At 42.9% G+C, this 144179-nt stretch overlaps 4 protein-coding genes across 11 annotated transcripts in view; all 4 read right to left on the bottom strand.

Moving 5' to 3' along the window:
• SIRPD (signal regulatory protein delta) overlaps positions 1-17093 on the bottom strand; it is a 28494-nt gene extending 11401 nt beyond the window's left edge. For 2 of the 4 annotated variants that reach the window (XM_054541705.1, XM_009233444.3), the window contains exons 1-2: positions 15380-15645; positions 9471-9818 (exon numbers count right to left, since the gene is read on the bottom strand). In XM_054541705.1, the coding sequence (XP_054397680.1) occupies positions 9471-9818; positions 15380-15452 (421 nt within the window). In that variant the 5' untranslated portion in view covers positions 15453-15645. Of the gene's footprint in view, positions 1-9470; positions 9830-11726; positions 12075-15379 lie in introns of those variants that run through there. The other 2 variants (XM_054541704.1, XM_054541706.1) reach the window with 2 other exon arrangements.
• Positions 17094-19183: 2090 nt separating this feature from the next.
• Positions 19184-46551, bottom strand: SIRPB1 (signal regulatory protein beta 1). Of its 2 annotated transcripts, none has more exons than XM_054541708.2 (4): positions 46361-46551; positions 36147-36506; positions 24000-24114; positions 19184-23371 (listed from the first exon to the last, which is right to left on the bottom strand). In XM_054541708.2, the coding sequence occupies exons 1-3, from the start codon at positions 46431-46433 to the stop codon at positions 24002-24004; spliced, it is 546 nt and encodes a 181-aa protein (XP_054397683.1). In that variant the 5' UTR covers positions 46434-46551; the 3' UTR covers positions 19184-23371; positions 24000-24001. The 2 variants fall into 2 exon arrangements, with proteins under 2 accessions (XP_054397683.1, XP_054397682.2); XM_054541707.2 differs by having other exon boundaries at positions 19184-23344; positions 46361-46548.
• Positions 46552-55686: 9135 nt separating this feature from the next.
• Positions 55687-74649, bottom strand: LOC100458151 (signal-regulatory protein beta-1). Of its 3 annotated transcripts, none has more exons than XM_054541701.1 (6): positions 74434-74649; positions 66134-66487; positions 63067-63384; positions 62135-62467; positions 57168-57282; positions 55687-56531 (listed from the first exon to the last, which is right to left on the bottom strand). In XM_054541701.1, exons 1-5 carry the CDS (start codon positions 74507-74509, stop codon positions 57170-57172), a joined length of 1194 nt encoding a protein of 397 aa, XP_054397676.1. In that variant the 5' UTR covers positions 74510-74649; the 3' UTR covers positions 55687-56531; positions 57168-57169. The 3 variants fall into 3 exon arrangements, with proteins under 3 accessions (XP_054397676.1, XP_054397675.1, XP_054397677.1); XM_054541700.2 differs by having other exon boundaries at positions 55687-56630; positions 74434-74648; XM_054541702.2 differs by lacking the exon at positions 74434-74649 and adding an exon at positions 73706-74433 and having other exon boundaries at positions 55687-56630.
• Positions 74650-78492: 3843 nt separating this feature from the next.
• On the bottom strand, positions 78493-138875 carry LOC100458517 (signal-regulatory protein gamma). Of its 2 annotated transcripts, XM_024238995.3 has the most exons (6): positions 138738-138875; positions 130162-130518; positions 117330-117647; positions 116409-116741; positions 111303-111387; positions 110230-110714 (listed from the first exon to the last, which is right to left on the bottom strand). In XM_024238995.3, the coding sequence occupies exons 1-5, from the start codon at positions 138808-138810 to the stop codon at positions 111305-111307; spliced, it is 1164 nt and encodes a 387-aa protein (XP_024094763.2). In that variant the 5' UTR covers positions 138811-138875; the 3' UTR covers positions 110230-110714; positions 111303-111304. The 2 variants fall into 2 exon arrangements, with proteins under 2 accessions (XP_054397678.1, XP_024094763.2); XM_054541703.2 differs by lacking the exons at positions 110230-110714; positions 111303-111387; positions 116409-116741; ... (1 more) ...; positions 130162-130518; positions 138738-138875 and adding exons at positions 78493-79970; positions 80605-80719; positions 88472-88828; positions 96976-97177.
• Positions 138876-144179: the final 5304 nt, after the last annotated feature.

Raw genomic sequence — 144179 nt, 5'->3', positions numbered from 1 at the left:
GTATGCCTAGGCATATATGAAGATAAAAATATTTGAATTATTCCCAATTGATAAGGAGTCAGTGTAATCACAATTAAAATCCCATAAATTATGTGTGTGTGTATATGTGAGTGTGTGCTGAACTTGACAAAGATATTCTAAACTTTTCATGGAAATGAAAATGGCCAAGCATAACCAAAAAGAATAAGGTGGGATGACTTGTTCTACCAAGTACAAAAACTTATTACAGTGCTGTAGTTATCAAGATAGTGGTGTTTGAAAGAACGAACAAAGAAAATACAGAAAAAATTAGAGAGCCCCAATTCAGATCCATCATATGGATGCTTAATTTTTGACAAGTTTGCACTGCAGAGCAGTGAAGAAAAGGGAAATTTTTTGAATAAATGAAGTTGGAACAATTAGATATTCATATAGGGAAAAATAAAATCTCATATCACAAATATGGGGATTCAGACTAAATGTGAAAGGCAAAACTATAAAGCTTAACTATAGGAAGTTATGTAAGAGTATATCTTCAGGATTTAAAGGGTTAAGGAAAGATTTCTTATTTATTTGTTTATTTATTTATTATTATTATACTTTAGGTTTTAGGGTACATGTGTGCAATGTGCAGGTTAATTACACATGTATACATGTGCAATGCTGGTGCGCTGCACCCACTAACTCGTCATCTAGCATTAGGTATATCTCCCAGTGCTATCCCTCCCCCCCTCCCCCCACCCCACAACAGTCCCCAGAGTGTGATGTTCCCCTTCCTGTGTCCATGTGTTCTCATTGTTCAATTCCCACCTATGAGTGAGAATATGCGGTGTTTGGTTTTTCATTCTTGCGATAGTTTATTGAGAATGATGATTTCCAATTTCATCCATGTCCCTACAAAGGACATGAACTCATCATTTTTTATGGCTGCGTAGTATTCCATGGTGTATATGTGCCACATTTTCTTAATCCAGTCTATCACTGTTGGACATTTGGGTTGGTTCCAAGTCTTTGCTATTGTGAATAATGCCGCGATAAACATACGTGTGCATGTGTCTTTTTGGCTTTTTTGGGTTGGTAGGCTATTAATTACTGCCTCAATTTCAGAACTTGCTATTGGTCTATTCAGGGATTCAACTTCTTCCTGGATTAGCCTTGGGAGGGTGTATATGTCCAGGAATTTATTCATTTCTTCTAGATTTTCTAGTTTATTTGCATGGAGGTGTTTATAGTATTCTGTGATGGTAGTTTGTATTTCTGTGGGATCAGGGTGATATTCCTTTCTTCATTTTTTATTGTGTCTATTTGATTCTTCTCTCTTTTCTTCTTTATTAATCTACTCTATCTGTTTTGTTAATGTTTTAAAAAAACCAGATCCTTGATTCATTGATTTTTTGAAGGGTGTTTTGTGTCTCTATTTCTTTCAGTTCTGCTCTGATCTTAGTTATTTCTTGTCTTCTGCTATCTTTTGAATTTGTTTGCTCTTGCTTCTCTAGTTCTTTTGTGATTTTAGGGTGTCGATTTTAGATCTTTCCTACTGTGTCCTGTGGGCATTAGTGCTATAAATTTCCTTCTAAACACTGCTTTAAATGTGTCCCAGAGATTCTGGTAAATTGTGTCTTTGTTCTCATTGGTTTCAAAAACTTATTTATTTCTGCCTTAATTTCATTATTTACCCAGTAGTCATCCAGGAGCAGGTTGTTCAGTTTCCATGTAGTTGTGCAGTTTTGAGTGAGTTTCTTAATCCTGAGTTCTAATTTGATTGCACTGTGGTCTGAGAGACTGTTATGATTTCCATTCTTTTGCATTTGCTGAGAAGTGTTTTACTTCCAATTACGTGGTCAATTTTAGAATAAGTGAGATATGGTGCTGAGAAGAATGTGTATTCTGTTGATTTGGGGTGGAGAGTTCTGTAGCTGTCTATTAGGTCTGCTTGGTCCAGAGCTGAGTTCAAGTCCTGAATATCCTTGTTAATTTTCTGTCTCATTGATCTATCAAATATTGACAGTGGAATATTAAAGTCTCCCACTATTATTGTGTGGGTGTCTAAATGTCTTTGTAGGTCTCTAAGAACTTGCTTTATGAATCTGGGTGCTCTTGTATTGAGGGCATATATATTTAGGATAGTTAGCTCTTTTTGTCGCATTGATGCCTTTACCATTATGCAATGCCCTTCTTTGTCTTTTTTGATCTTTGTTGGTTTAAAGTCTGTTTTATCGGAGACTAGGATTGCAACAACTGCTTTTTTTTTTTCTCTTTCCATTTGCTTGGTAGATCTTCCTCCATCCCTTTATTTTGAGCCTATGTGTGTCTTTGCATGTGAGATGGGTCTCCTGAATACAACACACCGATGGGTCTTGACTCTTTATCCAATTTGCCAGTCTGTGTCTTTTAATTGGGGAATTTAGCCCATTTACATTTAAGGTTAATATTGTTATGTGTGAATTTGATCCTGTCATTATGATGCTAGCTGGTTATGTTGCCCATTAGTTGATGCAGTTTCTTCATAGTGTCAATAGTTTTTACATTTTGGTGTGTTTTTGCTGTGTCTGGTACCAGTTTTTCCTTTCCATATTTAGTGCTTCCTTCAGGAGCTCTTGTAAGTCAGGCCTGGTGGTGACAAAATCCGTCCGCATTTGCTTGTCTGTAAAGGACTTTATTTATCTTCATTTATGAAGCTTTTTTTTGGCTGGATATGAAATTCTGGGTTGAAAATTCTTTTCTTTAAGACTGTTGAATGTTGGTCCTCACTCTCTTCTGGCTTGTAGGGTTTCTGAAGAGAGATCTGCTGTTAGTCTGATGGGCTTCTCTTGTGGGTAACCCAATCTTTCTCTCTGGCTGCCTTAACATTTTTTCCTTCATTTCAACCTTGGTGAATCTGACGATTATGTGTCTTGGGGTTGCTCTTCTTGAGGAATATCTTTGTGGTGTTCTCTGTATTTCCTGAATTTGAATGTTGGCCTGTCTTGCTAGGTTGGGGAAGTTCTCCTGGATAATATCCAGAAGTGTGTTTTCCAACTTGGTTCCATTCTCCCCATCACTTTAGGTACACCAATCAAACGTAGGTTTGGTCTTTTCCACATAGTCCCATATTTCTTGGAGGCTTTGTTCATTCCTTTTCACTCTTTTTTCTCAAATCTTGTCGTCATAATTTATTTCATTAAGTTGATCTTCAATCTCTGATATCCTTTCTTCTGGTTGATCGATTCGGCTCTTGATACTTCTGTATGCTTCATGAAGTTTTCATGTTGTGTTTTTCAGCTCCATCAGGTCATTTATGTTCTTCTCTAAACTGGTTATTCTAGTTAGCAGTTCCTGCAACCTTTTATCAAGTTTCTTAGCTTTCTTGCATTGGGTTAGAACATGCTCCTTTAGCTTAGAGGAGTTTGTTATTACCCACCATCTGAAGCCTACTTCTGTCAATTAGTCAAACTCATTCTCCATCCAGTTTTGTTGCCTTGCTGGCGAGGAGATGTCATTCTTTGGAGGAGAAGAGACATTCTGGTTTTTGGAGTTTTCAGCTTTTTTGTGCTGGTTTTTCCTCATTTTCGTGGATTTATCTACCTTGATCTTTGATGTTGGTGACCTTCTGATGGGATTTTTGCATGCTCATCCTTTTTGTTGATGTTGATGCTATTGCTTTCTGTTTGTTAGTTTTCCTTTTGACAGTCAGGCTGCTTTTCTGCAGGTCTGCTGGAGTTTGCTGGAGGTCCACTCCAGATCCTGTTTTCCTGGGTATCACCAGTGGAGGCTGCAGAACAGCAAAGACTGCTGCCTGCTCCTTCCTCTGGAAGCTTCATCCCAGAGGGGCACCTGCCAGATGCCAGCCAGAGCTCTCCTGTATGAGGTGTCTGTCGACCCCTGCTGGGAGGTGTCTCCCCATCAGGAGGCACGGGGGTCAGTGACCCACTTGAGGAGGCACTCTGTCCCTTAGCAGAGCTCAAGCACTGTGCTGGGAGATCCACTGCTCTCTTCAGAGCAGGCAGGCAGGAATGTTTAAGTCTGCTGAAGCTGTGCCCACAGCTGCCCCTTCCCCCAGGTGCTCTGTCCCAGAGAGATGGGAGTTTTATCTATAAGCCCCTGACTGGGGCTGCTGTCTTTCTTTCAGAGATGTCCTGCATAGAGAGGAAGAATCTAGAGAGAATAAGTGATCTTTTGTGATTTTATTCTTTAACTTAGCATATGCTTTCAAGGTTTATCCATGTTGTTGCTTGTATTAGTATGTCATTCCTCTTCATAGCCTAATAATATTCCACTGTATGTATAGATCATACCTTGCTTTTCCATTCATCAGTTGATAGATGTTTGGATTGTTTCCACCTTTCAGATAGTGTGAATGCTGTTATAAACATTTGTGCACAAATTTTTGTGTGAACATATGTTTTCATTGCTCTTGAGTAAATACCTAGGAGTGGAATAGCTGGGTCATATAGTAACTTACGTTTGACTGTTTGAGGAACTGCCTATCTATTTTCCAAAGTGGCTTCACCATTTTGCATTCCCACCTGCGGTGTATGAGGTTTACAATTCCTCTACATTCTCATAAACATTTGTTATCTGATTTTTGATTTTAGCTATCCTGATGAGTGCAAAGTTGTATTTCATTATAGTTTTGATTTGCATTTCCTTGAGGACTAATTATGCTGAGCTTCTTTTGATGTGCTTATTGGCAATTTGAATATCTGCTTTGGAGAAATTCTTTATATATTCTAAACTCAAGGCCCTTATCAGGTATGTAATTTGCAAATATTTTTCCCATTCTGTGGGTTATCTTTTTACTTTCTTGATAGTATCCTTTGAAGCATAAAAGGTTTTAATTTTTATGAAGTCCAATATATCTATTTTTTCTTTTGTTTCTCATGCTTTTGATATTATGCTTAAGAAGCCAATGCAAAATCTGATGTCATTAAGATTTATCCCTATGTTTATTATAAGAGTTTATAGGTATTTTTAGGCTTTCAAACCATTTTGAGTTAATTTTTGTATATGGTGTGAAGTAGAGGTTCAACTTCATTGTTTTCTGTGTGTGGCTGTCTAATTGTTTCAGCATTATTTGTTGAAAAGATGCTTCTTTCCTCATTATCACACTTGTTGAAAATCAGTTGATCACAGAAACATGGGCTTGTTTCTGGACTCTCTCTTTTCCATTGGTCTATAGGTCTATCCTGTTCCAGTACCACATTATCTTGATTGCTGTGGATTTGTAGTAAACTTTTATTTTTATTTTATTTATTTATTTTTAGAGATGCGATTTCACTATGTTCACCAGGCTGGCCTCAAACTCCTGTCCTCAAGCGATCCTCCCATCTCAGCCTCCCAAAGTGCTGTGATTACAGGCGTGAGCCATTGTGCCCAGCCTGTAGTAAGTTTTGAAACAAAAACGTGTGTTATCCTACTTTATTTTTCAGGATTGTTTTGGCTATTCTGGATCCTTCATATTTCCACATGAATGTTAAGATCAGCTTGTCAATTTCTACAAAAAAGTAGGTTGGGATTCTGATAAGGATTGTGTTGGATCTGTAGACCATTTTGGGGGAATAGTGCCATCTTAACAATATTAAATCTTCCATTCCATGAAAATGGGAAAATTTTCAATTTGTTTAGATCTTCTTTCATTTAACATTTTTTTGTAGTTTTCAGAATATAAAATTGCACTTCTTTTGTTAAATTTATTTTTATTTTTAGTGTTCATTCCAAGTGTGTGGAAATGTAATAGATTTTTGTATATTGAATGGTATTCTCAAGCTTGCTGAACTTGCTCAGTAGTTTGAATAGTTTTTTAGTGGGTTCCTTAGGATTTTCTATACACAAGAACATGCCATTTGTCAATAGAGATAGTTTTACTTCATCCTTTCCAATTTGGATTGTTGTTATTACTTAATTGTCCTGACTAAAAATTTTAGTACAACATTGAGTAGAAATGGTGATAGGAGACATCCTTGCCTTATTCTTGATCTAATGGGGACAGCATCTAACCATCCTCATTAATTATGACATTGGCTGTGGCTGTGGGTTTTGCTAAATATGATGTTAGCTGTGGGTTTTGCATCCATGCCCTTTATCAGGTTGATAAAGTTTCCTACTATTCCTAGTTTTTTGAGTACCTTTTTAAATAAAAGAATTTTAGATTTTACCAAATTCCTTTTCTTTGTCATCTTGAGAGGATTATGTGGTTTTCTTTTTTATTTTCTTGATATTGTGTTGTATTAAATTAATTGACATTCAGATGTTAAACCAACCTTGTATTCATGGGATAAATCCCACTTGGTCAACATGAATAATGCTTTTTATACGTTGCTGGTTTCAGTTTGCTAGTATTTTCTTAAGGGATTTTTGTGTCCATATACATAAGATATATTTGGTCTGTGTTTTTTTCTTGTGATGTCTTTGTCTGGTGTCGATATCAGGGTAATTTTTTATTACTAATTTAATCTATTTAGTTGTTATAGGTATTTTGAAATGCTCTATTATTTTTGGGCCAGTTTTGGTAATTTTTATGTCTTCTAGGAGTTTGTCTTTTTCATCATATAAACCTAGCTTATAGGCACACATTTTTTCATAGTATTCTTTAATATTCCTTTTTATTTCTATAAGGTTACTAGTAATGTTCCTTCCTTCATTTCTGATTCTAGTAATTTGAGTTTCCTTTTTCAATCTTCAGTCCAGCTAACTAAATAAACTTGAGAAGTTTTCAGCTATTGTTTCTTTGAATATTTTTTTCTGCTGTTTTCTCTTTCTCCTCTCCTTCTGCTATCCCTATTACATGTATGTGGTGTGCTTAATGACGGCCTACATTTCTCTGAGGCTCTGTTCATTTTTTAAATGTTATTTTCATTTAATTTTTCTCTGTTCTTCAGATTCCATAATTTATATTAATCTATTTTCAAATTTGCTAAATCTGCTTCTTCAAATCTACTGTTAATTCCCTCTAGGGTAATTTTTCTTTCAATTGTTATACTTTTGAATAATAAAATTTCCATTTTTTTAAAATAATTTCTATCTCTTTATTGATATCTTCTATTTGATGCAACATTATCATCTTACTTTCCTGTACTTATTTAATCATGGTTTGTTTAATCATGTTTCTTTGAACATATTTGTAATGGTTACATCAAAGGCTTTGCCTGTTACGTTTGACATCTGGTGGTCATAACAAGCAGTTTCTGATACCTTTTTTTTTTGGTTTGTTTTTGGTGTACATGTCATACTTTTCTGTTCTATTGCATGTCTCACTTTTTTTGAAACTGAACATTTTAGATAATATATTGTAGAAACTCTGGGTATTGGTCTTCCTCACAACCACCAAGGCTTGTTACTGTCATCTGCTTGTACAGTTGTTGAGTGTCTGAATGGATTATTTTGGTGCAGTTGATTCCTCTTCTTTGCCATGGGGTATAGCCTTTGACAGGGAAAAGGGGGGTTTTGGTTCAAATATCAGACTTTTACTTTTCTTCCCCAGTTTTAGTAGTTTAAAAATTATTTCTTCATTTATGATATGCCCTTAATACTATTTCCAGAGACTCTAAATATTTTTAAAAAATTATTTTCACCAGTTTCCATGGAGTGGGCCCTTGGAACTCCTTGTGCTGTTATGCCACCCATAATGGTCTATTTCTGTTGTTTTAAGCCGTCAAATTTGTATCCATTAGTTACACCAACTACAAGAAACGAATGCATAGCTAAGTATTTTAAAAATATATGTATACATTTTTATTTATTAAGAAATGGCATAAATTTGGTACATTTCTGACTCAGAACATTTGAATGTTAATAAGGATATTGAACTCATTCACAGTATTCTCCCTCTAAACAGCTGTCATGCACTCCTACACCTCCACTCTAACTAGAGACTTCTTACTAAGAAGGAGGCAAAGCCATAAACCCAAAGGGTTCTGAGAAGAGTCTACCTGGGTTCCAGTACCCATAACCTGGAAGACAAGCCCATTAACCTTTCAGAGGCTCAACTTCCTCATCTGATAATGTAGGGTGTGGACCATGTGGTGGATGAACATATTTTGTTTACAACCTGCTTAGCATTTGTTCCATTGGGTTGATTGGTCGTCTCCCATGGCACCTCCTCTCCCTAGCAACAATGAATAAAATGTTGACAACATGGCATACAAAAGGCTAATGTGGATAGTTTTCTAGAACTCATTTGTGAAGGTTGGTAGGAAGAAGCTGTCTTTCCACCTTGGTTGTAAGACGGGGGAATGAATATCAACACTTTGTGCATTTATTTTCGCTATCATATACTGAAGGTTTATATGCAGCAGGAAAGAACAAAGCCATGAAGAGATGAGAGAATTTCAGAGAGCCACAGTCTTGGTAACACTAAGCCCTAAATCCGATCCTTTAGTCCCTGGTTCCAAAAGTTCTGCCTTGAATACTGTGAGGAACCCAGAATCCTCTGCAGGTACAGAATCAATCAACTCATATTTTTGGTTGAAATTAATGCATTTGATCTTCTTTCTTGTAAGTAAATTTTCTTCACTAATATAGAGCATACTGGACTGGGCCCAGACCAACCCCACCTCTTTATTCCCTACTATGTACACTTCTGAAATCTCCCTGAGTTAGGTTCCTCATCTGTACAGTGAGTACAAGCATCCAGCAATTCAAATGTTGCTGTGTAGATAATATAGATGAAATGTTTGCAATATAGTAGATGCCCAATAAATGTTAGCATTATTGTATTACCAATTTAATAATTTCTCAGGCGGGATATTGCCCAAAGTTCACAGGGCACCACAAGTAGCAAAACCCTAAGAAAAAGGCTTTGGATGCAGAAAACATAGATTTGTACTTGCAGTTCAACACACTACAACACACTGTGGGATGTGCGACCTTTATCATTCTTGTAGCCCTTAGGACATTGTTGATTTAAGCAAATTGGCTTAGCAAGGAGATGTTTTCTTTCACATTATTAGAAGTCCAGAGGTGAGATTGGAACAAGGAGCAGTATGGTTGTGTATATTGTCAATCTACACTGGTTACATATCTGCATTCATCTAGACTTTTTCTCAACCTTATTCCCCTCACGGTCGTAAGATGCCTGCTTAAAGCACCTGGAGCAACACAATTGCTTGTTTCCAGCCAACAAAGGGAAGAATTACTTTAGATTACCAGATTTCTCTGCAAGCCTGTCTTTTTCTCTGATAGACCCAAACTGACCAAGTTCACCCCATATTTGAGTAAACCTCTAGCAGGGAACATGGAATTATCCTAGTTGGCTTAGGCTAGTCATGGGGGGTGGATTAAATATTGAGAAATCAACCAAAATAGCTCTCATCACTCATCACTCAACCTTTTCGAGTCTTTTTTTCTTCCTGTAAAATACCTAACTCACGGCTTGCTGAGAGAATTAAAAAGATCAAATGTATGTTGTACCTTCAATAATATTTGGCACTTAGCAATTATTGAATGAATAGAAGACATAACTGCTGAGATGATATTATAAGCCAGGGGGTATGGGGTATAGGAGACATACTCACCAATAACAAACACCTGAGTGCCCTGACCTGCTTGGTACTCCTTGATAGCTCTCCCTTTTATGAACTTCACACAATAATAGGTGCCAGCATCAGCAAGAGAGATTTCACGGATACGGATGGAAAAGTCTGTGTTGCCAGGCTTGGTGGTGTCTCCAATCTCTTTTACTCTGGGAAAGTGACCTTGTTTGAAATTGTAGATTAATTTCCGGTTTGGCCCTGTTCCCTTGAACCACAAGACAGGTCCATTTGGTAAGGTATCTGGTACGCTGCAACTCAAGATGATTGACTCCCCGGTTGATACAGTCTGTGACATCTCTGTTTGTTGCACATGGAACACATGTGTGGCTCCTGGAAAAAAACTGAAAATCATTTCTCATTTCTCCTGTTCTGGCTTAAGCGTGGGTACAGGTCATGGTTGGGCCTCATTCATTAATTCTTTTAATGACATGCACAAATGCCCATGCACTGAGTAAAGAGAGGCCTTTGCACATGGAGGCAGCTTCTCCCTAGAGTGCTGAAGGAGGGGAGTTAGTCCAGAAGACCAGATGTATTCCTCCTCTGTTCCATTCCTCAGCCCTCAACCATGGTAAGAGGAGGACAGGGAGGGAGAAGGGGGAATTATCAATGAGTAATGTTCATGGAGAAAGACTAGTTCCCCTATCCATCTAATTGCCTAGAGTCACTCTGTACATTTGGAACTGGGTTCAAGTCCTGTCCCTCAACCCTACATCTCCACTGAGTTTGGGATTGGCCTTCCTCTCTCCTCTGAAGGGTGATTAGCCTCTGAATTTGTAGAGAAATTCATGCTGAGAGATGTGGAGAAGAAGTTAAAACAATTAAAGAATGAGGTGGTCATGGCAACAGCATATGGTTCCACTACTTATCTTTTCAAGAGAGAGAAGGGAGAGGGTTTCCTCTCCTCAACAAAAAGAGATTAGAACCTCAAGGGCCCTCTACAATTTTGGAGGTTCTCACCAGCCACCCTTTACCCTCCTACACAGTCATCATCACTACCCTACAACGTGTCAGGTCCTGGTAATAATCTCTCCTATTAAGCTTGGTTGTCAAAACCACAGACTGCCTAAGGAGCAGGTTAGAGAGAAAGGGAACTCCTGGCTGGCAGGGCCAGGAGGTGATGGTAGGAAAGCAGCCTGCATTGACATTATGTAACTTAAGGGAAACCTGTGGATTTTCCATTGCCATTTCGGCATTATGGAATGTGTCTGGATTCAAGGGAAACATTACTGGGAAGGTCATTTCTCCTGGAAGAACAGAGGGACACCTAATACCACTGTATTTCATGATGTTAATTCAGAGGGTGGTGAGGAGAAGGAAATACTGGTTATCCTGGGAATAAAAATACTGGGAATTAAAGAACAGTGGGGCTGGGCGTGGAAGTCTCAGGACAGACCTGGGAAAGTTCAAGTGTCAGGGAATGACTCAACCCCTATGGGAAGGCTTTTTGCAAAAAAGACTTTGGAGAGATTGATGCACAAGACCCCTCATTATGGTCTAAGAATTCCCCAACAACAGTGCCAGGCCATGGTAGGAGATCACATCCACTCATTGACTTGTATGGGGAATGGGAGTGTGATCTCAGACTGGACTGTGGTGATCACTCAGGTACTTGCTATCAGGTCCCAATCACATTCCAGTTGGTAATGGGAAGGTGAGTGGGATCATGGAGGCATGTAGAGATTCTACCTGCCTGAAGAGCCCTTTGTTTTGGCCCAGGAGATACTGGGCATTTTGGGGAAAACTTCACCTATGTTGAGATTCCATCAGAAGCTAAGCTGTGGCTGTTAGCATCTGTGACTGGAAGTTTAGGGTCATGAAATAAGTAATAATATACATAATGCGTATACCTGGGCCCAGGTTTCTTCCTAAAACCTTAGAAGTCAGTCAGCCTTCTAGGGCCCAGTTTTCTTACCATTTAGGCCATGCAGTGCACACATGTAGTTGCACCTTGCACATCCAGTATCTTTTTATTTGTAAATGTCTCCTATGTCATTGGGTTCTGGTGGGGTTGGCGTCAGAGAAGGATGTGGCTTGTCAACATAGCCTGATTCAGTATTTGGCACAGGTTGTCCAGAATGGCTTACTAGAAAGGCCATTGGTGGAAACCTAGTCTACAGGTTAGTTTGTGGATAAAGGAGCACAGTGTTCAGTATGTAGTGATGATTTGGTACATGGTGAAGGGTTTTAAAGATTCATCTTCATAAACCCAGGGAATAAAGTGCATCAGGCTGTGCTCACCATTCACATACACGGTGGTTCCTGGACCAGAGAAAAACTCCATGTCAGGGTGTCCTACCCTTAACTTCACACAGTAGTAGATGCCAGCATCCTCTGGCAACACGTCAGTGATGCGAATGGAATAGTCAGTTTGATCAACCATTGTGTTTTCCACTGGAGTTACTCTGGGGAAGTGGCTTCCATTGAAACTATAGATTAATTGTTGTCCTGGCCCAGTACTCTTGAACCACAAGACAGGCCCTTCTGGGGACAGAGCAGACATATTGCAGGCCAGGGTTAGGACATCTCCAGCATTGACTGACACTAAACTCTGAGGCTGGTTCACCTGGAACTCTTCATCTGAAGTTCCTGGAAAGAAACATGGAATCATCTCTTATGTTCTCTGTCTTGGCTCAAGATGCTCTGAGGGTCTGGTTATAGGTCAAGGTGGGATCTCAATGTGATAGCTTTATTTCAGCATCATGTGATGGCACCAGTCACGTAAAAATTACAATGCTGGGTGCCATGTGAGGTGAAGGGGAGGTACCAGTGTACAAATAGGAGAATGGCACTTTCCTTCCGCATCAGGATATGAGGATGGCCTGCAATATATTAGGCACTAAATAAACATATTTTAAATAAATATATGAGTATATTTTTATTAAATGAGAAAATGCAAAATAGAATTTGCGTCAGATTTTTCTAATTGCCTCAGAATCAGGGATACCGCCCCAAGCTAAGGACAGTACGTTGATAACCAACATACTGCATATGGAGTGCATATGGAGTGACCAGCATATGGAGGCAGCTCCCTCCCATACCGGATCTTCTATGGTGTGAAAGGCCACTCATTCACCTATCCCAGAGTAAACACTGAGGCATGCATTCTCAATGAAGTTGCTATTTTCCATAAAATGTCACAATTGGTTTTTGGAGTGTAGGAATATCTTAGATATTACAATGGTTGGTTTGTCAGTGATCAATTCTACCAAACAAAATCTTATTCCTTAGTACTTAATTGCTCTTGCATATTCTTGGGTAGCATAAAAGCCACACTGACATTGACTTCATGGCAGATACACAAAATGTCTACAAGATAAGTTCTACAAAATTGCAGTTATTCACGATAGCCAAAATATAGAAACAACTGAAGTGCCCATCAATGTATAAAGGAATAAAAATGTGATTATACACACACATACACACACACAAACATGTAGTGGAATACTATTTAGCTTTTAAAAATCAGAAAATTCTGTCACTTATGACACCATGGATATTATGGTGTGAAATAAGCCAGGCACAGAAAGACAAATACCGCATGATCTTGCTTATATGTGGAATCTCGCTTATATGTGGAATCCAAAAAAGTCAAACTCAAAGAAGTAAAGAATAGAATGTGGTTACCAGGGTCTGGGGTGGTGGGGAGTTGGACAAGGAAATGGGAGATGCTGGTCAAAGCCTATAAAGTTGTAATTAGACACAAGGAATAGGTTCTGGTGATCTATTGCACAGCATGGTGACTATAGTTAATGCATACTTCAAAATAGCTAAAAGAGTAGATTTAAATGTTCTTACCACAAAGAAGTGATAAGTATGTGAGGCGATGGATATGTTAATTAGCCTAATTTGATCATTTCCCTGTATAGACATGTATAAGAACATCACATTATACCACATAAATATATACAATTATTATTTGTCAATTAAAACCAAAATAAAATTGAAAAAACCATCAAGTTGTACACCTTTAAAAACAAATAAGTTCTACAAAACAATGGAGGACTTTATTTTGAATGGTTTTGCAATCTTACTCGGTATATTCCTTTTCTATCGCTGAATAACAAATTACCACAAACTTAGTGGCTGAATACAACACATATTAATTATTTCACAGTTTCTGTCCACTTGTAATTCAGATATAGCTTAGCTGGGTTCTCTGCTTCAAGGTCTCACCAAGCTCCACTCAAGGTGCCAGCTGGGCTGTGTTCTTATCTGGGGGTTTGACTGGGGAAGTGTTCATTCTAAGTTCACTCAGGTTGTTGGCAGAATTCAGGTCTTCGTGGTTGCAGGACTGAGGCCCTCAACTTCTAGGGGCTTCCCTCAGTTCCTTGCCATGTGGGCCTTCTCACAGGCAGTTTGCAACATGGCTCCTTGCTTCTTTAAGGCCAGAAGTTGCAAGAAAAACTCTAGTGTGATAGAGCTTATACAACCTAACATACTCAAGGGGGAGACAGTGCATCACTTTGGCCATACTCTATCATATAGAAGCATGTCACACACAACTGAGATTACATAAGGGTGGGATAGTTGGGAGTCACCTTACAGTCTGTGTACCTCACCCAATAAGTACAGTTAAAAATTCAAGTGAGTTTTACTAGCTTTAAGTGTCTTAAGTTAGCTTTTACCTAAATATTTTTAGTCATCCTTAACTCTGCATTGAATAAAAAGAGGAAGCTTTATACTTACCCTTCCTATGTATAAAGCACAGACAGATATAAATGCAGTACACAAACCAACAAAGAATATATCTAAGTTATTAAAATTTCATGTTGAGGCTATTATGAGTTGAATTATATGCCTCCAAAGTATATGTTGAAGTCTTAACCACAAGTAGCTCAGAATGTGACCTTACTTGGAAATAGAGTTACAGAGAAAATCAAGTTAAAATGAGGTCATTGAGGTGGGTGCTAATCCAATATGGTGGTTGTTTTTATAGGAAGTGGAAATTTGGACACAGAGACAGACATACACGGGAGTAAGATGATGTGAGGATACAGGGAGGGTGGTGCCACCTGCCATCCAATAAATGTTTGAGGCTACCACTGCCAGAAGCCCAGAGACAGACATGGAACAGATTCAACCTCACAGTCCTCAGAAAGAACCAACCCTGCCCACACTTCGATTTTGAATGTCTAGTCTCCAGACCTGTGAGAAAATTAATTTCTGTAATTTAAACCACCCAGTTTGCAGTACTTTTTAAGAGTAGCCAAATACAGTGGCAACAGAGAAATAAAAAACTGAATTTCACAGAAAGAAGTATAAAACAAGCCAGGGGCCAGGTGTGGTGGCTCACGCCTATAATGCCAGCGCTTTGGGAGGCCGAGGCAGGTGGAACTCTTGAGCGCATAAATTTGAGACCAGCCTGGGCAACACAGTGAAACCCCATCTCTACAAAAAAGACAAAAATTAGCTGGGCATGGTGGCACGTGCCTGTAGTCCCAGCTACTTGGGAGGTGGAGGCACCAGAATCACTTGAGCCCAGGAGGTGGAGGTTGTAGTGAGCCAAGATAGCACCACTGCACTCCAGCCTAGGTGACAGAGTGAGACCCTGTCTCAAAAAAATAAGTAAAAATAAAAATAAAATAAAATAAATTACACATCCTTTGATTCCAGAGGCTGGAGGGTGAGAGCTGTGATGGGTGCTGTGCCCAGCCCTGTGACCATAGGTGTGAGTCCTTTACCTGAACAAAGAGATTTGCAACAGACATGGCCACTGGGAGATTTTGTCAGAATTGGGGGCCATCCCAGTGTAGTCTTCTGAGTTCTGCCTCTTCTGGGATAAGATGGAGAAAACTCTCCCAAAAGAAATTCTATGGGAACAGGTGAGGGAGAGTTCACTAAACAGGCAGAGGGGAGAACCCAGCACACACATACACTGAGGCCCCACTCACCTGCCAGTTCAAGCAGCAGATACAGCAGTAAGGAAGGCAGAGGTGGGTGGAGTGGGGAGGCAGGGATGAGCATTGTGGTGAAACCTGGAGCTTGCTCTGCCTGAATGTCTGTCCTGGAGATGCCCTCGACTCAGTGCTCTGAGCAGAGAAGACAGTTCTTGCCTCTGTGATGTCAGAGGAAGGGGATTGTGATGAGAGGAAAGGCCAGGGGACTGGGACACTTTTTCCTTCATGATTATAAAATTGAACAGACAAGGTTGCTTCAAGCTAAGAAGTTGCTGCTGGAAATATTTAGCTTTGCTGGGGCTGGGAGGCTTGACACCCACAGCCTTATACTCCTTCCTGAGTTTCATCCCATCTCACAGGTTCTCCCCAACTTCATGGCCTTTGCCTATCTAGGAGCCTCAGACACATAGGCTAGACCAAGTCTGCAACCACATGATGGGCAGGTATGGGTCTAGCTCCTGCATGAGCTCAACATCTGGGCCTCTCTGAGCTGCACAGCTGAAGAAAGAGACAAGATGTCTATAGCCTCACCCATTTGATAAGAGTTGGACTTTACAATGGATGCCCTTTCTTCCACTCCAGAGTAGTTAGAGGTAAAAAACAAGCAATATCTGCTGTGGGCTCTTGGCTTTTCTGTGGGTCCCTCCATACGCTACCAGGAACTGCTTCCTTTTTCCTTCCTGCAGACTAATCAGGCATGGCTGAGAAAGACATTCGAGTTGTGGAGGTGGTGATGATTTGTGCTTTAGAGGATGGAGGAGGCCTGCAGGGAAGGTGGAGCTGTGGGGAACACTCCCTAGGAGGGAGAGTAACATGCCTACAAACACCTGGGAAGGTGAGGGCTGCCTCTCCTGCTTGGGCTGGACCTGGGACCAGCTCTCAGGGATGGGATTGGAGGGGCAGAAGAAATGCTCCCAGAAAGAGGGAGGAAGCAGCATGTTGGCATCCTTCTCTCTCAGCTCTAGAATGGGTTCTTCCTAAGCACAAAGGTTGTGTTCGGGGACACTCAGCCCACACTCAGCTGGTGACCCTTTAATGTCCAAGCATCCATAGGCAGGCACTGGCTGCCATGGCTGTTTCCCCATTGCCTCCTCATGACTTCTGCCTCCTCCTCAGGGACCAGCTAGATGTCAGGGCCGGGAGAGGTGTTAGACCCTCTAGGAAAAGAAAGCAGAGCCAGGCTGGCACGTTCTCTCTGACATGACAAGAGTCCCCATCCCCTTGTGATGTCATCATCCTATCCCGTTGTTCTGAAATGATGAATTCCACAAAGGAATTCCAATCCATGGCCCCTGCTTGGAACTAGACAGGAACATTCCTCCAGCCTCCATCATCCTCCCCTTCCCTTACTCTGAGGAATCTCCTCACCTTTCATTAGACTCTAAGTTCCTTGGAGAGTCAGTACTCATGGGTCAGTACCCAAGAGTGCCAGCTTTGGAATCAGATATAATCTAGGTTAAAATCCTGAATCCACCTTCTAGGAGCTGAGTAATCTTGGGCCCATGATGCAGACATGTATATCCTGCAACCATCTTGACATCTTCCTTTGTGTATATATATATATGTATTTTTTTGAGGTGGAGCTTCACTCTTGTTGCCCTGGCTGGAGTGCAATCGTATGACCTCGGCTCACTGCAAGCTCTGCCTCCTGAGTTCAAGTGATTCTCCTGCTTCAGCCTCCTGAGTAGCTGAGACTACAGGCGCCCACCACCACGCCTGGCTAATTTTTGTATTTTTAGTAGAGATAGGGTTTCACCATATTGGTCAGGCTGGTCTCGAACTCCTGACCTCAGGTGATCCACCTGCCTCGGCCTCCCAAAGTGCTGGGATTTCAGGTGTGAGCCACTGCGCCTGGCCTCTTTGTATACCTTAAATATTCAAGTTTGAGTTTCAGATCTGCACTCACAAACCTTATCTTCTCCCACACCATGCCTGTTTGGTATTTGGTACCATCATCTAAGCAGTTTGTCAAACCAGGAGGGGACTCATGTTCTATACCCTCACTTATCCACTTGTTACCAAGTAAAAGGGGGTCACTGTCTGATGTGCTAGAAGCCAATACTGTGACACCAGGCTTTTGAGAAAAGAAAAGCTTTTTATTGCAAGTTGACTAACAGGAAGACAGAAATCTAGCTCAAATCTAGCTCCATGTGCTGGCTTCAAGGCAGTAGTTTTATTAGAAAAAGTTTAGGGGGTGGATTCTGGGATTAGTATGTGATTTGTGAAAGGAAAGGGGAGGTCTGGAAAGTCCGTGGGCATGTATGGTTGTCTCTCCATGCCACTTCATGGGTCCCCTGTGCAAAACCCTGGGGCGTTATTATGAAATACATGGTAGAAACTCAGGCTGTGACATCAGCAAGCTCATTCTGAGCAAACTCCAGTTGGCCGTATTGGTTCCAACAGATTTTAGTCAGTTTTGTTATCTTACAAGTGGAGGAAGTTTCAGCAGTTTAGCAAGTTTTTTTTTTTTTTTTTTCTTATCTGCTATCCTGTAAACTCAAGAATTTCTGTTAGTAACTGGTTTCTTTAACTCCTTGGGGGCATAGTTTCACTCTCCTATCTTGCCCCTACCAGGCCCTATTTGATTTACCTCCTAAATCCCTTCTGAATTAATCTCTTTCTCCATCTCTATCATCATCTCTTTCCTGAATAAAAACAATTGCCTTCTCCCTAGGGTACCCCCATTTTTATTTGCCCCCTATAATCTCCTTCTCCTTCTTCAGCCAGACTGGTCTTTTTACAACATAGATTTAATTATGTCCCTCTCTCGAATAAACATTTTTGTGGATTCTCATTAATCTGGAGGTACTATAAACAAGGTCTTCTTCTTTGCCTGACTTGCTCCCTTAGAGATGAAGGGATCCCCACTTTTCTGATATGTAGCATAGCTTCACTGTCCCAGGTTGGGTTCCCTGGGAGACAGACTCTGGGGTGAAGATGAACAAGCAGGTTATTTTTCAGGGAGTACTTTTAGGATCAACACTTGTGGACGGGAGAAGAGGGAAGCAGGATTGGGTAGAAGAAGAAGCTGGGCTGCAATGAAGTCCCAATGAAGACCTCAGCTGACCTTGCATGGAGCCTGGTACTAGGATGTTCCTCCAGAGTTGCTCTGAGTTAGGATAAGAGAGCTGGGCCTTTATACAACTAGGTTGATGAGTCCAATGAGATGTGGTCTGTTCCCAGATATGACCTAAGCAAGGGCACTCCCTTCAGCTGAGACCATCTTAAATAGGGCTGATGCTGAAGACCATCTCCACAGCCAGGTGCCTCTCAGCATCCATTACACAACTCTTGGGAAGAGCTTGTTCCTGTGAAGACCTGGGCTCAGAACATTATTCACTCACTCATAGTCAGGTCCTCAAAGCTATCCCAGCTCACCCACATAACCCAAAGCTTTCTGATCCCACTTGGTCTGACCTGGGTTTTACTAATGGGAAAAGTTTAAGGTGAGCATCACGGGGGATTGAGAAGCCACTTCCTCTGGGATCTGAGTGCCTAGGTCTGGAGTGAGCTCTGGTAGGGGACAGAGGAAGGATGAGAGGAAAGGAAACCTCAGGCTTTTGAAGTGAGATAAAACTTTGGAATATTAACAAAGTCTCCCTACCACACATTTCCTTGCATTGTTCCCCACGGGGTGCAAGAGGCAAATAAAACCTAGCTGAGGACAAGACGTTAATTTTTTTTAATAGACTTAATTTTTTAAGGACAGTTTTAGATTTACAGAAAAATTGAGCCCTATCATTAGCATCTTACATTAGTATGATACATTATTATAATCAATGAACCAATATTGATACATTATGATTAATCAAAGTTCATAGTTTATTTAGATCTTTTCTTTTTACCTAATGTCCTTTTTCTCTTCCAGCATCCCATCCAGGATACCTGTTACATTTACTTGTCATATCTCCTCAAGCTTCTCTTGGCTATGACAGTTTTTTAGACTTTCCTTGATTTTGATGACCTTGACAGTTTTGAGGAGTTCTGGGCCTGATATTGCAGGATGCCTCCTTATTGAAATTTGTCTGATGTTTTCCTCATGATTAGATTGGGGTTGTGAGTTTTGGGGGGAAGGTAATAGAGGAAAAGTGTCATCTTCATCACATCATATTAAAGGTACATATTAGTGACATGATTTATGATTCTTGATGTTGATTTATAACTGTTGATGAACTCTTGATCACCTGGCTGAAGCTGTATTTGTCAGATTTTTCCACTGTAAAGTTATTTTTTCTCCTTTTTTCCATGCTGTACTCTTTGCAAAGAAGTCACAATGCACAGCCCACACTTCAGGAGTGGAAGTTATGTTCCACCTCCTTTAGGGTGGAGTGTATAAATAAATTATCTGGAACTCTTCTGCACTGGAGATTCTTCTCTTCTTTCCTATTAATTTATTCAATCATTTATTTATATCAGTATAGACTCAGATATTTATTTTATACTTTGGACTGTAACTCATTACTACTTTACTTATTTTTTTTGCTGAAAGTGTCCCAGCTTTGGCTTTTGGGAGCTCTTTCAGTTGGTTCCTGCGCCTCTTTGATGTACTCCAGTCACTGTGGGTTTTGGTTTTGGGGTTGACTTTTTTTCTTTTTAGCACTTTCTTACTTTCTAGAGGATGTTGAATTTTTGATGGAATGTTTTAAACAGAAAGAAGAGAGAGTAGTCTTTAAAGAAAGAGCTTGAGAATACAGCACACAAGCCAAGTGATCAAATGAAGAGAAGTTTTCTTTTGAAATCCAACACCTACTAGAAACCAATGACCTCAATGATGTATTCACTCATTTTAAAAAATTGACAGCCTATTATATGGCAGACACAGTTCTGGCAACTGAGGATACAGATAATCCTCTCCCACCCCCAACCCGCCACGATAGAACTGACATTCTATTTGCGTAAGATAGATAAATACAGGCAGTTCTCACTTTGGTGATGACATGCATGCATTTCACTTACCATAGTTTAGTTAAGTAACATCAGTCCCATAACACAAGTCTCAAAATTTAGGTGCCATAGTAAATTTAATGTAATTTGCATAGAGTACAAACTTCTGGGCTAGCTCTTCAGTCCACAAATCACCATGGAAATAACAAAAGCTCGTCATGATCAGTAACCAGTCATGTTGCGTCTTTCAAAGTCTGTTGGTGATTGGTCCCTATGGATCTCCTACTCACACAGCAAAGCCTATAGTTGGGTTGCCTCCTTGTCTCCCAGTGATAAGCCCATATGACATTTTACAGAAATGAATAATTGAAAGAGGAATTTTGCAACCAAGATGAAAGTGCAGTGAAGAAACGAGAAGTGAAAATGCTGCAAGTGAGGTTCAAATTGAATGTGAGTGGAAATCTAGAAGTACAAATAGTTGACTATGGCAATGTAGACCCTGATGCAGGAACTTCAGATAGGCAGCTAGAGGGAGGTAGTAAAGGCAAACTGCCACAAATGGGAGAGGAACTTCAGATAGGCAGCTAGAGGGAGGTAGTAAAGGCAAACTGCCACAAATGGTAATAAAAGGGCTGAAGATGTCCCGAAGGTTGAAATGCCAGCAAAAAACTTCACAGGAGAGGATCTTCTGGAGTGATTTCACAATATTGAAAATTCAAGGGATAAGATGTTGGAAGCTAGTCCAAACTTAGAAAGATGGCAAAACACCAAGGTATAATAGAAATGATGCTTGCTGGCTGGGCACGGTGGCTCATGCCTATAATCCCAGCACTTTGGGAGGCCAAGGCAGGTGGATCCCCTGAGGTCGGGAGTTTGAGACTAGTCTGATCAACATGGAGAAACCCCATCTCTACCAAAAATACAAAATTAGCCGGGTATGGTAGTGCATGCCTGTAATCCCAGCTACTCAGGAGGCTGAGGCAGGAGAATCACTTGAACCCTGGAGGAGGGGGTTGCAGTGAGCCAAGATCGTGACATTGCACTCCAGCCTGGGCAATAAGAGTGAAACTCCATCTCAAAAAAAATAAAATAAAATAAACAAATAAAGAAACAATGCTTGCTCCATGTATTAGCCCATTCTCACACTGCTATAAAGAACTACCGGAGACTGGATAATTTATGAAGAAAAGAGGTTTAATTGACTCACAGTTCCACAGGCTTAACAGGAAGCACGACTGGGAGGCCTCAGGAAACTTACAATCATGGTGGAAGGAGAAAAGGAAGCAGGCACCTTCTTCACATGGTGGCAGGGGAGAGAGAGAGAGAGAGAGCAAAGGGGGACTTGCCACACACTTTCAAAAAACCAGATCTCGTGAGAACTCACTGAGATCTTATGAGAACTCACTATCACAAGAACAGCAAGGGGGAAGTCCGCCCCCATGATTCAGTCACCTCCTACCAGGCCCATCCCACAACATATGCAGATTACAATTTGAGATGAGATTTGGATGGAGACACAGAGCCAAACCATATCACTCCATATTAGAAATATATAAGAAAAAGGCAAGCACTCTTCCAACTACTCTTGATACATTTTTACAAGGAAACAGCACTTGAACTCCAGTGTTTCTAATGCTTTGAATTGTAGTGCACAAATAAATATTTATTTCATTATATTTTCATAGTCCTCTACATTTGTAACTGAGAGTGTGAGAGTTTCTAATATTTTGACAAAAATTGGTAAAGGTCACAGAATGATCACTGTTTTTCTGATTGGATATGGAGACTGCTTTCCTGGGTTTCAGGTTGCATAGTCATTTTTGCAATCCTGCACTGCCATGAAAAGTGAGGGCTGCCTGTATTCAGCATAATACCTATGGAAATAAGGGCTAAAAAATTAATTAGGATAAGAGAAATTAGAATGCCGGGATAGAGAAAATAAATAGTATTTTATACAAGGTAGTTTATAGAAGGTGCCTTTAATAAAGTGACATTGAGCAGAGACTTGAAGGAGGGAGAGCGGGAGCCATGCAGCTGTGTTGGGGAAGAAGCAGAGAAGTGATATGATTTGACTTTTCCAAAGAATCGCTGTGGCTGAAAAATGAAAGCCAGAGGAGTGGTTCCCAAAGAGATGATGCTGGCTGGGACAGGGAAGGGTGGTGGAGGTGAGAAGTGTGGAGAATAGGGATTTAACTCTGAGGTTTCCAGCAGTAGGCTTGGACTGGGCCCTGAAAACCAATTGTTAAATTTCAGGAATCTTGCAATCTGGTTGTTTAACTGTTGGCAGTGTGAAATTGGTCAGGTTGGGGGTTATTACACTAGAGAAATTGGCAAGCACTGCAAAAGAGCTTTTGGTTTTTCCCTTTCAGAAAGTCCATTGTTAAACATTTACCATCTCACATAAGTGGACATAGGCATTTTGGAGGCAGAATTGAATATGAGGTGTAAAGGGCAGTCATCGAGGACTCCTCGATGTTGGGCTGTGGCAGCATTTCTACCACAAGCAGCAGGACTGGGAAGGCTGCAGGATACTAGAAGAAATACCATCCCCATCACAGAGAGAGAAGGGAGAGCTTCTTTCTTTTTGGGTTTGAGGGATAGGATGCTTGGACAAAGAGGAAAGAGAATCATATTTTTCTTAAAATTGGTATAGGGGTTCATGTGTATTCAGGAGGCAATAGAGAACCTCAACAAGGCTGGGGGAGTTGGTGTAGGCAGGAATCCAGAAGACGGGATAACTCTTGAGAGCCTGGAGAGAGTCTGTGGTTTATGGCCAGTCCCAAGGCGACAGATGGGAGGAGTCCTGGTGTGTTTAGATTTGGAGTGTTTCTCACCTTCTAGGGAGGTGCCGTGAGTCAGTGCCCAGAGGCCAATCCCGTGGTCCCTGCTTAGGACCATGAATGGAGACACTGCTTTGGGGCATCATGGTCTTGTGAAGGAGGAACAGGAGGCTGTGGGCAGGCAGATGACCTGGGAGAGGAGGCGTTTGGAGCTGAGTGTGGGGAAGGTCCTCGCCAGTTCCTTCTCTCAGGCTGAGCTTCTCAAGAAAGGAGGAGGCAGCAGAGACTGAGGGTCCTACATGGCAGGGGAGGAAGGAAGGAGCTGTGGGAAAACGCATTCACATTTATTCATCTGCTCATCATTCAAGGAATGTTTCCTGAGAGCCTGATATGTCCCTAGTGCTGGTCTCCCCTTGGGATGCCTGTTATGGGTGGACAAGCAGGCCTGAGATAGGACTCTGCCAGCTCAGCACTTCTTCCAAGTCCTGATGCTCCCTCCTCCCCACTTTCCACTCAAGCACACAGAAGGTCAGAGCAGAAACAGCCCTCAGAGCAGCCCATCTGGGGATTCTCAACATTACAGTGGGGATTCCTTTGACTCCATGGAGTCCCAGCAGTGGCCTGGAAGGGACCACCCACTCAGTTGGCCCTCACTTAGACCCCTCTGTCCACCTTTTCCATGGGACTCCTAGGCCACTGGGGACACCTTTGAACCCCCTTGAAGCATCCCACCTCCTGTAACACCCTTGAGCATCCCAACTCCTGCACACCTCCTGGGGGTTGGCAGCCTCTTACAGGGTTCCCTGAGACTCCTGAGTATCCTGAGGGAGCCCTGTCACCTTCTGTAAACTCCACTGACCCTGAAGCTGCATGGCATGTGAGCTGGGCCCTCCTGCTGGCCTTGCACTTCTGGGGCAGCCCTTGGTCAGTCCTCCCTCTCCCACACTTACAGTCAGGACTTCTGTTTCCAGCAGATGTAGACGGCAGAGACACCAACCACCAGTAGTACCTTGAGGCCCAGGAGGAGAGCTATGAGGAGTGGAGCAGTAGGAGGCATTGCTAGGCCTGGAAATCAGGGAAGAGGAGGAGCCATGAGAGGGGCCACCTGGGAGCTCATCTCAGGGGCCTCCACTTATCCCATCTGAGGCTACCTGGGCCCATCAATGCTCTGAAGCTTTTGAACTTGCATCCTGCTCTGGCTTCCCTGACTCCAGCCAAAAGCAAAGGCCAGGGAAAATGGCTCCTCATTCTCACTCACCCTGTCCCAGCCTGTCAGCTTATCCTCCTGGAGGGAAAAGGTAGAGAGAGTGTGTGCTCAGGTATTCATATATGTGGCAACTGGGTTCTTCATTTGATCCTCACAAGCCTGTGGGGCAGAGATTATTATTCCATTCTGATGGGGAAACTGAGGTCAGAGAGTTTAGGGAGTGTCAGGAGATTAGTGGGATCCAAACCTAGGGAAGCCCATCATTATGTCCCCAAGGGTGACTCCTGAGTCCAAGACAAGTCCAACACCCCAGGGTCATAAGAATGATTAGGAAAGTGTGGGCAGGTGGTGTGAGGATGGATTCACAGTGAGAGAGTTGCATGCTGCCCTTCTTAGCCCCAGGTCATCCAGTGAGATGACCCCATGGTCTCATGATCTCAGGGAGCCCTCCAGGAACAAGAACTAATGAAACCTGCTGGCTGGAAAATTTCCTGGTGAGTCAGGGAATGGACCTCATGCTTGGAAGAGCCTCAGACATCATCTCTCCCACCTCAACCCCAGTGCAGATGTCATCTGAAATCTTTCTGTTGGACAGAGAGAGTCAGATCTACGGAAGCACATGTTTGGACTATTTGCATTTTTTACATAAGGGGTTTTGGATGTTAAAAGTAACAAATAAAGGTATTAATTTTTTAAATAAATAAAACGGTGCTGGTGGGTCCTTAAGGAAGGAATGGAGACCTCAGCATCTGTGGCTGCTGGGGTGTTGCAGGCCGGCAGTTCTCAGGGGTGGCTCTCTGGGGCTTTCTCTCCCTTGAGGAGAGCTGCACTGCCCAAGTTTACTCTTTCTAGGGGACAGCCCACATGAGAGATAGACTGCATTGGGAGTATGAAGGGCCAGCCCCTCCCCTCAATTTAAAACAACTTTACAGGACCCTTAGGACTTTGGCCTCTCTACAGGAGCAGCTGCCTCTTTGTGCTGCCTGCACTGTGGCTCAGCACGTCCCTCCTCCTACACTCCTGCCTCCTCATTCCTGAGGCATGTTGACCCTGACAGCACTGTAGGATGCTTCCTGCATTCCTTTATCCATCCCCAGTTGGCATCCGAGAGAAACTGTCCTTGGGAAGTGGTCTGGAAAGAAGACTCTAAAATATAAGTTTGGAATCAGATTACTCATCAGCTGGCAATGAGGACCCTAGGGCTGGTGGTGAGTGGGACTGGAGAAGTCATGACTTGCTGTTGTGTTGCAATTGATAACACTTTCACTGGCAGTAAACTGGGATAGTGTTACCACAGGAAGGAAATTCCTTGCCATCAGCCTTTTGAAAACAGATTGGGAAGTGGTAGTTGTAAGAACTAAGGTGCTAGCTGTTGCTGGGCATGAACTCTTGGGAGAAAGGCAATGAGAAACTAAGAGTGACTGATCATGAGTTAAGGTTCAGTGTGGAAGCCAGAGGACTTCTTGGCAGCACTGTAGATTCTTATTTCTTGGAGCCACAGGGCAGCAGGAATAGAGAATTGGGTCCTGGGCATCATAGAAGAGTAGCAGAATCACAGTGGAGGATGAATCTCAGTTTCAATGGCTGCTATGCTGGGATAGGGCCCTGATGGGGAAGTTGTGGGACCCTGAAATGTGGGAGGAGACATTTGGGTCAAACCACTCAAAGATTGTCAGTTGACTTTAGAGTTACTGGGGACAATTGCAGTGGCATAGCTACTTGTCGCTATAAATATCCTCCCCAAGCCAAAAGAAGAAACAAAAAAGGAAAAGTAAATTCTACATAATCTAGGCCCTAAATATTGCTTGAAGAGAGAATGCCAAACTGCAAAATGACTGAGTCAAAAGGGAACACTCACCTAACCCTAGTGCACAGTCTCTCATTAGGCTCCCATGCCACTGATGCAGCACGTCACAGAAGGCATCCTGCAGTTTGCCTGCCAGCCTAGAAAACTTAAAATGAATTTCCAGACTTAGCATATGAGCCAGGATGCCATGTCAGACACACTGAAAGAACCCAACAATGGAAGCCCTGGTCTGAGCCCCAGTGGGTGGTTGGAAGTCTAAGAAAAGACTCAACCTTGTCCAGATGGTACAGACTCATCTCATCCTGTGCCTCCTTAAGAAGTCCAACTATGAACCCAAGAACTGTCATGAGGAGCAGGCATAGGAGAACTTCCAAGGTGGAAGAGCAAGGTAAGAACCTGAGGACTGAGGAACAGCCCAGCAGCCAAACACCAGGGACTCTATGCCCAAATACCAGCCCCCAGCCACAGAAAATGATGAAGGGAGGACATAGAAAAGAGGAGGTCCCAAGTCAATAAATATAAATCCTGCACTTTAAGAAACTACAAAAAGTAAGGCAAAGTAAACCCAAAGAAAGCAGGAGATAGGAATTAATTTAAAAAAAGAGAGAGAAGAGAGCAGATAATTAATGTAACTGAAAACACAGAAACAATACAAAAACCCACTGAAACAGAGTCGATCTTTTGAAAACACCAATAAAATGGGAAAAAACTCTAGCATGACTGATGAAAAAGAAAAGAGAAATGACACATTTTTTGTGTCAGGATGAAACGTGGGATACCATTGCAGACCCTGCAGACACCAAAAGGGTTATGAGAGGATATTATGAACAACTCTACACACATAAATATGACAACTTAGATGAAATGGACCAAAAGTTATGCAAAACACAACTTACTAGGACTCACTCAATAGGAAACGAAAAATGTGATAACCCTAAACTATTAACGACATTGAATCTATGATTATAAAATATCCAGAAATATCCCTGAGGCCCAGATCTTTCAAAGGAAAACACAAGCATTTAAAGATAAATTAAAACCAAATTTGACACACAGGAAAACGGTTCTAAAAAATTTGGTAAAATGTGAATGTATGCTCCATTTTAGATGATATGAGGAAATTATTTTAATAACTTTATGAAGTTTAGTGATTTGAACACTTAAAATTTAAGCGGACAATGACGCTGGTTTTGTGAAAAATGTCCTTGATCACATGATCCCTCAATGTGCAACTGCAGGTGCATGCGTGAGCAAGTTTTCAGTGGACGTGACTATGCACCTTCCACACATCTCTGATGATTGGGGGCATTGTTTGTCCTCTATGTCGTGTCTTTCCTCTTCTAGCAGGCAGGGACATGAACAAATCCGTGACTCAGCACTGATCCAGGAGATGACGCAAACATCATAGGGTGTTTTGGAAGGAACCTGAGTCCTTATTCTTATTTCCTGGAGCCTCAGGGCAGAAAGAATAGAAGATTGGGCCCTGGCCATCATTAGAAGAGTAGCAGAATCACAAAGGAGGATGAATGTCAGCTTTAATGGCTTCTATGCTGGGGTTGGACCCTAGTGGGGAAGTTGTGGGACCCTGAGATGTGGGAGGATGTATTTGGGTCAAAACACTCAAATTGTCTTTCGACTGGAGTAGAGGGACCCCTCCTGGTATTATAAGAGAGGGAAATAAGACATATTTTGATTATAGAGAGGGGGAACACTGGCCAAATTTGGGTCCTTGGGACAAAGCCCAGCAGAAGGGGAAAGTTTCTCTAATTAGCACAAATTCCCGTTATAGCCTGGTAGTGAGCCTGTCCTCAGGGACTAGATTTACCTTCATTACTTTGGAGCAATAATCTGGTCTAATGACAAGAAGTCTTCAACAACATCCCTCATTACTTCCTATGTCCTGGTTTCCCCTTTGCTAAAACTCCAAGCTCACTGGGTGTTTGAAGCAGGAAACGAGATCAGAGATGAACAGAAATTTGCACATAGTAAATGTGCAGAGTGGTTGTGATTATTGTTGGTCAAATATCACCATCAGAACACAAAAGAAGCCTGTGCTGTGACCAGGTCACCTGGGGGTCTGTCCAGGCTTAAACTTCACTTGTCTTTCTGAAATTTATAGAGCAGATGCTGGAGACTGGTGGCTGAGGTCACAGATGTGGATGGAAAAGTTTAGGATAGAATAGGGACAAGGTAGAGGTTAGAAAGTGTAAAAGGCAAGGTGGTGTGCTGGCGAGAAATGCAGAAGAAGGCAAGACACAGGACTTCATAAACAAATGGATCACCTCCCTCTCTCTTTTTTCCTTTAATGTATATTTATGTCAAAATATCTATCAAGTTGTGCATCAAAGTCTTGACGCACAGTTTCTCCTGGTAGATGGGGCTTAAGGGTGTCTGCAAATTGCCAATTGTTACCTTGAACCTTCTAAGTAGTGGTGACCCATGGAGTGTAGGATTTTAATGTAGACATTAAAAAATTCTACTTTATATTTATAGGCTTCTAGCTTATTTTACGACAAGCATGAATATTGCTTTTAACATTAAAGAAAAAGACAAAATTTAAAAATGGGAAGTAACCACACCACGGGTGATATCTGAGCCCTACTTCTTCTGGTGCACTGAGATCTCCAGGGCATAGCTTTTGCTGACCGCTTGCTGGCCATCATGCTCCACCTGACAGGTGAGCACCACATGGTCCCTGTGGGCACAGGGGTTCACCAGGAGCCAGCTCATCCAGTTGTGCCATCCTTGTTCTCTGTAAGGGTCGAAGCTGTTTCTGTCCGGGACACATTTCCATTCTCCAACCAGGCCAGCTGTATGCTCTGGGGGTAGAAATTGCTCACCTGGCAGGTGATGTTTGCCTGGTTCTCTGCCCTCATGGGCTGTTGAGTAACCTTCAAGGTGGGTGGAACTGAAACAGCACAGGGCAGAAGCTCTGATCTGGTGGCACAGACAGATCACAGGGAGGGCTAAATAATGTAGCTCCCACCAACACAGTGAAGGCATCACCAGGACAGTGCTAGGCAGGCAGCAGGTGCTCAGACATTGAGGGCACTAGTTACATATGAGTGAAATGACTAAGCACAGTGCCTGGTGCACAGTAGGTGCCCAAGAACTGTTAGCTCCTACTAGGCTAAGAATGAGTGATATCTACAAGCACAACCCCTGGCATGCAGTTGGAATGTAAGAACTGTAGCAAAATCAGTGAAATTGCCAAGCACATAGGGATTTGGCTCCTAGTAGGTGATCACTAATTGTAGTTGCTCTTGGTGAAATAAATGAAACTCTCTAGCACAGAGCTTGGCACATGGTTGCTGGTCCCCTGACAGCTGCCATTAAAATGATAGTAAGTGACCGGCTCACCTAGGTGCATGGCGGGTGGGCAGTATAATCAGGGATTAGATTCCAGGCAATTCAAGCTCTGGAGCAATAGCCTGGGGAGAGGGGAGTGGGCTTGGGCTGGGTGAGGGTCCTCTACCTCGGATGGCCTCAGACAAGTTGGCAGTCCCACAAAGAGGGCCCCCCTGCAAGGTGATGTGGGCCACCTCTCAGATGACTTGAGAGTGAACGTCCCCACAGGTCATCACCACCCTGGCTGTGCTGTCGATGCTGTAGGATACACTCTCTCCTGCGGGGTCCATGTTGGTCTGGAAGTCTGAGATCTCATTCCCATTTTTGAACGATTTCAGGGTGATGTCTTTGGGAGAGAAGCCATGGGACTTTCAGGTGAAGCTCACTGTGTGCTCAGGTGTGGCCCTCGCTGCAGGGCCCAATACCACGGGGGCAGAGGGTTTGGCTACAAAAGGAGCATCAGTAATCTGGAGACATGACTGAGATGACCATCACTAATGATAAGCGTGTGACATGTTAAGAACCTTCTGAGATGTTAGTTTTTAGTCTTTCTAATAATGTCGCGAAAGCAGTGTCCTTATTCTCATTTTACAGATCAGGACACAACAGCTCTTACAGGTGAGAGCCAGCCTATGGTCAGACAGTGAGTAGGGGCAGGGCCCAGAGGGAAGTCCAGGCCTGAGTTCAAAGTCCTCTCCACACAGGGTGACTTCCACCAGTCTGGGCATAGGAACAAAATTACTGATTGGTCTCCCTCCATGTTATTAACTGGTCCTAGCTGGCCTCCTCCGGAAGGCTCACTAACCTCTGAGAGGACGTGTATAGAAGCCAATACAGGGATCAATGGCAAAGTGTCACCACCGTGAGAGCTGCAACCAGGCTGCTCAGCCCAGGACAGGGGCGGGCTGACACACCCAGCTCCTCATCTGCAAAATAGGAGGACGACATTTCTACTTCTTGGGATGTCTCCAGGATTAAATGGGGCAATGGAAGCAGTTTTGCTCTGGATCAAACACAGAAGATGCTTCTCAAAATTAAACACATACCTATCTTTGACCCGGACTTTACAGATACACAGAGGTCTCTCTTAAGGTATTATAAAAATATGAAACATTCCATATTTTTATTTTCACAGATATTTCATTCTATCAAATAAAAGGCATTAATTAAGGATAATGCTTTAATGTAGAGCCAAGAGTTTGTAAGAGCATTGGAATCACACCTGCTAAAGGTCAGGCCACAGGATGTTGCAGTAGATAGACCTGGATAACAACTGAAGCCAGGGTCCATAGGATTTTGATCTCTTTCACCTGGAGTACTTTAATTAAATAGCCAATGAGAACGGGTTTGCAATTGAGGATTTTCAACCAGCTAATGAACTGTTTCCAAAAACAACCTTTTGTGAAAATCCCCTATAAAAAACCTGTCCTGTATTGCCATATGGGACACTATTCAGGATTTTGCTGACTCAGTGTACCCAAATTGCACCTCTTTATTTTTCAAATAAATGCTATTTCCTTTGGCCTTCCTAACAATCATTTTGTTGTTGTTGTTGTTGTTGTTGTTGTTAGTTGGTCTAACCAGCTGCAAGTCCTAAATTTGAAAATAGGAAATTTGTTTTTGGAATCTGGATCTTCAGTTAGGTCAGGTTTGGGTCAAAAACAAGGATCACTGTGTACTAAGAAAGCCAAAGGTGGTTAGCTTTTTCATCATTAATTAATTACAAGAGACAAAGACCCAGGCCACACCAACAGACACAAACCTATTCTGGGCCCTGAAAGCAAACACATTGGAGAATCAGAACAACGGGTGCAGTTTCTCCTTGTAGATGAGTTTAAAGGGTGTCTGCAAATTTCTGTTACCTTGAACCTTCTGCCATCCTCTTAGAAAGCACATATTATACATGTTTGCTTTTGCCAATATTAACTTGCTCCCTAATATGCGTGAAATATTGTGAGAGCACAGTAAGGAGGGTGTCACTTGAAGATGTCAAGTCTTTGGGACACCAGCAGCATGGGTGTCCCTAAGAGGGCTGAGAGGCTGTCTTCAGTTCTGATTTATTGAGGGCTTCTTGGCAGCCTGATGCTGGCTGCTCTCTCTGTACCTCTCAGCACTTCAATCCTCCTTCTATGTCTTAGAGGGGGTCCTCAAGTGAGCCCTTATGTAGGGCGAGACTCTGAGAGGATCCTTGCTGGCCAAGGCCCAAAAGTAGATAGAAACCCCACCCTGGGAAGATGAGTGAGGGTAAATGCAAGGGCATAGCCTGGCATGTAGTAGGTGCTTAATAAATAACCCCTGTGACTGTAATCATGAGGTTTGGTCATTACTGCTTCTGGAGCTGCATAGCTATTCTTTAGGCAACAGAACAAAGAGGAGCAGAAACACCAAGGAAAGGCTCAAACCCTACTCACCGCAGCTGCCAGAAAAAACCCAAATGATAAAAGGAACAGCAACCACGATATTTGGTGAACTGGCTTTCAAGTAAGATCACAGGGGAAGCTGGAAGCATTTTGGAAGGAGGGAAAAGCTACCTTGGTGACATCTGGGAATGCTGAGGGAGGGAGGCTTCTGGGGCTGAGGAGTGAGGATTTGCTGGGACTCCAGCACATGTTAGATACAAATGTTTTCAAGACAGAAGGTTCCCCAGCCCTGAGGCTGGAACTGAGCGAAGCTTTGTCGCAGTCTCCTGTGTTGGGTCCTGAGGCCAGTAGCATGGGAGGGGTCCTGTTCAGGCTTCTGGGGCCTCCCAGAATGTTCCCAGCATGTCTGTTTTGAAGCACCCATGACCCAAAAAGCTGTTCTCAAAGCCCCAAAACCTGGGGCACCACTTTTGCTAGGGGGCTGTGTGTGAGAATCTTCTGGAGCCATTCAGAACTTTAGAAGCCCAGGCCCAAGTTAGATGCAATTAAATTGGCATTTTTAGGGGGGTTCCTTGGTCCGGCTTTGCAAACTTTTTTTTTTGATAGTTTTCCCAATGATTCTAATGAGCAGCCAAGGTTGAAAGCCACTGGACCCCAACCCAAACCCCATTTATACTTGGGGCCTAGAGATGCCCTGACCTGCCTGAGGTCACACAGCTTCACCCTAACACAGCTCACATTTATTGAGCATTTACTGTGTGTTTGTTGATGCCCTAAACATTTTACACAATTTCACTCCTTCAGACTCTGCCCAGTCTGTGAGGTCAGTGTTACCATCAAAAGGTGAGGACATCGAGGCCTATAGTGGCAAAGTGCCTTGTCCCAGGTAACAGAGCCAGGAAGTGGCAGAGCCGGGAAGAGGCCCAGGCAGCTGGGATACTGCCTGTGTTCTCCTAACCACAGTTCTGCAGAAGCTCAGTAATAACCTGAACACCACCACCATTAGGGGCTCTGTGCACATCTTCTCCAATCCTCACAGAACCCAAAATGGGCCATGATAATCAGCAACTCACCGATGGGGAAACCGAGGACTCAAAGGAAGGCAGACTGGCCCAAGATCACACAATCTTGAGATAACACCTGACATTGGGGGTGCCTGCATCGTGCTAGGTGATTTACAGAGAAAACCTTAACCTTACCGCTTTCCTAAAGGAGTCTGTGATTGTCTCCATTCTACAGATGAGGAAACTGAGGCTGAGCAAAATGAAGGCACTGTCTTCTCATCCTCTATGTGTCCCAGTGGGCATTTCCTGTGTCCCACCAAGCACTTATGTCCATTAACAGAGCAAGTGTTTTAACTTCTTGAGCCCCAACACTGACCGCCACCTCAATTGTCCCTCTGAGATTCCAGACTTCATGCAATGTTAGGGAGAAGCCTCCCTCCTGGGTGCCCAGGCCTGGTTACCCTGCAGCCATAAGCAAAAGACAGAGGGCTCCTGACAGCCAGAGGGGAGAATCTCAACTCTTGCTCACATGGGCCCCAAACACTCTCTAGGAAATGCCTCATCTCCTCATCCTTAGTCCTCAGCACCATGAGCAGGCAGATGCGTGCTCTGCTGGGCTGCAGGAGGCTGGACTCTGCTCAGTGGATGCTGCTGAGCGAAGGAGAAACAACACAACACATGGAAGAGTCCTAAATGCTTCATGTGTGCTTAGACCTGTCCTTTAGGAACCGGCTTGGCATATCATGAGACACGTGCAGGACCTTTCTGATGGGAGTGTAAAGACAGCCCCTTCTACCCCTACAGGGTTTTTTGTTTTTAATGCTTTTTGCTGTAGAACTGAACACAATGCAAGAGTTTAGAAAGAGAAGGTTGGAGCATTTCTCCACTCTTGAAAAACCACAGCTTAGTGTCACAAAGACAAGGGCTATGAGTCAGGCTAGGGGGTTTGAGCCTTGGCTCCCTGACCTGCTCCCAAGTCAGGTCTCCTCTCTGAGCCTCAGTGTCCTCATCTTTAAAGGAGGTAGCAAATGGCTCCTCCCTCATAGCACTGGTTATAAGGAGACTCTGGCACAGCTGCTGCTTTCTGGCCCCCTTCCCCACCTCCCTCCTTTCTCATCTAGCTCATCATTTAGGCTGAGAGCATGGCAAACAAGAGTGGGCAGTTTACTAGGAGTTAACAGATCTGAGTCACACCTGAGCCACCACTGGCTGTGACTGCCTGGGCTGGGGAGGCACCACCTGGAAACTTCAGTGTCTTTGCCAATATTATCTGCACAATCGGGATAAAGCCACCTTCTTTGTCTAAGTTCAATGGTTGTGGGGAGCTGATTTCAGTCATTACTGGGCAATGTACATTTTCATGTACATGTATGAAATCATCATGTTTTACGCTTTACATATACACATTTTTTAAAAAAGCTGTTAGTAAAGCTATGTGTCTTCTGGAGGTTCTGTTTTTTTGCCTTTCCAAATTCCAGAGGCTGCCCGCATTCCTTCTCACAGTTACATCTTCCCATCACTCTAACCTCTTGCTTGTATCCTCACAAGTCCTTCTCTAAGAATTAATCTCCTTCCTCTGTCTTGTAAGGACCTTTCTTATATATTGTGTCCTCCCTGATGCTAGAGCCAGATGTTAAAACCACTGTCTTAAAAATGTTTGAAGTGGGGCCAGGCATGGTGGCTCACGCCTGTAATCCTAGCACTTTGGGAGGCTGAGGCAGGTGGATCACCTGAGTTTGGGAGTTCGAGACCAGCCTGAACAACATGGAGAAACCCTGTCTCTACAAAATACAAAATTAGCCAGGCATGGTAGCTGAAGTCTGTAATCTCTGATTGCTACATCATCCAGAAGGGAAATTAGGCAATATTCTCAAATATGAAAACACACTATCTTCTGACCTAGAAACGTCACTTCCAGTGGGAATCTCCCACCTGAGTAGGGTGACACATGTACAAGGTCATCCACTGCATGATTGTTGTAGTAGTTCAACGTTGGGAATAACTTACATATCCATCAACAAAAGACTGTAAAATAAATTTTGGTATTTCCATAAATTGGAGTATTTTTCAGCTGTAAAAAAACTGGAGCAGTTCTCTATGTCCTGATGTGGAATCTCGATATGAAATGACAGCGCTTACGTTTGGGAGAAGTTTTCCAATCACCAGTGAGCTTTAGTGTCTGAATGTGAGGTGCATTCTGAACATTTGGGAAACTGATGAAAAGAGAAATGCTGGCTCTCTGACACATGGTTCTGTTTGAGGAGCTTTTATTTAGCACCTATGATGCACCAGGCTCTTCTATGGAGACAGTGTCTAACACTGGGGAAGGAAGGAGACTGCCTTGATTCAGATATGGGCTCTGGCTCCAATTCTGTCACTAACTGGCCCTGTGACCATGGACAAGGCCCCTGTCATGTCTTGGCTTCAGTCTCCCATCTGTAAAGGGGGTTGGACTGGATGGTCCCAAGGTCCTTCCTGTGCTGACATACAAGAATTCAGCAGTTAAGACGAGGCTCTTGGGGCTCTGGCAGGAAACCCCAAGTAAGCATTGTTGCTGCCTTATATGGGGAACCCCTAAGTCACCCACATGTAGGACCTCTTTCCTGAGGTGAGGGACGTTCTGAGATGATGCAGCTCTGCTCAGAGCCCATGGTAACTGTGTGACTCAGTCCCCAAATCACAGAAGGGTTTCCCAAATAGACCCACAGCAAATGCCAAACATATTGGCATCTCCTCCCACCAGGCCATCAGATTCAACAGTGAATGTGCCTCCCAGAAATCTTCCCTGTGGGGTGTTTCTGAAGATTAAATTAAAAAAAATCCACAATTTACCCTCTCCATGTCCTGGATGGATTTCTCCTCATTAGAAGGGAAGAGAATGTAAGCTTGGTGGGGAAGAGCTTTAGGCTGTTTCATCCACTGCTGTTTGTGCAGCATCCAGGGCAGAGCCTGGCACACAGTGGAGTCTCAGTGAGTGCCTGTTGCATAAAGAAGAGACTTGGCCACCCTGAGGGGGAAGCGTTCTCTGGAGGCAGAAGGCAAGGTCCAGCCCTGTGCCTGGACAAGTCCCTCCAATTGTCAGTTCCCTCATCTGTGAAACCAAAAGGCTGGGTCAGATTTGGAAAGACAAGAGCTGTAGAGCCACAGACTGGGGATGCCGTCTTTTCCATCATTTACAAGCCATGGAGCCTCGAGCAACTACCATGACATCTCCAAGCCTCAACTCATGTGGTCTGGAGAAGGGGTGACATCAGATCATGAAAACTAGCAGCCACCATCACACCATCACACCTGATTGTTGCTCTAAGAATGGATAATTATTGACTTATTGTCACACACTAGGGGATGAAGGAGGCCCACGCTGTACTCACCATGCACAGACAGCTCAGTTCCTGCTCCAGACTTAAACTCCACGTCCTCGGGGATCCCTTTCCGGAACTTCACACAGTAGTAGGTGCCGGCATCTGCTGGGGTGATGTTACTGATGCGGATGGAAAAGTCCATGTTGTTTCTCTTTGTGAGGTCTGAAACAGTTGTTACCCGGGAGAAGTGGCCTTCTTCCACTTGATTGTAGATTAATTCCCGGCCTGGTCCAGCTCCTCTGAACCACATGATGGGTCCCACAGGCATCAGGGATGTCATAGCACAGTGCAGAGTGGCTGACTCTCCAGCTGCAACCAACACGGACTTTTCAGGCTGAATCACCTGCAGCTCCTCCTCACCTGCCACTCCTGGAAAGGAGCACAAAGCAGTCATTTTTTCATCGTTACCTGATCCTCTGTGTTTCCTCAAGTGTTTATCAAAGACTTTCATTGACTGGGTGCATATCAGGAGCAGGCCTTGAGCTCAGCCCACTACATGTATTATCTCATTTAACCCTCACAACTGGCCTGTGACATAAGACTGTAATACAAGCGAGGACACTGAGGCACAGAGAGGTTCAATTTCCTTTTCCTTACTTTCTTTTGTTCTTCCTGTTTGCTTTCTTTTCTTTTCTTTTTTGAGATGGGGTCTTGCTCTGTCTGCTGCCCAGGCTGGAATGCAGTGGTGCAATCACAGCTCACTGTAGCCTCAACCTTCCAGGCTCATGAGATCCTTTCTCCTTGGCCTCCCAAGTAGCTGGGACCACAGGTGCGTTCCACCATACCTGGCCAATTTTTGTATTTTTTGTAGACACACAGTTTCACCATGTTGCCCAGACTGGTCTCTAACTCTTGGGCTCAAGCAATCCATCTGCCTTGGCCTTTCAAACTGCTGGGATTATAGGTGTGAGCCACCGCGCCTGGCCAAGAGGTTCAATTTCAATGTAGAGCTTTGGGTTGAGGACCTGAGTAGAACTATTGAGCCCTCCTTGGAAGTGCCATGGTTTGCCAAATATGGCCTCCACTCTGTAGTACATGGAGTGTGGCACTTTTTGTATCACTGGATTGGGTGGGGCCCTGTGAATTCTTTAGACCCTTGAGTTATGAGCAGAACTGATGGGTATAATTTGTGGGCTGTGCATTTAACTGCAAGAGCCTCTGTGAATACATTACTCCCTTCCAGAGACCCACGAGGCTCTGATAGGGCCTGCTCCATTGCCTGGATGCGTGAATGACCGTTGCATGCAGAACTGCCAATCCACACTGAATATGTAGCTTCCAGTAGAAATACAACATTGTTTTAAGCCCCTTGTAATATTTCACCCATAGCATAATCACATTACCTAAGTTTCCTAATGCTGATGTGACAAATTACCAAAACTTAGTGTCTTAAAAGAAATGTAACATTTTATAGTTCTGGAGGTTAGAAGTCCAAAATAGTGTTATTGGGGTACAATCAAGAAGAAATGATGAAAGTCAAATACACAAAGATAGAGAATGAAACAGTGGTGACTAGGGGTGAACTTGGGGGAGTTGATGGGGAGGTCAAAAGATACAAAATTGCGATAAGTCTGAGGAAGAAGTCCAGAGAATGAATGTGCAATCTAAGGATTTTAGTTAAGAATGTTGTATTGAATTCAGTATTTTTGCTTAAAAAGCTCATTTTGGGTGCTGTTGACATATAACACATGCAGCATAACTGTGGGAGATGATAGATGTGTCCATTTGCTTAACTTTAATAATCATTTCACTACGTATATATATATATGTATACATATATGAAAGCACCATGTTTTACACCTTCCATGTCTACATTTTTTAAGGCACTTTCAGCAGAGCTATGTGTCTTCTGGAGGCAAAAAAAAAGGTTTTTTGCCTTTCCAAATTCTAGAGTTTTCTCATATTCCTTTCTCACAGTTACATCTTCCCACCACCCTAACCTCTTGCATCTTCACATGCAAACATCCTGGAATACAAGGATGTTTCAATGTCCTTCTGCAAGAATTAATCTTCCTCCTTCTTATAAGCACTCTTGTGATGTATTAGCTCCACCCTGATGCTAGACCCAGATATTAAAATCACTGTCTTAAAAATGCTGAGAGGTAAAGGAAACAATGGACCAAAAGCTAAAGGAATATAAATGTCTTAACAAAAGGAGAACGTAAAGAAAGAGAAATTATAGGAAGAAATCAAACAGAAACTTAGGAATCGAAAGTACAATAACTAAACGTTCACTAGAGAGGTCCCTCAATGGGTATAAGCAGGTGGAAGAATAATCAGAAAACTGGAAGACGGAATAATTGAAATTATTGAGACTGAAGTATGGGTGGAAAATAGAATAAAGTATAGAGCACAGAATCTAAGGGAATTGTGAAACATTATCAAATGTATCAACATACACCTTACTGGAGTTCCAGGGGGAAAAAAGAGAAAGAGAGAAAGGAATAGAAGATTATTTGAAAACATGGTGGACAAAAATCTTCACAAACTTGATAAAATACAGGAATCTACAAATTTAAGACACAGAAGAAATGCAAGTTGAACTCAAAAATAAACTCAGAGACCCACACTAAGGAACATTATAATCCAAATGTTGGAAACTAAAGTCCAGGAGAGACTCCTTAAAGCAGTAAGACAGAAGTGATTCCTTCCATACAAGAGACCCTCAATAAGATTTTTAGCTGAGCTCTTATACAAAGCACTGAAGGCCAGAAGACAGGGGGATGGTAAGTTCAAAATGTTGAAAGAGGAAAAATATGTCAATCATGAATTCTATACCTGGCAAAGTGTCCTTCAAATACAAGGGAGAAATGACGATATTCTCAGATAAACAAAAGCTAACAGAGTTCATGACCATTAAACCTTGCCTACAAGATATGCTAAAGGGAGTGCTTCAGGTGGAATGAAGGGATGCTACATGGCAACTCAAAGTTGTATGAAGAAATAAAGATGTCCAGTTATGTGTACATTTTTAAAAAATTATGCTTCAATATCCCACAAACAAGCTGTGAGCACCCCGCCCAGGTGACCAGGTAACCAGTATTTTAAAGCTGGTCCCTGCCACAATTCCTCTTCTTGTCCTCCCCTACTGTGACCTTGTGACATTGAAACACTCTAGTAAAAGTGTTTTTGCTTGTGTCCTCCACCTTGACTCCCAGTAAAGGCACTTGCCCAGGGATCCCATCTCTCTTGCCTACCCATCTGCTTGATTGAGCCTGCTCCTTGGGAGTTCCTCCCACATGGCTTCCTGCATGGCCTGCCCTACTTCCACCTCTAGGAACTGTGAGTATGCCTCTTCATATGAACTTTTCATGGCCATGTTAGAGTGAGCCTCTAAGATTCAACCAGCAGGAGTCACTCTAACATTTTCAATAGTAATGGCAATGAGGATGGGATCATTCTAAACTCGGGTGGAAAGTTCCCAGGGAATGTCTTTGACTCATGACTTACTGATTTGCTACTCTGATTGGCTCCACAATTTGAGAAGGCTTTTCACCCTGATGGCGTTCTTGTGCTATGCTATGTACAGCTTTGTGTTGCCTTTTGGAGTGCTGCCATGGCTCTCCATCCTGAAGCGAGGATCCTGTTCCAATATCAATAATGACATCCACCTTTCTTCAAAAGCACAAGATGATATAACATTGGTAACACCTCTTCAAAGAAGATTCATGTGATATGCATATTCATGTCACATAATCCAGCATCTGTAAGTTTTTTTTGGGATGCCTGTGGCAACATATACTTCATTTACAAATTTTACTTACAAATTAAAATCAACAGACACTCCTGTTAGTGTCATTAAATGAATTAAACAAAAATATCTCTTCTCTGTAAAGACTTTGGCAGTGTCTTTCATGCCTCTTGGAGTCTCCAGACCACTCATGATGGCTATATATTTCCTCAGGGCCTTGATGCAAAAATAATGCTCTTTGTGCCCTATGCTATACTCCATTAAAACAACTGACTGGTTACCCACTAGAATCTCCTGATTTGGAGTCCAGATTTGAAGATAATACTCTCCTATTTCAATCATTAACCATAAATTGCCCCACAGGCCAGGCTCTGCTCATCTGAAATGACACCCATTGGAATTTAAACTTCCACTGCAACACAAAATTAAAATTGCTGCCAGGTACAGCTGCACACCTTTCTGTTGACAGTTGGCATTATTACTACTTGGTTTGTTGATGCAACAATCCTCAACCAAATACTAGCAAACTGAATTGAACAGCATATTAGAAGACTTATACAACACTAGCAAGTGATATTTATTTCTGGAATACAAGGATGTTTCCATGCACAAATGACAAGCAATGTAATATATCATATTTATAGAAGAAAGAGAAGAAACACATGATTAACTCATTTGATACAGAAGACGATTTGACAGATTTGGAGATCTTTTTGTGACAAAAATCATCAATAAAAGGAATATATGAAAACTTCTATAAAATAATAAAAGTCATAAACACACACTTTATTTTCACTTATCACTGTCTGATATACTGTTTTATTTGCCTGTTTATCATGTGTATTGATTACAGTCATTCTCCCCAGTGGAGATAAGCAACAAAAGGGCAACTACTTTTTGTCTTTTACTCAACAATGTTCTTTTGTTAGGTCCTGGCACATAGCAGGTGTTCATTAAATATGTGTATAATGTGTGAATTGCTCAGTGGAACACTTTCTCAGGAGACTAAATATTGTATTTTAAGTGAATTGCTTTCATGAAATTTGCCAGAAAATGTGTTTCCCATGTGAATTGGTGAAAAAAAGTCGAGTTGTATACATGCAGAAATCAGAAGAGTCAAGGAGAAGAAAACCACAAATCCTCTTCTCCCCACCACATCACCTCCCTGCCCTCATGAGCAGCACCTGCGGAAATTTCATGGAATAAGATCAAGGCCAAAAGTGTTTGAGAAGAGTAATGGTGAAACCTGTGATCTCTAGAGTCAAAGTGCCTGAGTTCAAATCGTAGCTCTACCAGTTACCAATGAGTAACCTAGGAGCACTTTGTGCTTCTGTTTCCTTATTTGTGAGGGAGGGTGAACTTGGATATAATGGTTACCTGATGTCAGAAATGTAAGTGATTTCCCACAGTGTCTGGCACATGGTGGGTATTCAAAAATTGTAAAGTTATTACTTGGCAGATTTCCTGAGGATTGGAGGCTTCAATGGACATTAGATGATGATATGGATATGGATATGGATATGAATATAACTATAGATATAGATAATATAGGCAGGGTTCTCTATTACTTTTATCTCCTTCTTTCTTCCTCACCCCTACCATTAATGGAAGAGAGAACTCCAAGAGAGGAATGCGCAAAAGTTCTGTTTTGAGGAAAAGTGCGTTTTACTAAGAAGTCTGCTTACCTGTTGCTTAGCTTAACAGATTGGGGGATTTTCAGGGGTAAGATGATTGAGGTAGAAAGGAGGGAGAATGACTGGGCAACAGAGAAAATCAAACATCTCTTTAATGTGTTTTACCTGTAGACTAAAAAATGAGTTGAAGACTGTAGTAAGGGAAGTCTTACTACTACTACTACTGCTGTGTGTTTCCACATGGTCAAGTGAGATTTATCCCAGGAAGTCAAGGATGGTACAACATTCATAAATCTCTAAATGTGGTACAGTATTTCAACAGAATGAGGGACAAAACCATATGACCTTACAACACAGGCAAAGAAAGCCTTTGACAATATTTAACATTTTTTAATGATAAAAGCTCTCAAGAAATTAGATACCAAATAAATGTTCCTCAACCCAATCAGGGCCATACAGGACATATCCATAGCTAACATCATACCCAATGGTGAAAAGTTGTCACCTTTTACTCTAAGATCAGGAACAAGTCAAAGATGCCCACTCTCAAGATTTCTATTCAACATATAGTATCAGAAGTTCTATCCAGAATAATTGCACAAAAGTAAATAAAAGACATTCAAATCACAAAGGAAGAAGATAAATTTTCCCTGTTTGCATATGACACTCTCTTATATAGAGAAAATCTTAAAAATCTCTAAAAACTTTTAGAATCAACAAACAAATAGGCCACAGATATAAGACACAAAATCACTTGGTAAAAATCAGTAGTTTCATACACTTATAGCAAATTATTGGGAAAAGAAATCAGTAAAACAAATTTATTTACAATTGCTACCAAAAAGGGTAAAACAGCTAGGAATAAACTTAATCAAGGAGCTGAAACACCTACACACTGAAAACTATAAAACTTGGATGAAAAAAATAGAAAACAAATAACAGAAAGATACCCATGTTTGTGGATTGGAGAATTACTATTGTGAAATATACATACTACCCAAAGAGATCTACAGATTCAGTTCAATATCAGTAAAATTTCAATGAAATTCCACAGAAATGGACAAAACAATCCTTAAGTTCATATTAGCCATAGAAAACCGTGAATACCTAAGGCAAGCTTTAGCAAAAAGAACAAAGCTGGAGGCATCACACTGCTTGATTTAAAAATCTTCTACAGTGCCATAGTAATCAAAACAGCATGGCACTGGCATAAAAAGAGACACATAGACCAATGGATCAGACCAGAGAGCCCAGCAATAAACTCACACATTTACATTCAATTGACCTTTGACAAAAGGGTCAAGAAGACACAATGGGGAAATGTCAGTCTCTTGAAAAAGCGGTGTTGGGAAAACTGAATATCCATGTGTAGAGAAATGAAATTAGACCTCCGTCTCATACCACATATAAAAATCAACTCCAAATGTATTAAAGACTTAAATGTAAGATCTGAAACTGTAAAAGTACTAGAAGAAAAGTTCCATGACATTGGTCTGGGCAATGAATTTTTGGATATGAGCCCCAAAGCACAGGCAACAAAAGCAGAAATAAATAAATGGCACTACAACAAACTAAAAAGTTTCTACACAGCCAAGGAAACAATCAACAGAGTGAAGAGACAACCTACAAAATGGGAGAAGATATTTTCAAACCATACATCTGATGAAGAGTTAATATACAAAATATATAAGGAAGTCAAACAACTCAATCATAAGAAAACAACCCAAGTAAAATATGAGCCAAATAGCCATTTCTCAAAAGAAGACATTAAAATGGCCAGTCAACATATAAATAATATCCAACCTCACCATTCTTAAGATAAATGCACATTAAAACTGCAGTGAGCTATCATCTCACACTTGTTAGAATGACTATTATGAAAAAGATGATAATGACTATTATCAAAAAGATGTTGGACAGTATGTGGAGAACAGGAAACCCTTGCACACAGTTGGTGGGAATGTAAATTAGGCGATCCATTAGTGAAAACAGTATGGAGTGTCTTCAAAATTTAAAAATACAATTATCATATCATCCAGCAATCTCACTACTGAGCGTATATCCAAAGGAAATGACATCAGCATGTCACAGAGATATCTGCACCCCCATGTCCATTGCAGCATTATTTACAATAGGCAAGATATGGAATCAACCTAGGTGTGTATCAACAGATAAATGGATAAAGAAAATGTGGTGTATACATAGACAATGGAATTCTAATCAGTTGTACAAAAGGAGGAAATCCTGTCATTTGCAACAATATGAATTAACCAGGATGGTATTATGCTAAGTGAAACAAGCCAGGCACAGAAAGACAAACACCGCATGATCTCTCTCATATGTGGAATCTAAAAAAGTTGAACTCAAAGAACTAGAGTAGAATGGTGGTTACCAGGGCTAGACAGGAGGTGCAGTTGGGTAAGTATTAGTCAAAGGACACAAAATTTTTGTTTAGATGGGAGAAATTAGCTCCAGATATCTATTGTACAATATGGAGTCTATAGTTAATAAGATGATTTATATCCTTCAGAATTGCGAAGTGCATAGGTTTTAGGAGTTCTCACCATACAAAATTGTCAATATGTAAGATTATGCATATATTAATTAGCTGAAGTTAGTCATTCAGAAATGTACACATATGTCATAATATGTTGTATATGAGAAGTATACTGTTCTCAAAATTAAAAATATTTTCTTAAGCTTTAATTGAAATTAAAGTGGGAGAAACTGATAAAAAATGAAATCTCATGTGTGTGCATGTACACACTTACACTCACTTATATGCACACATGCAGGGATCTCTAATCCCCAGGTTGTGGTTGGGTACAGGTCAGTGGCCTGTTATGAACTGGGCTGCACAGCCGGAGGTGAGCAGCCAGTGAGTGAGCATCATCGCCTGAGTTCTGCCTCCTGTCAGATCAGTGGCAGCATTAGATTCTCATAGGAGCACCAACCCTATTGTGAACTGTGCATGCGAGGGATCTAGGTTGTGTGCTCCTTATGAGAATCTAACTAATGCCTAATGATCTGAGGTGGAACAATTTCATCCTGAAACCAACCTCCCTACCCACCCACTCTGGGTCCTTGGAAAAATTATCTTCCATGAAACCAGTCCCAGGTGCCAAAAAGATTGGGGACCACTGCACACGTGCGTGTGTGTGTGTGTGTACACATTCACAAGTATATATAAAACTGTGATCTATAATATTTGTCACATAGAAATCATCCAACAGATTAACAAAACTTTCGGAATACAAACATATACCAGGGTTTTAACTCTGCTGCTGACTGGTGTAATGGGTGATGATTAATCCTGTGTTTGCTTTCCTGCATTTTCTAATATTTCTGCAGGTAGCATAAGAAGGCTAAAGGTAGGAACTCTGAAGCTGGTCGAGCTGTACTTGAATCCCATCTGCTCCACTGATTGAGGTAGGGAACAATAGACAAGTTCCTCTCTCAGCCTGCTTCCCCATTTGCAAATAGGGAATATGAGTTGTAGCTTTCACACAGAGATGTTGTGAGGATTAGTGCAGTTAAAACACACAAAATGCTAAGAACAGTTTCTGCGTTACAGGAAGATCTCAATCGCTGAACTGTTACTGCTGTCATTTGAATACAGTGTATGGTAAGAAAAATAATTTGGAAAGTGAAACTTCTTCCCTCTAGGACTTGTGAGGTGGCATCAAAGCAGGGCCCAGTGGGGAGCCGAGAGGCTGCTGTGCCTAGCGCTGTGACCCTGGTGTCAGCTCCATGGCCTGAGTAAGGAGTGAGGACAGGAAGCCTATCTGGGAGCTGGGAGCAGGGCTCTCTCAGGCTGCACCAGGAAAGACTTCCCAATCCTGCCCTTCCTGAGGAAGGGAAAATCAATTCTCCATGGGAAAGTCAAGAGAATCAAGGGAGATTATGGTACCTGTTATGGGCTGAATGTGTCCCCTAAAATGCATGTGTTGAAGCTCCAACCCTAGCAACTCAGAATGTGACTGTATTTGGAGACAGAGTTTTTAAGAAGCAATTCAGTTAAATGAGGTCATTGGGGTGGGCCTTAATCCAATACAATTGATGGTCTCATAAGAAGAGGAGATGAGGACACAGACACACACACACAGAGGGAAGACCATGGGTTGAGACACAGGGAGGAGATTGTCTTCTAGAAGCCAAGGATAAAGACCTCAGTAGAAACTAACCCTGCTGACACTTTGATCTTGGACTTCGGCTTCCATAACTGCAAGGAAGTAAATGTCTAGTTTCAGCCACCCAGTCTGTGGTTCTTTACTATGGAAGCCCTAGGAAAGGAATATAGGCCCCAATAAGCAGCAAATGCAGAACTTGTTAAAGAGGAAGAGGTGACCAAAAAATGGGTGTTAAGACTCAAGTCACAGGGGAGGGAGGATCATGGGGGAACAAAGGACAATGTAAGGAGCACCCTTAGGGAGGATGGTGGCTGAACATCCCTGGGAAACACTGCACCCCTGTCCAACTCAAGCAGGCACCATTTCAGACTTCACTTCCTCTGGGTATTGAATACAGAAGGCTGGGCCTGGAGCCACACAGCCCTCTCAGGCTGTCTCTGAGCTCACTCTGTCCTTGGGTAGGTTGTTTGGCCCCAGAGTCTCAAGACTGGTAAGGATTTAAACAGTGATTGTTCTGTGTTAGTCAAATGAAATAGATCAAAATGTAAGTAATTGTGGTGGTGAGTCACTCATCCTGTGACTTGATGCCTCTGGTAACCAGCTACTGATCCACAGAGAAAGTGCTCAGCTCCATGATGTTCTGCTCTTAGGCCCCATCTCTGGCCTTCCTTGGCAGCACTTGTGGTTGTCTGGAATCCCCAAAGGTCCAGGGACAGGACATAGCCCTGCCAGTGGAGAGAAAGGGTTCTAGCTCAAGGCGATGCTTACCCGTGAGTCCCAGCAGTAGAGTCAGCAGCAGGAAAGGACAAGGAGGGTGGGGCCAGGAGGCTGGGACAGGCATCCTGGAGACCTCAGGAGCCTGCTCTGTTCAAACGTCTGTGGTGGGGAGATGTCAGCCTCTGCTCTGAGGACAGAAGACAAGCCCTGCCTCCCTCAATTCAAGAGGAAGTGGCTATGATGGATTGCGACAGCAACTTGCTTCTAGATTGTAGCATAGAAATCAGGCACAGCAGGCAGCTACAAAGCACAGAGTTACTCATACTCCATTTTCAGGAGAATCAGACAGGCTGAGCAAAAATAATGCTTCCGCCTCAACTGAGGTCTGTGTTATCTCCACATGGCCCCCTTCCCCATCTTCAGGTCTTCTTGATGATTTGCCAGTTAAGGGTCTTGGGCCAAGAAGATCTGTGGTGGTGAGTTGTGTCCTAAACTCTTCATCTCAGGATGCTAGGATGTGGTTGGCTTGTTGCTTCGTTCTGCACCAGCCTCAACCAAGTGCTACTCAGCTGGGGGCAACAGGAGGGATCACAGGAGCCTCTTGATGTTGGAGAGGAAACAGGTATGCTCTTGAAATGATTCCTTATTCAAACCTTTTGCTGATATAACTGGTGAAACGTAGCCCAAATTCAGTCTGATCTGGACTTTGGTACTTTTCATGGGCCTGAATCCAGCAGAAGAAACCATTTCCCAACTTCTTCCAGGAGAGGGAGTAGTTTTAGTTTAGTAAGGATCTGTTTTGTGGGGTGAAGTGAGGATCGTGGGTTATGGAAAAGGGAAAGGGTTATGATTCGGGGAGAATATGGTGGACAGGTTCCTGAGGTCATCACATCAACTTTAATATCCTTTGTTCTGCACAGAGGACCTACTTCATTCACCACTGTGTTCAACGGAAATGAGGAGAGAGGAGGTATAAATGCCCTGAACAAGAGTGTGTGCTAAGGAGTTGGGGAAATCATTGCATCCACTTACGCTCAGTTTTGTTCTCTAAACTGGGGGTTATAAGTATTTCATTGCAGTGTTTTAGTGGAGATTAAAGGAGATAATGACTGTACCATGCCTGAAACCCAGTAGGTTATTACTGATGCTAATGACACTAGGTGTAGAGTGGGAACTCGAATGGTGCTTTTGAATGAATCCCTACTGCATGGCGAATTGCCCACCAGTGGCTTTCTCCCAGCAACCCAGGCCTCCTGAGACCCAGGTTATATGATGTACTTGGACTACCCCTGCCACTCTGAGATCAACTGCTTTCTCTTGGATTCTCTGCATCCTGCTCCTTTTAATCCACAAATTAATTTGTTCTCTCAAAATTTCCAGCCTTGTGACTTTCAAGAAGACACTTGACTTCTCTGAGGCTTATTTTGATGGTATGTAAATGGAAGTTATAACATGCACCAACATGCACCTTGTAGAGATGGGGTAGGAATAATATGAACCATAATGAATGCTTGACTCATAATTAATTTTAACCAAAAAATGTGGCTATAATTTTTTTTTATGAGAAGGGCTCACTGCTTTCCTGCCACAGTTGTGCTTTAGAAAAACCACCTTGTTAGGAGAAATGGTTGTATCATCTATGACTTAGAAAGGCCTGTCTGGAAGCCTCCCTGTCACATGCTAGGTTTTAGGTCCTTTGTTTGTTATTGTCAAATGAAATTGTAAAGGTTATGATATTCTCATTCAAAGTTCTGTTCAATGTGGTAAATGTGCACAGGGTGAAATCTTCCCCTCCTACTCCACACCAACAAAAATGAAAATGAAAAAGGATAAAATTATATTAATCCATGTCAAATTACACTTAAAAACAAGACAATAGTCTTTATGTGACGTGAAGGAATAGCAGCAGTTATCATTTATTGCAGATGTCCTGTGCCCCAGATATGGTGTCAAGCATTTTATGTCAGTTACCTCATTAATTCATCACTCTGACTCTATCAGGTAAGCACTGCTATTAACCTACCTCCTTTTACAGGTGAGGAAATCTGAGGCACACAGAGAGTAATGGATTTGCTCAAGATCACTCAACTTTCAGAACTACAGCATAGGTTGCCACACACCACAGACTTCACTTTTAATGTTTGCACTATGACATCTGTCATTGGAAAGGAGAGACAGCCCTCAGGAAGAAGCAGAGAAGAAGCCATAGCCTCAGTTAGGAACAGCCCCCACAGTGAGGCTGTGGCAGGTGCCATGCTCCAGGAGGCCCTGATAACTCCATCATGTGGGGTGGGGCTTTATTTCTGGAAAGATGGCAGTGCGGGAAGGAATCACTGAAGATTTGGGGAACAGCAGCACTATGAGAGATAGCTAACCAATTCAAGAACAACAATAACTCAAAAACAAGAACAGCAATCAAGAGAACTTCACAGCTGAGAACATATGAAAAAATAAAATATAAAAAGGTCTTTAAAATTAGCATACATAGTAACCTTATAAAGATAGCAAAAGGGAAGTGAATCCATAAAATAACATCAGGCATGTATGAAACAGGAATAGTCAGGCATGAAGTAACAGGTATCTTGGAAAAATAACCAAAAAAAGAGACTTTGGAAATGAAAACATAATTACTGAGGAGAGTTTTAAAAAATGTAATAGGTTGACTAGGGGACTATATATACATAAGTAGTAAGTTATTGGGTTGGGGGATCATGTGGGGCAATCCCTTAGGATTCAGCACAGAGACACACCTAAACAGAGTAATGTAAATAGGTGTAAATATAGGAATAACAAAAGATATCTCACAAAACATGTCAAAAAAGTTCCCAGAAACAGCTGAGGAGCTGAGCACTTGCAGAGAGGGTGGCGGTGCCCAGGGCTTGCTCTGAAGGCACAATGATGATGATACTGAAGATATTTCACTGTTTGATTTAGAAGGGAGGGCAGACAACTAATAGACCAAAGAAATTTAAACTCAGAGATCCAGTGGCATCACTTTTCCTTTAATTACTTCGAGTCAGTGCAATCGCCATCTATTTTCTCTGTGAACTGCCCAGCAGTAGCTTTCTTGCCTGTGTGGTGATAATGATCTCCTTGTCAGGTGGCTTTTGGGCAGTGAAGAATGTCACCGGTAGAATAATGATTGGACTATGTTGGTGGAATCACATTGATGACAACGGAAAGGGCCATTGGGCATTTGGTCCTGGGAGGCATCCTCTTAAGAGAGTAAAGCTGTCTTAGAGGCTGAAGCAAGAATCTTCTGGTTGGGACTAATAGCCTGTCCAGTGCTGTGAGTGATATTTGCTTTTGGTGCCTGATTTGATTTGGCTCTGTGCCCCACCCAAATCTCATCTCAAATTACAGTCCCCATGTGTCAAGGGAGTGACCTGGTGGGAGGTGATTGGATCATGTGGGTGGTTCCTGCATGCTGTTCTCATGATAGTGAGTGAGTTATCAAGATCTGATGGTTTAAAAGGGTTTGGCAGTTCCTGCCTTGCTCTTTCTCTCTCCTACTGCCAGGTAAGACATTCCTTGTTTCCCCTTCACCTTCTGCCATGATTGTAAGTTTCCTCAGGCCTCCCCAGCCATGCAGAACTGTGAGTCAATTACACCTCTTTTATTTATAAATTACCCAGTCTCAGGCAGTTTTGTTTGTTTGTTTTTTTTTTTTTTTTTTTTTTTATTATTATTATTATTATACTTTAGGTTTTATGGTACATGTGCGCAATGTGCAGGTAAGTTACATATGTATACATGTGCCATGCTGGTGCGCTGCACCCACCAACTCGTCATCTCGCATTAGGTATATCTCCCAATGCTATCCCTCCCCCCTCCCCCCACCCCACAACAGTCCCCAGAGTGTGATGTTCCCCTTCCTGTGTCCATGTGTTCTCATTGTTCAATTCCCACCTATGAGTGAGAATATGCGGTGTTTGGTTTTTTGTTCTTGCGATAGTTTACTGAGAATGATGATTTCCAATTTCATCCATGTCCCTACAAAGGACGTGAACTCATCATTTTTTATGGCTGCATAGTATTCCATGGTGTATATGTGCCACATTTTCTTAATCCAGTCTATCATTGTTGGACATTTGGGTTGGTTCCAAGTCTTTGCTATTGTGAATAATGCCGCAATAAACATACGTGTGCATGTGTCTTTATAGCAGCATGATTTATAGTCCCTTGGGTATATACCCAGTAATGGGATGGCTGGGTCGAATGGAATTTGTGTTTGTTTTTGAGACGGAGTCTCACTCTGTCACCCAGGCTGGAGTGCAATGGCATGATCTTGGCTCACTGCAACCTCCACCTCCTGGGTTCAAGCGATTCTCCCACCTTAGCCTCCTGAGTAGCTGGGATTACAGGCTCCCACCATCATGTCCAGCTAATTTTTGTACTTTAGTAGAGATGGGGTTTCACCATGTTGGCTAGGCTGGTCTCGAACTCCTGACCTCAGGTGATCCGCCCGCCTCAGCCTCTCAAAATTCTGGAATTACAAGCATAAGCCACTGCGCCCAGCCTCAGGTAGTTCTTTATAGTAGTATGAGAATGGACTAATACAGTGCCCTCTTCTCCTTCAGAGTAAAGTGGTTGAACACTAGACATGATCAGACTTCTCAAATAGAGGGAGAAAGTTTATGTGTTTTACTATGTTGATGGACAACCTAAGAGATTCTTGACTCTGAACCTTTTAGATCTCAGTTTATGTTGCAACAAAAAGTGTTGGCTTTTTTCCCCCACTTAATAACTTTATTTAAAACAAACAACAGTAGTTTTCATATTAAGTTTTTATTTTCTCTCCAGCACTTGGGGTTAGAAAGTGTGTTGTCACTACAAACATCCAAATTTATTTAATGGTATACAGAAGTATGCACAAGGTCGCGTAATATCAATATATCCCAAATTAACCAAAGTGTGTTTATTGATATACGTAATGAAGGCCTTTGCTATTTTATCCATAGTACATAGGATGTTCTTAGTTTATCTCAAAGCTCTATGTGTTTACATATTATTTCTGTAGATTTATTTTCAGAAGCAAATTTTGTTTCCATGGTATGAGTGAGCACATTTGTTATGTGTAAGTTAGAAATAATTGTTAATTTTTAATATGTACTTCATGGTAAAATTTCCTAGACATACACAAATGAGTAAAAACCAAATTTAGAGAATTGGTATTAGTTTCTAAAGTTTTGTTTATTTTCATTTGTAAGTAGTCATTTACTTAAGGTCCAATTAATATAAATGAAATGATCATAGTTTATGTTTAAAGAATACCCAGAAATTGTGCTGTTCTATTTATTTTATAAGAGGGTAGCCAGATTTTACTTTGGAACCTCCTGGGGCTCTTCAGTGCTCTTTGACCTAATGAAATCTTTTATTACTAAAAATGCATTATTCTTATGTTTTAATGAGAATAATCATTTACATACTTCACATAATGGGTAAAGACATTTTGTTTTATGAATCTATATTTTTTCTTACTATAATGAGAATGTTATAGATTATGCATTTGTATTAATGGCATTTCTTAAAACAGTCGATTTAATTATAAACTAAACCAACCTAGAAACTATTGTAGGTATCCTTAAATTGTGTTGTAGTTACTATAAACTTAGTGGAGTCTCTTAATCAGGAGATTATGTTGTGAATACATTTTTACATTATTAAAATATATTTCAAGATGTTTTGCTGATTTTAATAGGTGTCTTTATTGGAGTGATAACTTTGAAGGTACAAAACTTTATATTTGTATAAAAGTCTACTGTCTATAAAGCAAAAAAGAAAAAAAAGCCCAGAAATATTAATATCCAAAGATTTATAATTTAAGGTAAAACATACCAGTGGTTGAAAGAGGAATATTTCCTTCCATGAAAATAGCAATTGGCTTGGAAGGTGTGAGACATAAAGTTTCATGCCTCCAAAAATCATAGTTTGGAATACAGGACTCCAAAATTGATGCAATAGGTCAGGTGCGGTGGCTCACACCTGTAACCCCAGCACTTTGGGAGGCCGAGGTGGGTGGATCACCTGAGGTCAGGAGTTCAAGATCAGCCTGACCAACATGGAGAAGCCATGGCTCTCCTAAAAATACAAAATTAGCCAGGTGTGGTGGCGAGTGCCTGTAATCCCAGCTACTTGGGGGCTGAGGCAGGAGAATCACTTGAACCCAGGAGGCAGAGGTTGCAGTGAGCTGAGATTGCCCATTGCACTCCAGCCTGGGCAACAAGAGCGAAACTCCGTCCCAAAAAAAAAAAAAAAAACAAACAAAAAATTATTTTAATTGATGCAGTAGTGTCAGGAAGATGGCAGGATCCGTGCTTGGAGCAGCAAGTTGCCTTCCCAAGGAAGGAACTGTCAAGGAGTTCTCAAGGAACTCCAATCCTTCAATGAAGATATGCTAGATACATAGACGCTTATTCAAGTAAAAAATTTTTGTAGAAATCACGTGCAGAATTCATTTTCAACTTTAGGTTGACTTGGTGCAGCATGGATAAAATTTGAATATTTGAAAGAAAGGGGAGCCTGGAAGTCCATGAGGTAAAATTCCCCCTTCATCTACCATATTTCACCCCCACTCACGACATTAGATGCAGGTGACTAGGGAAGACTTTGGGACACATGAGGAAGTGGGAGCCCATGGATGCCTCTCCAGAAGACTAAAGATTAGGCCTGTGGGCTTAGGAATTAAAACTTCCTAGTCTGAAATCAAGCTCTACCAGCTCCCAAGTGTGTGACCCTGAGGACACTATTAACCTCTCTGTTTCTTGAGTTTCCTCAACTGTAAAATGGACATAATAATCACACCAACCTCATAAGATTGTTATGGGAATTAAATGAACTAATACATGCAAAGTGCCCAATAATATCTGACTGTATCCTCAAACCTAGATATTCAGTTTTACTATTATTATTATACATATTAGCTAAACATTATTTTTGTTAGGTAGAATTTTAGTAATAGCAACAATTTTAAAAAACAGATCCTCTGCCCTCAAGGATTTATGATGTTATGTGACAACCTCGGCCAATGTCTGGGGGAGGTGGAGGCACCATGGTGATGAGCTGAGGTCATGTGCTTAGCCCTAGAATCATGGGTGCTGAGATCATGTGCTCAGCACCAAGGTCATGGTGCAGCCATGGCCTCTGGGGAGAATCACTATGACTAGGGCAAGGTGCATCCTAATTAGGGTCTACACAGATGCTCATAGAAAAAGTGCTCCAAATCTTGCCTCGTGCTGGGATAGGAGACAAGAAAATGCTCCCAAGTGGAAATCTAGAGGAACAGGAGAGATGGACTGAGAGGGAGAGGAGACATCACATAGAAATACACCTGTATAGAGCAGGCTGCACACAACTGTGAGTCCTACGAGCAGAGGAGGTGGCAGGGCCTGTCCAGCTAAGCTGGGACACAGGGCTGGGGATAGCTGTCTGAATGACTCTCATGAAGAGACCTCAGACTCTATGCTCTGCAGGGGAGGAGAAGCTCCACCTTGCCATGATGTCCCAGGAGGGAAGTTGCTGTGGGAGGAAGGGGCCATGAGACTGGGGCCATCTTCCATTGTGAAAGAGGAAGTGGACACAGTTGCCACTGCTGGGAAGTTGCTGACGTCTGTGCTTGGGGTTCCCAGACCTGGGAGCCTTGGACAGTACTGGAGAGAAGTTGACTGACATAGAGCCTGCTCTATGTCCCAGAGACTCTTACCTCATGCCAGGGGTCCCATGACCCTTCCTAATTTGAGAGTTCAGACCTATAGGGTTCTGTAGCCAAGGATTGAGCTTGCAGCTTCAGAGGCCGTAATTCCAGGTGTGGCACATTTGAGGGCTTGTGGCTACAGAAGCCTTTGGGGATGGAACCAAATCTCCTGGGTGACCCCTACAAAAAGTCTCTCAAACCAACACCAAGTAACAAGCTGAGCAAATCAAAAAACAACAACTGCTCTTAGATCTGTCGGAGAAATGAGGTCACAGGGCAAAATTAGAGAGACAGCAGGGTGATATGGAGAATTACAACTTCTTGAATTAGAAACCTCCATGGGAAAGAGTGCTGGGGTCAGAAAACCAGCACCATGAATGGTGAATTGCTGTAAGTTCAGTGAGGGCCAGTCTGAGCTAAAAACTCAGGAGGACCCAGTCATGGGAGCTCCCACACTTTCGTGAATTTTACCTGCAGCAGCTTGATTGGTCCTCATAGTGGGTATGAGAGAAATATTCAGTAGTGCTTCCTGAAGAGGAAGGGGAAAGGGGACCATTTCAAATTATACCAGAGTGTTCTCATCATCTTATGCTTGTTCCATATCAGAAATATACAAGAAGACAAGCACTGTTCCAACTATCCTTGCTATGTTTTACAAAGAAATAATAATTTAATTCTCAATGTTTCTAATCCTTTGAATTACCATAAACTAAATATTTTTCCCTTCTGTCCACATTTGCAACTGACAGTGTTATATTTTCTAATATTTTGACAAAAATTATGAGGATCACAGAGTAGTCATTATATTCCCCTTTGGATGTAGAGTTGCTTTCCAGGGTTTCAGTGTTTTCACAGTCGTTTTTGTAATCTTGCACTGCCATGCAAAGTGAGGACTGCCCTGTATTTAGTATAATATATGTAGTAATATAATACAGTGCTAAGGAGAAAAGCTAATCAAGTTAAGAGACATTGGAATGCTAGGGTGGAGAGGAAAATGGATATTTTACATACGGAGGTTTACAGAAGTTGCCTTTAATAAACTGAAGGACAGAAGAGTGAGCCACGCACCTGTTGCGGGGAAGAAGCCAAGGAATGACAGGATTTGACTTTTCCAAAAAATAACCGAGGCTGTAAAAATGCAATCCATCAGAGTCTCTATAAGCGGTCCAGGAGGAGATGATGCTGGCTGGGACCATGGATGAGTGGTGGAGGTGAGAGGTGTGCAGGCTATGAGTACAACTCCTTTGTGTGCCGGAGCAGGCTTGGACTGGCTCAGGAGAGCCAACTGTTAAATTTTCAGGAATTGTGTATTCTAGCTGTTAAAGTGTTAGAAGCTTGAAATGGGCCATGTTGGGGATATTCACCCCACAGAAATTGGCAAACACTAAAATTCAGCCTTGTTTTTTCTTTTGAACATTTACCATCTTACCAGGGGACATAAGCATTTTGAAGCAGAACTGAATATGAGATATAAACAAAGAAGAAATCAAGAAGGACTTCACAGCTTTAGGGCTGTCACAGTATTTTTACCATGAGCAACAGAGTTGGGAAGGTTGCAGGACGATAGAAAAACTAGTGTTTCCATCACAGAGAGAGGAGGGAGAGATGCTTTCTTTCTAGGTGTGAGGAGTAGGACACTGTCATAGTCCATGCGTGTTGCTATAAAAGAATACATGAGGCTGGGTAATTTGTAAAGAGAGGTTTATTTGGCTTTTGGTTCTGCAGACTGTACAGGAAGCACGGTACTTGCATCTGCTGCTGAGGGCCTCAGAGTGCTTCTGCTCACAGTGGACAGTGAAGTGGAGTTGGCATAACATGGGGAGAGAGGAAGAGAAAGAGAGAAGAGGGAGCTGCTAGGCACTTTTAAACAATCAGATCTTGTGAGTACTAATAGACCAAGATAACATCAAGTCATTCATGATGAATCCATCCCCATGACCCAAACACCTGCCACCTGACCCCACCTCCAACATAGGGGATGAAATTTCACATTGAGATTTGTAGGGGAAAAATATCCAAACTATATCATATGTTTAAACAAAGAGGAAGGAGAATCATTTTTTCTCCTTAAAACCAGGATGAGTGTTAATTTGTATTCAGGAGGCAATACAGAATCTCAACAAGGCTGGGTAATTGGGTAGGCAGGAATCCAGGAGGCAGAATAACTCTTGAGAATCTGGACTGCAGTTTGTGGCTTACAGAGAGTCCGAGACAATGGAGGAGAGGTGTCCTGATGTGTTTAGATTTGGCGTGTTTCCCACATTCTAGGGAGGTGTCATGAGTCACTCCCCAGAGCCCCATCCCATGGCCTCTGCTCAGGACCATGAATGAAGACTGCTCTGGAGAATCAAGGACTCTGCAAAGGAGCAACAGGAGCCTGCGGGCAGGAAGATGTCCTGGGAGGGGAGGCGTTTGGAGCTCAGTCTGGGGAAACTTCTCACCAGCCCCTTCTCTCAGTCAGAGCCATTCAAGGAAGGAAGTAGGCAGCAGAGACTAGGGGTCCCATGTGGCAGGGGAGGAGGGAAGGAGCTGTGGGTAACATGTCCATATTTAATCATCTGCTCATCATTTAAGAAACATTTTCTGGGAGGCTGTTATATTCCTGGTGCTGGTCTTCTTCTGGGATGCCTGTTGCAAGTGGAGAGGCAGCCCTGAGATAGGACTCTGCTGGCTCAGCCCTCCTCCTGAGTCTTGATGCCTCTCCCCTCATTGCTTCCACTCAGGCACACAGAGAATCAGAATGGGTACAGCCCTAAGAGCTGCCCATCTGCGGTTTCTCAACATGACTTGACAGTGAGGATTCTTTTGGGCCCATGGAGTTCAGCATCAAATAATCTAGAGATGGCCTGCAAGGGACCACCCACTCAGTAGCCCCTGATTCATGCCCCTCTTCTCATCTCCTCATGCAACCCCTCGGGTGCTGTAAAAACCTTTAAACACCCTGGCTATAGCTCACCTCCTCAAGCACTCACACACTTCCTGGGGTTGGGAGACTCTTAGAGTCCTGACTCTTAGAGACCCTGAGAGTCCTGAGGATGCTGAGGGAGCACTGTCACCTTCTCTAAACTCCACTGACCCTGATGCTGCATGATATGTGGGCTGGGCCCTCCTCCTGGCCCTGGCCTTTTGGGGCAGCCCTTGGTCAGGCTTCCATCCCACACTTACAGTCAGGCCTTCTGCTTCCAGTAGACATAGATAACAGAGACACCAACCACCAGCAGCACCTTGGGGCCCAGGAGGAAAGCTACGAGAAGTGGAGCAGTAGGAGCCAGTGCTGGGCCTGGAAATCAGGAGACAGGAGAAGTTAGGAAGGGGCTACCCAGGATGCCATCCCAGAGGCCCCCACTTACCCCATCTGAGGCTACCTAGGACCATCAATGCTCCAAAGCTTTTGAAACTGCATCTTACCCTAGCTACCCTAGCTCCAACCCAAGGCAGAAGCCAGGGAAAGAGGTTCCTCATTCCCTTACCCTGTCCCAGGCTGCCAGGCTGTCCTCCCGGAGGGACGAAGTGGAGAGAATGTGTACTCATGCATTCATATGTGTGGCACCTGAGTCCCTCACTTGATCCTCACAAGCCTGTAGGGCAGGGATTATTATTCCATTCTGATGGGGAAATTGAGGCTCAGAGAATTTAGGGAGGGTCACAAGGTTACTCGCATCCAAACTTAGGGAAGCCCATCATTATGTCCCTTAGGATGATTCCTGAGACTGTGTCCTTTTGAACAGGACAAGTCCAATTTCCCAGGGTCATAGGAAGAATTATGAAAGGGAAAGTAGGTGTCGTGGGTATAACTGAGTACCCCCAGTTTACTAAAAGATAGTTTATTTTCTTTGTTTTCTTTCCTCTTTCCCCCTGCTCCCAGTTTCCTACTTAGCCCTTCAGAAATGCAAATATAACCTTTCACCTCCCCCTCACCAGACATTCCCTGCAGGGCAAGTTCTTCTGTATGCTCCAAGACAGATCTCTCCTGGAGAGCTGGCACACCAAAGCATACCCACCACGGAAATGTCACCTCCAGGGGTAGCCTCCAGACTTTCATCCACCAGGAGGGCATATGGAAAGCATGCCCCCCTTGGCCACGTTTACAACTTACTTCTGTTCAGGATGGCGCCAACTCAACTGTAGGGTAGCTAAGTCACCAGGCTAGTAGAGGGACCTCTGCCCTTGTTCCCATCCCCATTACCTTATAAAAGTGTCTGCTTTCTTCTCCAAAGTGGAAGCGGCACATTTGAAAGCAGGACACGTTGTGTCCCTTCCCCAACCTAGCTTTGGAATAAATTCACTTTTTTTTGTATCAGACCTCACGCTCCTTGATTGGATTCTACATGCAGCAAGCAACTAACATGCTTTTTGGTTATATGACGATGGCTTCACAGTGAGAGAGTTGCAGGCTGCCCTGTTTAGCCCCAGCGGTGAGGGTTGACCCCATGTTCTCGAGAGCTGGGGAGGCCCTTGAGGGTCTGGGCCTAATGTACTGTGCTGGATAGAAAACACCCTGGCATGACTCTCATGCTTGGGAGGGACTCAGACATCAAGTTCACCTCAACCCCAGAGCAGGTGCCATCTGAAATCTCTCTGTTGGACAGACAGTCAGATCTGGGGAAGCACACATTTGGATTCTTTGCATTTTTACAATGAGCATTTTTTGCTGTTAAAAGCAAACAAATGAAGATATGTTTACTTCTGTTTTCATGTACATTTTCTGGGAAATAAAATGGTGCTGATGGGTCCTTAAGGAAGGAATGGAGATCTCAGCATATGTGGCTGGAATGTTGGAGGCCGGCAGTTCTCAGCTGGGTGGCTCTCTGGGACTATGTCTCCCCTGAGGAGAGCTGCACTCTCCAAGTTCACTCCTCCTTCTAGGGAGCAGCCTACAGAAAGATTGGTTGAATTGCAAATAGGAAGGCCACGCCTCTCCACTCAATTAACAAAACTCTAAGGGACTCTCAGCCCTTGGCTTCTCTGCAGAATCAGCTGGGTCTTTGTCCTGCCTGCACTGTGGCTCAGCACATCCCTCTCTTACACTTCTGCCTCACTCCCTCAGGCATATTGACCCTGACAGCACTCTAGCATGCTTCCTGAAATCCTGTATCCACCTCCAGTTGGCCTCCTAGCAAAATTGACAGTGGAAATGGTCTGAAAACCAGACTCTAAAATGCAAGTTTAGAAACGGACCACTCATCAAGATCAGCTGGCAATGAGGACCCCAGGGCTGGTAGTGAGTGGAGCTGGGCAGGCCCTGGCTTGCAGCTATGGTGCAATTAATACAACTTTCACTGGCAGTGAAGTGGGAAGGAAATTCCTTGGCATCAGGCATTTGAAACCTGATTGGGAAATGGTAGTTATGAGGACTAAGGTGTTTGATGGCTGTTGCTGGGCATCAATTCTTTGGGGAAAGACAATGAGAAGCTAAGAGTAACTTATCATGAATTAAGGCTCAGTGTGAAAACCAGAGGACTTCTTGGCAGCAGTATAGATTGTTATCTCCTGGAGCCAGAGGGCAGAAAGAATAGAAGATTGGATTCCAGATCATTATAAGAGTAGCAGAACCACGGAGGTGGATGAATCTCAGCTTCGATGGGCTGCTATGCTGGGCTAGGGCCCTGATGGGGAAGTTGTGGGACCCTGAGATGTGGGAGGGAATGTTTGGGTCAAAGAACTTACAGATCATCAGCCGTCTTCTGAGTTTCTGGGGACAGTTGCAGCAGCATAACTAATTATCTCTATAACTAACCTCCCCAAACCAAAAGAAAAAACAAAAAAGGAAAAGTAAATTTTGCAGAAACCTGACTCTCAGTATTACTTGAACAAAGAATGCCAAGCTTCAAAATGACTGTGGGTCAAAAGAGAACCTTCACCACACCCTAGTGCACAATCTCACTAGGCTGCCACGCTGCTGGTGCAGTATGTCACATAAAGCATCTTGCATGTTGTGTACCAGCCTAGACAACCTAAAATGCATTTCCCGCCGTAGCACATGAGCAAGGATGCTACATCCAGCACACTGAAAGCACCCAAAAATGGCAGCCCTGGTCAGAGCTCTAGTGAGTGGATGGAAGTCTAAAAAGCAAATTTAGCTTCAGATAGATGGTGTAGATTCATCTCTTCCAGCTCCTCCTTGAGAAGTATGACTAAGAACTCTGGAAATATGAGGAGCAGGCATAGGAGAACTTCCAAGGGATCTGAGGACTGAGGAACAGCCGTGAGGCCAGGCACCTGGGAACCACCCCCACAGTATGAGCTCCCAGCCATAGAACATGACAAAAAAAATGACACAGAAAAGAAAAAAGTCTCTACTCAATAATATAAATCCCTACTTCAAGAAACTACAAGAAGTAGAGCAAAATAAACCTGAAACAAGCCAGAGATAGGAATTAATAAAAAAGAGAAGAGAGCAGAAAATTAATGAAATTAAAATATAAAAGCAATACAAAAACCAACTGAAGCAGGTGATCCTTTGAAAGGATCAATAAAATGGGAAAAAGTTATAGCAAGGCTGATGATGAAGAAAAAAGAAATGGCACATTTTAAATATCAGGATGAAGCGAGGGCTATCACTACAGACCCTGCAGACATCAAAAGGATCATAAGGGATATTATGAACAACTCTACACACAGAAATATGATGACATAAATAAAATGGACCAAAAACTCTTTGAAAAGCACAAGTTGCCAGATCTCATCCAATACGAAATGAATAATGCGAATAGCCCTAAACTATTGAGGAAAGTGAATTCATAATTTTAAAGTACCCCAAAATATTCTTGAGGTACAGATATTTCATAGAAAAATATTACCAAACATTTACAGATAAATTAATACCAAATCTGATGCACAGAAAAATGGTTACAAAAGAAATTTGGGGAAATTTGAACATATTCTCCATTTTAGGTGATGTGAGATAATTATTTTAACAATTTTATGAAATTTAATGGTGTAAAATTTTAAATTTTATGAAGTTTATAATGATATTGTTTTTGTAAAAAATGTCCTCAATTATCAGATCACCCAATTGTGGACTCCTCTTGCAACTGCGTGGGCACGCATAACTGGGTGAGCAGTGGACGTGACTATGCACTTTCCGTACATCTCTGATTATAGGGGACATTGTTGTCCTCCACTTCCTGTCTTCACTCTTCCAGCAGACAAATCAGCGACCCAGCATTGACCCAGTAGATAAAGCCAATGCCATAGAGTATGTGGCGCTGGGCCTTCTAAACGTCTTCTGGAATAGACACCCCTCCTGGTATTATATGAGAGAGAAATAAGATATATTTTGGTCATAGACGGGGGAACACTGGCCAAATTCACATCCTTGGGACGATGCCCAGCAGAAAGAGACGTTTCTCAAATTAGCATAAATTTGCATTACAGGCTGGTAGTGACCCTGTCCTCAGGACCTCAGACTTACCTTAATTAGTTTGGACCAGTGATCTGGTCTAATGCCTTGATCTAATTGTCTTCAACAATATCCCCCATTGCTTCCCAAGTCCTGGTTTCCCCTTCTGTAAAACTCCAGACTCACTGGATGGTTGAAGCAGGAAAGGAGATCATAGATGAACAGAAATTTGCACATAATAAATCTGCAGAGATCCGTTGTGATTGTTATTGGTCAAATATCACCATCAGGACCCAAAGAAGGCCCTTGCTTTGACCACTCATGGTCACCTGGGGGCCTGGTCCAGGCTTAAACTCCACATGTCTTTCTGAAATTCATACAGCAGATGCCGGAGTCTGCTGGGGGCAGGTCACAGATACGAATGGAAAAGTTTAGGAAGGAACAGACAAGGCAGAGGTCAGAAGGAGTAGGAAGGAGACAGGGTGGCTGATGAGAAACGGGAATGTAACAACTGTCAGGGATAAACAGCAAGATGCAGAACGTGACAAACACATGATCCCCTTGCCTCCTTTCTTCCTCATTCAGTACACATTTATGTCAAAAAATCTGTCAGGTTGTACCTCGAACTCTTAATAGTGATGACTCTTGGAGGGTGAGATTTGGGAGAATGATGCTGACTTTAAAATTCTACTTTATATTTATAGACTTCTAGCTTATTTTATGACAAACATAAATATTAATTTTAACATGAAAGAAAAAGATAAAATTTAAAAATTTGAAGTAATCTTACCAAGAGCAGTATTTGAGCCCTGCTCCTTCAGGTGGGCTGAGATCTTCAGGTCATAGTTTTTGCTGACCGCTGGCTGCCCGTCATGCTCCACCTGGCAGGTGAGCTTCACATCATCCCTGTGGGCAGATACATTCACCAGGAGCCAGCTCATCCAGTTGTAGGTGCCATCCTTGTTCTCTGTAAGAGTTGAGGCCGTTTCTGTCCGGGACACGTTTCCGTTCTCCAACCAGGTCAGCTGTAGTCTCTGAGGGTAGAACTTCCTCACCTGGCAGGTGACATTCACCTGGTTCTCTGCCCTCATGGGCTGTTGAGTAACCTCCAAGGTGGGTGGAACTGAAACAGCACAGGGCAGAAGCTCTGACCTTGTGGCACAGACAGATCAGAGGGAGGGCTCCATAACGTAGCTCCCACCAACACAGTGAGGGCATCACCAGGACTGCTAGGCAGGCAGTAGGTGCTCAGACATTGAGGGTGCTCTTTGCATATGAATGAAATTACTAAGCACAATGCCCAGCACACAGTAGGTGCTCAAGGACTGGTAGCTCCTACTAGGCTAAGAATGAGGGAAATCTATAAGCACCACCCCTGGCATGCAGTTGGAATGTTGTAACTGTAGCAAAATAAAGAAAATCACCAAGCACATAGAGGCTTAGCTCATAGTAGGTACTCATTAATTCTGTTTGCTATCAGTGAAATAAGTGAAACGGCTAGCACAGTCCTCGGCATCTGGTGGGTGGTGTGGTCACCTAGCCACTGCCATTAAAATGTTAGTAAGTGGCTGGCACATCTAGGGGCATGGGAGGTGGGCAGTTAGGAATTTAGGTTCCAGGCATTTCAAGTCCTGGAGCAAGAGTAGAGCTGGATGAGTGGAGGGTGGTGGGGGCTGGGCTTGGTGACCAGGTGTGGACTTGGGCTGGGTGAGGGTCTTCTACCTCGGATGGTCTCAGACAAGTTGGCAGTCCCATGAAGAGGGTCCCCCTGCAAGGTGACGTGGGCCACCTCGCAGATGACTTGAGAGTGAACGTCCTCGCGGGTCAGCACCACCTTGGCCGTGCTGTGGATGCTGTAGGACACGCTCTCTCCTATGGGGTCCACGTTGGTCTGGAAGTCTGAGAGCTGATTCCCATTTTTGAACCATTTCAGGGTGATGTCTCTGGGTGAGAAGCCGCGGGACTCACAGGTGAAGCTCACTGTGTGCTCAGGTGTGGCCCTCGCCGCAGGGCCCGATACCACGGGGGCAGAGGGTTTGGCTACAAAAGGAGCATCGATAATCAGGAGACATGACTGAGATGACCATCACTAATGATAAGCGTGTAACACGTTAAGAACCTTCATGGACATTATTTTTAATATTTCTAATGTTGTGAAGGCAGTGTCCTTATTCTCATTTTACAGATCAGGCCACAATAGCTCTGAGAGGTGAGAACCAGCTCATAGTCAGACAGTGAGTAGGGGCAGGGCCCAGAGGGAAGTCCAGGCCTGAGTTCAAAGTCCTCTCCACACAGGGTGACTTCCACCAACCTGGGCATAGGAACAAAATTACTGATTGGTCTCCCTCCATGTTATTAACTGGTCCTAGCTGGCTTCTCCCGGAGAGCTCACTAACCTCTGAGAGGCTGTGTATAGAAGCCAATACAGGGATCAATGGCAAAATGGCACCACCGTGAGAGCTGCAACCAGGCTGCTCAGCCCAGGACTGGGGTGGGCTGACACACCCAGCTCCTCATCTGCAAAATAGGAGGATGGCATTTCTACTTCCTGGGATGTCGCCAGGATTAAATGGGGCAATGGAAGCAGTTTTGCTCTGGATCAAACACAGAAGATGCTTCCCAAAAATAAACACAGGTCTATCTTTAACCCAGACTTTACAGATACACAGAGGTCTCTCTTTAGGTATTTATGAATTATCCCATATTTTTATTATTTTCACAAATATTTCAGTCTGTTTTGTTTTTGATACTTTTTGCTGTATAACTGAATAATGCAAGTATTTGGAAAGAGAAGGTTGGAGCATTACTCTACACTTTAAAAAGTAAAGCTGAGCGAGTGCTGCAGGGACAGGGGTTGTAACTCTGCCTGGTGGGGATGAAACCTTGGCTCCCCAACCTGCTCACCACTCAGGTCTCCTCTCTGAGCCTCAGTGTCCTCATCTTTAAAGGAGGCAACAAATGGCTCCTCCCTCATAGCACTGGTTTTAAGGAGACTCTGGCACAACTGCTGGTCTCTGGCCTCCTCCCTGCCTCCCTCCTGTCTCATCAAGAGAATCATTTAGGCTGACAGCATGGCTAAGAGGGGTGAGCACCCTACTATGACTTAGCCAATCTGAGTCACATGTGAGCCACTTACTGACTGTGATTGCCTGGGCTGGGGAGGCACCACCTGGAAACTTCTGTGTCTTTGAGTGTGATACCTGCACAATCAGGATAAAGCTACCTTCCCCACCTATGTTCAAGGGTTGTGGGGAGCCCTGATTGCTACATCATCTAGGAGGGAAATTAGGCAATTTTCTCAAATATGAGAACACACATATCTTCTGACCTAGGAAAGTCACTTCCAGTTGGAATTTCCCATCTGAAGAGGGTGACACATGTACAAGGTCATCCACTGAAAGATTGCTCTAGTAGCTCAAAGTTGGGAATAAATTACATGTCCATTGACAGAAGACTGTAAAATAAAATTTGATATTTCCATTAATTGGAGTATTCTGCAGCTTTAAACAATGGAGCAAGCCTTTATGTCCTAATATGGAATCTCCATATGGAACGATAGGGTGTACATTTGGGAGAAGTTTTCCAATCAGCAACGGACTTTAGTGTCTGAATGTGAGGTGCATTTTGAACCTTTGGGAAACTGATGAAAAGAGAAATGCTGGCTACCTGACATGTGGTTCTGTTTGAGGAGCTTTTACTGAGCACCTATGATGCACCCAGCTCTCCTATGGAGACAGCGTCTAATACTGGGGAAGGAAGGAGACTGTCTCGATCCAGATATGGACTCTGGGTCCAATTCTGTCACTAACTGGCCCTGTGACCACGGACAAGGCCCCTGTCATGTCTTGGCTTCAGTCTCCCATCTGTAAAGGGGGTTGGGCTGGAGGGTCTGAAGGTCCTTCCTGTGCTGACATTCTAGAATTCAGGAGTTAGGACGAAGCTCTTAGGCCTCTGGTAGGAAGCCCAGATAAGCATTGTTGCTGCCTTATATGGGAAACCCCTAAGTCACCCACATGCGAGACCTCTTTCCTGAGGTGAGGGACATTCTGAGATGATGCAGATCTGCTCGGAGCCCATGGTGTGTGACTCAGTCCCTGAATCACACAAGCGTTTCCCAAATGGACCCACAGCAAATGCCAAACTTATTGGCATCTCCTTCCACAAGGCCATCAGATTCAACAGTGAATCTGTGCCTCCCAAGAATCTTCCCCATGTGATGTTTCTGAAGATTAAATAAAGCAAAACACAATTTACCCTCTCCATGCCCTGGATGGATTTCTCCTCATTAGAAGGGAAGAGAATGTAAGCTTGGTGGGGAAGAGCTTTGGGTTGTTTCATTCACTGCTGTTTGCACAGCATCCAGGGCAGAGCCTGGTGCACAGTGGGGTTTCAGTGAGTGCCTGCTGCATAAAGAAAAGATTTGGCCACCCTGAGGGGAAGCCTTCTCTGGAGGCAGAAGGCAAGGTCCAGCCCTGTGCCTGGACAAGTCACTCAATCTGTCAGTTCCCTCGTCTGTGAAACCAAAGGGCTGGGTCAGCTTTGGAAAGACAAGAGCTGTAGAGCCACAGGCTGGCGATGCCATCTTTCCCATCATTTACAAGCTGTGGAGCCTCGAGCGACTGCCATGACATCTCCAAACTTCAACTCATGTGATCTGGAGAAGGGGTGACATCAGTTCATGAAAATGAGCAGCTACCACCACACCTGATTGTTGCTCTAGGAATGGATAATGTAATTATTGACTTATTGTCACACATCAGGGGATGAAGGAGACCCATGCTGTACTCACCAAGCACAGACAGCTCAGTGCCTGCTCCAGACTTAAACTCCATGTTAGGGCTCCCTTTCCGGAACTTCACACAGTAGTAGGTGCCGGCATCTGCTGGGGTGATGTTACTGATGCAGATGGAAAAGTCCATGTTGTTTCTCTTTGTGAGGTCTGAAATGGTTGTTACCCGTGGGAAGTGGCCTTCTTTTTGATGGTAGATTAATTCCCGGCCTGGTCCAGCTCCTCTGAACCACTGGATGGGCCCCACAGGGTTCAGGGAGGTCACAGTGCAGTGCAGAGTGGCTGACTCTCCAGCTGCGACCAACACGGACTTCTCAGGCTGAATCACCTGCAGCTCCTCCTCACCCAACACTCCTGGAAAGGAGCACAAAGCAATCATTTTTTCATCCTTACCTGATCCTCTGTGTTTCCTCAAGTGTTTATCAATGACTTTCATTGACTGGGTACACACCAAGAGCAGGCCTTGAGCTCAACACAGTGTGTATATTATCTCATTTAACCCTCAAAACAAGCCTGTAACATATGACTGTATTACATGGAAAGACATGGAAGCGCAGAGGTTCAATTTCAAGGTAGCACTTTGGATTGAGGATTTGAGTGGAGCTCCTGAGCCCTCCTTGGAAGTGTCATGATTTGGCAAACATATGATCCTCCGCTCTCTGGCCACATGGAGTGTTGCACTTTCTGGACCATTGCATTGATCATACAAGGCCATATGACTTCTTTAGACCATTGAGTTGTGAGCAGAAGTGATGGGTATAATTTGTGGGCTGTATATTCAACTGCGAAAGCATCTATGGATTAAGCTGTCTTTTCCAGAGACCCACAAGACTCTGACGGTGTTTGCTCCATCAGCCTGAATGCATGAATGACCATTGCATTCAGAATCCTGACCCACACTGAACATTCAGCTTAAAATATAAATACATTGTTTTAAGCCCCTGGTGATTGCTCACCCATAGCTTAATCAGATTACATTAATTTCCTAATGCTGATGTGACAAATTACCAAAATATAGTGTCATGAAACAAAAGAAATTTATCATACTATAGTGGCAGAGGTCAGGAGTCCAAAATAATGCTACTGGGATACAACCAAGAAGTAATGACAAAAGAAAAATACACAATGGTAGAGAATAAAACAGTGGTGACCAGGGGTAAAACTGGGGGAGATGATGGGGAGATGTAGGTCAAAAAATACAAATTGCAGATGGTTGATAAAGAAGTCCAGAGAATGAAGGTGCAATATGAGGCCTCCAATTAAAAATGTTGTGTTGAATTCAGTATTTTTGTTAAAAGCATATTTTATGTGCTCTTGACATACACATATGTGCAGGGTAACAATGGGAGATGCTGGGTGTGTCCAATTACTTCACTAAATACATGTACATGAAAGCATCATGTTTTAAGCTTTACATGTACACATTTTTTAAAAAGCTGTCAGTAAAGCTATGTGTCTTCTGGAGGCTCTATTTTTTGCCTTTCCAAATTCTGGAGGCTGCCCACATTACTTTCTTACAGTTACATCTTCCCATCACTCTAACCTCTTGCTTGCATCTTCACATGTCCTTCTCTAGGAATTAATCTCCTTCCTCCTTCTTGTAAGGACCTTTCTTATATATTGTGTCCACCCTGATGCTAGACCCAGATGTTAAAACCACTGTCTTAAAAATGTTTGAAGTGGGGCTGGGCACGGTGGCTCATGCCTTTAATCCCAGCACTTTGGGAGGCTGAGGCGGGTGGATCACCTGAGGTTGGGAGTTCGAGACCAGCCTGTCCAACATGGAGAAACCCTCATTTCTATGAAATACAAAATTAGTCAGGCATGGTGATGCATGACTGTAATCCCAGCTACTTGGGAGGCTGAAGCTGGAAAATTGCTTGAACCCGGGAGGCGGAGGTTGTGGTGAGCCAAGATCACACCGTTGCACTCCAGCATGGGCAAAAAGAATAAAATGCCATCTCAAACAAACAAACAAAGAAAAAAAAAGTTTGAAGTGGTAAAGGAAACAATAGACAAAAAACTAAAACCACAGGATTATACATGCATTAACAAAATGAGAATATCAAGAAATTAAAATTATGAAAAGAAATCAAATGGAAACGTAGGAGTTGAAAGTACAATAAATAGAGTTCACTAGGGGGATTCCCCAACACGTGTGAGCTGGTAGAAAAACATCAGCAAACTGGAAGATGGGATAATTGAAATTATAAGACTGAGGTATGGATGAAAAAAGAAATAAAGAGAATAGAATCTAAGGGAATTGTGGGACATTATCAAATGGATCAAAATAACATTATTAGAGTCCCGGGGGAATAAACGGGGAAGAAAGGAGCAGAAGATTATTTGAAGACATAATGGCCAAAATGTTTGCAAACTTGATAAAATACATAAATCTAGAAATTTAAGATGCTGAGGAAATGCAAATTTAACTCAAGGATAAGCTCAGAGATCCACAATAATACACATCACAATCCAACTCTTGAAAAACCAGTCAAAGAGAGAATTCTGAAAGCAGCAAGAGATAAGTGATTTCTTATATACAAGGGACCCTCAATAAGATTTATCAACTGAGTTCTTTTCAGAAGCATTGGAGGCCAGAAGACAGCGGGATGATATGTTTAAAATGCTGAAAGGGGAAAAAACCTGTCAACCATGAATTCTATACCTGGGAAGACAAGTGTTCTTCAAACATGAGGGAGAAATTCAGATATTCTCAGATAAACAAAAGCAAAGAGAGTCCATTACCACTAAACCTTAAGTATAAAAAATGCTAAAGAGAGTGCTTCAGGTGGAAATGAAAGGATGCTACATGGCAACTAAAAGTTGTATGAAGAAATAAAGATGTCCAGTTATATGTACATTTTTAAAAATTCACATTTTCCTGATGCCTCAACATCCCACAAACAAGCTGTGAGCACCCTAAATACATGATGAGGTAACCAGTGGGACAATGCTGGTCCCTGCCACAATTCCTCTTCTTGTTCTTCTCTACTGTGGCCTAGTGAAACTGAAACACTCTAGTAAAACGCATCATGCTTTTTCTTTGTGTCCTCCACCATGACTCCCGGTAAAGGCAATTGCTTCCCATTTCTCTCACTTTCCCATCTGCTTGGTTGAGCCTACTCCCTGGCGCTCCTCCTGTGTGGCATGCCCTACCACCTCTCTTGGACCTGTGAATAGAATAATTCATTCCATTGCATATGCCTCTCTACATGAACTTTTCATGGCCATGTTAGAGTGATCCTTTAAGACTCAACCAGCAGGACTTACTATACTATTTTCAACACTAATGGCAATGAGCATAGAATCATTCTAAACTGGGGTGGAAAGTTCCTGGGAGACACTCTTTGACTGTTCTTGCCTTACTGATTTGCTACTTTGATTGGCTACTTTAATTTGAGAAGGCGTTTTACCCTGTTGGCTTTCTTGTGCTGTGCTATGTACAGCTTTGTGTTGCCTTTTGGAGTGCTGCCAAGACTCTCTATCCTAAAGTGTAGATCCTTTTCCAATATCAATAATGATATCCACCTTTCTTCAAGGGCACAGGATGACATAACACTGATAACAACTTTTTCAAAGGAGATTCAAGTGATACACATATTAATGACAAATAATCCAGCATCTCTAGGTTGTTTTGGGGTGCCAGTGGCAACATGTTCTTCATTTACAAATTTTACTTATAAATTAAAATCAACAAGCACTCCTGTTTTGTGTCTTCAAATGAGCAAGCTAAAAGCAGAGATTTGGCAATGTCTTTCATGCCTTTTGAACTCTCTAAACCACTCACGATGGCCATACATTTTCCCCAGGGCCTTTGATGCAAATATAATGCCCCTCTCAGCCTTTGCTATACTCCATTACAACAACAAATTTCTGGTTATCTGTTGGGCCCTCCCAGCTTCCAGATCTGGGGAGCATACTCTCCTGTTGTAATCATTAACCATAAATTGTCCCAAAGCCAGGCTCTGCTTATCTGAAATGGAGCCCACTGGAATCTAAACTTCCATGAAAACACAAAACTAAGATCACTGCCAGGTAGAGCTGCACACCTTTCTGTTAACAGTTGGCATTATTATTACTGGGTTTGTTGATGCAATAATCCTCAACCAAATACTAGCTGAGTTCAGCAGCATATTAGAAGGAATATACACAATGAGCAAGTGGTATTTATTTCTGGAATACAAGAATGTTTTGATATACAAATGACAAACAATGTAATACACCATATTTATAGAAGAAAGAGAAGAAACACACGATTATCTCATTTGATGCAAAACAGCATTTGAGAAATGTGGACATGTTTTTGTGAGAAAATACATCACTAATAGGAATATATGAAAACTTCTATAAGATTATAAAAGTTATATACACATACCTTATTTTATTTTCACTTATGACTGACTAATTTACTATTCAATTTACCTATTTATCATGAATATTGATTACTGTCATTATTATGACATTACTGGAAAAAGAAATCAGTAAGACAATCTCATGTACGATTACTATCCAAAAAGCTAAAATAGAGAGAAACAAATTTAATGAATGACATGAAAGAACTCCACACAAAAAACTGTAAAGCCCTGATGAAAAAAAAATAGAAGACAAATAATGGAAAGATATTCATGCTTGTGGATTAGATAATTACTTTTGTTAAAAGTGTACGTACTAACCAGAGAGATCTAAAGATTCAATTCATTATTAGTAAAATTTTAATGACATTTTCCTCAGAAATGGACAAAACAATCCTCAAGTTCACATTAGTCATAGAAAATTGTGAATAGAAAAGGCAATCTTGAGGAAAAAGACTGGAGGCATCACACTGCCTGATTTCAAAATTGACTACAGTGCCATAGTAATCAAAACAGCATGGCACTGGCATAAAAATAGACACATAGACCAATGGATCAGACCAGAGTGCCCAAAAATAAACTCACACATCTACACTCAATTGACTTTTGATGAAAATGTCACGAAGACACAATGGGGAAGGTCAATCTCTTCAAAAAGTGGCGTTGGGAAACCTGGATATCCATGTTTAGAGGAATGAATTAGACCTTTATCTCACATGACATACAAAAATCAACTCAAAATGTATTAAAATCTTAAATGTAAAACTGAAACTGTTAAAGTACTAGAAGAAAAGTGCCATGACATTGGTGTGGGCAATGAATTTTCAGATATGAGTTCCAAAGCACAGGCAACAAAAGAAAAATAGACAAATGGCAAATTACAAATAGACAAATTACAACAAACTAAAAAGCTTCTACACAGCCAAGGAAGCAATCAACAGAGTGAAAAGACAACCAGCAGAATGGAAGAAGATATTTGCTAGCCATACATTTGATGAAAAGTCAATATACAAAATACGTAAGGAAGTGAAACAACTCAATAATAAGAAAATGATCCAACTAAAACATGGGCCAAAGATCTTAAAAGCCATTCCTCAAAAGAATACATTAAAATGGCCAGCAGGCCTAAAAAAATACTCACCTAATATTCATCTGATAAATGCAAATTAAAACCACGGTGAGCTGTCATCTCACACTTGTTAGAATGGCTATTACAAAAAAGATGATAACTAGTTTTGGAGAGGATGTGGAGAAAAGGGCATTCTTGCACATAGTTAGTGGGAATGTAATTTAGTAGAGCCATTAGCGAAAACAGGATGGAGACTTCTCAAATAATTAAAAATAGAGCTATCATATGATCTGACAATCTCACCACTGCGCATATATCCAAAGGAAATGACATTAGCATGTCACAGAGATATCTGCATTCCCATGTTCATTGCAGCATTGTTTACAATAGCCAGGATATTGAATCAACCAAGGTGTCCATCAGTAGATAAATGGAGAAAGAAAGTGTGGCATATACACAATGGAATTCTAATCAGCCTGACCAAAGAAGGAAATCCTGTCATTTCCAACAACATAAATGATCCTGGAAGATATTATGCTAAGTAAAAAAAGCCAGGCACAGAGAGACAAATACTGCATAATGTCCCTCATATGTGGAATTTTAAAAGTTGAACCCATAGAAGTAGATAGTAGAATAGTGGTTGCCAGGCACTAGGCAAGGGGCGCATCTGGGGAGATATTGGTCAAAGGATACAAAATTTCAGTTTAGTTAGGAGAAATTAGTTTCACAAATCTATTGTATAATATGGAGTCTATAGTTCATAACACGATTTGTATTCTCAAAAATTGTTGAAAGCAGATTTTAAGAGGTCTCACCACAAAAATGATAAATATAGAAGGTAGTGCATATGTTAATTAGTTCAAATTAGTCATTCTGAAATGTACACATATTTCATTAATATGCTATACAGGATAAGTATATATAGTTTTGTCAACTAAAAATAAAATATTGTGTTAAAAATTTCATTGACATTAGAAACTTGGAGAAACAATGATAAAAAATGAAATCTCCTGTGTGTGCATGTACACTTACTTATATGCACACACACATATGTATACACACATTTGCAAATACATATACACACATATATACGTATATGTACACACACATATAGATACACACGTTCACAAATATATCTCAAAGTGTGACCTATTGTGATAGTATATAAGTTTGTTTTGTGTGTTAAATAAGATTACAACACACATTAAAATCTCAGTAAAATATTTGGCACATAGAAAGCATCCAACTCGTTGTTTAGAAATTTAGAAGTACATACATCACAGTTGTAACTCTGGTTATCACTAACCAGTGTGGTAGGTAATAATTAATACTATGTTTACTTCCCTGCATTTTCTAATATTTCTGCTAGTAGTATAACACGACTAAAAGAATGAACTCTGGAGCCAGTCGACCTGGACTTGAATCCCAGCTGCTCCACTTACTGAGGTAGACAACAATGAATGGACAAGTGACTCCCTCTGCCTGGTTCTTTGTTTGGAAAGAGGGGATAATAGTTGTAGCTTACACACAGGGACGTTGTGAGGATTAGTGGCGATAAAACAGGCAAAATGCTAATAACTGTGTCTACATGGTAGGAAGAGCTCAATGGTTAAACTCTTACTGCTGTCATTTGGATACAGTGTATGTGTAAGAAAAATAATTTGAAAAGTGAGACCCCTGCCCTCTAGGGCCTGTGAGGTGACATCACAGCAGGGCCCGGTGGGGAACTGAGAGGCTGCTGTGCCCAGCCCTGTGGTTCTGGGGTCAGCAGGACTCTCCCAGCTGTGCCAGGAAAGGCCCTACTGTCCCGCCTGTCTTGGGTAAGGGGAGAGAAATTATCCATAGGAAAGTTAAGAGAACCAAGGGAGGTTGTAGTATCTGTTATGGGCTGAATGTGTCCCCTAAAATGCATGTGTTGAAGCTCTAATCCCCAGCACCTCTGAATGTTACAGTTTGGGAGACAGGGTCTTTAAGAAGCAATTTAGTTAAATGAGTTCATTGGGGTGGGCCTTAATCCAACATGACTGATATTCTCATAAAAGGAGGAGGTGAGGACACAGACACACACAGAGGAAGATCATGTGTTTAAGACACAGAGAGAAAATGGCCCTGTATAAGCCAAGTAGAGAGACCACAGTAGAAACTAACCCTGCTGACACCTTGATCTTGGACTTCAGCCTCCATAACTGCAAGGAAGTAAATGTCTGTAGTTTCAGCTGCCCAGCCTGCAGTTCTTTGTTATGGAAGCCCTAGGAAAGGAATATAGGACCCAGTAAGCAGAAAATGTGGAACTTCTTAAAGAGGAAGAGGCCACAGAGAAATGGGTGGTAAGAATCATGTCACAGGGGAGGGAGGAGCATGGGGGAACAGAGGACAAAGTGAGGAGCACCCTTAGGTAGGACGGTGGCTGAACATTCCCAGGACACACTGCACCATGGGCCATCTCAAGTGAGCACCATTACAGACTTCACCTCCTCAGAGTGGTGAAGAGAGAGGGCTGGGCCTAGAGCCACATAATCCTGTTGGGGTGTCTCTGAGCTCACTCTGTGGCCTTGGGCATTTCGCTTGGCCCTAGGGCTTCAGAACTGGTAAGGATTTAAATAATGATTCTTCTCTGCTTTGTCAATTGAAATATTATCAAAATGTAAGTAATTGTGGTAGTGGTGGTTGAATCATCCTGCGGTTCAATGCCTCAGGTAGCCAGCTGCAGATCCACAGAGAAAGTGCTCAGCTCCCTGATTTTCTGCTCTCGGTTAAGGCCTAATCCTTGGCCTTTCTTGGCATCACTTGTCATTATCTGGAATCCCTGGAAGTCCAGGGGCAGGCCATGGTTCAATAGGCAGGGAAAAAGGATTTTAACCGAAGGCTATGCTCACCTGTGAGTCCCCCCAGCAGTAGATTCATCAACAGGAAAGGACAAGGAAGGTGGGGCCAGGAGGCTGGGACGGGCATTCTGGAGACCTTAGGAGCCTGCTCTCTCCAAACCTCTGTGCTGGGAAAATCGCAGAGTCTGCTCTGAGGAGAGAAGACAAGCCCTGCCTCCCTCGGTTCAAGAGGAAGTGGCTGTGATGGAGTGAGGCAGTAACCTGCTTCTGGGTTATGAAATAGGAAAAAGGCACAGCAAGCAGCTACAATGCAAGCAGTTACGCATGCTCCATTTCAGGAGAGTCAGACAGGCTTAGCAGAAATAATGCTTCCTTCCCACCTGAGGTCTGTATTCCTTCCGTGGCTCCTAACCCCATCTTTATGTCTTCTTGGTGATTTGCCATTTGGTGCTCTTAAGCCAAGAAGGACCTGTGGTTATGAAATGTTTCTAAACTCTCCATCTCAAGCTCTTAGGATGTAGCTGGCTTGTGGTCTCATTCTGCACCAGCCACAACCAAGTACTACTCATTTGGGGACAGGAGGAGGGATCACAGGACCTGCTCAATGTTGGAGAGGAACCAGGCCTGCTCTTGAAATGTTTCCCTATTCCAAACTTTTATCAATACAGCTGGCAAAACTTAGCCCAAATGCAGTCTTATGTGCCCCTTAGCACTTTCATGTCCTGCACCCAGGAGAAGGAATTATTTCCTGACTTCTTCCAGGAGAGGAAACAAGCTTAGGGTAATAAAGATCTGTTTTGTGGGATGAGGTGGGGATTATGGGTTATGGAAAGGGGATACGATTATGATGGGGGAGAATATGGAGGGCAGATTCCTACAGCAGTCACATCAATTTCAATACTCTTTGCTCTGCACACAGAACACCTATTCCATTCACCACTGTGTTAAGATGGGAACTGAGGAGGGATGGAGAATAAATACCCCGACCAAGAGGGTCTGCTAAGGAGTTGGGGAAGTTACTGGGCTTGCCTAGGTTCAGTTTTGCCTTCTAAACTTGGGATAATAAGTCTCACTGCCATGTTTTAGTGGACATCAAAGGAGATAATGACTATACATGCCTGAAACTCAGTAGGTCATTATTGATACTCATGGTGCCAGGTGAAGAGAGGAACTCAAAATATTGCTTTTAAACGGATTCCTACTGCATGCCAAGTTTCCCACCAGTGGCCTTCTCCCAGCTTCCCACGACTTCTGGGACCCAGCTTATATGGTGTACTTGGACTACCCCTGCCAATCAGATCAGTCGCTCCCTCTGGATCCTCTGCACCTGCTTCGTGTCAATCTGTAGATGAATTCCTTTTCTTACAATCTCCAGCTGTGTGGCTTTCAACAAGACATTTGACTTCTCTAAGCCTTAATTTAATTATATGTAAATGGAAGTTATAACATGCACCTTGTAGTGATATGGTACGAGTAATATGAACCATAAAGAAGGCTTGACTCATATTTAATTATAACCAAAAATTATGGCTCTAATTACATTTGTGTAGAGGATGAGTTCCCTGCTTCGCTGATATACTTGTGCTTTAGAAAAATTACCTTGTTAGGAGAAATGGTTTCTCCTCCATCATCTATGACTAAGAAAGACCTGTCTGGAAATCTCTCTTTCCCAGGCTGGGTTTACAGCCCTTCACTTATCATGAGTAATTGTCAGATGAAATTGTAAAAGTCATCACTTTTCCATCCAAATTTCTTTTTCAATGTGGCAGATGTGTAAAGGGTGAAATCATCACCTCCTGCTCCACACCTACAGAGGTGAATATAAAAATGATAAAATCATGTTAATCGATGTCAAATTACACTTTAAAACAAGAAACTAGTCTCTATATATGACATGAAGTGTAATAGCAGCTGTTGTTTATTGCAGATGTCCTGTGCTCCAGATACTGTAATAAGCATTTCATGTCAGTTACCTCATTAATTCCTCACTCTGGTCCCATGAGATTAGCACTACCATTAACTTTCTTTTATAGGTGAGGAAACTTGAAGCACACAGGCAATGATAAATTTGCTCAACATCACCCAGCTTTTAGAACTAGAACACACGTTGTCACACTCCATGGCCTTCACTATTAATAGTTGTACTATGACACCTCTCATAAGAAGGGAGAGACATCTCTCAGGAAGGAAGCAGAGAAGAAGCTATAACCCCAGTTAGGAGCAGCCCCCATAGCAAGGTCGGGATAGGTGCCATGCTCCACAAAGTGCTGACAACCCATGATCACTCAGGGCATTATTCCTGGAAAGACGACAATGAAAGGAGTAATCACTAAACATGTGTGGAAGAGTGGCATCATGAAAGATAAATAATATATTCAAGAACAATAACTCAAAAACAAAAACAGAAATGAATATAACATCTCAGAAAATATCTCAGAAAATAAAAGTATAAAATGTGAAGAAGTTTTTAACATTAGCATATTTAGAAACCTTATAGAGCTAACAAAAGGAAGGTAAATCCATAAAACAACATCAGTCATGTATGAAACAAGAATAGGCAGGCATGCAGTAACAACAGGTATCTGAGAAAAGTAATAAAACAGACAATTTTGAAGAAACATAATTAGTGCTAAATTGTTTAAAAAATAAATAGGTTGATGTATTAATCTGTTCTTGCTATAATTGTTATAATGAAATACCTGAGACTGGGTAATTGATAAAGAATACAGGTTTAGTTGTCTCATGGTTCTAGAAGCTTTACAGGAAGCATAATGCTGGTATCAGCTTCTTGGAGGTCTCAGGAAACTTACAAAAATGGCAGAGGGTGAAGGGGAAGTGGGCATATCATATATGGCCAGAGCAGGAGGGAAAGAGAGAGTGGGGAGGTGCCACACACTTTTAAACAAACAGATATCATGAGAACTCACTCAGTATCATGAGAACAACACCAAGAGGGAAATCTGACCCAAAGGCCCAGTCACCTCCCACCAGGTGCTACCTCCAACATTTTCTCCTGCCCACTTTCAAATATCACGTCCTTATCACATTGCAAAATACAATCATTCCTGCAACAGGCTTTTGCCTGGATATCTAAGCTTTTCCATATATCCTCTGACATCTAGGCAGAGGTTCCCAAGCCTCAACTCTAGTACTCTGCATACCTGCAGGCTTAACATCACATGTAGCCACCAGGGCTCATGGTGGGCACCCTGAAGCCACAGCCCAAGATATAATGGAGCCCCTTTGAGCTAAGGCTGGAGCTGGAGTGAATAGGATGCAGTGAGCCACGCCCCAAGGCTGCACAGGGCAGTGGGCCCTGGGCCTGGCCCTCAAAACCATTCTTCCTTTCTAGGCCTCTGGGCCTGTAATGAGAGGGCCTCTGAAATGCCTTTGAAGCCTTTTCCCATTGTTTTGGATATTAGCATTTGGCTTCTTTTTACTTATGCTAATTTCACAGCCTGCTTGAATTCCTCTCCTGAAAATGGGCTTTTCTTTTCTACCGCATGGCCAGGCTGCAAATTTTCCGAGCTTTTATGCTTTGCTTCCCTTTTAAATATAAGTTCGAGTTTCAAGTCATTTCTGTGCTTACATATATGAATTAGGCTGTTAGAAGCAGCCAACTCACTTCTGGAATGCTTTGCTGCTTAGAAATTTCTTCCAGCAGATACTCTAAATTGTCACTTTGAACTTCAATGTTTCATGCACTCACCCCACAGTTCCACATGATTAACAGGAAGCATGACTGGGAGGCCTCAGGAAACTTACAATCATGGAGGAAGGAGAAAAGGAAGCAGGGAGTTTCTTCATATGGTGGCAGGAGAGAGACAGAGAGACAGTGAAGGGGAAAATGCCACACACTTCAAAAAACCAGATCTTCTGAGAACTCACTCTCACAAGAACAGCAAGGGGGACGTCTGACCCCATGATTCAATTACCTCCTACCAGGCTCCTCCCACAGCACACACAGATTATAATTCCAGATGAGATTTGGGTGGGGACACAGATACAAATCATATCACTCCATATCAGAAATATACAAGAAAAGGGCAAGCACTCTTCCAACAACTCTTGATACATTTTTACAAAGAAACAACACTTGAACTCTCAATGTTTCTAATGCTTTGAATTGTAGTGCACAAATAAATATTTATTCCATTATATTTTCATTGTCCTTCACATTTGTAACTGAGAGTGTGAGAGTTTCTAACATTTTGACAAAAAATGATAAAGGTCACAGAATGATCATTGTTTTTCTGATTGGATATGGAGACTACTTTCCTGGGTTTCAGGTTGCACAGTCATTTTTGCAATCCTGCACTGCCATGAAAAGCGAGGGCTGCCAGTATTCACCATAATACTTATGGAAATAAGGGCTAAAAAAATTAATTAGGATTAGAGAAATTGGAATGCCAGGATAGAGAAAAGAAATAATATTTTCTACAGGGTAGTTTACACGAGGTGCCTTTAATAAAGTGACATTGAGCAGAGACTTGAAGGAGGGAGAGCAGGAGCCATGCAGCTGTGTTGGGGAAGAAGCAGAGAAGTGATATGATTTGACTTTTCCAAAGAATCACTGTGGTTGAAAAATGAAAGCCAGAGGAGTGGTCCCCAAAGAGATGATGCTGGCTGGCACAGGGACTGGTGGTGGAGGTGAGAAGTGTGCAAATTAGGAATGTAACTCAGAGGTGTCCAGCAGCATGCTTGGACTGGAGCTAAAAAGCAATTGTTAAATTTCAGGAATTTTGCAATCTGGTTGTTTAACTGTTGGTAGCTTGAAACTGGTCATGTTGGGAGTTATTGCACTACAGAAATTGGCAAGCGCTACAGAACAGTTTTTGTTTTTTCCCTGTCAGAAAGTCCATTGTTAAACATTTACCATCTCACATAAATGGAAATAAGCATTTTGGAGGCAGAGCTGAATACGAGGTGTAAAGGGAAGTCAAGGAGAACTCCTAGATGTTGGACTGTGGCAGCATTTCTACCATGAACAGCAGGGATGGGAAGCCTGCAGGATGCCAGAAGAAATACTGTCCCCATCACAGAGAGAGAAGGGAGAGCTTCTTTCTCTTTGGGTGTGAGGTGTAGGACGCTTGGGCAAAGAGGAAGGAGAATCATTTTTTTTTCTTAAAAATAGTATAGGGATTCATGTGTATGCAGGATGCAATAGAGAACCTCCACAAGGCTGGGGATTTGGGGTAGGCAGGAATCCAGAAGATGGGATAACTCTTGAGAGCCTGGAGAGAGTCTGTGATTTATGGCCAGTCTGAAGGTGATGGATGGGAGGAGTCCTGGTGTGTTTAGATTTGGCGTGCTTCTCACATTTTAGGGAGGTGCCGTGAGTCAGTGCCCAGGGCCCAGTCCCATGGCCCCTGCTCAGGACAATCAGTGCAGACCCTGCTCTGGGGCATCATGGTCTTGTGAAGGAGGAACAGGAGCGTGTGGGCAGGCAGACGTCCTGGGATTGGAAGCGTTAGGAGCTCAGTCTTGAGAAGGTTCTTGCCAGCTCCTTCTGTCACGCTGAGCCTCTCAAGAAAGGAAAAAGGCAGCAGAAACTCAGGGTCCCACATGGCAGGGGAGGAAGGAAGGAGCTGTGGGAAAACATATCCACATTTATTCTTTTGCTCATCTTTCAAGAAATGTTTCCTGAGAGCCTGATATGTCCCTGGTGCTGGTCTCCTCTTGGGATGCCTGTTGTGGGCGGACAGGCAGGCCTGAGATAGGACTCTGCCAGCTCAGCCCTCCTCCCAAGTCCTGATGCTCCCTCCTCCCTCCCTTCCACTCATGCACACAGAGAGTCAGAGCAAGAGCAGTCCTCAGAGCAACCCATCTGGGGTTTCTCAACGTTACTCTACAGCGGGGATTCCTTTAGCTCCATGGAGTCCCAGCAGTGGCCTGGAAGGGACCACCCACTCAGTTGGCCCTCACTTAGAGCCCTCTGTCCACCTTTTCCATGGGACTCCTAGGCCACTGGGGACACCTTTGAACCCCCTTGAAGCATCCCACATCCTGTAGCACCCTTGAGGCATCTCACCTCTTGCACACCTCATGGGGGTTGGGAGCCTCTTACATGGTTCCCTGAGACTCCTGAGTATCCTGAGGGAGCCCTGTCACCTTCTGTAAACTCCGCTGGACCTGAAGCTGCATGGCATGCGAGCTGGGCCCTCCTGCTGGCCTTGCCCTTCTGGGGGAGCCCTTGGTCAGTCCTCCCTCTCCCACACTTACATTCAGGCTTTCTGTTTCCAGTAGATGTAAACGGCAGAGACACCAACCACCAGTAGCAGCTTGGAGCCCAGGGGGAGAGCTATGAGGAGTGGAGCAGTAGGAGGCAGTGCTAGGCCTGGAAATCAGGGAAGAGGAGGAGCCATGAGAGGGGCCACCCGGGAGCTCATCTCAGGGGCCTCCATTTACCCCATCTGAGGCTACCTGGGCCCATCAATCATCTGAAGTTTTTGAACTTGCATCCTGCTCTGGCTTCCCTGACTCCAGCCGAAAGCAAAGGCCAGGGAAAGTGGCTCCTCATTCTCACTCACCCTGTCCCAGGCTGTCAGCTTATCCTCCTGGAGGGAAAAGGTAGAGAGAGTGTGTGCTCAGGTATTCATATATGTGGCAACTGTGTTCCTCACTTGATCCTCACAAGCCCGTGGGGCAGGGATTATTATTCCATTCTGATGGGGAAACTGAGGCCAGAGAGTTTAGGGAGTGTCAGGAGATTAGTGGGATCCAAACCTAGGGAAGCCCATCATTATGTCACCAAGGATGACTCGTGAGTCCAAGACAAGTCCAACACCCCAGGGTCATAAGAATGATTAGGAAAGTGTGGGCAGGTGGTGTGAGGATGGATTCAGAGTGAGAGAGTTGCGTGCTGCCCTTCTTAGCCCCAGGGGCAGGGAGAGGACCCCATATTCTCATGATCTCAGGGAGCCCTCCAGGGACAAGACCCAGTGAAACTTGCTGGCTGGAAAATTCCCTGGTGAGTCAGGGAATGGGCCTCATGCTTGGAAGGGCCTCAGACATCATCTCTCCTACCTCAACCCCAGTGCAGATGTCATCTGAAATATTTCTGTTGGACACAGAGAGTCAGATCTACAGAAGCACATGTTTGGACTGTTTGCATTTTTTACATAAGGGGTTTTGGATGTTAAAAGTAACAAATAAAGGTATTAATTTTTTTTTTAAATAAAATGGTGCTGGTGGGTCCTTAAGGAAGGAATGGTGACCTCAGCATCTGTGGCTCCTGGGGTGTTGCAGGCCAGCAGTTCTCAGCTGGGTGGCTGTCTGGGGCTTTCTCTCCCTTGAGGAGAGTTGCACTGCCCAAGTTTACTCCTTCTAGGGGACAGCCCACAGGAGAGAGAGACTGCACTGGGAATATGAAGGACTAGCCCCTCCCCTCAATTTGAGACAACTGTACAGGACCCTCAGGCCCTTGGCCTCTCTGCAGGAGCAGCTGCATCTTTGTCCTGCCTGCACTGTGGCTCAGCACCTCCCTCCTCCTACACTCCTGCCTCCTCATTCCTGAGGCATGTTGACCCTGACAGCACTTTAGGACGCTTCCTGCATTCCTTTATCCATCCCCAGTTGGCCTCCCAGAGAAACTGACCTTGGGTAGTGGTTTGGAAAGCAGACTCTAAAATATAAGTGTGCTGATTACTCATCAGCTGGCAATGAGGACCCCAGGGCTGGTGGTGAGTGGAGCTGGACAAGCCCTGACTTGCCGTTGTGTTGCAGTTAATAACATTTTCACTGGCAGTAAACTGGGATAGTGTTACCACAGGAAGGAAATTCCTTGCCATCAGATTTTTGAAAACAGATTGGGAAATGGTAGTTATAAGAACTAAGGTGTTAGCTGCTGCTGGGCATCAACCCTTGTGAGAAAGACAACGAGAAGATAAGAGTGAGTCATCATAAGTTAAAGTTCAGCTGGAAGCCAGAGGACTTCTTGGCAGCACTGTAGATTCTTATTTCTTGGAGCCACAGGGCAGCAGGAATAGAGAATTGGGTCTTGGGCATCATAGAAGAGTAGCAGAATCACAGTGGAGGATGAATCTCACTTTCAATGGCTGCTATGCTGGGATAGGGCCCTGATGGGGAAGTTGTGGGACCCTGAAATGTGGGAGGAGACATTTGGGTCAAACCACTCAAAGATTCTCAGTTGACTTTGGAGTTACTGGGGAGAATTGCATTCCTATTTTTATTCTTTTCACAAATATTTCATTCTGTCAAATAAAAGGCATTAATTAAGGATAAAGCTTTAACGTAGAGCCAAGAGTTTGTAAGAGCATTGGAATCACACCTGCTAAAGATCAAGCCATAGTATGTTGCCGTAGATAGACCTGGATAACAATCGAAGCCAGGGTTTGTGGGATTTGATCTCTCTCACATCGAGTACTTTAATTAAATAGCCAATGAGAACAGGTTTGCAGTTGAGGACTTTCAACCAGCTAATGAACTGTTTCCAAAAACAGACTTTTGTGAAAGTCCCCTATAAAAAACCTTTCCTGCATTTCCATATAGGACACTATTCAGGGTTTCGCTGACCCAGTGTACCCAAATTGCACCTCTTTATTTTTCAAATAAATGCTATTTCCTTTGGCCTTCCTAACAATCATTTTGTTGTTGTTGTTGTTGTTGTTAGTTGGTCTAACTGGCTGCAAGTCCTAAATTTGAAAATATAAAATTTGTTTTTGGAATCTGGATTTTCAGTTAGGTCAGGTTTGGGTCAAAAACAAGGATCACTGAGTACTAAGAAAGCCAAAGGTGGTTAATTTTTTCATCATTAATTAATTACGGGAGACAAAGACCCAGGCCACACCACCAGGCAGAAACCTATTCTGGGCCCTGAAAGCAAACACATTGGAGAATCAGAACAACGAGTGCAGTTTCTCCCTGTAGATGAGTTTAAAGGGTGTCTGCAAATTTCTAACTGTTACATTGAACCTTCTGCCGTCCTCTTAGAAAGCACATATTATACATGTTTGCTTTTGCCAATATTAACTTGCTCCCTAATATGCATGAAATATTGTGAGAGTACAGTAAGGAGGGTGTCACTTGAATATGTCAAGTCTTTGAGACACCAGCAGCATGGGTGTCCCTAGAGGGCTGGAGGCTGTCTTCAGTTCTGATTTATTGAGGGCTTCTTGGCAGCCTGATGCTGGCTGCTCTCTCTGTACCTCTCAGCACTTCAATCCTCCTTCTATTTCTTAGAGGGGGTTCTCATGTGAGCCCTTGTGTAGGGTGAGACTCTGAGAGGATCCTTGCTGGCCAAGGCCCAAAAGTAGATAGAAATCCCACCCTGGGAAGATGAGTGAGGGTAAATGCAAGGGCATAGCCTGGCATGTAGTAGGTGCTTAATAAATAACCCCTGTGACTGTAATCATGAGGTTTGATCATTACTGCTTCTGGAGCTGCATAGCTATTCTTTAGGCAACAGAACAAAGAGGAGCAGAAACACCAAGGAAAGGCTCAAACCCTACTCACCGCAGCTGCCAGAAAAAACCCAAATGATAAAAGGAACAGCAACCACCATGTTTGGCGAACTGGCTTTCAAGTAAGATCACAGGGGAAGCTGGAAGCATTTTGGAAGAAGGAGGGAAAAGATACCTCAGTGACATCTGGGAATGCTGAGGGAGGGAGGCTTCTGGGGCTGAGGAGTGAGGATTTGCTGGGACTCCAGCACATGTTTAGATACAAACGTTTTCAAGACAGAAGGTTCCCCAGCCCTGAGGCTGCATCTGAGCCAGGCTTTGTCCCAGTCTCCTATCTTGGGCCCTGAGGCCAGTAGCATGGGAGGGGTCCTGTTCAGGCTTCTGGGGCCTCCCAGAATGTTTCCAGAATGCCTGTTTTGAAGCACCCATGACCCAAAAAGGTGTTCTCAAAGTCCCAAAACCTGGGGCACCACTTTTGCTAGGGGGCTGTGTATGAGAATCTTCTGGGGCCATTAAGAACTTTAGATGCCCAGGCCCACATTAGACCAATTAAATTGGCATTTTTAGGGGGGATCCTGGGCCCAGCTTTGTAAACTTTTTTGTTAATAGTTTTCCCCAGTGATTGTAATGAGCAGCCAAGGTTGAAAGCCACTGGACCCCAACCCAAACCCCATTTATACTTGGGGCCTAGAGACGCCCTGACCTGTCTGAGGTCACACAGCTTCACCCTAACACAGCTCACATTTATTGAGCATTGACTGTGTGTTTGTTGAAGACCCTAAGCATTTTATACAATTTCACTCCTTCAGACTCTGCCCAGTCTGTGCGGTCAGTGTTACCATCAAAGGGTGAGGACATCGAGGCCTATGGTGGCAAAGTGCCTTGTCCCAGGTCACAGAGCCAGGAGGTGGCAGAGCCGGGAAGAGGCCCAGGCAGCTGGGATACTGCCTGTGTTCTCCTAACGACAGTTCTGCAGAAGCTCAGTAATAACCTGAACACCACCACCATCAGGGGCTCTGTACACATCCTCTCCCATCCTCACAGAACCCAAAATGGGCCATGATAATCAGCATCGCACCGATGGGGAAACCGAGGACTCGAAGGCAAGACTGGTCCAAGATCACACGATCTTGAAATAACACCTCACTTTGGGGGTGCCTACAGTGTGCTAGGTGATTTACAGAGAGAACCTTAACCTTACCACTTTCCTAAAGGAGTCCATGATTGTCTCTATTCTACAGATGAAGATGCTGTAGCTGAACAAAATGAAGGCACTGTCTCCTAATTCTCCATGTGTCCCAGTGGGCATTTCCTGTGTCCCACCAAGCACTTATGTCCATTAACAGTGCAAGAGTTTTAACTTCTTGAGCTCCAACACTGACCGCCACCTCAATTGTCCCTTTGAGATTTTAGACTTCATGCAATGTTAGGGAGAAGCCTCCCTCCTGGGTGCCCAGGCCTGGTTACCCTGCAGCCATAAGCAAAAGACAGAGGGCTCCTGACAGCCGGAGGGGAGAATCTCAACTCTTGCTCACATGGGCCCCAAACACTCTCTAGGAAATGCCTCATCTCCTCATCCTTAGTCCTCAGCACCATGAGCAGGCAAATACATGCTCTGCTGGGCTGCATGAGGCTGGACTCTGCTCAGTGGATGCTGCTGAGCGAAGGAGAAACAACACAACACAGGGAAGAGTCCTAAATGCTTCATGTGTGCTTAGACCTGTCCTTTAGGAACCGGCTTGACATATCATGAGACACGTGCAGGACCTTTCTGATGGGAGTGTAAAGACAGCCCCTCCTACCCTTACAGGGTTTTTGTTTTTGTTAAAAATGTTTGAAGTGGGGCTGGGCACGGTGGCTCATGCCTGTAATCCCAGCACTTTGGGAGGCTAAAGCGGGTGGATCACCTGAGGTTGGGAGTTTGAGACCAGCCTGAACAACAAGGAGAAACCCTGTCTCTACAAAATACAAAATTAGCCAGGCATGGTGGCCTATGCCTGTAATCTCTGGTTGCTACATCATCTAGGAGGGAAATCAGGCAATATTCTCAAATATTGCCTATCCTCTGACCTAGGACACTATCCTCTGACCTAGGAACGCCACTTCCAGTGGGTTTTTTTTAATGCTTTTTGCTGTAGAACTGAAAAATGCAAGAGTTTAGAAAGATAAGGTTGGAGCGTTTCTCCACACTTGAAAAACCATAGCTGAGTGTTGCAGAGACAAGGGCTGAGTCAGGCTGGGGGGTTCAAACCTTGGCTCCCTGACCTGCTCCCAAGTCAGGTCTCCTTTTTTAGCCTCAGTGTCCTCATCTTTAAAGGAGGTAGCAAATGGCTCCTCCCTCATAGCACTGGTTGTAAGGAGACTCTGGCACAGCTGCTGCTCTCTGGCTCCCTTCCCCACCTCCCTCCTTTCTCATCTAGCTCATCATTTAGGCTGAGAGCATGGCAAAGAGGAGTGAGCACTTCACTAGGAGTTAGCAGATCTGAGTCACACCCGAGCCACCACTGGCTGTGACTACCTGGGCTGGGGAGGCACCACCTGGAAACTTCAGTGTCTTTGCCAATGTTATCTGCACAATCAGGATAAAGCCACCTTCCTTGTCTAAGTTCAATGGTTGTGGGGAGCTGATTTCAGTCATTACTGGGCAATGTATATTTTCATATACATACATGTACATGAAAGCATCATGTTTTAAGCTTTACGTGTATACATTTTTTAAAAAGCTGTCAGTAAAGCTATGCGTCTTCTGGAGGTTCTGTTTTTTGCCTTTCCAAATTCCAGGGGCTGCCCACATTCCTTTCTCACAGTTACATCTTCCCATCACGCTAACCTCTTGCTTGCACCCTCACAAATCCTTCTCTAGGAATTAATCTCCTTCCTCCTTCTTGTAAGGACCTTTCTTATATATTGTGTCCACCCTGATGCTAGAGCCAGATGTTAAAACCACTGTCTTAAAAATGTTTGAAGTGGGGCCGGGCACGGTGGCTCATGCCTGTAATCCCAGCACTTTGGGAGGCTAAAGCGGGTGGATCACCTGAGGTTGGGAGTTTGAGACCAGCCTGAACAACAAGGAGAAACGCTGTCTCTACAAAATACAAAATTAGCCAGGCATGGTGGCCTATGCCTGTAATCTCTGATTGCTACATCATCTAGGAGGGAAATCAGGCAATATTCTCAAATATGAAAACACACTATCCTCTGACCTAGGAACGCCACTTCCAGTGGGTGTCTCCTGCCTGAGTAGGGTGACACATGTACAAAGTCATCCATTGCATGATTGCTTTAGTAGCTAAGGTTGGGAATAACTTACATATCCATCAACAGAAGACTGTAAAATAAATTTTGATATTTCCATAGACTGGAGTATTTTTCAGCTGCAAACACACTGGAGCAGCTATGTCCTGACTTGGAATCTTGATATGGAATGACAGGGCTTACGTTTGGGAGAAGTTTTTCAATCACTAACAAGCTTTAGTGTCTGAATGTGAAGTGCATTCTCAACCTTTGGGAAACTGATGAAAAGAGAAATGCTGGCTACCTGACATGTGGTTCTGTTTGAGGAGCTTTTATTTAGCACCTATGATGCACCAGGCTCTTCTATGGAGACAGTGTCTAACACTGGGGAAGGAAGGAGACTGTCTCAATTCTCATACGGACTCTAGCTCCAATTCTGTCATTATCTGGCCCTGTGACCATGGACAAGGCCCCTGTCATATCTTGGCTTCAGTCTCCCATCTGTAAAGGGTTTTGGGCTGGATGGTCTGAAGGTCCTTCCTGTGCTGACATTCCAGAATTCAGGAGTTAGGATGAAGCCCTTGGGCCTCTGGTAGGAAACCCCAAATAAGCATTGTTGTTGCCTTATATGGGAAACCCCTAAGTCACCCACATGTGGGACCTCTTTCCTGAGGTGAGGGACATTCTGAGATGACACAGCTCTGCTCGGAGCCCCTGATAACTGTGTGACTCAGTCCGTGAATCACACAAGGGTTTCCCAAATGGACCCACAGCAAATGCCAAACTTATTGGCATCTCCTTCCACAAGGCCATCAGATTCAACAGTGAATCTGTGCCTCCCAGGAATCTTCCCCGTGTGATGTTTCTGAAGATTAAATAAAGAAAAACACAATTTACCCTCTCCATGCCCTGGATGGATTTCTCCTCATTAGAAGGGAAGAGAATGTAAGCTTGGTGGGGAAGAGCTTTGGGCTGTTTCATTCACTGCTGTTTGCACAGCATCCAGGGCAGAGCCTGGTGCACAGTTGGGTCTCAGTGAGTGCCTGCTGCATAAAGAAGAGTCTTGGCCACCCTGAGGGGGAAGCGTTCTCTGGAGGCAGAAGGCAAGGTCCAGCCCTGTGCCTGGACAAGCCACTCAATCTGTCAGTTCACTCATCTGTGAAACCAAAGGGCTGGGTCAGCTTTGGAAAGACAAGAGCTGTAGAGCCGCAGACTGGGGATGCTGTCTTTCCCATCATTTACAAGCCATGGAGCCTCGAGCAACTACCATGACATCTCCAAGCCTCAACTCATGTGATCTGGAGAAGAGGTGACATCAGATCATGAAAACGAGCAGCCACCCCCACACCTGATTGTTGCTCTAAGAATGGATAATATAATTATTGAGTTATTGTCACACACCAGGGGACGAAGGAGACCCACGCTGTACTCACCATGCACAGACAGCTCAGTGCCTGCTCCAGACTTCAACTCCACGTTGTCAGGGCTCCCTTTCCGGAATTTCACACAGTAGTAAGTGCCGGCATCTTCTGGGGTGATATTACTGATGCGGATGGAAAAGTCCATGTTGTTTCTCTTTGTGATTTCTGAAACTGTTATTACCCGTGGGAAGTGGCCTTCTTTTTGATGGTAGATTAATTCCCGGCCTGGTCCAGCTCCTCTGAACCACTGGATGGGCCCCACAGGGTTCAGGGAGGTCACAGTGCAGTGCAGAGTGGCCGACTCTCCAGCTGCAACTGATATGGACTTGTCAGGCTGAATCATTTGCAGCTCTTCCTCACCAGCCACCCCTGGAAAGGAGCACAAAGCAGTCATTTTTTCACCCTTACGTGATCCTCTGTGTTTCCTCAAGTGTTTATCAATGGCTTTCATTGACTGGGTGCACACCAGGAATAGGCCTTGAGCTCAGCACACTACACGTATTATCTCATTTAACCCTCACAACTGGCCTGTGACATAAGACTGTAATACAAGCGAGAACACTGAGGCACAGAGAGGTTCAATTTCCTTTTCTTTACTTTCTTTTGTTCTTTCTGTTTGCTTTCTTTTCTTTTCTTTTCTTTTCTTTTTTTTTTTTTTAAGACAGGGTCTTGCTCTGTCTGCTGCCCAGGCTGGAGTGCAGTGGTGCAATCACAGCTCACTGTAGCCTCAACCTCCCAGGCTCAAGTGATCCTTTCTCCTTGGCCTCCCAAGTAGCTCGGACCACAGGTGCATTCCACCATACCTGGCCAATTTTTGTACTTTTTCTAGAGACACAGTTTCACCATGTTGCCCAGACTGGTCTCTAACTCTTGGGCTCAAGCAATCCATCTGCCTTGGCCTTTCAAACTGCTGGGATTACAGACGTGAGCCACCGCGCCTGGCCAAGAGGTTCAATTTCAATGTAGAGCTCTGGGTTGAGGACCTGAGTAGAACTCTTGAGCCCTCCTTGGAAGTGCCATGGTTTGCCAAATATGTGCCTCCACTCTGTGGCTACATGGAGTGTTGCACTTTTTGCATCAATGGATTGGGTGGGGCCCTGTGACTTCTTTAGACCCTTGAGTTATGAGCAGAAGTGATGGGTATAATTTGTGGGCTGTGCATTTAACTGCAAGAGCCTCTGTGGATCAATTTCTCCCTTCCAGAGACCCACAAGGCTCTAATGGGGCCTGCTCCATTGCCTGGATGCGTGAATGACCGTTGCATGCAGAACTGCCAATCCACACTGAATATGTAGCTTCCAGTAGAAATACAACATTGTTTTAAGCCCCTTGTAATATTTCACCCATAGCATAATCACATTACCTAAGTTTCCTAATGCTGATGTGACAAATTACCAAAACTTAGTGTCTTGAAAGAAATGTAACATTTTATAGTTCTGGAGGTTAGAAGTCCAAAATAGTGTTATTGGGGTACAATCAAGAAGAAATGATGAAAGTCAAATACACAAAGATAGAGAATAAAACAGTGGTAACTAGGGGTGAACTTGGGGGAGTTGATGGGGAGGTCAAAAGATACAAAATTGCGATAAGTCTGAGGAAGAAGTCCAGAGAATGAATGTGCAATCTAAGGATTTTAGTTAATAATATTGTATTGAATTCAGTATTTTTGCTTAAAAACCACATTTTAGGTGCTGTTGACATACAACACATGCAGCATAACTATGGGAGATGATTGATGTGTCCATTTGCTTAACTTTAATAATCATTTCACTACGTATATGTATATGTATACACATATGAAAGCACCATGTTTTACACCTTCCATGTCTACATTTTTTAAGGCACTTTCAGCAGAGCTATGTGTCTTCTGGAGGCAAAAAAAAAAAAAAAGGTTTTTTGCCTTTCCAAATTCTAGAGTTTTCTCATATTCCTTTCTCACAGTTACATCTTCCCACCACTCTAACCTCTTGCATCTTCACATGCAAACATCCTGGAATACAAGGATGTTTCAATGTCCGTCTCCAAGAATTAATCTCCTTCCTCCTTCTTATAAGCACCCTTGTGATGTATTAGCTCCACCCTGATACTAGACTCAGATATTAAAATCACTGTCTTAAAAATGCTGAGAGGTAAAGGAAACAATGGACCAAGAGCTAAAGGAATATAAATGTCTTAACAAAAGGAGAACGTAAAGAAAGAGAAATTATAGGAAGAAATCAAACAGAAACTTAGGAATTGAAAGTATAATAACTAAAAGTTCACTAGAGGGGTCCCCCAGTGGGTATAAGCAGGTGGAAGAATAATCAGAAAACTGGAAGACAGAATAATTGAAATTATTGAGAGTGAGGTGTGGGTGGAAAATAGAATATAGAGCACAGAATCTAAGGGAATTGTGAGACATTATCAAATGTATCAACATACACCTTACTGGAGTTCCAGGGGGAAAAAAGAGAAAGAGAGAAAGGAATAGAAGATTATTTGAAGACATAGTGGACAAAAACCTTCACAAACTAGATAAAATATAAGAATCTACATATTAAGACGCAGAAGAAATGCAAGTTGAACTCAGAAATAAACTCAGAGACCCACACTAAGACACATTATAACCCAACTATTGAAAACTAAAGTCAAAGAGAGAATCCTTAAAGCAGCAAGACAGAAGTGATTCCTTACATACAAGAGACCCTCAATAAGATTTTCAGCTAAGCTCTTACACAAACCACTGAAGGCCAGAAGATAGAGGGATGGTAAGTTCAAAATGTTGAAAGAGGAAAAATATGTCAATCGTGAATTCTATACCTGGCAAAATGTCCTTCAAATACAAGGAAGAAATTATGATATTCTCAGATAAACAAAAGCTAACAGAGTTCATGACCATTAAACCTTGCCTACAAGAAATGCTAAAGGGAGTGCTTCAGATGGAAATGAAAGGATGCTACATGGCAACTCAAAGTTGTGTGAAGAAATGAAGATGTCCAGTTATGTGTACATTTTTAAAAAATTATTATTCAATATCCCACAAACAAGCTGTGAGCACCCCGCCCAGGTGACCAGGCAACCAGTATTTTAAAGCTGGTCCCTGCCACAATTCCTCTTCTTGTCCTCCTCTACTGTGACCTAGTGATATTGAAACACCCTAGTAAAACCCATCATGGTTTTTGCTTTTGTCCTCCACCTTGACTCCCAGTAAAGGCACTTGCCCAGGGATCCCATCTCTCTTGCCTACCCATCTGCTTGATTGAGCCTGCTCCTTGGGAGCTCCTCCCACATGGCTTCCTGCATGGCCTGCCCTACTTCCTTCCCTAGGAACTGTGAGTATGCCTCTTCATATGAACTTTTCATGGCCATGTTAGAGTGATCTTTTAAGATTCAACCAGCAGGAATCACTCTAACATTTTCAATAGTAATGGCAATGAGGATGGGATCATTCTAAACTCGGGTGGAAAGTTCCTAGGGAATGCCTTTGACTCATGACTTACTGATTTGCTACTCTGATTGGCTCCACAATTTGAGAAGGCTTTCACCCTGATGGCTTTCTTGTGCTATGCTATGTACAGCTTTGTGTTGCCTTTTGGAGTGCTGCCATGGCTCTCCATCCTGAAGCGAGGATCCTGTTCCGGTATCAATAATGACATCCACCTTTCTTCAAGAGCACAAGATGATATAACATTGGTAACACCTCTCCAAAGAAGATTCATGTGATATGCGTATTAACGTCACATAATCCAGCATCTCTAAGTTTTTTCTGGGGTGCTCGTGGCAACATATTCTTCATTTACAAATTTACTGACAAATTAAAATCAACAGGCCCTCCTGTTAGTGTCTTTAAATGAATTAACAAATAAAAATATCTCTTCTCTGTAGAGACTTTGGCTGTGTCTTTCACGCCTCTTAAAGTCTCTAAACTACTCATGATGGCCATACATTTTCTCCAGGGCCTTTGATTCAAATATAATGCCCCTCTCAGCCTTTGCTATACTCCATTACAAGAAGAAATTTCTGGTTATCTATTGGGCTCTCCTGGCTTAGAGTCCAGATCTGGGGAGCATACTTTCCTGTTGTACTCATTAACCATACATTGTCCCAAAGCCAGACTCTGCTTATCTGAAATGGAGCCCATTGGAATCTAAACTTCCATGAAAATACAAAACTAAGATTGTTGCCAGGTAGAGCTGCACACCTTTCTGTTAACAGTTGGCATTGTTATTACTGGGTTTGTTGATGCAATAATCCTCAACCAAACACTAGCTGAGTTCAGCAGCATATTAGAAGGAATATACACAATGAGCAAGTGGGATTTATTCCTGGAATACAAGAATGTTTCAATATTCAAATGACAATGTAATACACCATATTTATAGAAGAAAGAGAAGAAACACATGATTATCTCATTTGATGCAAAATAGCATTTGACAAATGTGGACATCTTTTTGTGACAAAAACCATCAATAATAGGAATATATGAAAATTTCTATAAGATGAAAGTTATATACACATACCTTATTTTATTTTCCCTTATCAGTGGCTAATTTATATTTTATTTACCTATTTATCATGTATATTGATTACTGTCATTATTATGACTTTATTGAAAAAAGAAATCAGTAAGATAATCGCATTTACAATTACTACCAAAAAAGTTAAAATAGCTAGAAACAGATTTACTCAAGGACATGAAAGACCTCCACAAAAAACTATAACACCCTGATGAAAAATAGAATAAAAATAATGGAAAGATATCCATGCTTGTGGATTAGATAATTACTTTTGTTAAAAATATACATACTACCCAAAGAGATTTACAGATTCAATTCATTATTAGTAATATTTCAATGACATTTTCCTCAGAAATGGACAAAACAATCCTCAAGTTCACATTAGTCATAGAAAATTGTGAGTAGAAAAGGCAATCTTGAGCAAAAAGACTGGAGGCATCACATTGCCTGATTTCAAACTTGACTACCATGCCATAGTAATCAAAACAGCATGGCACTGGCATAAAAATAGACACATAGACTAATGGATCAGACCAGAGAGCCCAGATATAAACTCACACATTTACACTCAATTGACCTTTGACAAAAATGTCAAGCAGACACAATTGGGAAAGGTCAGTCTCTTCAAAAAGTGGCGTTGGGAAACCTGGATATCCATCTGTAGAGGAATGAAATTAGACCTTCCTCTCACATGACATACAAAAATCAATTCAAAATGTATTAAAGACTTAAATGTAGGATCTAAAAGTGTAAAAGTACTGGAAGAAAAGTGCCATGACATTGGTGTGGGCAATGAATTTTCAGATATGAGTCCCAAAGCACAGGCAACAAAAGAAAAATAGACAAACGGCATTACAACAAACTAAAAAGCTTCTACACAGCCAAGGAAATAATCAACATAGTGAAAAGACAACCAGCAGAATGGAAGAAGATATTTGCTAGCCATATGTCTGATGAAAAGTCAATATACAAAATATATAAGGAAGTGAAACAACTCAATATTAAGAAAACAACCCAACTAAAATATGGGCCAAAGATCTTAAAAGCCATTTCTCGAAAGAATACATTAAAATGGCCAGCAGACCTATAAAAATACTCAGCTTTACTATTCATCTGGTAAATGCAAATTAAAACCACAGTGAGCTATCATCTCACACTTGTTAAAATGGCTATTATAAAAAAGATGATAACTAGTTTTGGAGAGGATGTGGAGAAAAGGGAAATCTTGCAAATAGTGGGAATGTAAATTAGTAGAGCCATTAGCAAAAACAGTATGGAGGCTCCTCAAAAAATTAAAAATAGAACTATCATATGATCTGTCAATCTCACTATTGGGCGTACATCCAAAGGAAATGACATCAGCATGTCATAGAGATATCTGTGCTCCCATGTCCATTGCAGCATTATTCACAATAGCCAGGATATTAAATCAACCTAGGTGTCCATCAGTGGATAAATAGAGAAAGGAAATGTGGTATATACACAATGGAATTCTAATCAGCCTGACCCAAGAAGGAAATTCTGCCATTTCCAACAATATAAATGATCCTGGAAGATATGCTAAGTAAAATAAGCCAGGCACAGAAAGACAATACTGCATAATGTCCCTCATATGTGGAATTTTAAAAAGTTGAACTCATAGAAGTAGATAGTAGAATATTGGTTACCAGGCACTAGGCAGGGGGTGCATTTGGAGAGATATTGGTCAAAGGATACAAAATTTCAGTTTAGTTAGGAGAAATTAGTTCCACAAATCTATTTTACAATAAGGGGTCTAGAGTTCATAACACAATTTGTAACCTCAAAAATTCTTGAGAGCAGATTTTGAGAGATCTCACCACAGAAATGATACATATACAAGGTAGGTCATATGTTAATTAGCTCAAACTAGGCATTCTGCAATGTACACATATTTCATTAATATGGTATATGTGATAAGTATATATAGTCTGTCAAATAAAAATAAAATATTTTGTTAAAAGTTTCATTGAAATTAGAAACTTGGAGAAATAATGATAAAAAATGAAATCTCCTGTGTGTGCATGTACACTTACTTATATGCATACATGCATATACATATGTATACACACACATATGTATACACACATTTGCAAATATATATACACACATACATATATATGTATATATACATACACATACATATATATGTATATATATATACACACACATATATACATTCACAAATGTATATCAAAGTGTGACCTATTGTGATAGTATATAAGTTTGTTTTGTGTGTTAAATAAAATTACAACACATGTTAAAATCTAATTAAAATATCTGGCCCATAGAAAGTAAAATATTTGGCCCATAGAAAGCATCCAACACATTAATAACAAATTTAGAAGTACATACATCACAGTTGTAACTCTGGTTGTTGCTAACAAGTGTTGTAGGCAACAATCAATTCTATGTTCACTTCTCTGCATTTTCTAATATTTCTGCTAGTAGCATAACACGACTAAAAGAATGAACTTTGGAGCTGGTCGACCTGGACTTGAATCTCAGCTGCTCCACTGACTGAGGTAGGGGACAATGAGTGGACAAGTTCCTCCCTCTGCCTGACTCTTTGTTTGGAAATAGGGGATAATAGTTGCAGCTTTCACACAGGGATGTTGTGAGGATTAGTGGAGCTAAAACAGGCAAAATGCTAATAACTGTGTCTACATGGTAGGAAGAGCTCAATGGTTAAACTCTTACTGCTATCATTTGGGTACAGTGTATGTGTGAGAAAAATAATTTGAAAAGTGAGACCCCTGCCCTCTAGGGCCTGTGAGGTGACATCACAACAGGGCCCAGTGGGGAACTGAGAGGCTGCTGTGCCCAGCCCTGTGGTTCTGGGGTCAGCTCCATGGCCTGAGAAGGGATCAGGACAGGTAACTTGCCTGGGAGCTGTGAGCAGGGCTCTCCCAGGCTGCACCAGGAAAGGCCCTCCAATCCTGCCTGTCCTGGGGAAGGGGAAAGAAATTATCCATGGGAAATTTAAGAGAACCAAAGGAGGTTGTAGTACCTGTTATAGGCTGAATGTGTCCCACAAAATGCATGTGTTGAAGCTCTAATCCCCAGCACCTCTGAATGTTACAGTTTGGGAGATAGGGTCTTTAAGAAGTAATTTAGTTAAATGAGGTCATTGGGGTGGGCCTTAATCCAACATGACTGATATTCTCATAAGAAGAGGAGATGAGGACACAGACACACACAGAGGAAGATCATGTGTTTAAGACACAGAGAGAAAATGGCCCTGTATAAGCCAAGGAGAGAGACTTCAATAGAAACTAACCCTGCTGACACCTTGATCTTGGACTTCAGCCTCCATAACTGCAAGGAAGTAAATGTCTGTAGTTTCAGCTGCCCAGCCTGCAGTTCTTTGTTATGGAAGGCCTAGGAAAGGAATATAGGACCCAGTAAGCAGAAAATGTGGAACTTCTTAAAGAGGAAGAGGTCACAGAGAAATGACTGGTAAGAATCAGGTCACAGGGGAGTGTGGAGCATGGGGAAACAGAGGACAAAGTGAGGAGCACCCTTAGGGAGGATGGTGGCTGAACACTCCCACGATACACTACACCACTGCCCTACTCAAGTGAGCACTATTACAGACTTCATATCCTCAGTTTGGTGAAGAGAGAGGGCTCGGCCTAGAGCCACATAACCCTGTTAGGGTGTCTCTGAGCTTACCCTGTGGACTTGGGCATGTCGCTTGGCCCTAGGGCCTCAGGACTGGTGAGGATTTAAATAATGATTCTTCTCTGTCAATTAAAATATTATCAAAATGTAAGTAATTGTGGTAGTGGTGGTTGAATCATCCTGTGGTTCAATGCCTCTGGTAGCCAGCTGCAGATCCACAGAGAAAGCACTCAGCTCCCTGATTTTCTGCTCTCAGTCAAGTCCTAATCCTTGGCCTTTCTTGGCAGCACTTGTCATTGTCTGGAATCCCTGAAAGTCCAGGGACAGGCCATGCCTCAGTGGGCAGGGAAAAAGATTTTAACCGAAGGCTATGCTCACCTGTGAGTCCCCCCAGCAGTAGTGTCATCAGCAGGAAAGGACAAGGAAGGTGGGTCCAGGAGGTTGGGATGGGCATTCTGGAGAACTTAGGAGCCTGCTCTCTCCAAACATCTGTGCTGAGAAGATGGCAGAGTCTGCTCTGAGGAGAGAAGACAAGCCCTGCCTCCCTCAGTTCAAGAGGAAGTGGCTGTGATGGAGTGAGGCAGTAACCTGCTTCTGGATTGTGAAATAGAAATCAGGCACAGCAACCAGCTACAGTGCAAGCAGTTACGCATGCTCCATTTCAGGAGAATCAGACAGGCTTAGCAGAAATAATGCTTCCTTCCCACCTGGGGTCTGTATTCCTTCCATGGCTCCTAACCCCATCTTTATGTCTTCTTGGTGATTTGCCATTTGGTGCTCTTAAGCCAAGAAGGACCTGTGGTTATGAAATGTTTCCTAAATTTTCCATCTCAAGACCCCAGGATGTAGTTGGCTTGTGGTCTCATTCTACACCAGCCTCAACCAAGTGCTACTCAGTTGGGGCAGGAGGAGGGATCACAGGACCTGCTCAGTGTTGGAGAGGAACAGGTCTGCTCTTGAAATGGTTCCCTACTCCAAACTTTTATAAATATAAATGGCAAAACTTAGCCCAAATTCAGTCTCATGTGGCCCTTAGCACTTTCATGTACCTGCACCCAGCAGAAGGAATTATATCCTGACTTCTTCCAGGAGAGTAAGTGGGCTTAGGATAATAAGGATCTGTTTTGTGGGGTGAGGTGGGGATTATGGGTTATGGAAAGGGGATACGGTTATGATGGGGGAGAATATGGAGGGCAGATTCCTACAGCAGTCACATCAATTTCCATACTCTTTGCTCTGCACACAGAACACCTATTCCATTCATCACTGTATTCAGATGGGAACTGAGGAGGGAGGGAGAATAAATACCCGACTAAGAACATGTGCTAAGGAGTTGGGGAAGTTACTGGTCCTGCCTAGGTTCAGTTTTGCCTTCTAACCTTGGGATAATAAGTCTCACTGCCATGTTTTAGTGAACATCAAAAGAGATAATGACTATACATCTGTGAGATTCAGTAGGTTATTATTGATACTCATGGTGCCAGGTGAAGAGAGAGAACTCAAATATTGCTTTGAAATGCATTCCTACTGCATTCCTAGTTTCCCACTAGTGGCCTTCTCCCATCCTCCCAGGACTTCTGGTACCCAGCTTATATCATGTACTTGGTCTACCTCTGACACTCTGAGATCAATTGCTCCCTCTGGATCCTCTTCACTCTGGTTTTTGTCAATCTGTAGATGAATTCCTTTTCTTACAATCTCCAACCGTGTGACTTTCAACAAGACATTTGACTTCTCTAAGCCTTAACTTAATTACACGTAAATGGAAGTTGTAACCTGCACCTTATAGTGATATGGTAAGAGTAATATAAACCATTCAGAAGGCTTGATTCATATTTACTTATAACCAAAAAATTGTGGCTGTAATTACATTTCTGTACAGGAAGAGTTCACTGCTTCCCTGATATACTTGTGCTTTAGAAAAATTTCCTTGGTAGGAGAAGTGGTTTCTCCTTCATCATCTATGACTAAGAAAGACCTGTCTGGAAACCTCTCCTTCCCATGCTGGGTTTGCAGTCCTTCACCTATCATGAGTAATTGTCAAATGAAATTGTAAAAGTCATCACATTTCCATCCAAATTTCTTTTTCAACGTGGCAGATGCACAGAGGGTGAAATCATCACCTCCTGCCCCACACTTACAGAAATGAAAATAAAAATGATAAAATCATGTTAATTGATGCCAAATTACACTTTAAAACAAGAAACTAGTCTCTATATGACATAAAGGGTAGTAGCTGCTGTGTTTATTGCATATGTCCTGTGCTCCAGATACTGTGCCAAGCATTTTATGTCAGCTACCTCATTAATTCACCACTCTGGCCCCATGAAATTAGCACTACCATTAACCTTTTTTTTTACAGGTGAGGAAACGTTTTTTTTAAATTTTATTATTATTATACTTTAAGTTTTAGGGTACATGTGCACAATGTGCAGGTTAGTTACATATGTATACATGTGCCATGCTGGTGTGCTGCACCCATTAACTCGCCATTTAGCATTAGGTATATCTCCTAATGCTATCCCTCCCCCTTCCCCCCACCCCACAACAGTCCCCAGAGTGTGATGTTCCCCTTCCTGTGTCCATGTGTTCTTATTGTTCAATTCCCACCTATGAGTGAGAACATGTGGTGTTTGGTTTTTTGTTCTTGCGATAGTTTACTGAGAATGATGATTTCCAATTTCATCCATGTCCCTACAAAGGACATGAACTCATCATTTTTTATGGCTGCATAGTATTCCATGGTGTATATGTGCCACATTTTCTTAATCCAGTCTATCATTGTTGGACATTTGGGTTGGTTCCAAGTCTTTGCTATTGTGAATAGTGCTGCAATAAACATATGTGTGCATGTGTCTTTACAGCAGCATGACTTATAGTCCTCTGGGTATATACCCAGTAATGGAATGGCTGGGTCAAATGGTATTTCTAGTTCTAGATGTCTGAGGAATCGCCACACTGACTTCCACAATGCTTGAACTAGTTTACAGTCCCACCAACTGTAAAAGTGTTCCTATTTCTCCACATCCTCTCCAGCACCTGTTGTTTCCTGACTTTTTAATGATCACCATTCTAACTGGTGTGAGATGGTATCTCATTGTGGTTTTGATTTGCACTTGTCTCATAGCCAGTGATGGTGAGCATTTTTTCATGTGTTTTTTGGCTGCATAAATGTCTTCTTTTGAGAAGTGTCTGTTCATATCCTTCACCCACTTTTTGATGGGGTTGTTTGTTTTTTTCTTGTAAATTTGTTGGAGTTCATTGTAGATTCTGGATATTAGCCCTTTGTCAGATGAGTAGGTTGCGAAAATTTTCTCCCGTTTTGTAGGTTGTCTGTTCACTCTGATGGTGGTTTCTTTTGCTGTGCAGAAGCTCTTGAGTTTAATTAGATCCCATTTGTCAATTTTGGCTTTTGTTGCCATTGCTTTTGGTGTTTTAGACATGAAGTCCTTGCCCATGCCTATGTCCTGAATGGTAATGCCTAGGTTTTCTTCTAGGGTTTTTATGGTTTTAGGTCTAACGTTTAAGTCTTTAATCCACCTTGAATTAATTTTTGTATAAGGTGCAAGGAAGGGATTCAGTTTCAGCTTTCTACCTATGGCTAGTCAGTTTTCCCAGCACCATTTATTAAATAGGGAATCCTTTCCTCATTGCTTGTTTTTCTCAGGTTTGTCAAAGATCAGATAGTTGTAGATATGTGGCGTTATTTCTGAGGGCTCTGTTCTGTTCCATTGATCTATATCTCTGTTTTGGTACCAGTACCATGCTGTTTTGGTTACTGTAGCCTTGTAGTATAGTTTGAAGTCAGGTAGTGTGATGTCTCCAGCTTTGTTCTTTTGGCTTAGGATTGACTTGGCGATGCGGGCTCTTTTTTGGTTCCATATGAACTTTAAAGTAGTTTTTTCCAATTCTGTGAAGAAAGTCATTGGTAGCTTGATGGGGATGGCATTGAATCTATAAATTACCTTGGGCAGTATGGCCATTTTCACGATATTGATTCTTCCTACCCATGAGCATGGAATGCTCTTCCATTTCTTTGTATCCTCTTTTATTTCATTGAACAGTGGTTTGTAGTTCTCCTTGAAGAGGTCCTTCACGTCCCTTGTAAGTTGGATTCCTAGGTATTTTATTCTCTTTGAAGCAATTGTGAATGGGAGTTCACTCATGATTTGGCTCTCTGTTTGTCTGTTATTGGTGTATAAGAATGCTTGTGATTTTTGTACATTGATTTTATATCCTGAGACTTTGCTGAAGTTGCTTATCAGCTTAAGGAGATTTTGGGCTGAGACAATGGGGTTTTCTAGATATACAATCATGTAGTCTGCAAATAGGGACAATTTGACTTCCTCTTTTCCTAATTGAATACCCTTTATTTCCTTCTCCTGCCTAATTGCCCTGGCCAGAACTTCCAACACTACGTTGAATAGGAGTGGTGAGAGAGGGCATCCCTGTCTTGTGCCAGTTTTCAAAGGGAATGCTTCCAGTTTTTGCCCATTCAATATGATATTGGCTGTGGGTTTGTCATAGATAGCTCTTATTATTTTGAGATACATCCCATCAATACCTAATTTATTGAGAGTTTTTAGCATGAAGGGTTGTTGAATTTTGTCAAAGGCCTTTTCTGCATCTATTGAGATAATCGTGTGGTTTTTGTCTTTGGTTCTGTTTATATGCTGGAATACATTTATTGATTTGCGTGTATTGAACCAGCCTTGCATCCCAGGGATGAAGCCCACTTGACCATGGTGGAAAAGCTTTTTGATGGCTGCTGGATTCGGTTTGCCAGTATTTTATTGAGAATTTTTGCATCAATGTTCATCAAAGATGTTGGTCTAAAATTCTCTTTTTTTGTTGTGTCTCTGCCCGGCTTTGGTATCAGGATGATGCTGGCCTCATAAAATGAGTTAGGGAGGATTCCCTCTTTTTCTATTGATTGGAATAGTTTCAGAAGGAATGGTACCAGTTCCTCCTTGTACCTCTGGTAGAATTTGGCTCTGAATCCATCTGGTCCTGGACTCTTTTTGGTTGGTAAGCTATTGATTATTGCCACAATTTCAGCTCCTGTTATTGGTCTATTCAGAGATTCAACTTCTTCCTGGTTTAGTCTTGGGAGAGTGTTTGTGTCAAGGAATTTATCCATTTCTTCTAGATTTTCCAGTTTATTTGCGTAGAGGTGTTTGTAGTATTCTCTGATGGTAGTTTGTATTTCTGTGGGATCGGTGGTGATATCCCCTTTATCATTTTTTATTGCATCTATTTGATTCTTCTCTCTTTTTTTCTTTATTAATCTTGCTAGCGGTCTATCAATTTTGTTGATCCTTTCAAAAAACCAGCTCCTGGATTCATTTATTTTTTGAAGGATTTTTTGTGTCTCTATTTCCTTCAGTTCTGCTCTGATTTTAGTTATTTCTTGCCTTCTGCTAGCTTTTGAATGTGTTTGCTCTTTCTTTTCTAGTTCTTTTAATTGTGATGTTAGGGTGTCAATTTTGGATCTTTCCTGCTTTCTCTTGTGGGCATTTAGTGCTATAAATTTCCCTCTACACACTGCTTTGAATGCATCCCAGAGATTCTGGTATGTTGTGTCTTGGTTCTCGTTGGTTTCAAAGAACATCTTTATTTCTGTCTTCATTTCGTTATGTACCCAGTAGTCATTCAGGAGCAGGTTGTTCAGTTTCCATGTAGTCGAGCGGTTTTGAGTGAGATTCTTAATCCTGAGTTCTAGCTTGATTGCACTGTGATCTGAGAGACAGTTTGTTACAATTTCTGTTCTTTTACATTTATTGAGGAGAGCTTTACTTCCAAGTATATGGTCAATTTTGGAATAGGTGTGGTGTGGTGCTGAAAAAAATGTATATTCTGTTGATTTGGGGTGGAGAGTTCTGTAGATGTCTATTAGGTCCGCTTGGTGCAGAGCTGAGTTCAATTCCTGGGTATCCTTGTTGACTTTCTGTCTCGTTGATCTGTCTAATGTTGATAGTGGGGTGTTAAAGTCTCCCATTATTAATGTGTGGGAGTCTAAGTCTCTTTGTAGGTCACTCAGGACTTGCTTTATGAATCTGGGTGCTCCTGTATTGGGTGCATATATATTTAGGATAGTTAGCTCTTCTTGTTGAATTAATCCCTTTACCATTATGTAATGGCCTTCTTTGTCTCCTTTGATCTTTGTTGGTTTAAAGTCTGTTTTATCAGAGACTAGGATTGCAACCCCTGCCTTTTTTTGTTTTCCATTTGCTTGGTAGATCTTCCTCCATCCTTTTATTTTGAGCCTATGTGTGTCTCTGCACGTGAGATGGGTTTCCTGAATACAGCACACTGATGGGTCTTGAGTCTTTATCCAATTTGCCAGTCTGTGTCTTTTAATTGGAGCATTTAGTCCATTTACATTTAAAGTTAATATTGTTATATGTGAATTTGATCCTGTCATTATGATGTTAGCTGGATATTTTGCTCATTAGTTGATGCAGTCTCTTCCTAGTCTCGATGTTCTTTACATTTCGGTATGATTTTGCAGTGGCTGGTACCGGTTGTGCCTTTCCATGTTTAGCGCTTCCTTCAGGAGCTCTTTTAGGGCAGGCCTGGTGGTGACAAAATCTCTCAGCATTTGCTTGTCTGTAAAGTATTTTATTTCTCCTTCACTTATGAAGCTTAGTTTGGCAGGATATGAAATTCTGGGTTGAAAATTCTTTTCTTTAAGAAGGTTGAATATTGGCCCCCACTCTCTTCTGGCTTGTAGGGTTTCTGCCGAGAGATCCGCTGTTAGTCTGATGGGCTTCCCTTTGATGGTAACCCGACCTTTCTCTCTGGCTGCCTTTAACATTTTTTCCTTCATTTCAACTTTGGTGAATCTGACAATTATGTGTCTTGGAGTTGCTCTTCTCGAGGAGTATCTTTGTGGCGTTCTCTGTATTTCCTGAATCTGAATGTTGGCCTGCCTTGCTAGATTGGGGAAGTTCTCCTGGATAATATTCTGCAGAGTGTTTTCCAACTTGGTTCCATTCTCCCCGTCACTTTCAGGTACACCAATCAGACGTAGATTTGGTCTTTTCACATAGTCCCACATTTCTTGGAGGCTTTGCTCGTTTCTTTTTATTCTTTTTTCTCTAAACTTCCCTTCTCGCTTCATTTCATTCATTTCATCTTCCAGGGCTGATACCCTTTCTTCCATTTGATCGCATCGGCTCCTGAGGCTTCTGCATTCTTCACGTAGTTCTTGAGCCTTGGTTTTCAGCTCCATCAGCTCCTTTAAGCACTTCTCTGTATTGGTTATTCTAGTTATACATTCTTCTAAATTTTTTTCAAAGTTTTCAACTTCTTTGCCTTTGGTTTGAATATCCTCCCATAGCTCGGAGTAATTTGATCGTCTGAAGCCTTCTTCTCTCAGCTCGTCAAAGTCATTCTCCGTCCAGCTTTGTTCCGTTGCTGGTGAGGAACTGCGTTCCTTTGGAGGAGGAGAGGTACTCTGGTTTTTAGAGTTTCCAGTTTTTCTGCTCTGTTTTTTCCCCATCTTTGTGGTTTTATCTACTTTTGGTCTTTGATGATGGTGATGTACAGATGGGTTTTTGGTGTGGATGTCCTTTCTGTTAGTTTTCCTTCTAACAGACAGAACCCTCAGCTGCAGGTCTGTTGGAGTACCTGGCCGGCCGTGTGAGGTGTCAGTCTGCCCCTGCTTGGGGGTGCCTCCCAGTTAGGCTGCTCGGGGGTCAGGAGTCAGGGACCCACTTGAGGAGGCAGTCAGCCCATTCTCAGATCTCCAGCTGCGTGCTGGGAGAACCACTGCTCTCCTCACAGCTGTCAGACAGGGACATTTAAGTCTGCAGAGGTTACTGCTGTCTTTTTGTTTGTCTGTGTCCTGCCCCCAGAGGTGGAGCCTACAGAGGCAGGCAGGCCTCCTTGAGCTGTGGTGGGCTCCACCCAGTTCAAGCTTCCAGGCTGCTTTGTTTACCTAAGCGAGCCTGGGCAATGGCGGGCGCCTCTCCCCCAGCCTGGCTGCCGACTTGCTGTTTGATCTCAGACTGCTGTGCTAGCAATCAGCGAGACTCTGTGGGCGTAGGACCCTCTGAGCCAGGTGCGCGCTATACTCTCCTTGGGCACCGTTTCCTAAGCCCGTTGGAAAAGCACAGTATTCGGGTGGGAGTGGCCCGATTTTCCAGGTGCCGTCTGTCACCCCTAGAAGGGGAACTCCCTGACCCCTTGCGCTTCCCGAGTGAGGCAATGCCTCGCCCCTGCTTCGGCTGGCGCACGGTGCACTCACCCACTGACCTGCGCCCACTGTCTGGCACTCCCTAGTGAGATGAACACAGTACCTCAGATGGAAATGCAGAAATCACCCGTCTTCTGCGTCGCTCGCGCTGGGAGCTGTAGACCGGAGCTGTTCCTATTCGGCCATCTTGGCTCCTCCCTGGCTTCTTTTTATTTATGCAAAGTTCACAGCCTGCTTGAATTCGTCCCCTGAAAATGGGCCTTTCTTTTCTACCACATGGCCAGGCTGCAAATTTTCCAAGCTTTTATGCTCTGCTTCCCTTTTAAATATAAGTTCCAGTTTCAAGTCAACTCTGTACTTATGCATATGAATTAGGCTGTTAGAAGCAGCTAGGTAACTTCTTCTTTTTTGTGTGTGATATAAAGTCTCACTCTGTCACCCAGGCTGGAGTGCAGTGGTGCAATCTCAGCTCACTGCAACTTCCATTTCCCAGGTTCAAGCGTGTCTCCTGCCTCAGCCTCCCGAGTAGCTGGGACTACAGGTGTGTGCCATGCACCACCACACCTGGCTAATTTTTTTTTTTTGTATTTTTAGTAGAAATGGGGTTTCACCATATTGGCCAGGCTGGTCTCAAACTCCTAACCTCGTGATTTCCCCGCCTTGGCCTCCCAAAGTGTTGGGATTACAGGCATGAGCCACTGTGCCAGGTCCCAGGAAATTTCTTGAATGCTTTGCTGCTTAGAAATTTCTTCCAGCAGATACTCTAAATTGTCACTCCCAAGTTCAATGTTTCACAGAACCCCAGGGCAGGGGCACAATGCCTCCAAGCTCTTTGCCAAGACTTAACAAAACCAATCTTTGCTCCAGTTGCCAGGAAGTTCATCATTTCCATCTGAGACCTCCTCAGCCTGGACTTCATGGTCCATACTACTCTCAGCATTTTGGTCACAATTCAAGAAATCTCTAGGAAGTTCCCGGCTTTCTGTCATCTTCCTGTCTTCTAAGCCCTCTACACTTATTCAACCTCTGCTCATTATCCAGTTCCAAAGCCACTTCCACATTTTCAGGTAACTTTATAGCAATGCCCCACTCCTCAGTATCAATTTTTTGCATTAGTTCATTCTCACACTGCTATAAAGAAATACTTGAGACTGGGTAATTTATAAAGAAAAGAGATTTAATTGGCTCATGGTTTCACAGGCTGTATAGGAAGCATGATGCTGGCATACACCTGGCTTCTGGAAGGTCTCAGGAAACTTACAGTAAGGGTGGAAGGCAAAGTGGATGGGGACTTATCTTACATGGCTGGAGCATGAGGGATAGAGAGGGTGGAGATGTTACACACTTTTAAACAACCAGATTTCACAAGAACTCACTCACTATTATGAGAATAGCACCAAGAGGGAAACCTGTCCCCACGATCCAATCACTTCCTAGCAGTCCCCATCTCCAACACTGGGGATTACAATTTGACGTGAGATTTTGGTGAGGAAACAGATCCAAACCGTATCAATTGAGTAGCTGACTGTATATAAATGAGTAGTAAGTTAGTGAGGTGGCTCCTCATGCAGGGACAATCTCCTAGAACCCAGCACAAAGAGACACACCCAAACAAATTAATGACAGTAGGTATAAATATAGCAATGGTAAAAGCTATAACACAAAATAGTTTGAAAATGTTGCAATAGAAATACTATCTTAAGAAGCATAGTTTAAGCTAAAAAGCACAAATGGTTGAAAGAGAAATGTTTCCTTTTATGAAAGTAACAACTAACCTGAAAGATGAGTCACAAAATATTACGCCTCCAAAAATTATAATTTGAAATATATGACTCAAATATTGATAGAATAATTTCCATACTTTGGCAGAATCCCTGCTTAAAGCAGCAAGATGACTTCCTGTGAACTCCAATCCTTCAATGAAGATCTATTAGATGCATAGATACAATTTGAGTGAAAAATTCTGTGGAAATCATGTGGAGAATTGAGTTTCAAATTTAGGTTGACTTTGTGCCGTACAGATACAGCCTGAATGTTTGAGAAAACCAGGAGCCTGGGGAACCATGAGCTAAAATTGTCTTTCTGCCAAGTTTAGCCCCTGCACTCATGACACAAGGTGCAGATAATGAGATAAGGCTGTGGGACAAGTGAGGAGTCAGTGGATGTTTGAGGAGAGCAAAGATTAAACTTGTGGGCTTAGGAATCAGAATTTCTAGATTTGAATTTAGTTCTATCAGTTCTAGCTGTGTGACCTAGGGGAACCTGTTTAACATCTCTGTTTCTTGAGTTCTCTCAAATATAAAATGGAAATAATCATATAAACTTCAGAGGTTTGTTATGGTCATAAAATGGATTAATATATGCAAATTCCTTAATAATTGCTGACTATGATCCAAAAGTTAGATGTTATTGTTATTAGGTGGTGTTTTGGCAATACTAATACCTTTAAAAAACAGACTCTCTGTCCTCGAGGATTTACGATGCAGTGCAACAACCCTGGCCAATGGCTGGCGGATGTGCAGGTACAACCACATGATGAGTGTGGGTCGTGTGTCCAGCCCTATAATCAAGAAGTTATTACTAGCACCAGGGTCATGGTACAAGCATGGCCTCGGAAAATCACTATGACTAAAGAAAGGCAAATCCTGGTAAGAGTCTGCACAGATGCTCATGGAAAGTGTGCTCCAAATCTTGTCTCCTGCTGGGATGGGGGAGAAGAAAATGTTCCCAAATGGAAATCCATAGATACGGGTGAGATGGGCTGAGAGGGTGAGGAGACGTTACATGTAAATACACCTGTGTAGAACAGGCTGCACTCACCTGTAAGTCCCAATAGCATAAAGAGGCAAGGGTTGTCCAGGTGGGCTGGAAGACAGGTATGGCCATTGCCTGCTCTGTTCAAAGTTTATCATGGAGAGACCCCAGCCTCTGAGCTCTGCAGGGAAGGAGAAGCCCCACCTGCCATGATGTCTGAGGAGGGAATTTGCTGTGGAAGGAAAAGGCCACGAGACTGGCACGGTCTCATAGTAAAAGAAGAAGCAGGCACAGTTGCCACCCCTGGGAAGTTGCTGATATCCACCTTGGGGTTCACATGCCTGGGAGCCTTGGACAGTAGTGGAGAGAGTTTGACTGCTCTGGGCCTGCTCTCTGTCCCAGAGGCACTCACTTCATGCCCGGGTTCCCTTGGCCCTTCCTCAGTTGACAGCCCTGATCCACAGGGCCCTGTAGCTAAGGACTGAGTTTGGATTTTCAGAGACTGTAATTCTGGGTGTGGAAAGTTTGAGGTCTTGTTACTGTAGCAGCCTTTGAGGATGGAACCAAAACTCCTGGATGTCCCCTGCAAAAAGTCCCTAGAGCCAACATCAAGTAACAAGCTGAGCAAATAAGAATGGCAACTCTTCTTAGGTCTGTCAGAGAAATGAGGTCACAGAGCAGACCATTTCTCCAAAACTGGAAGTTAGACAAAATGATATAGAGAATTACAACTTCCTGAAGCCAAAACCTCCATGGTAACCAGTGCCAGGATAGGAAAACCTGCACTGTAATTGAAGAATTGCTAGAGGCTTGGTGTGGGCCAGTCTGAGAAACAGATTCCAGGAGGACCCAATCACAGGGAACTCCAACCCTGTTGTGAGTTTTACCTTCAGGAGCTTGATTAGGTCCTCAGAGTGAATATGAGAGAAATATTCCCTTGTGCTTCCTGGGGGGTGGGGAGGGGAAAGCGAATCATTCTGAAATACACCAGAGCCTTCTTTCTTCTTACCAAGCCCAACTCTCAGGAGAAACTATTTTACCAGAGCCTAATCTGCTGGGCTTTGATCAGAGCCTAACCTACCTGGGGAAGGCAAGCACCCAACTCCAGCCCCATTTAGCCATCCTGTCTCACCGTAGGGCAAAAAACTGAGAGGCAATTGTGAAGTCCACAGGCCGGGGCACAGGCTCACACAAGACTGCAACCTCATGTAACTGGTGATGAGTCCACGTGACATTTTCGGGAAACAAATAATTGAAAGAGAGATTGGACAACCACAGTGAAAATGCAGTGAATAAATGAGCAGTGAAAATGCTGGAGGTAAAGTTCAAATTGAATGTCAGTGGAGTTATAGAAGCATAAATAGCTGGTGGAGGCAACATAGACCCTGGTAGTGTTTGAGAAACTTTAGATAGGCAGCCCGCAGGACTTAGAGAAGGTGAATTTAACAGATATGGGATGGGGTGCTGACAAATAGGGTGAAGGTATGCCTGAGAATATGACAACAGCAAAAATCTTCACGTGAAAGGAACTTTTGCAGAGATTTCACTACACTGAAAGTGCAAATGATAAGGTGCTGGAAACAAATCCAAACTTAGAGAGGAAGTTGGTAAGCACTCTTTCAACTACTCTTGAAACATTTTTACAAAGAAATAAAATGCTTGAACACTCGATGTTTCCAATGTTTTGAATTACAGTGTACTAATAAATATTCATTTATTATTTTTTATTGCCCTCTACATTTGTAACTGATAGTATGAGAGTTTCCAATATTTTGACAAAAAATTGTAAAGGTCACAAAATGATCATTGTTTTTCTGATTGGATGTGGAGATTGCTTTCCTGGATTTCTGGCCACACAGTCATTCTTGCAATCCTGCACTGCCACGAAAAGGGAGGGCTGCCTGTGTTCAGTATAATGCTTATGGTAATAAATGCTAAATAAAAATTAATCAAGATAAGAGAAATTAGAATGCCAGGGTAGACAGGAGAATTGATATTATGTACAAGGTGGTTTGCAAAAGTGCCTTTAATAAAGTGACATTGAGCAGAGGCTTGAAGGAGGGATGAAGGGAGCCATGCAGCTGTGTTGGGGAAGAAGCAGAGGAGTGATACAATTTGACTTTTCCAAAAATCACTGTAGCTGAAAAATGAAAGCCAACAGAGGCTACAAAAGTGTTCCTGGAAGAGATGATGCTGGCCAGGACAGGGAGGGATGGTGGAGGTGAGAAGTGTGCAGGTTAGGGATGGAACTCAGTACTGTCCTGCAGCAGGCTTGGACTGGCCCCTGAAAGCCAACCGTTAAATTTCAGGAATTTTGCAGTCCAGTTGTTAAACTTCTGGTAGCTTGAAACTGGCCATGTTGGGGGTGATTACACCACCGAAATTGTCAAGTACAACAAATCAGCTTTTTTTTTTCCTTTAAGAGAGTCCATTTTTAAACACTTACCATCTCATGAGTGGACGTAAGTATTTTGAAGGCAGAATTGAATATGGGGTGTAAAGAGACATCAGGGAGGACTCCAGGAGTCAAGGAGGCTTTTGGACTGTGGCAGCATTTCCGCCATGAGCAGCAGGGCTGGGAAGCCTGCAGGATGCTAGAACTAGTGTTCCCATCACAGAGAGAGTAGGGAGAGCTTCTTTGTTTCTGAGTGTGAGGAGTAGGATCCTTAGACAAAGAGGAAGGATAATCTTTTTATTTTCTTAAAACCACTTTGGGAGTGCATTTGTATTCAAGAGGCAATAGAGAACCTCAACAAGGCTGGGAGTTGGGGTAGGCAGGAATCTGGAAGGCAGGATAACTCTTGAGAGCCTGGAGAGTGTCTGTGGTTTATAGTCAGTCTCAAGGCGATGGATGAGAGGAGTCCTTGTGTGTTTAGATTTGGCGTGTTTCTCACATTCTAGGGAGGTGCCATAAGTCAGTGCCCAAAGCCCAATCCCATGGCCCCTGCTCAGGACCATGAATGAAGACCTTGCTCTGGGGCATCAAGATCTGTGTGAAGGAGCAACAGGAGCCTGTGGGCAGGCAGATGTCTTGGGAGGGGAGGCTTTTGGAGCCAAGTCTAGAGAAGCTTCTCACTGGCTCATTCTCTCAAGCTGAGTCTCTCAGGAAAGGAAGCAGGCAGCAGAGATGAGGGTCCCACGTGGCAGGGGAGGAAGGAAGGATCTGTGGGAAAACACATCCACATTTAGTCATCTGCTCATCTTTCAAGAAATGTTTCCTGAGAGTCTGTTATGTTCTCGGGGCTGGTCTCCTGGGATGCCTGTCGCTGGTGGACAGGCAGTCCTGAGATAGAACTCTGCCTGCTCAGCCAAGCTGCCAAGTCCTGACGCCCTTTCTGATATTCCTTCCACTCAGACACACGGAGGGTCAGAGCACAAACAGCCTTCAGAGCTTCCCATTTGGGTTTCTCAACATTAGTCTACAATGTGGATTCCTCTGACCCCATGGAGTCCCAGCATTCAAATAATCTACAGATAGCCTGCAAGGGACCACCCACTCATCACTGCCTCCAAGAAACTCCTAGGGCACTGTGGACAGCTTTGAACACATTTCAAGCAATTTCACTTTGTACACCACCCACATAATTTCTGTGGGTTGGGAGCCTCTTAAAGAGCTCCCCAAGACTTCCGAGGGTGCGGAGGGAGCTTAACCCCACGGACCCTGGTGCTGCTTGGCATGTGGGCTGGGCCTTGCTGTTGGCCTTGCCCTTCTGGGGCAGCCCTTGGTCTGTCCTCCCTTCCCTGTACTTACAGTCAGGTCTTCTGCTTCCAGGGGACGTAGATGGGGCCCAGGAGGACAGCTATGAGGAGCAGCGCAGTAAGAGATGATGCTGGGCCTGGAAATCAGGGAAGAGGAGGGGCTACGAGAGAGGCCACTTGGGAGGCCATTGTAGGGGCCTCCACTTACCCCATCTGAGGCTGCCTGGGCCCATCTATGCCCCGCCTTTGAACCTGCATCCTGCCCTGGCTATCCTTACTCCAGCACAAGGCAGAAGCCACAGAAAGAGGTTCCCCATTTTCACTCATCCTGTCCCAGGTTGCCAGCTTATTCTCCTGGAGGGAAGAGGTGGAGGGGGCGTGTACTCAGGTATTCATACATGTGGCAATGGTGTTCCTCACTTGACCCTCACAAGCCTATGGGAGCAGGGATTATCATTCCATTCTGATAGGGAAACTGAGGCCCATGGATTTTAGGGAGGGTCACAAGGTTACTTGCATTCAAATCTAAAGAAGCTCATCACTAGTGTTCCTTAGGATGATCCCTGAGACCGTGTCCTTTGGGACAAAACAAGTCCAACTTCCCAGGGACATTTTAATGACTATAAAAGGGTAGGCAGGTGGCTTGAGGATGGCTTCACAATGAGAGTTGCAGGTTCCTTGCTTAGCCCCAGAAGTAAGGGGAGGACTCCGTGTTCTCAGAACCTGGAGGAGCTGTGGAGCGCTGGACATAATGAAACCTTCTGGCTAGAAAACACCCTGGTGAGTCACGGAAATGGGTCTCATGCTTGGGAGGGCCTCAGACGTCACCTAGGCCAGGTGTTGTCTGGCCTAGGTGACCCCTGTACACTGGCCTGTACACTCACCCTAGTACAGGTGTCATCTGATATCTTTCTGTTAGTTGGGCACACTCAGTTACGGGGAAGCCCATGTTTGGATGCTGCATTTTTAACACGAGCAGTTCGGGCTTTTAAAATCAACATTTTTAACATGAGCAGTTTGGGCCATTAAGATATTACTGTATATTTTAAATAAATAAAATGGTGCTGGTGGGTCCTTAAGGAAGAAATGGAGAACTCAGCATCTGTGGCTGCTGGGGTGTTGGAGGCCGGCAGTTTTCAGCTGGGTGGCTCTCTGGGACTTCTTGTCCCTTGAGGAAAGCTGCACTGCCCAAGTTCACTCCTCCTTCTAAGGGACAGCCCACAAGAAAGATTGGCTGAATTGAAAATAGGAAGGCCACACTTCTCTCCTCAATTAAAAAACACTACACGACCCTCTCAGCCCTTGGGATCCTCTGCAGGAGCAGCTGGGTCTTTGTCCTACCCGCACTGTAGCTCAGCACCTCGCTCCTCCTACAGTCCTGCCTCCCCATTTCCTGAGGCATGTTGACCCTACAGCTCTTCAGGATGCTTCCTGCATTCCTGTATCCATCTCTAGTCTGCCTTACAGAGAAACTGACCTTGGTAAGTTGTCTGGAAAACTGACTCTAAAATATAAATTTGAAGCCTGAATACTCATCAGCTCGCAATGAGGACCTCAGGGCTGGCAGTGAGTGGGGCTGTGCACCATGGCTGGGATGCAATTGATAAAACTTTCACTGGCAGTAAGCTGGGATGGTGTAACCACAGGCAGGAAATTCCTTGGCATCAGGCTTTTGAAACAAATTGGGAAATGGTAGTTATAAGGACTAAGTTGTTCCATGGCTATCACTGGGCATCTTTTTTTTCGGGAAAGAAAAAAAAATGAGAAGCTAAGAGTGATTGATTATGAGTTAAGGTTCAGCGTGAAAGCAAGAGGACTTCTTGGCAGCACTGCACTTTCTTATCTCTTGTGGCTAGAGGGCAGAAAGAATAGAGGTTTGGGCCCTGGACATCATTAAAAGAGTAGCAGAATCACAGAGGAGGATGAATCTCAGCTTCAAAGGTTGCTATGCTGGGATAGGGCCCTGATGGGGAAGTTGTGGGACCCTGAGATGTGGGAGTGGACATCTGGGTCAAAGCCCTCAAAGATCTTCAGTTGACTTAGGGGTTGCTGGGTACAATTGCAGCAGCATAGCTACTTATCTCTATAGAATATCTTCCCCAAATCAAATAAAAAATGAAAACAAAAAAGTAAGTTCTGCACAAACATGGCTCTCAGTATTACTTGAAAACAGAAAGCCAAACTGCAAAATGACTGTGAGTCAAAAGAGAACACTCACCTAACCCTAGTGTACAGTCTCTTACCAGGCTCCCATGCCACTGCTGCAGCACTTATGTAACCACAAGGCAGCTTGCACTTTACCTGCCAGCCTAGACAACTTAAAATGCATTTCCAGCCTTAGTACCTGAGCAAAGATGCTACATCTGGCAAACAGAAAGCACCCAAAAATGGCAGCCCTGGTCCTGGTCCAAGCCAGTGGGTGTATGAATAACTGAAAAGCAAATGCAATCCAGTCTTGATGGTGCAGTTTTACCGCCCTGAGAAGTAAAACTATGAACCCTAGAAACATCACAAGGAACAGGAATAGGAGAAATTCCAAGGTGGGAGAGGAAGAAGGGAGACTGACTAGGGACCTCAGGACTGAGGGGCAGCCCTGCAGCCAGGCACCTGGGACCCACCCCCCCAACACCAGCCCCAGCCATAAATGGAGGCAAAGGAATGACATAGAAAAGAGCGAAAGCCTCAAGTCAATTAAATCACCAATTCAAGAAACTAGAAAAAGTAGAGCAAAATAAACTCAAAGCAAGCAGGGGACAGGAATTAATAAAAAGAAGAGTGCAAAAAATGAATAAACTGAAAACAGAAAAAAAATTTAAAAACTCATGGAAACAAAGTGGTCCTTTGAAAAGATCAATAAAATGGAAAAAACTATGGCAAGGCTGATGAAGAAGAAAACAGAAATGGCATATTTTCGATATGAGGTTGAAACAGGGGATATCGCCATAGACCCTTCAGACACCAAAAAGATAATAAGGAGATATTATGAACAACTCTACACACAAAAATATGACAACTTAGATAAAATGGACACAAAATTCTTCAAAAAGCACAAGTTACTGGAACTCACTCAATATGAAATGAATAATATGAGTAACCTTAAACTATTGAGGAATTGAATCTATAATTTTAAAACACCCCCAAAAATTCTTGAGGCCCAAGTGTTTCAGAGAAAAATACTGCAAAGCATTTAAATATGAATTAAAACCAAATTTAGTGCACAGAAAGAGGGTCATAAAAGAAATTTGAGGAAAATTTGAATGTATACTCCATTTTAGATGATATAAGGGAATTGTTTTAATAATTTTATGAAATTTAGTGATTAAAAATTTGAAATTGTATTAACTGTAATAATGATACTGGTTTTGTAAAGCTGTCTTTAGTCATAAGATCACCCAACTATGGATTCCATTTGCAACTGCGTGTACATGCATGACTGAGTTAGCTGTAGACATGATCACACGCCTTCCATACATCTCTGATTACAGAAGACATTGTTTGCCCTCCATTTCCTATATTTACTCTTCCAACAGACAGGGACATGGACAAATCTGTGACCTAGCACTGACCCAGCAGATAAGACTAACCACCATAATAAGGTATGTGGGAGGAACCTGGGCCTTTGAAAAGTCTCCTGGAGTTGAGACCCCTCCTGGTATTACATAAGAGGGAAGTAAGACATATTTTGGTCATACGGAGGGGAATACAGGCCAACTTCAGGTCCATGGGACAATGCCCAGCAGAAGAGGAATGTTTCTCTAACTAGCACAAATTTGCATTTTAGGCTGATACTGACCTTGTCCTCAGGGACCCAGATTTACTTTAATTAGTTTGAACCAATCACCTGATCTAAAGGCAAGAGGTCTTCAACAACATCCCCCATGACTTCCCAAGTCCTAGTTTCCCCTTCTTTAAAACTCCAGACTCACTGGGTGGTTGAAGCAAAAACAGAGATCATAGATGAATGGAAATTTGCACTTAGTAAGTTTGCAAAGGGGTTTGTGATTATTGTTGCTCAAATATCACAATCAGGACACAGAAGAGGTCCGTTCTGTGACCATTCATTGTCACCTGCAGGCCTGGTACAGTTTTTTTTTTTTTTTTTTTTTTTTTTTGTTTTGACAGAGTCTCACTCTGTCGCCCAGGCTGGAGTGCAGTGGCATGATCTCGGCTCACTGCAAGCTCTGCCTCCTGGGTTCACACCATTCTCCTGCCTCAGCCTCCCGAGTAGCTGGGACTACAGGCACCTGCCACCACGCCCGGCTAATTTTTTTGTATTTTTAGTAGAGACGGGGTTTCACCATGTTAGCCAGGATGGTCTTGATCTCCTGACCTCGTGATCCACCCACTTCGGCCTCCCAAAGTGCTGGGATTACAGGCGTGAGCCGCCAGGCCTGGTACAGTTTTAAACTACACTTGTCTTTCTGAAATATACACATCAGATCTCGGGGTATACTGGGATGAGGTCATAAATGTGGATGGAAAAGTTTAGGATGAAACAGAAACAAAGCAGAGGTTAGAAAAAGTAGGGAGCACAAGGGTGGGCTGATGAGAAACAGGGGCATAACAACTCTCAAGGAATAAGGGAAGGCAAAGGACTCTATGAAAAGATGGTTCCCCCTGCCTCCCTCTTTGCTCCTTAAATATATATTCATGTTGGCCGGGTGTGGTGGCTCACGCCTGTAATCCCAGCACTTTGGGAGGCCGAGGCAGGCGGATCACGAGGTCAGGAGATCGAGACCATCCTTGCTAACACGGTGAAACCCCGTCTCTACTAAAAATACAAAATATTAGCCGGGCGTGGTGGTGGGCGCCTGTAGTCCCAGCTACTCGGGAGGCTGAGGCAGGAGAATGGCATGAACCCAGGAGGCAGAGCTTGCAGTGAGCGAGATCACGCCCACACTCCCGCCTGGGCGACAGAGCGAGACTCCGTCTCAAAATAAATAAATAAATAAATATATATTTATGTCAAAAGTTCTATTAACTTGTGCATCAAATTCTTACTAGTCGTGACTCTTGGCATGTGGGATTTGGGGCGATGGAGCTGACATTAAAATTTTACTTTGTATTTATAGATTTCTAGCTTATTTTACAGCAAGCATGGATATTACTTTTAACATGAAAGAAAGGCACAAAATTTAAAAATTTTGAGTAACCTCACCAGGGGTAGCATCTGAGCTCTGGTTCTTCTGGTGGACTGTGACCTCCAGGCCAAGGCGTTTGCTGACCGCCAGCTGCCCATCATGCTTCACCTGGCAGGTGAGGACCACATCATCCCTTTGGTCAGATGTGTTCACCAGGAACCAGCTTGTCCAGTTGTAGGTACCATCCTTGTTCTCTGTAAGGGTTGAGGCCGTTTCTGTCCGGCACACGTTTCCATTCTCCAACCAGGTCAGCTGTAGGCTCTGGGGGTAGAACTTCCTCACCTGGCAGGTGACGTTTACCTGGTTCCCTGCCCTCATGGGCTGTTGAGTAACCTCCAAGGTGGGTGGAACTGAAACAGCACAGAGCAGAAGCTCTGACCTTGTGGCACAGACAGATCACAGGGAGGGCTCCATAACTTAACTCCCACTACCACAGTGAGGGCATCACCAGGACAGTGCTAGGCAGGCAGCAGGTGCTCAGACATTGAGGGTGCTCTTTGCATATGAATGAAATTACTAAGCATAGTGTCTGGTGCACAGTAGGTGCTCAAGGACTGGTAGCTCCTACTAGGCTAAGAATGAGTGAAATCTACAAGCATAACCCCTGGCATGCAGTTGGAATGTAAGAACTGTAGCAAAATCAGTGAAATCGCCAAGCACATAGGGACTTGGCTCATAGTAGGTACTCACTAATTGTAGTTGTTCTTGGTGAGATAAATGAAACTCTCTAGCGCAGAGCTTGGCACGTGATTGCTGGTCCCCTGACCACTGCCAATAAAATGATAGTAAGTGACCAGCACACCTAGGTGCATGGCGGGTGGGCAGCACAGTTAGGGAATAGATTCTAGGCCATTCAACCTCTGGAGCAATAGCCTGGGGAGAGGGGAGTGGGCTTGACAGCCAGGTGTGGGCTTGGGCTGGGTGTGAGGGTCCTCTACCTCGGATGGCCTCAGACAAGTTGGCAGTCCCACGAAGAGGGTCCCCCTGCAAGGTGACATGGGCCACCTCGCACATGACCTGAGAGCGAACGTCCCAGGGGTCCAGCACCACCCTGGCTGTGCTGCGGATGCTGTAGGCCACGCTCTGTCCTGTGGGTTCCACGTTGGTCTGGAAGTCTGAGAGCTCATTCCCATTTTTGAACCATTTCAGGGTGATGTCTCTGGGAGAGAAGCCATGGGACTCGCAGGTGAAACTCACTGTGTGCTCAGGTGTGGTCCTCGCTGCAGGGCCCGATACCACGGGGGCAGACGGTTTGGCTACAAAAGGGGCATCGATAAACAGGAGACATGACTGAGATGACCATCACTAATGATGAGTGTGTGACACTGTTAAAAACCTTGAGATACATTAATTTTAATCCTTCTAATAATGTGGAGAGGATAGTGTTCTTATTCTAATTTTACATAGCAGGATGCAAAGGTTGGAAGAGGTGAGGACCAGCCCCAGGTCAGACAGTGTAGGGGCAGGTCCCAGAGGGAAGTCCAGACCTGAGTTCAAAGTCCTCTCCACATAGGGTGACTTCCACCAATCTGGGCACAGGAATAAAGTTACTGATTGGTCTCCCTCTGCGTATCAACTGGTCGTAGCCTGTTTCCCCAGGAGAGCTCACCAACCTCAGAGGGGGTGTTTACAGAAGCCAAAGTAGGGAACAATGGCAAAGTGGCACCACCATGAGACCTGCAACCAGGCTGTTCAGCCCATGAGAAGGGTGGCCTGGAACATGCAGCTCCTTATCTGCAAAATGGGACAGCAGCATTTTTCCTTCCTAGGGGTGCAACAAGGATTAAATGGGGCAATGGAAGAAGTTTTGCTTTGGATCAAAGTCAGAAGATGCTTCATAAAAATAAACACAGATCTGTCTTTAATCCAGACTTTACATATACCCAGAGCTCTCTCTCTTTGTGTATTTATGAATTTATTTCATATTTTTCATTCTTTTCACAAATATTCCAGTGCAGTTTTTGAAAGAAAATGAAGTAGTTAAGGTTAAAGCTTTAACATGGAGTCAAGCGTTTGTAAGAGCATTGCACTCACACCTGCTAAAGGTCAAGCCACAAGATGTTGCTGTAGACCTGGATAACAATGGACTGGAGTCAAGGTACATGGGATTTTGATTTCTCTCATCCTGGAGTGTCCTAATTAAGTAACCAATGAACACGAGTTTGCAGTTTAGCATTTCTGCCAGCCAATGAACTGTTTTCAAAAACAACATTTTGTGAAAGTCCCCAGCACAAAACCTTTCCTGCATTGCCCTATGGGACACTATTCAGGGCTGCCATGACTCAGGGTTCCCAAATTGCAACTCTTTATTTCCCAGATAAATGCTATTTCCTTTGGCCTTCCTATCAATCATTTTTTTTAGTTAGCAGGTCTAATCTGTGCTAAGTCCCCAATTTGAAAAGAGGGAAGTTTTCTTGGAATCTAGGTCTTCAGTTGGGCCAGGTTGGGGTCAAAAACAATGATCACTGAGTACTAAGAAAACCAAAGGTGGGTGATTTCTTCATCGTTAATTCATACAAGAGACAAAGATCTAGGCCACCCCAACAGGCAGAAATCTCTCCTGGGTCCTGAAAGCACACAAACTGGAGAATCAGAAAAATGAGGGTAGTTTCTCCCTGTAGATGAGTCCTAAACGTGTCTCCAAATTGCTAATTATTACCCTGCACCTCCTATAGCAGTCATCAGGAAACACATATTAGGCATACTTGCATTTGTAAATATTAACTTGCTCCCTACCACCTGCAAACATTTTATGGGCACAGTAAGAAGGGTGTCACTTGAAGAAGTCAAGTCATGAAGACACCAGCAGCATTGGGCATCCCTAGAGGGCTGAGAGGCTGTAACCAGTTCCCATTTACTGAGGGCTTCATGGGAGCCTGATGCTGGCTGCTCCCTCTGTACCTCTCAGCTCTTTAATCCTTCCTTCATTGCCTTGAGGGGGTCCTCGTGTGAGTCCCTTATAGGACCAGGGTCTGAGGGGACCCCAGCTAGCAAAGGGCCAAAAGTGGATAAGATGAGAGAGGATGAATGCAAGCACGGAGCCTGGTATGTAGCAGGTGCTTAATAAATGAGCCCTATGGCTGTTATCAAGAGATTTGGTCATTACTGCTTCTGAATCTACACATTTATTCTTTAGGCAGCAGAACATAGAGGAGTAGAAACACCAAGAAAAGGCTCAAATCCTGCTCCCTGCAGCTCATGAAAAACTCAAATGATAATAGAAGCAAAACCACCAAGTCTGGACCATAGGCTTTCAAATAACAAATAAGATCATAGGTAAAGCTGGAAGCATTTTGGAAGGAGGAGGGAACAGAGTCCTCTGTGACATCATTTTATTATTATTATTTTACTTTAAGTTCTGGGATACAAGTGCAGAATGTGTAGGTTTGTTTTATAGGTATATGTGTGCCATGGTGGTTTACTGCACCTATCAACCCGTCATCTAGATTTTAAGCCCTGCATGCATTAGCTATTTGTCCTAATGCTCTCCTTCCCCTCACCCCCCCACCCCTTGATTGGCCCTGGTGTGTGTTGTTCCCTTCCCTGTGTCCATGTGTTCACATTGTGCAACTCCCACATATGAGTGAGAACATGTGGTGTTTGCTTTTCTGTCCCTGTGTTAGTTTGCTGAGGATGATGGCTTCCAGCTTCATCCATGACCCTGCAAAGGACATGAACTCATTCTTTTTTATGGCTGCATAGTATTCCATGGTGTATATGTACCACATTTTCTTTGTCCAGTCTATCACTGATGGGCATTTGGGTTGGTTTCATGTCTTTGCTGTTGTAAATAGTGCTGCAATAAACATACATGTGCATATGTCCTTATAGTAGAATGATTTATATTCCTTTGGTTACATACCCAGTAATGGGATTGCTGGGTCAAATGGTATCTCTGATTCTAGATCTTTGAGGAATCACCACACTGTCTTCCACAATCGTTGAACTAATTTACATTCCCACCAAGAATGTAAAAGCATTCCTATTTTTCCACAGCCTCACCAGCATCTATTGTTTCCTAACTTTTTAATAATCACCATTCTGACTGGCATGAGATGGTATCTCATTGTGGTTTTGATTTTCATTTCTCTAATGATCAGTGATGTTGAGCTTTTTTTCATATGTTTGTTGGCCACATAAATGTCTTCTTTTGAGAAGTGTCTGTTCATATCCTTTGCATACTTTTTGACTGGGTTGTTTGTTTTTTTCTTGTGAATTTGTTTAAGTTCCTTGTAGATTCTGGATATTAGACCTTTGTCAGATGGGTAAATTGCAAAAATTTCCTCCCATTTTTAAGTTGCCTGTTCACTCTGATGACAGTTTCTATTCCTGTGCAGAATCCCTTTATTTTAATTAGATACCATTTGTCAACTTTCACTTTTGTTGCAATTGCTTTTGGCATTTTTGTCATGAAGTCTTTGCCCATGCCTATGCCTGAATGGTATTGCCTAGGTTTTCTTCTAGGGTTTTTATGGTTTTGGGTTTTACATTTAAGTCTTTAACCCATCTTGAGTTAATTTTTGTATAAGGTGTAAGGAAGGGGTCCAGTTTCAGTTTTCTGCATATGGCTAACCAGTTTTCATAGTCCCATTTATTAAATAGGGAATCCTTTCCCCATTGCTTGTTTTTCTCTGGTTTGTTGAAGATCAGACGGTTGTAAATGTACAGCATTATTTCTGAGGTCTCTGTTCTGTTCTGTTCTGTTGGTCTATATATCTGTCTTGGTACCAGCACCATGCTGTTTTGGTTACTGTAGCCTTGTAATATAGTTTGAAGTCAGGTAGCATGATGCCTCCAATTTTGTTCTTTTTGCTTAGGATTGTCTTGGCTATATGGACTTTTTTTTGGTTCAATACAAAATTTAATGTAGTTTTTGTTCTAATTCTGTGAAGAATGTCAATGGTAATTTGATGGAAATAGCATTGAATCTATAAATTACTTTGGGCAGTATGTCCATTTTCATGACATTCATCCTTCCTATCCATGAGCATGGAATGTTTTTCCATTTGTTTGTGTCCTTTCTTATTTCCTTGAAGCAATGGTTTGTAGTTCTCCTTGAAGAGGTCCTTCAAATCCCTTGTAAGTTGTATTCCTAGGTATTTTATTCTCTTTGTACCAATTGTGAATAGGAGTTCATTCATGATTTGGCTCTCTGCTTGTCTATTGTTGGTGTATAGGAATGCTTGTGATTTTTGCACATTGATTTTGTATCCTGAGACTGCTGAAGTTGCTTATCAGCTTAAGGAGTTTTTGGACTGAGATGATGGGGCTTTCTAAATATAGAATCATGTCATCTGCAAACAAAGACAATTTGACTTCCTCTCTTGCTATTTGAATACCCCTTGTTTCCTTCTCTTGCCTGATTGCTCTGGCCAGAACTTCCAATACTATGTTGAATAGAAAGGGTTAGAGAGGGCATCCTTGTCTTGTGCTGGTTTTCAAGGGGAATGTTTCCAGCTTTTGCACATTCATTATGATATTGGCTGTGGGGTTGTCATAAATAGTTCTTTTTATTTTGAGATATGTTCCATCAATACCTAGTTTATTGAGAATTTTTAGCATGAAGCAGTGTTGAATTGTATTGAAGGCCTTTTCTGCATCTATTGAGATAATCATGTGGCTTTTGTCCTTGGTTCTGTTTATGTGATGGATTACATTTATTGATTTGCATATGTTGAACCAGACTTGCATCCCAGGGATGAAGCCAACTTGATTGTGGTGGATAAACTTTTTGATGTGCTGCGGGATTCAGTTTGCCAGTATTTTATTGAGGATTTTCACATTGATGTTTATCAGGGATACTGGCCTGATGTTTTCTTTTTTTGTTCTGTCTCTGCCAGGCTTTGGCATCAGGATGATGCTGGCCTCATAAAATGAGTCAGGGAGGTGTCCCACTTTTTCTAGTATTTGGAATAGTTTCAGAAGGAATGGTTCCAGCTCCTCTTTGTACCTCTGGTAGAATTTGGCTGTGAATCCATCTGGTCCTGGGCTTTTTTTGGTTGGTAGGCTATTAATTACTGCCTCAATTTCAGAACTTGTTATTGGTCTATTCAGGGACTCGACTTCTTTTTGGTTTAGTCTTGGGAGGGTGTATGTGTCTAGGAATTTATACATTTCTTCTAGATTTTCTAGTTTATTTGCGTAGAGCTGTTCATAGTATTTTCTGATGGTAGTTTGTGTTTCCATGGGGTCAGTGGTGATATCCCCTTTATCTTTTTTTTATTGTGTCTATTTGATTCTTCTCTCTTTTCTTCTTTATTATTCTAGCTAGTGGTCTATTTTGTTAATTTCTTCAAAAAACCAGCTCCTGGATTCATTGATTTTTTGAAGGGTTTTTTGTGCCTCTATCTCCTTCAGTTCGGCTCTGATCTTAGTCATTTCTTGTCTTCTGCTAGCTTTTGGATTAGTTTGCTCTTGCTTCTCTAGATCTTTTAATTGTGATGTTAGGGTGTTGATTTCAGATCTTTCTAGCTTTCTGATGTGGGCATTTAGTGCTATAAATTTCCCTCTAAACACTGCTTTATCTGTGTCCCAGAGATTCTGGTATGTTGTCTCTTTGTTCTTATTGGTTTCAAATAACTTCTTAATTTCTGCCTTAATTTCATTATTTACCCAGGAGTCATTCAGGAGCAGGCTGTTCAATTTCCATGTAGTTGTGTGGTTTTGAGTGAGTTTCTTAATTCTGAGTTCTAATTTGATTGAACTGTGGTCTGATAAACTGTTTGCTATGATTTCCATTCTTTTGCATTTGCTGAGGAGTGTTTTACTTCCAATTATGTGTTGATTTTAGAATAAGTGCCTTGTAGCACTGAGAAGAATGTGTTTTCTGTTGGTTTGGGGTGGAGAGTTCTGTAGGTGTCTATTAGGTCCACTTGATCCAGAGCTGGGTTCAAGCCCTGAATATCCTTATTAATTTTCTGTCTCATTGATCTGTCTAATATTGACAATGGGGTATTAAAGTCTCCCACTATTATTGTGTGAGAGTCTAAGTCTTTTTGTAGGTCTCTAAGAACTTGTTTTATGAATCTGGGTGCTCCTATATTTAGGATAGTTAGTTGAATTGATCCCTTTACCATTAGGTAATGCCCTTCTTTGTCTTTTTTAATCTTTGTTGGTTTAAAGTTTGTTTTGTCAGGGACTAGGATTGCAACCCCCACCTTCTTTTGCCTTCCATTTGCTTGGTAAATTTTCCTCCATCCCTTTATTTTGAGGCTATGTGTGTCTTTGCATGTGAGATGGGTCTCCTAAATACAGCACACCAATGGGGCTTGACTCTTTATCCAATTTGCCTGTCTGTGTCTTTTAATAGGGGGATTTAACCCAATTACATTTAAGCTTAATATTGTTATGTGTGAATTTGATCCTGTCTTCATGATGCTATCTGGTTATTTTGCACACTAGTTGATGCAGTTTCTTCATAGTGATCACTGATCTTTATATTTTGGTATGTTTTTGCAGTGGCTGGTACCGGTTTTTCCTTTCCATGTTTAGTGTTTCTTTCAAGAGCTCTTGCAAGGCAGGCCTGGTGATGACAAAATCCCTCAGCATTTGCTTGTTTGGAAAGGATTTTATTTCTCCTTCACATATGAAGCTTAGTTTGGCTGGATATGAAATTCTGGGTTGAAAATTCTTTTGTTTAAGAATGTTGAATATTGGCCCCCACTCTCTCCTGGCTTGTAGGGTTTCTGCTAATAGTTGTTCTGTTAGTCTGATGGGCTTCCCTTTGTAGGTGACCTTGCCTTTCTCTTTGGCTGCCCTTAACATTTTTTCCTTCATTTTGACCTTGGAGAGTCTGATTATTATGTGTCTTGGGGTTGATCTTCTTGTGGCGTATCTTAGTGGTGTTTTCTATATTTCCTAAATTTCAGTGTTATCCTGTCTTGCTAGGTTGGGGAAGTTCTCCTGGATAATATCCTGAAGTGTGTTTTCCAACTTGGTTCCATTCTCTCCATCTCTTTCAGGTACTCCAATCAATCATAGGTGTAGTCTTTTTACATAGTCCCATATTTCTCTGAGGTTTTGTTCATTCTTTTCACTCTTTTTTTTTAAATCTTATCCGCATGCCTTATTTCAGCAAAATGGTCTTCAAACTCTGATATCCTTTCTTCTTTTTGGTCCATTCCACTATTGATACTTGTGTATGCTTCACAAAGTTCTTGTGCTATGTTTTTTTAGGTCCATCAGGTCATTTATGTTCCTCTATAAACTGGTTATTCTAGTTACCAGCTCCTGTAACCTTTTATTAAGATTCTTAGCTTCTTTGCATTGGGTTAGAACATGCTCCTGTAGCTCAGTGGAGTTTGTTATTACTCACCTTCTGAAGCCTGCTTCCGTCAATTTGTCCATTTCCTCCTTTGTCCAGTTTTGCGCCCTTGCTGGAGAGTCATTGCGATCATTTGGAGGAGAAGAGGCACTCCGGCCTTTTGGGTTGTCAGTGTTTTTTGCTGATTTTTTCTCATCTTCATGAATATGTCTAGTTTCGATCTTTGAGGCTGCTGACCCTTGGATGGGGTTTTTGTGGGGACTTTTTTTGTTGATGCTGTTGTTGTTGCCTTCTGTTTGTTTGTTTTTCTTTCAATGGTCAAGTCCCTCCCCTCCAGGGCTGCTGCAGTTTGCTGGGGGTTTACTTCGGGCCTTTTCATCAAGTTGGCTCCCACGCCTGGACATGTCACTTGAAGAGGCTGGAGAACGGCAAAGATGGGTGCCTGCTCCTTCCTTTAGGATCTCTAACCTCGAGGGGCACTGATCTAATGCCAGTAGGAGCACTCCTGTGTAGGGTGTCTGACAACCCCTATTAGAGGGTCTCTCTCAGTTAGGTGGCACGGGGAGCAGGACCCATTTAATGAAGCACTTTGACTGTCCCTTGGTGGAGTGAGTGTGCTTCAGTGGGGAAAAACCCACTTATCTGGGCTGCCCAGATTTCTCAGAACTAGCAGCAGGAAAAACTAAGTCTGCTGGACTAAGACGGTGGCCACCCCTCCCCACAGGGGCTCAGGCCCAGGGAGATCAGAGTTCTGTCCCTGAGCCCCGGGCTGGAGTTGTTGGAGTTCCTGGCCCAGTGAGGAGGGATGGACCAGTCCTGAAGAGGCACTCTGGCCGCAGTTTGCCACAGCTGGTGTGTTGGGCTGTGGGGGATACCTCTTGGGAACAAGCCATCCAGCCTCCCTGGCTCCAGCAGGGGAAAAGCATGGCCTGGAGTTATAGAGATGGCTGCCACCTTTCCCTTGCCCTGGGAACTTGGTGTGTTAGGCAGTGATCAGTCCCAATGCTGGCTGCCGCCCATCCCCAGAGGAGCTCAGATGGCTTAGATAGCAGGCAGCCACAGCTGTGGTCCTGGCCACCCCTTCGCCTGGGAGCTCAGCAGCCTGAAGGAGATTCTAGCTGAATGGCTGTTGAGAATCTGTGCTGCTCTGTGGTTGAGACCCTAGGCCCCAGTGGCATGGGCTCATGAGTGGGATCTTCCGATCCGAGGGTTGCTCAGTTCTGTGGAAAAGCACTGTTTCACAGGCTAGGTAGCATGCTTACTCACAGCCCCCCTTGGCTGGGGGTGGGGTGGGGGCTTCCCTGCCCCACAGCTCTCAGGGGGCCTCTGCACCACACTGCTCTTCCTCTCTATGGGTCTCGCCAGCTGCCTAGTCAATTCTGATGTCAGAACCTGGATACTTCAGTTGGTGTTGCAGGATTTGCTCGCTTTTGTGGTTCTTTTCCATGGGAGCCTCCTATCACTGCTGCTTCTAGTCAGCCATCTTGGCCCCGCCCTGCTGTGACATCTTGGTGTTTTGAGGCAGGGAGACTTTTGGGGCTGAGGAGTACTGGGATTTCAGCGCTTTTTTAGATACAAATGTTTTCAAAATGGAAGATCCTTCAGCACTGAGGCTGGATCTGAGCAGGGCTTTATCCAGAAACTCTATCTTGGGTCCTGAGGCCTGTACTGTGGGAGGGGTCCTGGCCAGGGCACTGAGGCCTCCTGAGATGTTTCCACCACATTTTTTCTGAAGCACCCACCCCCAGAAAAGCTGTTCTCAAAGCCCCAACCCTATGGGGCATGACCTTTGCCGGGGGACTGCATATGAGGGTCTTCTGGAGTCATAAAGAGTTCAGGTGCCCAGGCCCATGTCAGATCAATTAAATTGGCATTTTTAGGGTGGATCCTGGGTCCAGGTTTGTAAACATTTTTGTCAAAGTTTCCCAGGTGATTCTAACGGGTGGCCAAGATTGAAAGCCACCAGACTCCACCCCAAACCCCATATATCCTTGAGGCCTGGAGGAGTACTGGCCCACCTGAGGTGTCATGGCTTCAGCATCACATAGTTCACATTTATGGAACATTTACTGCACTGCAGGTGCTGCTCTGAGCATGTTACACGATTTAACTCCTTCAGCTCTCCCTGCAGTCTGTGATGTCAGTGTTATCATCAACAGATGAGGACACCAAGGCCCACAGTGGTGGTTGCCTTGTCCCAGGTCACAAAGCTAGAAAATGGCAGAGCTGGGAAGTAGCCCAGGCAGTTGAGTTCCTGCCCATGCTCTCCTAACCACTGTTCTGCAGCAGCTCGGTGATAACCCGAACCCCTCCACCATTAGGGGCTCTGTGCACATCCTCTCCAATCCTCACAGAACCTAGAGTGGGGGCCATGATTATCAGCATCACACAGATGGAGAAACTGAGGACTCAAGGGAAGGCAAGACTGGCTTAAGATTACACAACCTTCAAATAGCACCTCAATTTGGGGATGCTTAGAATGTGCCAGGTGATTTACAGAGATAACCTCAAATCATTTTGTTTCTCTTAAAGGAGTTCATGATGATCACCATTCTACAGATATGGAAACTGAGGCTGGGAGAAATGAAGGCACTGTCTCCTTGTCCTCCATGTGTCCCAGTGGGCACCTTCTGTGTCCCACCAAGCATTCATGTCCATTAACAGAGCAAGTGCCCTGAATTCTTGAGCCCCAACACTGACGGCACACCCAATTGTCCCTTCAAGATTCTTGACTTCATGCAATTCAAGGGAGAAGCCTCCCTCCTGGGTGCCCAGGCCCAGATACATTGTGGCCAGAAACAAAACACTGTGGGTTCCTGTCAGCCTGAGGGGAGCATGGAAACTTGTTCCTATGGGCCCCACACACCCTGTAGGAAATACCTCATCTCCTCATCCTTAGTCTTCAGCACCAAGAAGGGGTGGGCACGTGCTCCGCTGAGCTGCAGGAGGCCCAGCTCTGCTCCATAGATGCTGCTGAGTGAAGGAGAAACAGCACAACATGGGGGGAGAGTCCTAAATGCTTCATGTGTGCTGAGACCTGTCTTTTAGGAACAGGCTTGACATATAATAAGCCATCTGCAGAACCTTTCTAATGAGAGTGTAAAGCCAGCCCTTCCTACCCCTACAGGACTTTTTTTTTCATTTTATTTTGTTTTGTTTTGCTTTTGATGGAGTTTCGCTCTTGTCGCCCAGGCTGGAGTGCAATGGCGCAATCTCGGCTCACCGCAACCTCCGCCTTCCAGGTTCAAGGGATTCTCCTGCCTCAGCCTCCCGAGTAGCTGGGATTACAGGCATGCGCCACCATGCCTGGCTAATTTTGTATTTTTAGTAAAGACAGGGTTTCTCCATGTTGGTCAGGCTGGTCTTGAACTCCTGACCTCAGGTGATCCACCCACCTCGGCCTCCCAAAGTGCTGGGATTACAGGCATGAGCCACTGCACCCAGCCTCGGTTTTATTTTTAATGCTTTTGGCTATAGAAGTGAACAATGCCAGAGTCCGGAAAGAGAAGTTCGGAGCATTTCTCCACACTTGAAAAACCATAGCTGAGTGAGTGTTGCAGAGACAGGGGCTGTGAGTCAGGCTGGTGGGGAGGAAATCTTGGCTCCCTGACCTCACCACTCAGATCTCCTCTCTGAGCCTCAGTGTCCTCATCTTTAAAGGAGGCAACAAATGGCTCCGCCCTCATAGCACTGGTATAAGGAGACTTTGGCACAACTGCCGCTCCCTGGCCCCCTTCCCTGCCTCCCCCCTTTCTCATCCAGGTCATCGTTTAGGCTGAGAGCATGGCAAAGAGGGGTGAGCACCCTACTAGGAGTTAGCAGATCTGAGTCACACCTGAGCTACTTTCTGGCTCTGATTGCCTGGGCTGGGGAGGCACCATCTGGAAACTTCAGTGTCTTTGCCTATATCATCTGCACAATCAGGATAAAGCCACTTCCACATCTATGTTCAAGGATTGTGGGGAGCCCTGTTGCTACATCATCTAGGAGAGAAATTAGATAATATTCTCATATATGAAAACACACACACCCTCTAACTTAGCAATGTCACTTCCAGTGGGTGTCTCCCACCTGAGTAGGGTGATACATATACAAGGCCATTCACTGCAGGATTGTTAGTAGCTCAAGTTTGGGAACAACTTACATATCCATCAACAGAATGCTGTGAAATAAATTTTGATATTTCCATAAATTGGAGTATTCTGCAGCTGCTAAAGAGTGGAGCAGTTCTATGTCCTGACATGGAATCTCAATATGGAATGATAGGGCTTATGTTTGGAAGAAGTTTTCCAATCACCAATGGGCTTTAGTGTCTGAATGTGAGGTACATTCTGAAACTTTGGGAAATGGATGAAAAAAGAAATCCTGGCTCCCTGATCCATGGTTCTGTTTGAGGAGCTTTTATTTAGTACCTGTGATGCACCAGGTTCTTCGATGAAGACAGTGTCTAACAAACACTGGGGAAGGAAGGAGCCTGCCTCGATTCGGACCTGGACTCTGGCTTTGATTCCATCAATAACTGGCCCTGTGACTGTGGACAAGGCCCCTATCATCTCTTGGCTTAAGTCCTCCATCTGTAAAGGGGAGTTGGGCTGAAAGTCTGAAGGTCTTTCCTGTGCTGAAATTCCAGGATTCAGGAGGTAGGATGAGGATTCTGGGCCTCTGGCTGGAAACCCCAAATAAGTTTTATTGCTGCCTTAAATTGGGCACCCCTGAGCCACCCATATGTATGACCTCTTTCCTGAGGTGAAGGATAGTCTGAGATGACCCAGCTCTGCTCAGAGCCCACAGTGACTGTATGACTCAGTCCTTAAATCACACAAGGCTTCAAATAGACCCATAGCAAATGCCAAACTTGTTGGCATCTCCTCCCACCAGGCCATCAGACTAAACAGTGAATCTGTGCCTCCCAGGAATCTTCCCTGTGTGATGTTTCTGAAGATTAAATAAAGAAAAACACGATTTACACTTTCCATCCCCTGGATGAATTTCTCCTCATTAGAATGGAAGAGAATGTAAGCTTGGTGTGGGGAAGAGCTATTGGCTGTTTCATTCACTGCTGTTTGCACAGCATCCAGGGTGGAGTCTGGCACACAGTGGGTTCTCAGTGAGTGCCTGTTGCATAAAGAAGAGACTTGACCAGCCTGAGAGAGAAGCGCTCTTTGGAGGCAGCAGGTGAGTTCTGGCCCCGTACCTGGGCAAGTCACTCAATCTGTCAGTTTCTTCATTGGTGGAACCAAAGGGCTGGGCCAGATTGGAAAGGACAAGAGCTGTAGAGCCAGACAGACTGGAGATGTAGTCTTTCCCATCATTTACCAGCCGTGGAACCTTGAGCAATAGCATGATGTCCCTGGGCCTCAACTCACCTGATCTGTAGAAGGGGGTGATATCAGGTCTTGAAAATGAGCACTCACCACCACACCTGATTGTTGCTCAAAGAATGGAAGGTGTTACTATTGAGTTATTGTCACACATCAGGGGATGAGGGAGGTCCATGTTGTACTTACCACTCAAAGCCATCTCAGTGCCTGGTCCAGACTTAAACTCCACGTTCTCAGGGCTCCCTTTTCGAAACTTCACACAGTAGTAGGTGCCGGCATCTGCTGGGGTGATGCTACTGATGCGGATGGAAAAGTCCATGTTGTTTCTCTTTGTGAGGTCTGAAACAGTTGTTACTCTGGGGAAATGGCCTTCTTTTTGATTGTAGATTAATTCCCGGCCTGGTTCAACTCCTCTGAACCACAGGACTGGTCCCACGGGAAGCAGGGAGGTCACAGTGCAGTGCAGAGTGGCCGTCTCTCCAACTGTGACCAACAGGAGCTTCTCAGGCTGAATCATCTGTAGCTCCTCCTCACCTGCCACTTCTGGAAAGGAGCACAAAGCAATCATTTTTTCATCCTTACATAATCCTGTATTTCCTCGTGTTTATCAAAGATATTCAGTGATTGGTGCACATCAGGAATCAGGAGCAGGACTTGATCTCAGCACACTGCATGTATTATCTCATTTAACCCTCACAACAAGCCTATAACATAAGACTGTATTACAATTGAGGGCACTGAGGCCTGAGGCACAGAGAGGTTCATTTTTTTTTTTTTTTTCTTTTTTGAGAGAGGGTCCTGTTCTGTTGCCCAGGCTGGAGTGCTGAGGCATAATCATGGCTCACTGCAACTTCAACCTCTCAGGCTCAAGTGATCCTGCTACCTTAGCCTCCAGAGTAGCTAGGACCACATGTGTATATCACCATGCCAAGTTAAGCTTTGTATTTTTGTAGAAACAGGTCACACCATTCTGCCCAGGTTGCCCTTATTTGAGTGCAAGTGATCCACTTGCCTCAGCTTTCCATAGTGCTGGGATGACAGGTGAGAGCCATCAAGCCCAGCCAAGGGGTTCAATTTCAAGGTAGAGCTTTGGGTTGAGGACCTGAGTAGAACTCCTGAACTCTACTTTGAAGTGTTTATATATATATATATATATGTCGTATAAGTGTCATATATATTTTTATATATTATATATATATATATTTAAAAACTGTCAGTAAAGCTATGCGTCTTTTGCAGGCTGTTTTTTGCCTTTCCAAATTCTAGAGGCTGCCCACATTCCTTTCTCACTGTTACATCTTCCTATCACTCTAACGTCTTGCTCGCATCCTTACATGTCCTTCTCAAAGAATTAATCTCCTTCCTCCTTCTTATAAGGACCCTTCTGATATGTTGGGTCCACTCTGACACTAGATCCAGTATTAAAACCACTGTCTTAAAAATGCTCAAGGAAGTAAAGGAAACAATGGACAAATAACTAAAACAGCAGGAATATAAACATATTAACAAAACAAGAACATCCAGAATGAGAAATTATAAAAAGAAATCCAACAGAAACTTAGAAGTTGAAAATACAACAATTAAAAGTTCAGTAGAGGGGTTCCCCAACAGATGTGAGCAGGTAGAAGAAAAATCATAAAGCTGCAAGATGGAATAATTAAAATTATTAAGACTGAGATATGGATGGAAAATGGAATAAAGTATAGAGAACAGAATCTAAGGGAATTCTGGGACACTATCAAATGGATTGCAATACACATTATTAGAGTTCCGGGGAAAAAAAAGAGGAAGAGAAAAAGGAGCAGAAGATTATTTGAAGAAATCATGGTCAAAATCTTCACAAACTTAATAAAATACATGAATGTACAAATTTAAGACACTGAAGAAATGCAAGTTTAACTCAAGGATAGACTCTGAGACCCACACTAAGGTACATTATAATTCAACTGTCAAAAACTAAATTCAAAGAATCCTGAAAGCAGTTGGAGAGAAGCGATTCCTCACATACAGGAGACCCTCAGTAAGATTATCAGCTGAGCTCTTATATAAAGTATTGGAGGCCAGAAGACAGAGGGATGATATGTTCAAAATGCTGAAAGAGGAAAAACCTGTCAACCATGAATTCTATATCTGGTGAAAGTGTCCTTCAAACACAAGGGAGAAATTAAGACGTTCTCAGATAAACAAAAGCTAAGATAGTTCATGACCACAAAACCTTGCTTACAAGAAATGCTAAAGGGAGTGCTTCAGGTGGAAATGAAAGGATGCCATATGGCAACTCAAAGTTATATGAAGAAATAAAGATGTCCAGTTATATGTAAATTTTTTTTAAAAAATCATATTTACCTGATACCTCAACATCCCACAAACAAGTTGTGAGCACCCTGCCAAACCAGGTACACCACTGTGATAAAGCTGGTCCCTGACACAATTCCTCTTCTTGTCCTCCTCTTCTGTGACCTAGTGACACTGAAACATTCTAGTAAAACCCATCATGCTTTTTCTTGGTGTCCTCCACCCTGACTCCCAGTAAAGGCAATGGCTTCCCATCTCTCATCTCTCTTGCTTCCCCATCTGCTCAGTTGAGCCTACTCCCAGGGATCTCCTCCCATATGGCTTCCTGTGTGGCATGCCCTGCCCAGCTATGCCTCTCCAGATGAAATTTTCATGACCATGTTAGAGTGATCCTTTAAGACACAACCTGCAGGACTTACTCTACCATTTTCAACACTAATGGCAATGAGGAGGGTATTATTCTAAACCGGGGTAGAAAGTTCCTAGGAGATGCACTTTGACTGTTCATGGCTTACTGATTTTCTACTGATTGGCTCTACAATTTGAGAAGGTTTTTTTTTTTGCCCTGATGTGTTTCTTGTGTTGTGCTATGCACAGCTATGTGTTGCCTTTTGGAGTGCTGCCAAGACTGTCTATCCTAAAGTGTGTATCCTATTCCAATATCAATAAAGACAGCTGCCTTTCTTCAAGAGCACAGGATGATACAGCAACCTCTTCAAAGAAAACTCATGTGATACTTATAATAATATCACATAATCCAGCATCTCTGAGTTGTTTTGAGGTGCCAGTGGCAATGTATTCTTCATTTACAAATTTTACTTGCAAATTAAAATCAACAGGCACTCCTTTTAGTGCTTTCAAACAAACAAAAATACCTACCTCTTCTCTCTAGAGACTTTGGCAATGATTTTCATTCCTCTTGGAATTTCTAGACCACTCCTGATGGTCATAAACTTCCCCAGGGCTTATAATGCAAAACAAAAAATAAAACAAAACAAAAAATCCCCTCTCTGCCTTGTTCTTTACTTCATTCTAACAAAAAATGACTGGTTATCTACTAGAATCTACTGGCTTGTGATCCAGATCTAGGGGGAATATTTCCTGTTGCAAGCATTAACCACTGGTTGTGCCACAGGCCAGTCCTGCTCATCTGAAATGGGTCCCATTGGAACTTAAACTTCTACTGAAACACAAAATTAAAATTTGTCAGGTGTAGCTGCACACCTTTCTGTTGACAGTGGCCTTATTACTACTGCATTTGTTGATGCAACAATCCTCAACCAAATACTAGCTAACTGAATTGAATAGCATGTTAGAAGGATTATAAACCATGAACAAGTGGTATTTATTCCTGGAATATGAGTATGTTTCAATATACAAATGACAAACAAACAATATGATATGCCATATTTATAGAATAAATAGAAAAAACACATGATCATCTATTTTGATGCAGAAAAGCGTCTGGTAAATTTGTACATCTATTTATGATGAAAACAATAAAAGGGATATATGAATACTTTCACAAGATGATAACATTCACATACTCATACTTTATTTTTATTGCACTTATCATTGTCAAAAATTAATTTTTTCATTCACCTATTTATCATGTGTATTGATTATTGTCTTTCTCCCCAGTGTATGTAAGCAACAAAAGGGCAATTACTTTTTCTCTTTTATTCTACCAAAGTACCCCATGTTTTTATGTCAGATCCTGGCACATAGTAGGTATCCAATAGATATGTGTGTAATGTTTGAATTGCTCAGTGGGACATTTCCCTCGAATACTGAAATCTATTTTAGGTGGTTTGCTCCTGTGGAATTTGACAGAAAATGAGTTTCCCATGTAGACGACTTAGTGAAAAAAAATCAATTTGCAAGCATACAGAAAGTAGAAGAGCCCAGAGAAGAAAATCACAATCCCCCTTCACACCACATCACCTACTCCACTCCCAAGAACAGCAGCTGCAGAAATCTCATGGAATAGAATCAAGACCAGAAGTGTTTGAGTAATGGTGAAACCTGTGACCTCTAGAGTCAAAGTGCCTGAGTTCAAATCATAGCTCTACCAGTTACCAATGAGTGAGCTTGGAGCACTTTGCGCTTCTGTTTTCTTATCTGTTAGGGAAGGTGACAAGAATATCTACCTTGTATATAACGATCACACGAAGTAAAAGATGTAAGGCATTTTCAACAGTGTCTGCCACATGGTTAATATTCAAAAATTGCAAAGTTATTGCTCGGTAGATTTCTGAGGCTTGGAGGCTTCAGTGGACATTAGATGACAAGGATAAGGATAAGGATATGGATATGGATATAAATATAACTATAGTTATACTTATAGGTAATATAGGCAGACCTATGTCACCTGTATCCCCACATTTTTTTCCTCATTTCTACCATTCATGGAATGGTAGAGGGACTTTCAGGATAAAAATGCACAGAAATTCTGCTTTGAGGGAAAATGCATTTTACCAAGAGAGAAGTTTGCTTATCTGTTGTTTATATTAACAGATTGGAGGACTTTGAGTGGTAGGATTAGAGAAGTAGGAAGGAGGGAGAATGGCTGGGCAATAGGGAAACCCACACATCTCTTTAATGTTCGTTTCATATAGACTGAAAAAATGAGTAGAAGGTTATAGTAAAGAAAGTCTTTTTAAAACCCTGTGTGTGTTTCAGCATGGTCACATGAGATTTATCTCAGGAATGCAAGGATGGTACAACATTCATAAATCTCCAAATGTGATATGCTACATCAAGGCAATGTTGAGCAAAAAGAACAAAGATGGGGCCGGGCATGGTGGCTCATCCCTGTAATCCCAGCACTTTGGGAGGCTGAAGCGAGCAGATCACGAGGTTAGGCAATCGAGACCATCTTGACCAACATGGTGAAACCCTGTCTCTACTGAAAATAAAAAAATTAGCCGGGCATAGTGGTGCACACCTGTAGTCCCAGCTACTTGGGAGGGTGAGGCAGGGGAATCACTTGAACCTGGGAGGCGGAGATTGCAGTGAGCTGCGATCACACCACTGCACTCCAGACTGGTGACAGAGCGAGACTCCATCTTAAAAAAAAAAAAAAAAAGAACAAAGATGGAAGCACCACGCTGCCTAATTTCAACATTGACTACAGTGTCAAAGTAATCAAAATGGCATGGCACGGGCATAAAAAGAGACATATAGACCAATGGATCAGAACAGAGTGCCCAGCAATAAACTCACACATTCACACTCAATTGACTATTGACAAAAGTGTGAAGAAAACACAATGGTGAAAAGTTTGTCTCTTCAAAAAGTGGTGTTGGGAAAGCTGGATATCCATGTGTAGGGGAATGAAATTAGGCCTTCTTCTCATGCCTCATACAAAAATCAACTCAAAATGGATTAAAGATTTAAATGTAAGATCTGAAACTGTACAAGAACTAGAAGAAAAGTTAAATGACATTAGTCTTGGCAATACATTTTTGGATTTGAGCCCCAAAGCACAGGCAACAAAAGCAAAAATAGACAAAAGGCATTAACAACAAACTAAAAAACTTCTACACAGCCAAGGAAACAATCAACAGAGTGAAGAGACAACCTATAGAATGGAAGAAAACATTTGCAAACCATACATCTGATAAGGAGTCAGTATACAAAATATATAAGGAAGTCAAACAACACAACCATAAGAAAACGACCTATTAAAATATGGGCCAAAGATCCGAATAGACATTTCTCAGAAGAAGACATTAAGATGGCAAGTCAGCATTAAAAAAAAATACGACCTTACTATTCATGAGATAAATGCAAATTAAAACCGCAGTGAGCTATCATCTCACACCTTTAAGAATGGCTATTATCAAAAAGAGGAAATTTAGTATTGGAGAAGATGTGGAGAAAAGGGAACCCTTGCAGACAGTTGGTGGGAATGTAAATTAGTAGAGCCATTAGTGAAAACAGTATGCAGGTTCCTCAAGAAATTAAAAATATAACTCTTATCTGATCTGGTAATCTCACTACTGGCATATACCCAAAGGAAATGACATCAGCATGTCACACAGATATCTGCGCTCCCATGTCCATTGCAGCATTATTTACAAAAGCCAAGATATGGAATCAACCTAGGTGTCTGTCAGCAGATAAATGGAGAAAGAAAATGTAGTATATATGCACAATGGAATTCTAATCAGCCTTACAAAAAGCTAAATCCTGTCATTTGTAACAACATGGATGAACCTGCAGGACATTCTGCTAAGTGAATAAGCCAGGCACAGAAAGACAAACACTGTATGATTTCACATATGTAGAATCTAAAAAGTTGAGCTTATAGAAGTAGAAAGTAGACTGGTGTTTATCTGGGGCTAGAGAGGGGGTGTAGTTGGGGAGATATTAGTCAAAGGATACAAAATTTCAATTTAGATAAAAGAAATAAGTTCAAGATATCTATTGTACAATGTAGTGTTTGTACTTAATAATATGAATTGTATTCTTGAAAACTGCTGAGAGAGCAGAGTTTACAAGTTCTCAAAATAAAAAATGATAAATATGTAAGGTAATGCATATGTTTATTAGCTCAAATCAGTCATTCCACAATCTATGCATAGTTCATAATATGTTGTATATAAGTATACATACTTTCGTCAAATAAAAATCAAATAAAATATTTATTTTGTTAAAAATTTCACTGAAAATAGAAAATGAAATAGAAAGTTAGAGAAACAATGATTAAAAATGAAATCTCATATGTGCATGTACATGTACATGTGCATATATATGTATATATAATGTGTATAAATACACATTCACAAATATATATAAAAGTTTGGCTTATCATGTTAGTACATAGGGTTGTTTTGTGCATTAATTACAATTATGACAAATTTAAAAATCTCAGTAAAATATCTGGCACATAGAAATCATCCAACACATTTTTAACAATATTTTGGGAATACATACATACACTGGCGTTTTACCTCTGGTTGTTTCTGACTGGTGTGATGGTTGATTATTAATCTAATGTTTGCTTCCCTGCATTTTCTAATATTTCTACACATAGCGTAACATAGCTAAAAGGGTGATAAACTCTGGAGCTGGTCAACCTGGACTTGATCCCAACTGCTCCATGGACTGAGGTAGGGGACAATGAACAAGTTCCTGCCTCTGCCTCACTCCCCATTTGCAAATAGGGCGCAAGAGTTGTAGCTTTCACATAGGGATATTGTGAGGATTAGTTGACTTAATACACACAAAATGCTAAGAAGTGTGTTTGCCTTACAGGAAGAGAGCAGTTGCTGAACTATTACTGCTGTCATTTGGGTACAGTGTATGTGTAAAAAAAATAATTTGTAAAGTGAGACCCTTGCCCTCTAAGACCTGTGAGGTGACATCACAGCAGGGCCCAGTGGGCAATTGAGAGGCTATTGTGCCCAGCCCTGTGACTGGGGGTCAGCTGCATGGTCTGAAAAAGGGGTGAAGACAGGCAGCCTGTCTGGGAGCTGTGAATGGGGCTCTCCCAGGTGGCACCAGGAAAGACCTCCCAATCCTGTCTGCCTGGGGGAAGGGAAAATAAATTCTCCAGAGGAACCAAGGGAGACTGTGGTGCCTGTTATGGGCTGAATGTGCCCCCAAAACGAATGGGTTGAAGCCCCAATCCCCAGTGCCTTAGAATGTGACCATATTTGGAGACAAGGTCTTTAACTCATTTATGCCTGAGGTTGCAATTTTTTTAATTTGAAAAATCAGACCTTGGCGGTGCCCTTGAGCAGTAGGATATAAAGAACTCCTGCAAGCTTAGTGATCCAATAATGGAGCACTAGGCATAAATGGGTGAAGCAATTTAATTAAATGAGGTCATTGGCAGGGAGCCTTAATCCAATATGGTTGATGTTCTCATAAGAGAAAATGAGAACACAGACACACACAGGGGAAGACCATGTGTTAAGACACATGGAGGAGATGGCCTTCTACAAGCCAAGGAGAAAGATTTCAGTAGAAACTAACCCTGCTGGCACCTTGATTTTGCAATTCAGCCTCCAGAACTGAAAGAAAGAAAGTAAATGTCTATTGTTTTAGTCACTGAGTCTATGGTGCTTTGTGGTGGAAGCCCTAGGAAAGGAATATAGGACCCTGTAAGCATGAAATGTGGAACTTCTTAAAGAGGAGGAGGGCACAGAAAAATGGGTAGGAGGACTCAAGACAGGTAAGGATTTAATAATGATTCTTCTGTGTTTGTCAAATAAAATATTATAAAAATGTAAGTAATTGTGATGGTGGCAGAAGCATCACAAGGTTTGATGCCTCTGGTAGCCAGCTGCAGATCCACAGAGAAAGTGCTCAGCTCCCTGATCTTCTGCTCTTGGACAATGTCCAGTCCTTGACCTTCCTTGGCAGTGCTTGTGCTTATCTGAAATTGCTGCAAGTCCAGGGGCAAGGCTAGGTCCAGGAGGCAGGGAGAAAGGGTTCTAGCCCAATGCAATGCTCACCTGTAAGTCCCAGCAGTAGAGTCAGAAGCAGGAAAGGACCAGGAGGATGGGGCCAGGAGTCTGGGACAGGCATTTTGGAGACCTCAGAAGCCTGCTCTGTTCAAACGTCTGTTCTGGGGAGATCTCAGGCCCTGCTCTGAAGACAGAAGACAAGCCCTGCCTCCCTCAATTCAAGAGGAAGTGGCTATGATGGAGTGCAACAGTAACCTGCTTCTAGATTGTGACTTACAAATCAGGCACAGCAGGCAGCTACAAAGCAAGGAGTTATTCGTGCTCCATTTTCAGGAGAATCAGACAGGGTTAGCAGAAATAATGCTTCCTGCCTGCCTGGGACCTGTGCTCCCTCCTCATGTCCCCAACCCCATTTTCAGGTCTGCTTGGTGATTTGCCATTTGGGGCTTTTAAGCCAAGAAAGATCTGTTGTTAGGTACTTTTTTCTAAAGTCTTTATTTCAAGACCCTAGGATGTGGTTGGCTTGTGGTCTCGTTCTGCACCAGCCTCAACCAAATGCCACTCCGCTGGAGGTAGGGGAAGAGTTCACAGGACCTGCTCAACACTGGAGAGGAACCAGATCTTCTCCTGAAATGATTTGCTATTCCAAATTGCTATAATTGGCAAAACTTAGCCCAAATTCAGTCTCTTGTGGACCTTAGCACTTTCATGTGCCTGCACCCAGCAGAAGGAATTATTTCTTGACTCCTTGCAGGAGAGAAACTGGGTTTGAGGTAATAAGCAACTGCTTTGTGGAGTGAGGTGGGGATTGTGGGTTATGGAAAGGGGATAGGGTTATGATGAGAGAAGATTATGGTGGGCAGGTTCCTGAGGCCGTCACATCAATTTCAACACCCTTTCTTCTACACACAGAGCACCTATTTCATTCACCACTGAGTTCAGATGGGAAATGAGGAAAGAGGAAAAATCCATGCTCCTGCCAAGAGTGTGTGCCAAGGAGTTAGGGAAGTCGCTGGGCCCTCCTATGCTCAGTTTCAATCTCCTAAACTGGGAATAGTAAGTCTTTTTTTGCAGTGTTTTAGTGACGATTAAAGAGATAATGACCATATCATGCCTGAAACCCAGTAGGTCATTATTGATACTCACGGTGCCGGGTGAAGAGCAGGAACTCAAATATTGCTTTTGAATGGATCCCTACTGCATGCTGAGTTGCCCACCAGTGGCTTTCTCCCAGCAACCCAGGCCTCCTGAGACCCAGCTTATATAGTGTATTTGGACTATCCCTGCCACCCTGAAATCAATTTCTCCCTCTGGATTCTCTAAATCCTGCTCCTTGTTCATCCATAGATTAATTCCTCCTCTTACAATTTCCAGCTGTGTGATTTTCAAAAAGACACTACTTCTCTGAGCCTTAGTGTGATTATATGTAAATAAAGGTTAGAATATGCACCTTGTAGAGCTACGGTAGGAATAATATAAGCCATACTGAATGCTTGACTCATAATTAATTATAAGCAAAAAAACATGGCTATAATTATTTTCTGTGTACAGGAAGAGTCCACTGGTTCTCTGCCACAGTTCTGCCATAGAAAAGCCACCTTGTTAAAATAAATGATTTCTCTTCCAGCATCTATGACTAAGAAAGTCCTGTCCAGAATCCTTCATCTCACATGTAGGTTTTAGGTCCTTAATCTGTCATGAATAATTGTCAAATCAAATTGTAAATTTTATCATGTTTTAATTGAAAGTTCTGTTTTAATGTGGCAGATGTACACAGGGTGAAATCTTCCCCTCCTTCTCCACACCCACAGTAGTGAAAACACAAAATGAAAAGAATATATGAATCAATGTCTAATTACACTCGAATACAAGCAATTGGCTTCTATAGGACACGAAGGAATTATAACAGCTATCATTTATTGAGAGTTTCCCGTGCTCCAGATATGGTGCCAAGCATTTTTCTATTGGTAATGTCATTAAATCATTGCTCTGACCCCATGAGGTAAGCTCAACCATTAACCTCCTTTCACAGGTGAGAAAACCTGAGGCACATGGAGAGTAATGAATTTGCCAAGATCACCCGGCTTTTAGAACTGGAACATAGGCTGCCACACTACACAGCCTTCACTTTTAATGGTTGTACTATGATACCTCTCATAGGAATGGAGAGACATCCCTCAGGAAGAAAGCAGAGAAGAAGCTATAGCCTCAATTAGGAGCAGCCCTCATAGTAAGGTTGGGGCAGGTGCCATGCTCCACGAGGCCCTGACAACCCATGATCACATGAGCAATTATTCCTGGGAAGACGGCAGTGCAAGCAAGAATCACCAAAGATTTGAGGAACAGCACTGCAGCTAACAAATTCAAGAAAAACAATAACTCAAAAACAAATAGCAATCAAAAGAACTTCACACCTGAGCAAATATGAAAAAACAAAATGTGTAAAGTTCTTTAAAATTAGTATACTTAATGATCTTATAAGGAAAACAAAAGAGAAGTAAATTCATAAACCAACATCAGGCATGTAATAATATGAAACAGAAATAGGCGGGCATGAGGTAAAAACAACCATCTTGAAAAAATACTAAAACACAGACTTTGGAAATGAAAACATAATCAGTGCTGAAATCTTTTAAAAAACTTAATAGGTTGACTAGCTGACTATACATAAATAAGTATAATAGTAAGTTAGTAAGCTGGGTGATTATGTAGGGGAAATCTCCTGTGGTACAGCACGGAGACACACCCAAACAAAGTAATGTTGATAGGTAAAAATATACCACAATATTGTGGTATATCTTTTCCTATTGCTCTATTTTTACTTATCCACATTACTACATTAGTTTGAGAGGTGTGAGTCATAAAGCATTATGTCTCCAAAAATAAGAATTGGGCATATATGACTCAAAAATGCATAGTATAGTGTCAGGAAGATGGCAGAATCTGTGCTTAGAGCAGCAAGTGCATTCCTGTGAACTTCAATCCTTCAGTAAAGATCAACTAAGTACACAGATGCTTACAATTTTTGTGGAAATCATGTGGAGAATTGAAATGTAAATTTAGGTGACTTGGGGAAGCATAGATAAAATCTGAATGTTTGAGAGGACCAGGAGCCTGGGAGTCCATGAGCCAAAATTCTCCTTTATCTGCCATATTTCACCCTGACTCATCACAGCAGGTGCAGATAACCAGGGACGACTTTGGGACACATGAGAAACTGGGAGCCAGTGGATGCTCCAGAAGACTAAAGATGGAAGACTGTGGGCTTAGGAATCAAAACTTCCTGGTCTGAAATCCAGCTCTAATGGGTCCCAGCTGTGTGATCCTGGGGTCACTATTAACTTCCCTGTTTCCTGAGTTTCCCCAAGTGTACAACGGAGAGAATAATCATACCATCTTCATAAGTTTGTGATGAGAATTAAATGAACTAATGTATGCAAATTACTTAATACTATCTGACCATGTCCTCCAAAAGTTATATATTCAGTATTACCATTATCATTATAGATAGTAGTTAGATATTATTGTTATAGGTAATGTTTTGGTAATAGCAACAATTTTAAAAAACAAATCCTCTGCCCTCAAGCATTTATGATGCAGTGTGACTACCTTAGCCAGTGGCTGGTGGAGGTGGAGTACCACGACGATGAGCTGAGGTCATGTGCCCAGCCCTAGAATCATGGAGTCATTACCAGCACCAGGGGCATGCTATAGGCATGACATCTGGGGGAATCAATATGACCCCAGTAAGGGTCTACTCAAATGCTCATGGAAAAGCTGTTCCAAATCTTGTCTCATGCTGGAATGGGAAAGAAGAAAATGCTCCCAAATGTAAATCAATAGGAGCAGGTGAGATGGGCTGAGAGGGTGAGGAGACACCATGTAGAAATACACTCATGTAGAGCAGGCTGCCCTCACCTGTGAGTCCTGGCAGCAGAGGAAGTGGCAGGGGCTGTCCACATGGGCTGGGAGACAGGGATGGACATTGCCTGCCCTGTCAGACTGTCTCATGAAGAGAATCCAGACTCTACTCTGCAGGAAAGGAGGGCATCTGCTTATCTGCTAAGTTGTCTGAGGAGTGAGGTAGCTGTAGGGAGAAAGGGCCATGAGACTGGGACCATCCTCCATTGTGAAAGAGGAAGCGGACACAGTTGCCACCTCTGGGAAGTTGTGGATGTCTGTGCTTGGGGTTCCCAGGCCTGGGGAGCTTTAGCCAGTACTGGAGAGAGGTCCACTGCCCCAGAACCTGCTCTCTGTTTTCAGAGGCACTCATCTCATGCCAGAGGTCCCATGACCCTTCCTCACTGACAGCCCAGACCAAGAGGGCTCTGTAGTTAAGGACTGAGCTTGCAACTTCGGAGACCATAATTCCAGGTGTGGCACATTTGAGGGCTGTGGCTGTAGCAGCTTTCTGGGATGAAGCCCAGTCCCCTGCACAACCCCTGCAAAAAGTCCCTTAAGTCAACACCAAGGAACAAGCTGAGCAAATAAAAAATGACAACTCTTCTTAGATCTGTCAGAAAAACGAGGTCACAGGGCAAACCACTGTCCCCAGAATTGAGGAGCTGGGCAGGGTAATATAGAGAATCACAACTTCCTGAAGCCAAGACCTCTGTGGGAACCAGTGCTGGGGAAGGAAAGCCTGCACTGTAATTGAAGAATTTCTTGAGGCTCAGTGTGGGCCAGTCTTAGACACAAACTCCAAGAGGACCCAATAACGGAGGTCTCCCACACTTTTTTGAGTTTTACCTCTGGGATCTGGCTTAGCTCGTCAGAGTGAATATGGGAGAAATATTCACTTGTGCTCCCAGGACACAGAGAAGAAAAACAATCATTTAAAAATATACCAGAGTGTCCTGTTGTTCTTTGGCTTGTTCCATATAGTGAATATACAAGACAAAGGCAAGCACTGTTACAACTACCGTTGATACATTTTTACAAAGAAAGAAAACAATTTAACTCTCAGTGTTTCTAATGCTTTGAATTACAGTGTACTAAATATTTGAACTTCCTGCTACATTTCTAACTGACAGTATGACAGTTTCTAATACTTTGACAAAAATTATGAGGATCACAGAACAACCATTATTTTTCCCATTGAATGTAGAGTGGTTTTTCAGGGCTTCATGGTTTCCAGTTATTTTTACAATCCTGCACTGCCATGCAAAGTGAGGACATGCAAAATAAGCACACGCGGTAATACAATACAGTGCTAAGGAGAAAAACTGATCAGGATAAGAGGAATTGAAATTCTAGGGTAGGAGAGGAAAATGACTATTTTTCCACACCATGGTTTACAAAACGTGTCTTTAATAAAGTGAAATCTGAGCAGAAACTTACTTGAAGGAAAGAAGAGAGTGAGCCATGCAGCTGTTTTGGGGAAGACTCAGAGGAATGACAGGATTTGACTTTTCAAAAAAAAAAATCATGGCCCGGTGCGGTAGCTCACACCTGTAATCCCAGCACTTTGGGAGGCCAAAGCGGGTGGAT

This window comes from Pongo abelii, chromosome 21, assembly GCF_028885655.2.
Source record: "Pongo abelii isolate AG06213 chromosome 21, NHGRI_mPonAbe1-v2.0_pri, whole genome shotgun sequence".
Classification (NCBI taxonomy): domain Eukaryota; kingdom Metazoa; phylum Chordata; class Mammalia; order Primates; family Hominidae; genus Pongo; species Pongo abelii.
Note: the sequence above shows the minus strand (reverse complement) of the source record. Positions and strands in the feature narration are given on the sequence as shown.

Excerpts from the sequence above, each read along its gene's own strand:
- SIRPB1 (XM_054541708.2), bottom strand. The coding sequence starts at position 46,433 with ATGCCTGTCCCAGCCTCCTGGCCCCACCCTCCTTGTCCTTTCCTGCTG. Across the intron at positions 36,507-46,360 it reads TCTACTGCTGGGACTCACGG|GAGTGGCAGGTGAGGAGGAG; the intron begins GTAAGCATCGCC and ends GCTCCTTTCCAG. Across the intron at positions 24,115-36,146 it reads AACTGAGCTGTCTGTGCATG|GCCTAGCAATGCCTCCTACT; the intron begins GTGAGTACAGCG and ends CCTGATTTCCAG.
- LOC100458517 (XM_024238995.3), bottom strand. The coding sequence starts at position 138,810 with ATGCCTGTCCCAGACTCCTGGCCCCATCCTCCTGGTCCTTTCCTGCTT. Across the intron at positions 117,648-130,161 it reads CACTGAGATGGCTTTGAGTG|CCAAACCGTCTGCCCCCGTG; the intron begins GTAAGTACAACA and ends CCCCTTTTGTAG. Across the intron at positions 116,742-117,329 it reads CTTGTCTGAGGCCATCCGAG|TTCCACCCACCTTGGAGGTT; the intron begins GTAGAGGACCCT and ends GTGCTGTTTCAG.
- LOC100458151 (XM_054541701.1), bottom strand. The coding sequence starts at position 74,509 with ATGCCCGTCCCAGCCTCCTGGCCCCACCTTCCTTGTCCTTTCCTGTTG. Across the intron at positions 63,385-66,133 it reads CACTGAGCTGTCTGTGCTTG|CCAAACCCTCTGCCCCCGTG; the intron begins GTGAGTACAGCA and ends CTCCTTTTGTAG. Across the intron at positions 57,283-62,134 it reads GGGCTCAAATACTGCTCTTG|GCCCAGCACTGGCTCCTACT; the intron begins GTAAGATTACTT and ends CCTGATTTCCAG.